The following is a 129653-nucleotide window of genomic DNA, read 5'->3' as shown; positions in this document are numbered from 1 at the left end:
TACTATGTCTTATCCAAAGAGTGGCTGCATTTCAACCAGGAGAGTGGTGCTTCCTGTATAAAGACCCAAACTTGCAAAACTTGACTTAGTCAAGTAGTTTATTTTAAGTCAATGGAATGACTATTTATGTGAATAAATGTTCCTAAGGATGGCACTTTCACCACTTTCTGTGGAAACTAAGCCACGGTCTAATAAATTTCACTATTAAGAAAGTATCAGGGGTGTAGCCGTGTTAGTCTGGTTCTGTAGAAGCAGCAAAGAATCCTGTGGCACCTTATAGACTAACAGATGTTTTGCAGCATGAGCTTTCGTGGGTGAATACCCACTTCTTCAGATGCAAGCAGTGGCATTCACCCACGAAAGCTCATGCTGCAAAACGTCTGTTAGTCTATAAGGTGCCACAGGATTCTTTGCTGCTACTATTAAGAAATGCTCTCAATAGTCAGAACAAGTGTACACTACAAAATTAAGTTGGCCTAAGTTACCTGGATGTACAGCCACCACACTAATTGAATCAGTTTTACATCTCCACACTACAATCCATGTGTCAGCGGTGCGCGTCCTCACCAGGAGTGCTTGCATCAAGTTAACTGCCTGTGTAATGCATTGTGGGACCGTTTCTGAAAGGCAGCAACTGACATTGTGTTGACCTAACTACATCCATTTAAGTGGTACATATCTCGTGGAGCTGGAGTTATTAAGTTGGTGAAGTGAGTGAGCTACATCAGTGGGAGCGATATTTTAGTGTAGACACTTACAGCATTAGGTCGACATAAGCTGCCTTACGTCAACCTACCTCTCTAGTGTAGACCAAGCCTCAGACTAAATGGGCTACTTGTCTTGCTGGTTGTAAAAGTCCCAGATAAGTTTATGGAATTTTTGCCAGGTAGCCTCAGTCCACGTTTGATGTTTATTGTACTGTATTGGAATGCTAATTTTTATCTTATTTATTTATTTATACTGGACCCAATAATCTCCTTGGAGAGGGGAGAAAATAATATCTGCTATAACATGTTGGAGGCCAAAGTGTTTTACAGACTATTAATAGGATACAGTCTAATCCCTTTTCATTGATGTGAGGTATATGCAATTAGATTCCCTCCTCTCGCACCACTATTTTTTGCCTCCTATTGAACACATAGCTATCACAGTTCAGACACAGTCACAAACCCAGGGCTTCAAGAAAGAAGTATGGTTGGTGTTGTGAACACGGAATTGTAAGTAACAAACTTCTGGAGTTTAATTCTAGTTCCGACACTGACTTGTTTGGTGCCACTAGGCAATTTGCTTCAATGTGTTCTGTTTCCCCAACTATAAAATGAGGATACTAAAATTCACCATCACATGGCACACAGTTGTTGTTGGGAAGTATTAATCAATATTTTTAAAATCCTTTTGAGGCTGAAATTGCAGTATTATTCGAGATATAAAACAAAGAGAAAAACTGCTTATATGTAGATGGGATTCTGCTGTTTCTATATAGTACCCATCATCTTTATATCACAGTTAGAAAATCTTCTGAAAACATGTGGCAAGACATGTTTTAAAATAAAGATTACAAAATATTAAGACATACCAGTCAGATATTTAAAAAAAAAGTGCTCTACCCAGATTTTCAAACATAACGATTATTTTCTCCAATCCCCTTACCTACCCTGGGTTAGGTTTCAAATATATCTGAGTAATTAACTATTGTATATCATCCAAAAATCACAATAAACTTTATATCTTGCTTGCACTTTTACCAGGTACAGAAATCTGATCAAGTGATAATGTGTGCTGGGGATTGGAAATTATTCTGATTGTCTCATTTGAGATTTCCATTTTCAGAACTTTCAGTCTGGTCTAGCAACTTTACCTCAAACACACTCTTATCTATTGTTTAAATCCAAACTGGACCTTTAAAAAATTTTTGTTTGAGAATCAGTAAGCTGAGTTTTGTTGTATTTTCTTTCTTTTTCATATATATATTGAGTCTTCATGAAAGGTGGCAGGAGCTGCAGGACAGGAGAGGAATGTTCCCTACTAAATGTATGGTGGGGACTGGACCAGAATATAATTTGGGTGAGGGGAGCTAGTATCACAGTTGATGGCAGATAATGTACTTTTCTCATACTATACTGCAGTCTTAATAGTGCAGTGGATTAGTTCAATAATAGTTCACCTTTGGACATACTGGGTTCAAATTCTGGATGGAACAAAAAGCAAAGTCATTTAATGGTCTCCTCCTGCTTTTTTTGTATGCTTCACAAAAACATCACACATCTTGGCTGGACAAGCAGTCTATGATCAAGAAAAGCTCCAGAATACAATTACACAGAATGTTACAGATTATGATTGCAGTGTATTGGCAGAGCTATTTAGGGAAACTTGCACAACATCTGCTTGCAACGTGCCTGACACAAGCCAACACCCTCAATTTCATGAGCACCAAAATTACTGGTGACTTTTTAAAAATAACATGAACTTCATAGTTGTCCAAGTTGTCTCCGTAGTTGGGCTCCTGTCCAATTCTCCTGAAAGGTAAAACAATTCTCTTAAAAGCTACACTTTTATTTTATGATTTACTAATCTTTTGTACTTGTCCATTTTTTAAAAATATTCTGATCTCATTCCTGCAAACTGTACTCAGAGGAGTAGGTCTTTTGAAGCCAATGGGACTACTCGTATTAAAGAGACTGATGCAGTTAAAAAAAAATCCCTGCACGCTGCTTTGAACCTACATCCTACAACATCTAATTCTTAAATGTTTTATTCCCATTATGTTAGAGTGGTGGTGAACAGGCATGTTTCATGTTGGATGTTTTCTCCCCAGATTGCTTTTGGCAGGTGATTTATTTTCAGGTTTCCCTGTTCTCCAGATCCTACTATAAGGAATGGCTAATATTCTGATTGGGGTGCCAGCATGTGACTTTCCACTCTCTGTATCTTAGTTTGAATACCATTCACATTTTCAGTACTCAACATATAAATTAACAGATCACAAATTGCAAGGTTTGATTTTTTTTTTAGCACAAAAGGCATAGTAACATAGGACTAACATTTTATAATACACATGCTAAGAGTCTAGATTTAAGAGCTGTTTAACAATAAAAAGTGAAGCCCTGGGGAAATGGATTTAAAGTGATGCCCATAATGTAGGAATTTATATGGTGCCACCCTCTTTTTAGATTGTTTGTTTCAAGTACTATATAACAATACAACAGAAGGGTTTAACAACCAATTCTGGTCCTATTCAGTACTCCTCATTCAAGAAAAGCTTCCACTGAAGTCAGTGGGAACTTTGCATGAGTAAAGAGTGCTGAATTTTCTTTGAGAGAAAGAGAAGAAGATAAAGAAAGAGGAGAGGAAAAGAGAATACAATGATTATTATTTATTTGTATTACAGTAGGGTGCGGAGGTCAAAACAAGATCAGGTACTTGTGTTGGGTACTGTATAAACATTGTAAAAGATTTTCACATCCATATTTTAAGGTGGAAATAACATGTCAATTGAGGATTCATAATTTGGTCTTGCAGACAGGTGTCTAAATGCCTTCAAAAGCAAATGCTTCAAGAAAATACTAGGAATTACATTTCTTTAATTTATAGACATGCCAAGATTAATCAGAGAGTTCATGATCTTCTCTCCAAAGTTATCCAGAAAAGAAGACACAAATAGCTGGGACATGTGCTAAGAATGAAGCCAGAGCATCTGCCCTAGCAGATGTGCCACTGGGCAGCTGGAGGAACACATAGAGGGAGTCAACTGAAAGAATCCATCCATCCATCAAAAGGGAAAAATTATGGGCCCTAACAATGTAGAGGACATGAAAGAGCGGCCCAGGATAGGCAGGGATGGTACAGCTGTGTTTGGGTTGGTCAAGGAAGGATTCAGAAGATTTTGTTCTAGCCTATCAGTGTTTACAGTCTAGTCCTAAAAGGCACACACAAGTAAGGTGCATCTTACAACAAGTGGAAAAATCCTGCATTCCTTACTCAGGAATTCATTGGGGAGTTCGCCTGGAGAAGGACCGCAGGGTTTGATCCGGTGTTCATGTTTGCTTCAAACCTGGGTAATATTACCAAGGTTGATTTTGTAATATCTCTCACAAACTGGAAAATTCCAAAAATACTAACCAAATAATCTTTCAGGAATCTATTTATAGTGTCTTGTGTGTTCTCCTTTGTCATGCTGCCAACTTATCTTGATTTTAGCTGAAAATCTTGGGGAAAAAATTGTTCATGAGGTATTTCACTGTTGTAAACTTGCTAGAAGTCCTTTTCTCATAATACAGTATCTTAATACAGTAACTCCTCACATAAAGTTGTCCCGCTTAACGTTGTTTCACTGTTAGTTGCTGATCAATTAGAGAACATGCTCGTTTAAAGTTGTGCATTGCTCCCTTATAATGTCGTTTGGCAGCTGCCTGCTTTGTCCACTGCTTGGAGAAAGAGCAGCCCATTGGAACTAGCTGGTGGGGGCTTGGAACCAGGGTGGACCGGCACCCCCCTTATCAGCTACCCTAAGTTTTCTGTGCGGCAGCTGCCAAGCAGGCTATCAATTGCAGGACAGTGCAGCTGTCCCTCCCCCCACTGCCTGCTCCTGCCCTCTGCCTTGGAGCTGCTCCTGGGAGCCTCCTGCTTGCTGTGCGGGGGGTGGGGAAGCAGAGGGGTACTAATGTCAGGGTGTCCTCCTCCCCTCACTTCTGTACCTTATCACCACAGAGAAGAGCGGGGGCAGGACAGGGCTCAGGATGGAGGGAGCTTGCTGGCAGCAGCTGCTGTCTGAACTTGCTGATCTACTTAAAAAGGCAGTGTACTTAGAGTGGGGTCAGCGTACTTAAAGGGGAAATGCCTGTCTCTCTCACACACACAGTGTGTGTCTCTGTCTCTCTCTGCCATGCTGTTTCCCTTCCCTCCATTCATGCTGCCTTGTAGAGTGTGAGGCTACATTAACAACGTGTTAACCCTTGAGGGCTCAGCCGAGTGCTAGTTCATCATTTATCAGTAGGGTGACCAGACAGCAAGTGTGAAAAATCAGGACGGGGTGGAGGGGTGGGGGTAATAGGAGCCTATATAAGACAAAGCCCCAAATATCGGGACTATCCCTATAAAATCGGGACATCTGGTCACCCTATTTATCAATAAGGCATTCCCTGGGAAATATCCCACCCTCTTCCACCTTCTGACTTCACTTCACCACCTCAACCAAGCTTCACAATCATCATTGCTGTGTACAGTATTAAATTGTTTGTTTAAAACGTATACTGTGTATATGTGTGTGTATATATATATAATATAGTCTTTTGTCTGGCGAAAAACATTTCCCTGGAACCTAACCCCCCCACACTTACATTAATTCTTATGAGGAAATTGGATTTGCTTAACATCATTTCACTTAAAGTAACATTTTTCAAGAACATAACTACAACGTTAAGTAAGGAGTTACTGTACATTAAAATTACACTGATTCTCCTTTGAGAATTGCCCATACAAATACTCACTCTTGGGAGAAAAGTGCCCTTGGCATAAGAGTTCAGAAACCTCAAGCCAGTGTGCTTTGGGGCAGTGCCCAGAGGACTATACAAACACATAAAAAGACACAGTCCCTCCCATGAGCAGTTTACAATCTGATCAAAGAGCACAGATTAGGCTGCATATGTGGATTAAATTTTCTTAAATAAATACATTTCAAAATGAAATAGTTTGAAGTCTATTCATCCTTACCAGCCAAGAATATAAGGTTGCGGTTTTCCCTGCTACAATAAATAACATCACTGCAACTTGAAACAAGTGTTGGGGATGTGGCTCTCTGCAGGGCTTTAGATGTTAGTGATGACCTCATGTACCCGCAATTTCAAAATGAGATTAATATCACATGCGGCAATTACTTAAAATAACATTTTTTCTATGAAGCTAAGGTGGTGTTACAAGATCAGATGCATCCTAACATTCTACAAATACATTAGAAGCAAGAGGAAGACCAAGGACAGAGTAGGCCTGTTACTGAATGAGAGGGGAAAGACAATAACAGAAAATGTGGAAATGGTGTAGGGATATTAAAGAAGGTTTATATTAGACATGGTTTATATGAAAAATGACTTATTGTTAATTGATGCCTCATAACTAAAGGTTTATGTTAAAAGTAAATTTGTGATTCTAACCTGCAAGCCACCAGCTGTGTCTGTGTGAAGCCTGCTCAAAGAAATACTTTGTATAAAACTTGTTAAACATTAATTAACTCTAAGTAAGCCAAAACAGTAGCTGTTATAGTGTATAAATAGAGACCCCCACCCTCTGTAAGTTTTCATCTCACTTTATCTTTGATTGTTAAAAGACAGGGAGTCTCACATAAATTGATAACACCCCAAAGAGTAAAGAGACAGTGAAATAGATGTGATTAAGATAGAGAATGTATGTGACTGAATGGTTAGGGAGTTACCAGTCTGAAGAATTCAGTGTTGGCTGAAGAAGGTGTCAAGTGGGATCAACCAGATGACCCACCACACCTCAAAGGAAGGAAAAACAAGCATCTGACAGAATGGAGCCAGCCATCTGCTGATTGATTTAGCAACAGCAGAATGAGGCAACTCCTATGAACTAACATAGGGGAAAATCCCTATAAAACTGGACTCTAAAGACTGAGGACTTTGAGTCTATGGTTCTGATACCAACCTCCAGGAGCATCAGATGCATCTGACACAGACTCGGCTCCATCCTCATGACCAAGATACCTGGCCAGTAACTTGGCATGAGCAACATCTAGGCTGGTAACTATAACATCTATACAGAACCTGAATGAATGATTGTGTGTGTGTGTGTGTGTATAAGGAATAAGTAGTAATAGAAATAAGTAGGAAAACATTGTCTTTTGTTTTGTTATGGTATTTACAATAAATGTGGCATCTTTGCCTTATCCCTCTTAATAAGATCCTGCTGGTTTTTATTATATTGGTATAACATTTTGGTGGAGAATAGCGAAAGGGGGATTATGGTATTTTTGCCTCACTTATTGTAAACCAATCTGTGTGCACACAACCGGCTCTACAGAGCACGGTTCTATTCTTGGTTAACCAAAACTGCTGGCCCCCGTGTGGGTAGCAGGAAAATAAAGAGCTCATAAAATTATTGACAAAACCTGCTGGCCCCCGGGTGGGTAGTAGGAAAAGTAAAATTGTTAACAAAAACTGCTGGCCCCCGGGTGGGTAGTAGGAAAAGTAAAATTGTTAACAAAAACTGCTGGCCCCCGGGTGGGTAGTAGGAAAATTGTTAACTAAATCTGTTGGCCTCCGTGAAGGTAGCAGAAAAAGAAATATATATATATATATATATATATATATATATATATATCAGGAGCAACAAGAGGGTCCCAGGGACCAGACAGTGCTGCTCGCTGAACAAAATTTAAAATGTTTAAGAAAAGGCAAGGGAAAACAGTCCCAGAGGAAGAAATGAAGTCAAAAGTAGCTTCTACCTCACCTTTTATTAAAGAGAGAACGTCTTTTCAGCAAATTCTCCAAAGATATGGGCACAGTCCTTGGACTGAACAAGACCTTGCAGATATCTGCACCATTTTGGACCTAGAGGATAGATTGGCCCAATATATCCTCATATGCAAACCCCCAAATGCAGTAAAAAGAGATGCTGCAGGGATCTGGCTGCTGTGGAAGGCTTGTAATGACAGCTACCTCCACCTAGCAGCCTGTAAAGAGGAGAAAATAGCTCTAAAAGAAAAACTATCCCAATTGGAAAAAGGGATAGAAAATTGAAAAGTAATGGCTCATTGGGAAAAAGAGGCTTGGGACCCCCCAAAAAAAAAACATGGGAAGAAAATATGTGAAACAACCATTGTAAGCTGCTCTTTTAGGAATTAGGGGCTATAGTGCTTAATATTTATCAGTTTGGTTTTTTTTTGTTGGTTGTTGGTTGTTGTTCACAACTGTTGGGAAAATGTAAAAAAAAAAAGCTGCATTAAGATTTACAAGCCTCTGCTGCAAAAGCAGAAAAATAAAAATGTATGTAGTACCCAAACCCAGTTAGATGCCCTTAAGGTTGGGTACAGAGAGTTAAAACAGCACTCTCAAATCCTACAACAGCAGTAACATCAGAAGAAGGAACATTTGAGACCCCAGAAGGGGCAGGTTTTTGGGACCTCTCTGGAGAGTGGAAAGGGGAACATTTGGGTAGATTCCTCCTCCCAGGGCCAGAATGCCATGGCAAAGTGGCTGGGAATTCCTGCATCTGCCTCAGACCTCCAGGCCATGGCAAAGTGGCTGGGGATTTAAAAAATTTTTTTTTTTTGCACCACTTAATTAGCATTTGTGCAGCCCCGAGTACCAAACACACTGTGGCAGAGACTAAGCAGGGTCTGCCATGTGGAAGCACTGTGCTAATTTATTTTTAAGCTTTTATCTTTCAGGCTCTAAAACCAAAACATCAGGAGAGCTGGTACCAGCTGAAGAGTTATAAAATACCATGGTTATAGTGTTGCGACAAAGTCTGTGTTCAGTGTTCTGTGTTGCATGTTCTCTGTTGCATGTTCTGTGTCTGTCTCTAGTGGTGTCCTGTGCTGGCATTGGGTCCAAAAAAAAATAAAAAATACTACACTAGACAGAGCAAATGTCTTTTCCTCTCTACTTCCCCCATGTCCATCCAACTTATCAATCACCACTTGTGTCCAAAAGACTTTGGTCCCCAGTGCATCAGGTTTATTTTTTGTTAGGTTTTATTAATACATTTGTACTGTTAGTTACATTTGCTTGTATTGTTAATTAGGTTATATCTGGTCTTTAGTCAATTGTAATGGTTTTAGTTATATTCACCTGGTTATAATTGTTTGGTTTGTTTACAATAGATCACCTGTGCCCTACCATAACAACAACTACTGTAATGATCATAGATCAAGGGGCAAAGTGTTAGCAGCCCCCCAGTAGATAAATGTAAATGCAATGTCAGTACTGTTTTTACAAAACAAATTACAACCTACCACTGGTATGATATATTCTCTGGATGATCCCCAACCACCACTGGCATCCTGTCAGTAATGCTACATCCCTTAATAGTTGTCTTAGTATTAAATTGTATTTGTATTATTAAAATGTTTAGCATGTGCTTTTGGATAAAAAGAATGTACAATAGATTGGAATCACAAACCCATGTTGCCTCACAGTACCTTCTTTTAAACAGGTTACATAGAAAGTGACACTAACGAATATATGTATATCGTAGTGTCAAAAGGGGGATTATGTAGGGATATTAAAGAAGGTTTATATTAGACATGGTTTATATGAAAAATGACTTATTGTTAATTGATGCCTCATAACTAAAGGTTTATGTTAAAAGTAAATTTGTGATTCTAACCTGCAAGCCACCAGCTGTGTCTGTGTGAAGCCTGCTCAAAGAAATACTTTGTATAAAACTTGTTAAACATTAATTAACTCTAAGTAAGCCAAAACAGTAGCTGTTATAGTGTATAAATAGAGACCCCCACCCTCTGTAAGTTTTCATCTCACTTTATCTTTGATTGTTAAAAGACAGGGAGTCTCACATAAATTGATAACACCCCAAAGAGTAAAGAGACAGTGAAATAGATGTGATTAAGATAGAGAATGTATGTGACTGAATGGTTAGGGAGTTACCAGTCTGAAGAATTCAGTGTTGGCTGAAGAAGGTGTCAAGTGGGATCAACCAGATGACCCACCACACCTCAAAGGAAGGAAAAACAAGCATCTGACAGAATGGAGCCAGCCATCTGCTGATTGATTTAGCAACAGCAGAATGAGGCAACTCCTATGAACTAACATAGGGGAAAATCCCTATAAAACTGGACTCTAAAGACTGAGGACTTTGAGTCTATGGTTCTGATACCAACCTCCAGGAGCATCAGATGCATCTGACACAGACTCGGCTCCATCCTCATGACCAAGATACCTGGCCAGTAACTTGGCATGAGCAACATCTAGGCTGGTAACTATAACATCTATACAGAACCTGAATGAATGATTGTGTGTGTGTGTGTGTGTATAAGGAATAAGTAGTAATAGAAATAAGTAGGAAAACATTGTCTTTTGTTTTGTAATGACTTCTTTGTTTCGGATTTCATCAAAAAGGTTGGTGGCAACTGGATGTCTAACACAGTGAGGATCAGAGTCTAAAATAGGGAAAGAACAAGTAAAAAATTAATTAGACAAGTTAGATGTCTTCAAATCACCAGAAACTGATGAAATGCATCCTAGAATACTGGAAAGATAATGGAGCAAATAATTAAGCAATCAATTTGCAAACACCTAGAAGATAATAAGGTGATAAATAACAGTCAGCGTGGATTTGTCAAGAACAAATCATGTCAAACCAACCTGATAGCTTTCTTTGACAGGGTAACAAGCCTTGTGGATAGGGTGGAAGCAGTAGATGTGGTATATCTTGACTTTAGTAAGGCTTCTGATATTGTCTTGCATGACCTTCTCATAAACAAACTAGGGAAATGCAACCTAGATGGAATTACCATAAGATGCATACATAACTGGGTGGAAAATTATTCCCAGAGAGTAGTTGTCAGTGTTTCACAGTTAGGGTGACCAGATGTTCCGATTTTATAGGGACAGATTTTTGGGTCTTTTTCTTATATAGGCTCCTATTACCCTCCACCCCGTGTCCTGATTTTTCACATTTGCTGTCTGGTCACCCTATTCACAGTCATGCTGGAAGGGCATAACGAGTGGGGTCCCTCAGGGATCGGTTCTGGGTCCAGTTCTGTTCAATATCTTCATCAATGATTTAGATAATGGCATAGAGAGTACACTTATAAAGTTTGTGGACAATACCAAGCTGAGAGGGGTTGCAAGTGCTTTGGAGGATAGGATTAAAATTCAAAATGATCTGGACAAACTGGAGAAATGGTCTGAAGTAAATAGGATGAAATTCAATCAGGACAAATGCAAAGTACTCCACTTAGCAAGGAGTTGCACACATACAAAATGGCAAATGACTGCCTAGGAAGGAGTACTGCAGAAAGGGATCTGGGGGTCATAGGTGATCACAAGCTAAATATGAGTCAACAGTGTAACGCTCTTGCCAAAAAAAGCAAACTGATTCTGGGATGTACTAGCAGGAGTATTGTAAGCAAGACACGAGAAGTAATTCTTCCACTCTACTCTGCCCTGATTAGGCCTCAACTGGAGTATTGTGTCCAGTTCTGGGCGTCACATTTAAGGAAAGATGTGGACAAATTGGAGAAAGTCCAGAGAAGAGCAACAAAAATGATTCAAGGTCTAGAAAACATGACCTATGAGGGAAGATTGAAAAAATTTGGGTTTGTTTAGTCTGGAGAAGAGAAGACTGAGTAGGGACATGATAACAGTTTTCAAGTACATAAAAAGTTGTTACAAGGAGGAGGGAGAAAAATTGTTCTTCTTAACCTCTGCGGATAGGCTTAAATTGGGTTTAAATTGCAGCAAAGGCAGTTTAGCTTGGACATTAGGAAAAACTTCCTAACTGGTTAAGCACTGGAATAAATTGCCTAGGGAAGTTGTAGAATCTCCATCATTAGGGACTTTTAAGAGCAGGTTGGACAAACACCTGTCAGGGATGGTCTAGATAATACTTAGTCCTGCCATGAGTGCAGGGGACTGGACTAGATGACCTCTCAAGGTCCCTTCCAGTTCTATGATTCTATGATTTATGATACTCTTAATTGTGATCCAAATGTCACTGTACTATTCCCTTCAAACTGGAATGGAAGTTAACCCTGTTAATAAAAGTCCCTAGGGAAATTTCAAAAACAGACAAAGATAACATTTAGGACAAACCATTCAGAAGCTTTAATTTAATTGACATCTCTGACACACTTTATACCAGTTATTGTAGCTCAAAAAATCCCTTAAATTGAGTTTTTAACTAACATTTAGTGTTATATATTGTTTTCACGGCGTGCAGCAATTGCAACTGTCAATCATCTTACTTTTACTGTGACAATTATTATTACAGAGCACCTAGAGACCCAGTAAAAACAACAAGGAGTCTGATGGCACCTTAAAGACTAACAGATTTATTTGGGCATAAGCTTTCATGGGTAAAAAACCCACTTCTTCAGATGCATTTAAATGACTCCATGCATTTGAAGAAGTGGGGTTTTTACCCATGAAAGCTTATGCCCAAATAAATCTATTAGTCTTTAAGGTGCCACCAGTAAACCAGAACATCTGTAGTCTTAATTCCACTTTAACAGAGTTTTTTAAATTTTTAATTTCCTTATCTTCAAATATTTCTCTCACCAACACCACAAGAGGAGCACCTCCTTTTTCCATAACAGTCTCCTATCATTTGCATCACCTCTGAATTTGACCTTTTTTCTGTGTTAGTTGTTACCATTTTCTCTTCCCCTCCCTTTATCTATTATCATTCACTGTGTTTATCTGAGGCCATAGCTATGCCAGCAGAACCCCCAGCGAAGATGAAATATTAGCCAACAGAAGCATAGCTACGCCACCTTCCTGAACGACATTAGCCAAGACAACAAAAGCATTCTTCTGTCAACATAGTTGCATCTACACCAGGGGTTTTGCCAACACACGTAGGTCAACTATGGGGTGTGATCTTTTCATACTGCTATCCAGCCTAGCTATGCTGGCAAAACTTTTTAGTGAAGACTAAGCCTAAAATAGGACCCAGTCCTTCAAAATATTGAGCACTTCCCTGTCCTGAAGTCAGTGTAATTTGAGAGCAGTCAGCACTTCACACATAGGTGCTCAGACCTCTCAAGAGTAGACCTTTAGCTTCTAAGCTCTTTGGGACAGAGATCATGTCTTTACTAATTTTGTAAAGTGTTATTAATTTAAGGTCCTATGTAAAGCATAATAATCCAACTACTGGTTTATCCCTAAACCTTAATTTGTGAGATCTGAGGACAGGACATCTTGAGGAGATTCTTGCCACAGAGCAAGCATCCCACAGAAAAGGGAACAGAAAAAGTGACAAAAACATTTTTGTCAATGGGAAAACTGAGTGTGGACTGCCTGTGGAATATGCTCCCATATGTTTTTGCTAGAATCTCATTTTCCATACATTCTGTCATGACAATCTGCATATGCATACATTACTTCAAAGGTTTCTCTCTCAAGTTGTTAGGGTCAAGCAATACATCTGATGTGTTGGCATTTAACTGTGTAATTATTTTTTCCCTCTGGTCTGGCTTAATTTTGTTTAATTTACCATTAAAAAAAAGAGAATACCCCTTGCAACTCATTTTCTGTTTGTTTTTAAATATGCTGCTGTGCACGGCTTCTTCTGTTTTCCTTTGATGAGATGGGTGGTGACAGCTCAAACAATGCTTTAGTTTGTCAATGCCCAGATTCACTCCTACATCATAAAACAAGCTCAGGGATTGTTATTGTTTTCCACACCAGAGCTTCTGATCCCTCATGACAAAAGGGCAGAGATGGTTGCATTCATGTTGTGAATACCCTGTTAGAGTTTTTTCAGTGAACTCATTGTAGGCCGTTTGCTCTTATCACTTATCACACAGTAAGGAAAGGACCATTTACTCTTGTGCAGCTCATGTAGTTCTTACCAGAAAATGAGTTGCATGAAATGCATGAAGGGTGTTTTAGTGAGGTCTTGATCATGACCACACTTTTAACTTGGCAATATTTTTTCTTATTTTTTTTACGTTATAGAGGAGCTGAAAAGATCTCTTTTGCTTGGGTCCCTCCTGCCCCACATGCTTTTTCAATAGTTTTGATCCTGCAGTGGAAGGTATGTTAGGAGAACTACTAGGGGGCTAAAACAGACATTGAATTAATTGGAACACTACTTCCCATTCAGGAAGGCCAGTGGTGGAGCAAAATGCCACCAGCTGCATTATTATTTATAGCCATACTTTAGTATCAATTTTCCAAATCAACTATGTGACTGCAGTTCAGGACTCAACACCATTGTTGCAGGTACGTCTCATGATTCCCTTCATGCCCACTTTGGTTCTCCATACCTTTGCAGAACTGGTATGAGCTCCAAAATTCAAGTAAAGCACTTCTGTGTTAAGTTAAAGTAAAGCCTAAGTGTTTTGCTGAACTGGGGCCAGAGTGCTCAGCACTTTGCAGGCTCAAGCCCACCGGGAGGACAGTCTAGCTGCATCACAGCAGAAGCTTCTAAGATTTGGACAGTTTTGTAAAAAATTTTGCTAGTTCTTTAACTTTTGTAAAAAGTACCAACATATTAGTGAGATATGTGATATAAATGTCTTTAACATGATAAAATAATAACACTTGTACTAATCTAGTGCCCTCATCCAAGCATCTCAATGCAGATTAAAAACTTTAAAAAGTACAGTAGAGCCTCATTAATTCATACTTTGAGACTTGGCTGATTTTATAATTTGCACACACAAAAATGGCCATCTCGCCCCTATTCTCAATACAGATTTGTAAGCAGACAGCTGTAATGAGGGCCCTGTCTACACAACCAGCTAGTGCACGGCAAGCCAGGGAGTAAATCTACAGCACGCTACCTTGCCACACGATAACAAGACACTGTGTAGACCCTACTATCAGGTGATAAAATGTCCCACGTACTTAGTTAGTGTTCCGGACCTGTGGATCCTCCCCTTAGGCTGGGGGGAGGTCCTTTAGCAGTAAAGCCCGCCTACTTCCTGGATACTAATAGGACCAGGTGATAAAAGTTCCTTAGGGTGCTTTGGTGAATTCCCATTTCAAACATCAAAGCTGCAGTAGGAGGGTCCACATTGTAGATTCACACCCTGCCTTACCAGGTACTAAATCACTGGTAGTCAAGCCCTTCATCCCATTTTGGAAAGCTTAATTGTTTTTACAAACTATCTTCCAGAACATTTTGTACATTATGATGTATCACAATACAGTTAAGTGTAAATTACAACTACTGAATTAAAGATTCTGCTCTTCTTACTTACACTGCATGGTACCTTATTCTGTGAATAAACTTTATTTCAGTGGGGCTACTTGCAGAATAAGGTACTAGTCAACATAAGGGAGTTCATAATCAGGCCTAAATGAACAAAGTACATTCAATTAAGTACTATATTTGTTTTTTAAATCATCTTTGCTCACACTCACTAATTCACAATGGGTCTCCTGTTAATTAGTTTGAATTGGCAAGTTTTGGCTGTGTTTAATTTAGGTTAACTTTAAGTGTTTTACAGTGTATCACTGATTATTAAAACCCCTTGTTCAAACGTGCATGCAGGAGTGAGTGCAAATCTTGTGACAACTGCTGCTATCAGTCAACTCTGCATGTGCTTTTAGTCACTGGCTCCCCGTTGTGGTTTTTTTGTTTTGGTTAGTTTATAATATCAGCTTCTGAGTTTGAGTTCTTGAAGTAGCAAGATACAGCATTCAGGTCACACAGCATGGTATAAAGAAGGAAGACTCCTCTAAATGCCTATTGGATTTCTGAATATCCCATCCCATTCTCCTTTTTGCATCCCCTCTGCAACCTTGAGCCACTAGTTTGCAACCACCATACAGTTCTTTTGTACTTTGCACAAAGCCCAGACAGAACTCCTTTTGGAATACAGTATGTCCACACTGGTTCTTAATTGGTCCCTCAAGCAAAATGAGAGGCATGCTATTCCCCAAAGAGTTCAGAGTGCTGCTTCTACTGCAGTTCCAGCCTTTGCCCAATAAAAATTCAGAAAGACCGAGAATTGGATGCAGCTCCCTTGTAGTCCCTTACATAGCTGTGACAAATACTCCCACTGTGTTGCAGTGTTGTTGGATACAGTGTTTTGAGTAAGACAATGTTTATCCATTACTAACCTGTCTCTGAATGTACCTTCATGTATGTTTTGCCTACTCATGTTCAGATAACTGGATATTAATAGCTGTTGCAACAGAAGGAAGTAAAGCTGGCTGTGCATCATCAGCCTCTCGTATTTGATTTTCAGAGATCCATTTATAACAAAATATATTGGCCTCACCAGGAGAACATTTGAAAAAGGAAGATAAATGATTTGCATAAAATTGTGATATAATTCATTCTGCATAATTCTAGATCTGTAATAAACTCCACATCGGCAGCCTTCTGTGTCTGTGCAGAGCTCTTTCCTAGATATTTGTACCTGTTGGTGTTTTCCACAGTGCTACAGTGGTGCACACCTCCCTAGTAGATAGGCAGCAGTTTATTTAGGTTTGAAATAGTGGGATTTTCACAAGTGTGGCTACACTGGTATAACTATCTCCAGTACAGACAGGTCCTGTGACACTTGACACCTGATTTTTAAATTACTTCATTACATATCTTGTATAATGATGACTTCCGAAAACTGTAGGTTCAAATCTAGAGGAAATAATTTCTCCCTCCACAGTAAATAAACTAGGTTTTATCTATCATGTAGTGGAGTCTTTCAGACAGAGATTTAAAAAAAAATAAGGTTCAGTATCTTTTCAGGACAAGGACAGGCACCTGACTGTGAATTCTTCCACAATGTGCATGATTACTATTTTCATAAGTGCCTTTTTTTCCCATGCACTTTGCTGTAGTTTCCCTCTTCTCTCATCCTGCACTGGGGGTTGCTTGCTTTCTATTCAGTTGCAGCAATGGCGTTGGAGCAATTTTTATAGTGTGAGTGCTGAGAGCCATTGAACAAAACTGCAAACCCTGTAAAAATATATTAATGGAATATATTCATTATTCCATTAATTTATTATTAATATCAAAATATATTAATGGAAACCACTTAAAGCCAAGGAGTTCCAGCAAGCCCTGGTTGCAGCTCAGTAGTGCTTGAGGGTGCAAGTGCTTGCTATATGTGTGTAAATGATATATTCCAGGGGATCCGAGTGCTTTATAATCAGGAATTAAGTCTCACAACCCCTTTCTGTATGCCCCACGTAGGGATTAATCAGAGGCCTCCAGTAACCCCATACTAAGATAATACTGCAGACGAGGAACAAAAACAGCCTCAGGGTTGCGTCCCAGCCCCGCGCCTGCCCTCCTCCCGGAACCCAACCAATAGGGCCAAGGCCGGGACTGCTCCACAGCTGAGGCAGCTCTAGCCCCATGGAGGACAAAGAGCAGGTCACGTGAGGTAAGCGGGCTCTGCGGGCCCCGCCCCTGCTCCTCTCGGCCCCGCCCCCGAGTGGGCGGAAGGAAGGGGGCGCCCCGGCCCTGCTGGCTGGGCCGGCGGGAGCGTGTGTGGAACGTGGGGGTTTGATACATTGTAGCGCCCGCCCTGCGGGCTGCGGCGGCGCCAGGTGAGCGGGGGCCGCGGGCGGAGCGGGGTAGCGGCTGCGCTACACAGGGGTGAGCTGCTGGCTTCGGTGTGGCGCAGGCTGGAACGGCGGGCTGGGCTGGGCTGGGCTGGGCAGGGCAGGAGGGGCGGTAATCCCTGCCCGGAGGCGTGTGCAGGTGCCGCCGGGGGAGGGGGATTGAATGGGCACCGTGAGTTTTGCCTGCTGGGAAACGTAACTGCACTTTGTGTCGAGTTTGCAGTGTCTGCCCCTACGGGGGCAGCCTCGCAAAGGCGGGGACCTCCTGCCGGCAGGAGAGAGGGGCGGGGAGAGCCCTGGGAGTTTTGCAGCTGAATCTCAGCGACGCGCACAGAGCAAAATCCTTCCCTCCTTGCAAGTGTGAGCGTTAGAAAGCGGTGCAGCCCCAAGCCAGGGAGAGACCTAGGGTCTCGGATATAACACCAGCGTGGTGTCTTGTTTCTTGCTGCTCATTGACACCCGGCCCCCGCCTCAGGGATTATTTAACTGACCGCCCTTCTGCTTTGAAAGTGTGTGTGATTGTGGCGTGTCAGAGCATGTGATGAACAGGTCTGTCCTTCCTTCCCCTTGGCTTTGTTGCTCTGCATGGTAAGGTGGCGTCGTCGGTTATTCTTGGAGACCTGAGTAGTTGGAAATAAAATAAGGCAGCGTACGCAAGCCTGATAATATTTCCTGTGCTGTTACTTGCATTCTCTCGAAGTGAGTGCTGGGTGGTATACCAGGCGTAGCTTTGCTAAATGTCAATAGGACACTACAAATCGGTCATTAAAAAGAGTCTGGCAGAGCTGTGGTTGTCAGTTATTGCAGAAAACAAGTCTGCTTTGAGTTAGGGCAAGGTCCTGGCAGTGGATGCAGTACATTGGAGGTTTGCATGGCTGCCACATCACCCAAATGGATGGCAACATGCATTTAAGGAGTCTGGAATTTTATCCTTTTTGCATTTGACAGTTCAGATAGTGGGTATGTGATCTTGTTAAGATTATAGGTTTATATGCTCAAAGGTTAGGGTAGCTTGCTGTATATTTGGATAATTTATGGCTTATGATATTGCTTAATGTCACTTTAACTGGAGCTGATCAAAACTCTTCAGCACAGTGACTTCTTGACCGTAATGAAGATGTGGAAGATAACAGTTTTGGTTGAGACTTGGTGGTGTGGGGTTTTTTTTTTTAAATCATCAACATTTCTGTTTTAGAAAACAAAAATATTCTCCTTGGGCAAGAATGGAGTGGGGAAAAACAAAAACTGAAAATATTTTCTGGTAGTGTGTGGGGTTTTTTATTTTTTTTAAAGGGGGGAGGGAATAAGGCACTTGTCTGTTTCCTTGTACTCTTTGGGTCGGGGATGGTCTTATCTGTGTTTGTACAGTACCTAGCACAATGAGGTCCTGGTCCATGACTAGGGTTCTAAGTGCTATGATAATACAAATAGTAAATGATTAGTCCCTGTTCCAAAGTATTTATAATCCATTTTAATATCTGTAGTAGGCTCTTCCTCTCATGGCTCTGTCACTTCCTCCTCCTAACGGGGGGGGGGGGGGGAATTCAGTGTATCTACTCCCTGCACTCCAAATATGGGTGTGCTAATGTAGCTGTCCTTTGAAACAAGAGAAGCAGTGAGGTTGGATCTAACTGTTTTCCTCACTTGAAACTTAATTTGTGGGAGGTTAACAGTTATAACTGAGAAACAGTTTTTATTAGAAATTTTGTACCCACAAGAATGCATATGACAGGTCCATGTTCCAACGAATTTATAGTTTGAGGCCTCAGTCTCATGGTTGGAGTCTAAATGATGGACTTGAGAGACATGTGAGAATGTAATGTACACGAGGAAACAGGATGAGGAAGGAAAGATATGACTTACAGGTATGATTACACAGATGTGCATGTTTTGATGGCTGAAAAGTTTTTAAAGTGTAAGTGCACATTTTTGTGAAACTAAAGGTAAATTTATAGTATATAGTTTTGAGTGATAGCTAGAAATGTCCAACAAAAGTTTGACTCTGAGTGAAATTATTTGTGTGAATTGGATTGATTTGTCTTTAGTAGGCTCCCGGGGGAATTCTGTGCCAAAAAAATGAATTCTGTGCATATTATTTTAAAATTCTGCATATTTTATTTGTCAAAATAACACAATATAATCACACCAGTTTCAATTCTTTTGGTAGTTTATTTCAAAATACCTGTCAGCAAGTATGTCTGTAACCATAAAGACAACAAAAAAGATTCAGTAAATGTTCTTTGACAAATAGATTCCTTACTAGGCATATTAATAGAGGACTTTGAGTAATAATTCATTTAAACTACAATACAGAAACAGATTTCCCACACCCCTCAGAAGCAGTGAAGAGGCTTTGTGGAATCAGGGCTAACGGAGGAGCTGAGGAAGATGGAAGTAATTGCTGGGAAGGAGCCTGGGAATGAACCTGGAGAGGGTTGTTGGGTGTGGGAGGGAGAATTATGGAACATTTTTTTTGGGTGGGGAGGGATTGTTAGGGAATTGGGAAGCCTGGCCCATGCAGACCTGGGAAGCCTGGCCCATGCAGACCTGGGAAGCCTGGCCCCTAGCCTCTCCATTCAATCAAGGAACATTTGCCTGTCCCCGTGTATCTTTGCACCCACACTCAGCTACCCCGTCCTCCCCTGTTCCTATGTGTCCCTGCCCCCCCCAGCCACCTATCCTCTCCCATCCCCATGTGGCCCTGCCCCCACTCAGCCACGCTCCATCCCCATGTGGCTCTCTGCTCCTACCCTGCCTCTCCCATCCTCATGCCCTGCACCCCCATTCCCATTGAGCCAATGGCTCAATGCTGTCACCAGCTAGCTCCTGTGCCCCTGCCCCAGTCTATCTCTCCCCCACTAGCCCTTCTGAACCCAGGTCTGTGTGACCCTTCCTCAGCAGCTCTATGTGCCCAGTCTGTGTCTTTCGCAGCTGGATAAGTTTGTGTACTGCCTCTTTAGTAGAGTAAAAACTTAGTTTTGAAGACTTGCTTCTGCCTGTCATGTGTTTTATAATAATTCTGATTACATTTTAACTTCATTTTTTCATTACTGTAAAATTACATGGGTTCTAGACTTGAATATTGAATATATGAATATTCTATACATATTCAACTTCAAGTTGAATATTTATAGAAGTAAATTTACCTTGTTTTTAATAATGCAAATATTTTAAAAATGCAGATTTTTTTTAGGTAGGTCAAATATGTAAACAAACCTTTATATAAAAGCGTGGCTTTGCTAATATATGTACTATTACAGCACTGTAAAATGGAGCAAGGACATTTTATATGCGGTGTTAGAGGGACACTAACTGTAGTCTTTTGACCGATACAAGAAATATTGCATACTCTAACCAGTTAAAGAAAAGAGTAAATACATTTAGAAACTTATTATAGTAGTATTGATATTTTTTAGGGTGTATCTGCATTACTGTTATAAACTTCTTTGTTGTTTTTAGGGGTTTTACCGGTATATGTAAAGATGAGAAAATTAATATCCTGTTTAGCATAAATATTTATTTGGCTAAGTAAATAAGATTATGTATTTTTGGCCAAGATTGGTTTTTATTCTCTTACACTTCTTTTGGGGGCTTATTAGATAGTAAGTTAGGGGAGGAACACTGATCCTAACTCTTCCTGGTTTTGCCTGGCTGTTTGGGAAGTATTGGGAGTGGTGTTAACTGTTCTCTATTCCGAAATACCTATGCACAGTGTGGTGCTTTGGAACCTGATCCTGCAAGGTGGTTGAGCCCTTTCAACAAGGTGGTGTCCAGCACTTTGCAGGATCAGGCCCTTAAATGTGGTTCCAACCTTGCTAGGAATTTTTCTGCTACTATTGGCATGTCAGAGCTTTAGTTTTTATTTTGTTTTTGTGGCTTAATATCTCTCTTTGTGGAGAGACCAGGAGATAGCACAAGAACAATATGGTACTTTTCAGTCCTGCTGACTCAGCACACTAATCCTGTTGTATATTTAGTGCTTGAAAATACAGGATTTAGTCTCTTGCCACATATACAACAAGAATCATGACTTGATGTAGCCAGTTTCTGGGACACTGCACCAATTTATTGGAGAACAGGGAAGCCTTAATTTGAGGACTTCAATAACTCAGACATAGGTTAGGGGTTTGTTATAGAAGTGGATGGGTGAGATTGTGTGGCCTGCGTTGTGCAGGAGGTCAGACCAGATGATCATAATGGTCCCTTCTGACCTTAAAGTCTATGAGACACTGCATCTTTTGCTTATACACGTTGTTAAATTGAAGGTCGTTGATGGCAATAAACAGTTACAAAGGATGCCTGCGACAACATTATGTTTTTCTGCAACCGTCTGAGGGCGCGCTGCTGTCAAAATCTGAAAGACAAGTTTCAACTAAATATGTGAAAATGAGGATGACTTGTTTTCTAAATTAGCATAAGAATGAGGGGATATTTTTGCATCCACGTTGTTTTTTTCCGGGGGGGGGGGGGGGAATTGAGTGCATTGAGAAAATGTAATAACCCAATCTTCCTCCTTCTAATGTTTGAAGCTGAAAAGGGTGCTATGAATATTCATGACCAAATTAAAAGCCACAGGAAAAGCAAAGAACCAGCTGGAGACTAAGGAATCTGAAATCTTCTTATGTGAAGTATCGACACAGAATCTCTTTTAACCATAGAGAAACTGTAAACAATTTATAGCCTTCAAAAGTGTGCTAAATGTGTTAATAATTTTGCCTGTTTCTTAAAAAATTTCTTTTCATGATTTAGGGGAAGCACCAGCATGAAAGATGTAGACAAAATTGAAACTTTAAAAGAAGAATGGTAGGTGCTTATTTTTTCTTTGTATAGTTCTGTCCTGTCGTGTACCATCTCTTTATTAATTCAACATATTATTAATTAATAATAAAGCAAACCTTCTGTAGCTTTTATGAAAAAAATATTATTGATTTAGTGACTATGGTTTGATATGCACATGTTTTATTTGGCTCCTGCCTTCAGGAATGAAAGTTGAAATAGAATCCCGTGACATTTTATGAATCTTTTTGTTAGGCTAGTACATCTCTTGTTGGTTTGTTTCTCACTGCCTCTTGAAGTACAAAGCTGCCATAACTAACGGCTGGCTAGAGCAAATGTTTCTGCTCCTATTATCCCACATCACTGAGTTCTTTTTATTATAAAGCACTGAGGAACACTTGCAATTAAAAACAAAAGCACTGTGTTGAGGATCTGTGTTCACTTTGTCCATCTGCTCCACATACATTTTAGTTTTTTTTTAGAAGAGGGAAATTGCTTTTGCAGAACACTTCTCATATAACTGCAATCACAAATTATAGGGGTGGAAGCTTTCCAAGTGGCTGCATGAACATTTATGCTTACAAGTAAAATCATAAATCTGTCTGCCTTTCTACTTTGACCCACTGGAAGCCTTTACATTATATGTGAAGATGTCTAGTTTTTATGCCTATTAAAGCATAAGGTCTTAAGGAAAAACACTGTAAATGCCTTAATAAATGCTAATAGTTCATCTGATCTTTTGTGGGAGGGGTGAGAGGGACAATTCATCGTAATGATGTAGTGAAAATAGGGATTGGGGGTGGGAATTGTTAACTTTTTCTTGATGTCACTAAACCAGTAAGATTGTTTTACTTCGTTTAAAAATGTTGATCTTGTGTCTAACATTTTTATGCTAAAATTGGTCATACTGCAAACTCTGCGATGAAGATTCTTGTTAATACAAACAGACCTAATTAATATACTGAGCCATTCAAATGAACAATACTTTTTCATGAACATTCATTCCAACATGAAGTCCCAATTTAGGAAAAATATATTCAGTTTTCTTTAGTATAAGAGTTGGGATTATTTGAACTGTTTGAAATACTTCTTGAAGTGCTAAATTAAATAAACTTGTGTGAGCTCCTCAGTAATGCTTATCGTAGAAGTCAAATACTGCATAATCCTGTCTGAGAACTTAAACTAAGAAGTAGTCAATCATTCTGAATGAACTATCTAGTTTCTAGTCAATGAAAAGGTAACATAGTAAAGAGGACTCTGTTTCTTTACACTGTGTACGTAGCACTGTGGGTGGAAATTTGTACTTAATAGTAAAATGTTTTGTAGGCTTTCGCACCAGGCTCATTTCCAAAATATCAAAGCCTTCTGTTATATAGGCTTCCAGTAGGCTAGAGTAGCACTGGGAGACAGCTATACCCAGGTTTATCAATTGTAGTGCTAAAGACCACAAATGTCACGAAGATTTTAGGGATCTGAGGGTGAAGGGCAAATAACCAGAAAATTAAATATGAGAATAACTGATATAGAGACATCTTTTGTTTTGTAAGTGACTTTTGAATTTTATCTCTGAAGATGCATGTATTTTTGCAGAAGTGGCTCAGTGAAAGCTAACTCAGACAACAGCAAATGTTTTTCTTAGTGGCAGGGTTGACTGTGACATGCAAGTTTTCTGACTTGCTGTAGTAACAGGAAGAAAACACATCCTCTCACAGAGTTGGATTCCAAATTTAGAAGCTTCAGTATGGATGAATTTAATTCCCTTTGTACGTCAGAAGAATGGCATAATGTGAATCTGCTATAGGCTGAGCCTTTTCATGAAAAGAATGTGATGTTGCACTCTAGCATATTTTCATAAAATAATATGAATATAATGTAACTGGAATATGCTTCATGCAAAAGATCTCTTGTAAGGTATCATTACAAAGCTTATAATCTACTGAGTGTGGTCATTCTATTTGTATAAATATATCACTCTTGTATCTGAAGCTAGAAATATGAAATACAACTCTGAGGGTCTGTTGTAATTATGCAAAGTGTGGGCCATTAATGGTGGTTTGGAACCTTGATGGCTCCCATTAACCAGGACAACTAACTGTGGATAGCTCTGTTTGCAGGCAGGCCTTCCTGTGAGTCAGGGTCTTACGGTGACATGATAATGTCACCTGAGCTGGAATCTATCTTTAACCTGGTGTTTTTCCGTTGAGAAGGAGGGGTGGGAACCCAGAGGGACACAGGATTCCCACCTTATGCACAAGATATATAAGTGGGTGGAACAGAACAAAGGGGGCAGCCCTCATGAGAAATCCCCTAGCTACCATCTGAGCTGGAACAAGGGCTGTACCAGGGGAAAGGATTGTGCCCAGACAAGGAAGATGTCCAGTCTGTGGGGAAAAAAAAATTATTGAAACATCTCTGAGGGTGAGATTTTAACTGTATTCAGTTTTAATACTGTATTAGGCTTAGATTTGCATGTTTTATTTTATTTTACTTGGTAATTTACTTCTGTCTGTTACTACAGTCGAACCCATTTATCTCGACCTCGGTTAACTTGCCAATCCTATTAAGTCGACGTTTTAGAAGTGGAACCGCCAAACTCCCTCTTTGTTTTATCGGTTTCTCATCGGTTATGTCGATTCTTTAATCTCGCCGAACCCTAATATCTCGAGCACAGAAGAGCGCCGAATTTGCCACTAACCGAGGTCGAGATAAATGGGTTCGACTGTAACTCCGGCGGCGGCCCTGCCCGGCTCCTGCCGCATCCCTCCCCGGCCATGCGACTCCTGCCCTGGCCCCGGTTCCCCAGCCGCGCATTTCCCCAGACGCCCGGCTCCCCGCGTCCCTGGCCGCCCGGCTCCCCGCGTCCCTGGCCGCCCGGCTCCCCGCGTCCCTGGCCGCCCGGCTCCCCAGCCCCGCGGTTCGCCGCCCGCCCCCGCCGCTTCCCCGGTCCCCGCGGTTCGCCGCCCGCCCGGGCCCCGCTTCCCCGGTCCCCGCGGTTCGCCGCCCGCCCGGCCCCGCGTCCCCGGTCCCCGCTTCGCCGCCCGCCCGGCCCCGCGTCCCCAGCCCCGCGGTTCCCCGCTTCGCCGCCCGCCCGGCCCCGCTTCCCCAGCCCCGCGGTTCCCCGCTTCGCCGCCCGCCCCCCCCCGGCCCCCGCTTCGCCGCCCGCCCGGCCCCGCTTCCCCAGCCCCGCGGTTCCCCGCTTCGCCGCCCGCCCGGCCCCCGCTTCCCCGGTCCCCGCTTCGCCGCCCGCCCGGCCCCCGCTTCCCCAGCCCCGCGGTTCCCCGCTTCGCCGCCCGCCCTTCCCCGGTCCCCGCTTCGCCGCCCGCCCGGCCCCGCTTCCCCAGCCCCGCGGTTCCCCGCTTCGCCGCCCGCCCTTCCCCGGTCCCCGCTTCGCCGCCCGCCCGGCCCCGCTTCCCCAGCCCCGCGGGTCCCCGCTGCGCCGCCCGCCCGGCCCCCGCTTCCCCGGTCCCCGCTTCGCCGCCCGCCCGGCCCCCGCTTCCCCAGCCCCGCGGTTCGCCGCCCGCCCGGGCCCCGGTTCCCCGCTTCGCCGCCCGCCCGGCCCCCGCTTCCCCGGCCCCCGCTTCGCCGCCCGCCCGGCCCCCGCTTCCCCGGCCCCCGCTTCGCCGTCCCGCTTCGCCGGATCCAGCCACGTGCAGGCCCCGCGGTAAGGGGGCAGGGAGGGGGTGTTGGAGAGAGGGCAGGGGAGTTCAGGGGTGGGGGGGTGGATAGGGGTTTATCTCGATCATCGGTTATCTCGACGCTTTTTGGCAAACCCCTAGGCCGGCGACATAACAGGGTTCAACTGTACTTGGAACCACTTAAATCCTACTTTCTGTATTTAATAAAATAACTTTTTACTTATTAATTAACACAGAGTATGTATTAATACCTTTGGGGGGGGGGAACCAGCTGTGCATCTCTCTATCAGTGTTATAGAGGGCGAACAATTTGAGTTTACTCTGTATACGCTTTATACAGGGTAAAACGGACTTATTTGGGGTTTAGACCCCATTGTGAGTTGGGCATCTGAGTGTTGAAGACAGGAACATTTCTGTAAGCTGCTTTCAGTTTAAGCCTACAGCTGTTAAGGGACGCGGTTCAGACCTGGGTCTGGGTTTGCAGCAGGTTAGTGGGTCTGGCTCAAACCAGGCAGGGCACTGAAGTTCTAAGCTGCCAGGGCAGGAAAGCAGGAGCAGAAGTAGTCTTGGCACATCAGTTGGCAGTTCCCAAGGGGGTTTCTGTGACCCAACCCGTCACACTAGTACAGCGAACAATGCATATTAAAATGGTCCACAAGGCTGTTCTAGTTACTGTTTTCTAACAAAATTACAGAATACATGGGATATGGGGAGGAAAAGACCTTTTGGTATGGAATTTCTTGTGACCTTTAATGTGTCTCCTACACAACTCATTTATTTTTATTTTGTAGGGTGTGTAAACAAGGAACCGATGACCAAATTCCTAGTGGTACAGAGCAAAGCTGTGAATTTTTTGTTGATAACCTTTTTGAAGAAGCTCAGAAGGTTGGTGCTATATGCATGCCACCAACTAAAGTTAAGAATGAAGTAAGTGGTCAGCCTTTTAATTTGTATTCACTATAATCAATGTTTTATCATGCTGGGTATAAATTCCAGAAAACCAGCAGGGTTTCTACCCAATTTACCTGGTGAAGGTAATGTACCAATAGTAACTACCAAGCAGACTTCCATGTGGAAATCATCTGGTTAGCTAGGAGAACTTGCCATGGAGACCAAATCCTGTGGAACTGGAGTAATGAACCCTTTGTTCTCAAGAATGATGGCAAAGCATGCAGAAGAGCATCCCCGCGGCAGTGTACAGCAGAGAGGAATATGCAGCCCAAGGTTTTGATGTTGGACAGAGGTGAGAGAGAATGCCATAATGGCGTATACGTGTTCCCTCCAAAAATGTATTGAGCTTATTTTATGGTGTGCCTAAACTAGTTGAAGAAAACTTCACTATGCTAATGAGAATAATAGTGAAGTCTTCACACATTTTAATTTAAAAAGTAATAATTTAATACTAACTGGGATTCTTGGACTACTTAAATGGCTGGAAAACTGGTTAAAGTAACAACTATAGTGAAATCAATGTAAGAGTGTCCACTTCAAGCATTTAGGTGAATCAGATTGTACACTGATTAAACAGGTGCAATTTTTTTTTTTGGGTAGATAAGGCCTAAATGGACAGTGAGCAGATGAGAAATGAGATGCGACAGTGGGATGCTTTGCACTGGTCTGTAGCGCCATGTGTCTTGTCTCTCTCTCTCACACTCCCTATCGTTGCATGGGGATTGGGAGGGACAGGAGTTAATAGGCTTTTTGGACTAAGGCAATTCCAAGGAAGAATTTGGAGGAGGCAAGGGTCTTGCTACTGTGCCTTCACATGTAAAAAGTATTTGTAAGGGAGTATAATTTGGCTGGGTGCCCTACTCTCTTTAGGTGGACCATGCCCACTGCTCGAAGGCGAGCGTTAGCTGCCACCAGTTTGGTAAACTTAATGTACCCTCTCTACACATATTTTCCCCCACCAGTCATACATCATTTGAATGCCTTATATGTCTACTTTGATGTGAGGGATTATGTTCCATTACCATAGAAATGGGGATAAACAATGACACCATCAGTATGTTTAAATATTTGCCTTCATTCCTGTTAGTTTTATGACTGTATTATTTCAAGACATAAAACTGGATTTCTTTGGGACCTCAAAGCATCACAACAGCTATCTAAAGGGTAAAACAAAATCTGATAATACATGTGTACAGGTATCATTGAAATGTAATAGCGCTGGTGATACTTTTAGTCAACATCACTATCATCTTATTCATCCGCATGACTCTGTCAGAAGTGTGTGGGTTACCACAGTCTTCATTGACTTGGCATGTACACAGTTCTGTGCAGCAAAGATTGTTCTAACTACAGACACAATTGATTATCCAGTGACCCCTGACTGGTACAGGCACAAATAAGGTCTTGTAGAAACTCAGATGCCATTGGGCCCTTGAAGAATACAGGAAATAGTTCATCATTCATATTTTTCCATCCATGTTGCAATGGTAATCCAATATCTGGTTTACCTATGTGCAAAGAAATCCAAATCGTTGTTTGTCAAGATGCTCTTTTGATATGCTCTTCAAAACTCTCCTCCTGTGGTGGGAGTTTGGTGACTGACTTTTCCTTTTTGATGCCTAGATTGAGGTTTAAGCAATTCAGGTCTCTGTGGGTCTTTTATTTCTGCACTGCACCAGCCATTTGTTCATTTGAAAGCTGTTCATCAGGCTCACTTGCCAGAAGAACATCCACAAAACATTTGGATGACTTAAATTCCTGCTGCAGGTTACTAGCAGCTTGAATAGCATCAGCTAATTTTATTGTGCTGCATAAAATAATCGTAGACTCACTTTGTCCTTGCTGTGCATGGAATGAATTTGCAGAAACAGTGGTGGTTTTTCTTTTTTTCTAAACTTGCCGGTAATTTGCTATTGGAATAGCTTGCAGTTTTTTACATCTCAGAGGAAAGTAGGGTTTTATTCCTTTGTAGCAGCTTGGACAGAAGAACTTTCTTATAGATAAGATCATTGTCTGCATGTTATCAGCTCATTGACTCTTCAGTGTCATAAAGTGACTATTGTTACAGTGTAACTAGATGGTTTGCTTCAAGATTAATTATACTCAAGTAGGAAGAAAGGCCATGTTGAGTGATTAAACTGCATCCTCAAATTAAGTCTTCTGCACAATGTCATCTCATCTTTGAAGTGTTGCCTTTCTTATATTGGTTGCTCTCTCAAATGTTTCTATTTTATGAAGTGGTGGTGGTGTTGTGTTGGTCCCAGGATATTAGAAAGACAAGGTGAGGTAATATCTTTTATTGGACCAGTTTCTGTTGATGAGAGAGACAAGCTTGTGAGCTTACACAGTGCTTTTCTTTAGGTCTTCATTTTCTCAACCACCTTGTCTCTCTATTTTATAAAGCTTTTTTTGTTTTCTCAAGCAAACAATGCAACAGGACCAATGGCAGGAAGACCTGCTTGCTCTGGTGGCTATAGAAGCAGGTGAACATATAATGCTCTCTGATCAGAGTCTGTTTTCTTTCTTAGTTCAATACAACTCTGACATGTGCCATGTTCTACTTGCTTGTGTATTTCTAAAAGCAGCCCCTGTGGTAGAGTATTGGTTGCACATCATCTAAACTAGAAAACTAATCCAGTAGCTGCCTGTCATAACTATAAAGGGAAGGGAACGGAACAGCCCTCCTGTGTACAATACTATAAAATCCCTCCTGGCCAGAGACACCAATACCCTTTTACCTGTGAAGGGTTAAGAAGCTCAGGTAACCTGGCTGACACCTGACCCAAAGGACCAATAAGGGGACAAGATACTTTCAAATCTTGGTGGAGGGGAAGGCTTTTGTTTGTGCTCTTTGTTTTGGGGGTTGTTCGCTCTTGGGACTAAGAGGGACCAGACATCAATCCTTGCGCTCCAAATCTTTCTGAACCAGTCTCTCATATTTCAAACTTGTAAGTAACAGCCAGGCAAGGCGTGTTAGTTTTATCTTTGTTTTCTCAACTTGTAAATGTTCCTTTTGGCTAAGAGGATTTACCTCTGTTTGCTGTAACTTTGAACCTAAGGCTAGAGGGGGGGTTCCTCTGGGCTTTGTGAATCTGATTACCCTGTAAAGTTATTTTCCATCCTGATTTTACAGAGATGATTTTTACCTTTCTTTCTTTAATTAAAAGCCTTCTTTTTAAGAACCTGATAGATTTCTCCTTGTTTTAAGATCCAAGGGTTTGGATCTGTGTTCACTAGGAACTTGGTGGAGAAGTCTCTCAAGGCTACTGGGAGGGGGATAGTCTGGGGGGAAGGTAGACAGAGTTTCCCAAATAACTCTTAAAGGATTTGGGTGGTGGCAGTAAAACCAGATCTAAGCTGGTAATTAAGCTTAGAGGTTCTCATGCAGGTCCCTACATCTGTACCCTAGAGTTCAGAGTGGGGAAGGAACCTTGACACTACCAATACAATTAATCTCTCTTGGCTTTTGCTGCCAGCACCACAGAATTCTGCCCAGCCCTGGTTGCTTCGGACAAGTTTACATTCTTTCGATTTTTTTCTTGATAAATAACATACTTCTCAAAGTTTGTGGAGTCTTTTTCTCTTTAAGATTTTTGTAGCCTCATGTCTACATATTCTGTAACTTTCCTGTAGAGGTAAAATACCTAAAGTATATTGTTAGTAATGCGATACCACTATCTCAATTTTTTTATATTGTACAGTATACAGATTTGTGTTAAATTAGATAAGAACATAAGAATGGCCCTACTGGGTTAGACCAAAGGTCCGTCTAGCCCAGTATCCTGTCTTCTGACAGTGGCCAGTGCCAGGTGCCCCAAAAGGAATGAACAGAACAGGTAATCATCAAATGATCCATCCCCTGTCGCTCATTCCCAGCTTCTAGCAAACAGAGGCTAGGGACACCATTCCTGCCAATCCTGGCTAATAGCCATTAATGGACCTAACCTCCATGAATTTATCTAGTTCTTTTTTGAAACCTGTTATGGACTTGGCCTTCACCACATCCTCTGGCAAGGAGTTCCACAGGTTGACTGTGCGTTGTGTGAAGAAATACTTCCTTTTGTTTTAAACCTGCTGCCTAGCTCTTGTGTTATGAGAAGTAGTAAACAACACTTATCTACTTTCTCTACACCAGTCATGATTTACAGACCCCAATCATATTTCCCCTTAGTCGTCTCTTTTCCAAGCTGAAAAGTCCCAGTCTTATTAATCTCTCCTCATATGGAAGCCATTCCATACCCCTAATCATTTTTTTTCCCCTTTTCTGAACCTTTTCCAATTCCAGTATATCTTTTTTGAGATGGAGCGAACACATCTGCACACAGTATTCAAGGTGTGGGTGTACCATGGATTTATATAGAGGCAACATGATATTTTCTGTCCTATTTTCTATCCCCTTCTTAATTATTCCCAGCATTCTGTTCACTTTTTTGATTGTTGCTGCACATTGGATATTTTCAGAGAACTATCCACAATGACTCCAAGATCTCTTTCTTGAGTGGTAAGAGCTAATTTAGACCCCATCATCTTATATGTATAGTTGGGAATATGCTTTTGAATGTGCATTAGTTTGCATTTATCAACATTTAAATTTCATCTTCCATTTTTGTTTCTCAGTCACCCAGTTTTGAGAGATCCTTTTGTAGCTCTTCGCAGTCTGCCTGGGTCTTAACTATCTTTAGTAATTTTGTATCATCTGCAAATCTTGCCGCCTCACTGTTTACCCCTTTTTAAAGATCATTTATGAATATGTTGAATAGGACTGGTCCCAGAACAGAACCCTGGGGGGACACCACTATTTACCTGTCTCCAGTCTGAAAACTGACCATTTATATCTTTGTTTCCTATATTTTAACCAGTTACCAACCCAGGAGAGCACCTTCCCTCTTATCCCGTGTCAGCTCACTTTGCATAAGAGCCGTTGATGAGGGACCTTGTCAAAGGCTTTCTGAAAATCTAAGTACGCTATATCCACTGGATCCGCTTGGTACACATGCTTGTTGACCCCCTCAAAGAACTCTAGTAGATTGGTGAGGCATGATTTCCCTTTACTAAAACCATGTTGAGTCTTCCTCAACAAATTATGTTCATCTATATGTCTGACAATATTGTTCTTTATTATAGTTTCAACCTGTTTGCCCGATACTGAAGTCAGGCTTACAGGCCTGTAGTTAGTATGTTAGTGTGAAAATTGCTATTTTTGTTTAGTCAGCACTTCGACTGAATCCAAGTATGAAGCAGTGTATTGTCTTTAATACTACCCTGTGCATAAGTGTCACTGAATTTAAAAAGATAGTTTCTAGAGTATTTCAAAAGCTGATATGCATGCATAGGCAATTACATATTAAAACTTTCTATCAGGCAGAGTAGATGCTACATTTTTATGTACAATATCTTACAAATGGAGACGTATTACATTATGAATTAACATGCAGTACAAACTATGGGCATGCACGCTACTGCTGCTGGTGCACAACCTTCATTGTGAGATTGATCTGATCACCAAATCTCAATTGAAAATATAGAAAACTATTGTACTCACTTTTCAGATATTTTTACAATTAAGAATGTGATGTGAAAACAATTCATGTTGGTATACTGCAAAATGTTGTTCGTCTTTTTTGCTAACCACCATCATTTCTGGGGAAAAATAGTTGCTCATGCAAAACCAATAAAAAATCTTTTCATACATTGTTGTTTGGTAACTGACCAATAAACACCACATTAAGGTGTTGAAATGAACTTAAACAGTAAAAACTGTAGTCATAGTCATACTGCAGTGTTTCTAGAATTGTGCAAAAAATGACATTCTCAGTTTGGATACCATTGTTTCACCTTGCCTACAGGCTTATGGCACCACTTGACAGCTCCACGTCATACCTCATCTAAATGTAGATTAAAATAAGCTTTCAAATGATACATAATATTGGTGCGTGTGGGGTAAGTACTTAAAACTCCAAAAATAGCTCTCTTTTTGGAGAATTGCCACATGCCTATTGTGCATGCTGCAAATTTCTATTCATCCTGTATATAGGCTTATTTACACAGGGGAGGAGGGGAGTCATAGGGCAAGCAAAGAGGGATTCTTCTCATCAAACAGATTCTAAAATATCTGTTTGCATAACAAATACTGTGTAGGTTTGGCACACACTTCTGATTTGATACAACTTCAAACCTAATTCACATGAATTTCCAGTTAGTTGAAAACTGATTTGAATTCTGCACTGGTACTTAATATTTTATATACTGTAAGTGTGGCCAACTGCCCAGATACCTGTCAAGACTATTTAATTTCAGTAGTCAGTAGACTTGGATGACCAAACACCTTTTAAAATGCCATACATACTATCTGAATACACTCCAGGTCAAATCCTCCTCCAAGTCTCATTGACATTGGAAAGATGCATTAGGCAGTAGTGCAAAGTCTACAAATTAGACAGATTAAATAAGCTTTTGAAATAGTCAGATGTGCTCTGGCAATATTTTAAATGACTTGTGGATTATGAAAATTTACTCCGTATCCGTTCATGAAAGAACAAAGATTCTCTGTATATCTGGATTCCCCAGGGTATAAATTGTCTGTCTAAAGGAATTTTTTTTTTCATGACACATACTACTTCTGGTCTGGATAAAAGATTGCTGTATGTATTCTCTCCAATACCCTTACTTTGAAAAGTCATCCAGAATAGGTAGGACAAGGCTCTAGTTGAATGAACTCCCAATTGGACATGTTAGTTCTGGTACGTGGACTTCCAGCTTGGGTGCCTGGGTTCTTAACCTGGGGATCATCCATTGGTATCTGGCGGTTGGGTTCCCCTTGCCCAACCCAAACTGCTAAATGGAAGCAGAGTTCCAGAATGGGGGAGTTCTGCTATGGAAAAGTGGGTACCAGTATAGAAGAGATTGAGAGCCACTTCACTAGAGCATCCAGTTTAGCTCCCAACACTAAGATCTTTCGTCTGAGCAGCATAAAATCCCTAAAGCTGCCTGTGTGGATCATGCTACAATGGTGCCTTAACAAATCTGGGTTTGAATTGCTCTCTGGGAGGGCCACAAATTCTGCAAGTCACAAACATAATAAGATGCTGTAGCACAGTGGTTCTCAAACTTTTGTGCTGGTGACCCCTTTCACATAGTAAGCCTCTGGGTGTGACCACCCCTTAAATATATACAAATGTCTTTTTAATTTATAACACCATTATAAATACTGGAGGCAAAGCAGGGTTTGAGGTGGAGTCTGACAGCTCATGATTCCCCCCTGATGAAATAACCTTGCGATCCCCTGAGGAGTCCCGACCCCTAGTTTGAGAACCTCTGGTGTAGCAAGCAATCTCTAGCAACTGTATTCCTGGTAGTAGTGATATCTGCCAGTAGGGTCAATGAGATTCCAGTCCTGGTGGCTGACCATTTCTTATGGTTAAAGTGACTGTTTTTGTTTTTTGTGGGGTTTTTTTTGTTTTGTTTCACTTACGTTCTAAATTTCCTCATAAAGTTGTCCGACTTTAGTCTTAATCAATCAGCTGGACTGCATTTTCCCTTGACTGCTAGATTTTGTGTAGCTTAGCCTCTCCTAGTAGTTTAGTTGTGGAAAAAGGGTCGTGTCCTCTGTAAGCAGGGCTAAAGTCTTACCTAAGTCTTCTAGATTTGTGGTCTATGGAGACAAGGGTAGAAGTAGATTCAGTGGATCAAGCTTTTGCATATAAAACTGTTATGAGCTTGTGGGACAATTACACTCAAATTATACTTACTGGTAAGTAGCCTTTCTGTCTAGTAGTCTCTGTTTATATAGCAACTTTTATTTAAAGATCTGTAAAGCACTTGAAAAACATGACTCACAGTACCCCTGTTAGGAAGGTGACTATTACAGATGGCAAACAAGCTTCAAGTGGCTTGTTCAAGATTACAGAGCAAATCAGCCAGAGATGGGAATTAGTTGCAGAAATCCTGTGCTCTAACGTCTCTCTCGACTACACCTCTCAAAATTCAAGTGAAAGCAGAATGTTGAATAATGCAAAAGCTAGGGTTCTAGATCTAGCATTTCTCAAGATAAGAGTTGTTAACTTTTTAGTGGCCACAATGTGGCATGGAGTGGAAGATGGTAACTGGAGTAATGTGGTTGATAAAGTCTTGCCTTGTGAACTTTAACCCAAATGCCTTTTACCATTCTGATTCTGCTTTTCAGAGGTGCAAGGTCTTCTGCTGTCAGGTCTAGAAATGAAGATATTTAGAAATTAGAAATGTCATCTTTGTCCCTTGCTGTTGCTGTGTTTTGTGCTGGCACTGGCCCAAGATGGATTATAGTGAGACTTGTGCCGGTGTAATTTTCAGTCCCTTGAGTGGATGAGCTAAAACCATAAGGAGATGCTAGTATATTGAGTTGTTTTCCGATGACTTCATTGTTTTTACTTCACAGGCTGATATAATTATTAAACTATGGAAAAATGGATTTACAGTAAATGACGGTGAACTCAGAAGCTACAAAGATGTTGCAAACCAGCAGTTCTTGGATTCAATTAAAAAAGGGCAAGTGAGCTTTGTCTACTGAGCCAGATTGTGTTAATGTACTTTGTACATTATACTCTAATGCTGCATGACCTTGTAACACAGTTGCTTTGCTTATACACTGCAACAGCTCTGTATGAATTTATACTGCTGTTGTCTAAACTGGGCATTAAGGGTATGTCTGCACTGCAGCTGGAAGGTGTGATTGCCAGCACAAGTAGACAGACTCATGCTGGCTCAGCTTGAGCTAGCGCACTGCAAAATAGCAGTGTAGACGCTGTGGCACTGTTGGCAGCTCAGGTTAGTCACCTGAATCCAAGCCTGCCCTGCTCCCTGGGTCTGAGCCCAAGCCGCTGCCTGTACCAAAATCTACCCTGCTATCTTTAGCATGTTAAACTTGTGCTAGCTCAGCTTAAGCTATCTACCCATACTGGGAATCACACCTCCCAATTGCAGTGAAACCTAATCTAATGCCTGTTAAATTGACCTAGCTATATTGCCCAGGGCTTTGAAAAATTGGGAACCATCTACAGTACAGTGCTGCAGCACCATAGCTGTGCCACTATAGCTGCTGTAGCATAGACATATCCTAACACTGCAAGAATTAATGTCCAGCCAATATAATAGCTTTTAGATGCTATGGTTACACACTCAAAAGTCCTGAAATAGACAAAACAGAATCCATGCCTTGAAGATCTTACTCTAAAGGTACAATACAGAATAGAGGACAAGACCAAGTGCCTGCCAGTAGTTTGATTAACTTGAGTGTAGACCAGGCAGTACTCGAGGTGTTTTCATTGTGGTTGTGGATACTCAGCCTGGTCAAGTTTGAGGCATATTGGTGGGGCATTTGTGGGGGGACATCTGTGGCCACTGCCCATTAATTTTTGTAAAACTTAAGGTCCGTCAGGGTTTCAGTCAATTACCTTCCCCCTCCCCTCCCACACACTAATTCACTATTTAAGTAAAATCTAAATCAAGGTAAACATTTTTTTACAGCTATATGAATTTTAGCCATTGTCTTTTAAATTACAAATCTTCCTTTCCACATTGTTTCAGGTCTAATTCAGTGTTAGCAGCACTTCAAAAACATTGTTTCATAAATTTGCTATAAAATCATTCTCCTCTGTGAATGCAGCATACAAGGATATGTGCTCCTATCCATAATCACGAGCAGCCTGTCATTAGCTGGGGAAGTACACAACTCTGAATCTATAAATACCCATATGCTGCTAGGGGAAGGCGAGGGGTGGGGTAGAGTGGACAAGCTTATCTTCTAGTGAAATAATTACAAGCTGTGAGCTTTCAGATGGTCCCTGGAAGGTAGTTAAATGTGAATAAAATATTGTTAGCCAAACAGTGTTTAATTCACTAAAGATCATAGATATTAGTGATCCTCTATAGAAAATGCTAAAATACCTACCTTATTTTGCTTAGTCTGTAGTTATACCTGTTAATCAAATGGGTTTCCATACTATCTGTCTTAAAAAGGAATTCTGTGTCAAAGGTGGTCTTTATCCCATTACCAAAGAATTAACATGCTGTAATGTCTAGTACACCTCTACCCCAATATAATGCGACCCGATATAACACTAATTTGGATAGAATGCAGTAAAGCAGCGCTTGGGCGGGGGGCTGCACGCTCTGGCGGATCAAAGCAAGTTCAATATAATGTGGTTTCACCTATAACACAGTAAGATTTTTTTGGCTCCCGAGGACAGCGTTATATCGGGGTAGAGATGTATTAACATTTCACAATTTTTATTAAAGATACTGGTGTTACATTTTGTAGTGTTTTGATACTTCATGATATATCTTTTTAAAACTGAACTATAGTTAACACAATACCCAGGATGTGTTCTCTTTGCTTTTTTCACTTCCTAGTTACTTCACAATTCAGTAATTTGCAATGGATGCGTATCTCATTAGTGTGATTTACAGATTATGCTGAGTACATGTTAGTAAAATAGTTGCAGTATCACTAACTCCTTTTGTATGGATAAGCCAGCCACATGTTAGTCAGAGCTGTTTCAGTTTTTAGACCAAATATCATTACTGTCTTCTCTTCACATACAGAAAGCCTTATTTTAATTTTGTCCATATTGGGTTTTTTTTTTAAAGGGAGTTGCCATTTGAGTTACAAAAGACTTTTGATGATGAGGTGGATGTGAAGGTGGAAGATAAGAAAGACGAGGTATATGTATTAAAGAAGCCAATATTTCACCCCTTTTCTGGACAAGGTTACCGGTTAGGCAGGTGAGTGGTCTGATGGGATGTATGCCTTCTGAGTGGGTTGAGGTAAGGGAATGATAACTCATATCTTCATCCTTTGTATGCTATCTATAGTAGTATTTTCTCCAATGATGCTATCCTGCCATACAAAGATTTAAATAGAAACACTGAATTTACTCTTTAAAGGCAACTATGCAAGATGCAGTCTATGAAGAAAAGGTGACTATGACATTCACTTAGAGGTTAGGACTACAAGGGGCAAGAATATCTCAACTAAATGACCAAGTTTCTTGGTATTCAGCCATGTAATTTGTCCCAGTAAAATAGTGTTTAAAATTACTTCAGACCATACATTAAACTGATTTATTTTTCTTTTTTAATCCCCATCTCTTTAGTGCAGAAATTCTAATGATAGTTTTAAAACTAGACTGATCTTATAAACACTACAAATGGCATTGTGGTTTAGAGGATTGATCTTGAGGCTAGTTGCCCCGGGAGCTTTTGAATGCTAAACCCAGAGATGCTACTTGAGTGCTGATCTGGGGACCTCTCTACCTTAGTTTCTCTATCTGTAAAATAGGGATATTGCTTACCACAGGGGGGACACTGTGCAGATCGTCAGCACAATCCTTTGACGAATGTAACTATGTATGTGCCTCTTATTTCCAATAACCAGTCTAAAAATATCCCAATTGATAGCTGCTCTTGTGATTCTAAGTGAATGAGTGAGAACTCTGTGCTCTAAAATACTGTAAATAAAGTAGATTTTTTTTGTAACCCTGATCGGGCCTGATTGTTAGCTAAGTCCTTGCCTCAGAGTCCATAATTAACACTTGTTGTTAATTCGATTTGAAGTTATATCAATGCTCCAGATTGTTTCACACAAATTAAACTGCCTGTTAAAATGATGTCTGCAGATATGGAGGGAGAAATGGCAATGGCAAAACTTTGGGCAAATAAAAGTAGCCACCAAAATTTGAGATAAATAGGAAAAGCAAAATCTGGCTTGAATAGGGCTGGAATTTTGATTAAACGATTGAGACAGATTGCTGACTTAACTCAACAACCCTGCCTCTTACCACTTATTTGTTGTGCTTTGTCATGCCTACACCACAGGGGTGGGCAAACTACAGCCCGCAGGCCAGATCTGGCCCATCAGGGCTTTGGATCCAGCCCACAGGATTGCCACCCCTGTGGTGCCATGGGCCCTGTGCCACTCCTGGAAGCGCTGGCACCATGTCCCTGTGGCCCCTGGGGGAGGAGGGGCAGAGGGCTCCGCGTACTGCCCTCACCTGTGGGTACCTCCCCCAAAGCTCCCATTGGTCAGGAACAGAGAACTGCAGCCAATGGGAGCTTTGGGGGAGGTACTCACAAGTGAGGGCAGCATGCTGAGCCCTCTGCTCCTCCTCCCCCAGGGGCTGCAGGGATGTGGTGCCAGCCGCTTCTGGGGGAGTGGTGCAAAGCTAGGGCAGGTAAATGGCTCCAGGCCAGAGTCTGCACCCTGAACCCCTCCTGAATCCCAACCCCTTGCCCTGAGCCCCCTCCTGCACTCCACATCCCCTCCTCTGCCCCAACCCCTTGCCCTGAATCCCTTCCTGTACACCGCACTCCCTCCCGCACCCCAACACCCTGCCCCAGCCCTACATTCATGGCCCTGCATGCAATTTCTCCACCCAGATATGGCCCTCGGGCCAAAAAGTTTGCCCACCCCTGCTATTGCAAGTAGTGATCCTGCCTTCCAACAGACAAACTAAAAACTGGAAACATGCTACTCTTCAATGTCTGTGTGTTCTGTTTACTAGTTTCATACAATGAAACATTTTACCACTTGCTCAGCATTTTTGTTGTTAAAGTTTGTAAGTTAAAATGTCTTGGTTTTGTTTTTTTTCCCGTTAGTCGAATCAATGATATATTGTAGCTTGTCTTGATAAAAGTAGTAAATATCATGCTAGTCTTGGAAACCGAGGCCATGCTTGGGGGTGAGTGGGTTGGGTGTCATGCACTTGCCTTCATAAATTAACACTGGCTATCCTACAGAATGTTATGATTCATTAAGGCAAGTATTCATTACTACTGAGAGAAAGGATGCTATTTTCACTGATCTAGGAAGGGACAGAATTCCTAAAGTGAATCATAGGCTATTAATGCTGTAGTCCAGGATCTGCTCCAGTGTGACTTCAGCTGCACTATACAATTTAGGACTGGTCTACGCTAAAAAAGTTAGGTTGACCCATCTACGTCTTTCAAAGATGTGAAAAATTCACATTCCTGAATAGTGCACTTAAGCTGACCTAACACCCAGTGTAGACAGAGCTAGGTTGACGGGAGAACCCCTCCCATCGGCATAGGTAGTGTCTACACTGAAATGCTACTGCACAGCTGTGGTGTTTCAAGTGTAGACAAGCCCTTACTCTCCACACTTGCATTTATTTGTAATTTACCAAGGGAATTGTAGAAAGAACCAAACATATAACTGGATAGCCTCCTTAAACTTGTGACTGATATGCAGTGTGTGTTAAAGCTTCTTTTATTAATATCCAGCAATCCTAATAGACATGCTACCAACACTTCTGTTGGGATAATTCTTAGCCCCAACAATGGAAAATGTGGTAGGGCAAATATTATAGTTTTGACTTGGGCACATCTGCCGGTGACTTCCTCAGGCGGTTTCTATTGAAAGATGAGATGGCAGTATTGGAACCAGTCTGTTACACTTGTGTGTGTGTGTATATACACACACACACACACACACACACACACACACACACGTATTCAGCTGAACTACTATATATTTTTCTTTTGTTATGCAAGCGGGCTCAATGAGACCTAGTTTTGAGTCCATTAAAATACTTTATTATTTTGTATTCTCTGTAAGTTTGTATGCCACTGTTCCACTACTGTGTTTAATGATTTTGTGATTTGTAATAGAAAAGCTTGGTTCTGAATCTTGGAAAGCTTAAGATGTAACTTTAAAATTATATCTCAGAAATACATTAACCAAAAAGACAGACTAAAATCTCTTGTGGCAAAAGTAGTGCATCAGCTGTAACCTCACTAGGGTAAAACAATGTGTGTCATAAACCTTTTACCATTAGACTAGGCAAAGCACTAGAAAACTTACTTTAGGGAGCAATCTTACATTGGCAGGGGATAGATCAAAGGGTCTAATGTCTTTTGAGAATCACGTAAATTAAAGATGAGAGAGAATGTACAATGAGCAAGCCTTTAAAAGCAATGATCTTTCTAAAGGTAAGAAGGCTCTTCCCCCACCCCCCTTTGTATTTTAGCCTCATTTCCTGCCACTAGAGGGCTTTACACATCAATTTTGCAAGAGGGTGATTCTAGGTATAGTACAGGAATACACTTGAAAACTAGGCTGTTCGCTTTTTAACTTTATTCCCCATACTTGGATAAACATTTGGTAGCTTTGAAGTATTTTTTGTGCAGTAGAACTAGCTGCTCTAATAATATAAGGTGTCAAAAATTGCTTCTCAATCATTTTTGTGAGACAGTTGACCACTTCATAGATATAAATAGGTATATCTCCATATATTATCTCATATTGCTGGAAGGAACCCTGAAAAGTCATCGAGTCCTGCCCCCTGCCTTCACTAGCAGGACCACATACTGATTTTGCCCCAGAGCCCTAAGTGGCCCCCTCAAGGATTGAACTCTCAACCCTGGGTTTAGCAGGCTAATGCTCAAACCACTGAGCTATCCCTCCACTTATGTGAGTAGCTGAAGTTACCCCTTGTTAGATTTAGATGTATTTCTGTTCTCCCTCAATGCTGCCCACTCAACATTTATTTTTGTGGTCAGGAGAACCATTGTAATTTAATTAGGTGCTATAAGGTTAAGCAAGAGCAGCAAAAAGAACAAAAGAGCAGGGTATGAGAAAAGAGAGTAGAAAGGTGGATTGGAACAGATGGATGACTGCTGACGTGTTTTTTAATACTGATTTTGAATAATCAAATTAACCTGTAAGACTTTGGTTTTTCCATTGTACCTCTGTGTTTTACCTAAACCTAAATATTTGTAGTTGAAGTGCAGTGTATCTCTGAGTACACGTTGTATATAGTTGTAATCTATCAACCATGATACAATTAAAAAGTTAGGCCACATAAAGCGAGGAAGCCATATTTAACCCTTAATAGCTAAAATTATTACATTGGACCACTTATTGCAAGTATGTTTATAATTTATAAGATTTAGAACTAGCCTTTATTTATTTCAGTGTTGAGAGATTTATTCCACCACTCTTAGAGCACAGTACACATCACTAATGTAATCTATTTTTTATGTTTTATAAAAAGGTAAGTACCACACACATCAGTTAAGCCCTCCAACAAATTACTGTTAGCCTGCAAATTCTTCAGTCAAATTCCTGAAAGTGTTACTTTATTTCCTCCCAGTGAAGGAGACCTAGACAACGGAACATCAAGTTCTGTTCTTTAGGCATTTAATTCTACATCTTATCTTTTATCACTTAAATCTCTCTCTCAATCTCTTAAATAATTATTTAAAATAATCTTTATTTTCATTAACAGAAATAGGGTATTCTCTCCCTTAACGTCATGTTTGAAGTTGTCAAGTTGAAGAGTTGTTGCATCTCTCTAGTAAAGCCTCAACCTCAATTTGTATTCCTAGGCTGGTGCACATTAGTTGTTAGTACACTCTGACAGGATTTAGAACCTCCTAGAACTATTTCAGTTCAGTCAAAATAGATGAGGTGATGACTGTTCTAGCTTATGATTTTATGTGCACTGAATAATCTTGTTTGGCTCTTCTTTCCAGTGCGACTCCAAGAATAATTTCTAAAGTGAAAAAGGACCTTGAAGCTGAGAACAAAAGGCCTCTTCCTTCAATAACGCTAAACAATTTGGAACCAGTCACTAATATCCAGATTTGGTTAGCAGATGGGGAAAGGATAGTACAAAAGTTTAATGTTTCTCATAGGTAAGATTATCTTATCACTATCCCATTAACTCTTTTTTTTTTACACTAATATGTCTAGAAATTCTGTAAATATTTATATGGCCCCTCATCATCTGAGTTCCTCTCAGATACACACAAATAAAAATGACCTTTTTTTGTCCTTTCAAGCCTGTAGGAGAAACCAATCAAATTCTGTGTGCACCCTCTGTGCAGCAGAAGGAAAAGCAAAATGCAACTGCCAATGAATGTAACAGACTGCCAAGTTAATTGATCAAGATCTGCGTAATACTGATTTATCAAGGCATAACTATTGGATTTTTTGTCATTTTACTGGGAGTTAAGTGTTTTTGAGGTGTCTATAATTCCTTGATGCAGGTCTGTTATAGGGGATCTTTTAGGGGCAGTACAGATTTTTATTGTTTTGTTTAAGGTTTTTCCTTTTTTGTACAGCTCATTTATTTTTAACATCATTTGGCTTCAAAAAAACAAGTGTCTTCCAGGAAGTTCCTCCAAAGAATTTGAATGAGAAACTGTCTAATAAAAGCAGTTGATTAATCCCAGCCATGAGCAAACACTAGTAGCAAGTGAGGACGGGGTGGACAGTGTGACAGACATGAGGGCTTGAAAAATCCATTTGCCTGGGTCAAGTAGAAAGCACTCCTTGGTAAATGCTATCAATGTCTAAGTGCCTAAGCTTTCACTCCTTAAAATTAAATAAATTTTTCTAGCCCTTATGGTTACAGAAAGAACCTTCTAGATATGAATTTATTCTAACCCAGTGTCTGCAGACTGATGAAGAGGATTCAGATCCGCTGCTGCTGCTCATAGCTTTCCTAAGCTTCAGCAGAGGTGAAAAGGATCAGAATCTCATCAACTTTCATTGCTGCTATTGAGAACCCTGTGGGCAGCAATGATCTGGGCAGATTCAGATTGCCTCAGCAGCACAATCAATCTGCTGGTGAGGAGGGCCCAAAAACTGAGGCTGGAGGGGAGAGGTAGCGTAGCAGAAATACACACCCCACAAAGCAGCCAGGAAACTGAGGGAGAAGAACAGTAGTGGAAACCCCATCCATCCTTGCTTCAGCTGGGAGATAATGTTTCTCATCCCTCTCAGCAGTCAAAGGGAGTTATGGGAGGTGATCCAGATTTTCAGAGACACCCCTGAGCAGGGTTCAAGGTCAGAAGGGTGGTGGAATCCCAGCATCCTGCAGGGGGAAGAGAACTCATCTAGGTGTCTGTCCTGACAGTGTGGGTGGAACACTTCAAACCAGTCTGTGGCTAATAGGTCTACGGGGTGTCTAGTAAAACTTTCAAGCCCTGCAAGTGGCTGTGATAAGGCAGTAGTTCAGTGTACACGTTTTCGAGGGGAAAGTAGGATCAACTACTAAAGGAGATCGGTTTGAAGAACTACAACCTTCAGCGACCTTTTCCTGTAGTCTACTATGCTGATAGCACAACTGTAATATATAGAATGAATATCTTGTGCTATATGTCTCTGAAGTGAGTAAAGTGCCGATAAAGCTTAACTTCAACATCAGTTCAGGTTGTATTGCTCTCTAGTACACTGTATATTGGTTTATACCCAGTCAGGATGGCAGACTAAGGAAGACTTAGCAGTTACAGGCTGACTCTGAATTCAACAAGATACTAGAAGTCTGAGAGGATCCATTTGTTAGTATTCATTGTCTCTAAAGATCTCTAAACTCGTACAATCCAAATAAGTCCATTACTATAGTGGATCGTTATTAATGAAGGGTGCATTTGCATTTTGATTATTAAACCCATTATTGGAGGGTTCAATATTTTTCCTATTTCAAAATGAATAGATTAAAATTCCTAATACAAGTTTTCATCCTAGTGCAAATAGATTCATCTTAAAAGTTCTTCAGACCAGTCTTATCTGACAAATTGTAGAACAGCCCCTTTCACATAACCATATTGTCAGAAAACAGTTATTCTATCATAACTTGTATTTGTGCTAGTGCACCAGTGAGCTTCTGTGGTCTGTTGTACATATACAGGCACCGTAGTTAAAAATAACTTATAGAAATGTTAAGGCAAATTCAAGAGACTTGACTTTATGGTACTGTGATATCCTTAAGCATTATCATCATAAACATGTTTTTTCATTGGAGGTCCAGAAAAAGGCTAAAAGCACTCTCTAGTATATGTACTGCTGTGCTTGGGCTAAAGTTTCAGATAAGGGAAAAACCAGTATGTGCTTCTGGCCTTAAATAGTTCAAGTGTAAATTCCACAACTTCCATATCTAACATTAATATAGTGCTGGTGAAGGGTCCCAGGTGACATGCCTGAAGTCACAGAGCAGGTAGAATTTCAGGGTATTTTATGTGCAGAATTAAAGAGAAACCAGAATGAAGGCACTAAAGAATTGGTAGTGTTCAGCTAGCATGCCAGTTGCTGGGTCATAGTGAGTGCTATGGGAATGTGTTGTGTAGATTACCTATAGGGGTTTATTGCAACTCATGGCTGAAAAAGAGAGTATGTATAGTATATAAAAATTAGTTCCACTAGCTGTGCAAGAATCATACTTTGGAAACTGTCAGAGAGCCTGCATATGTGCTGCATTGTGTGCATGACTTGTGCTCAACCCCACACCTCTTGAAACAATTGACTCAAATGCTTAGAAGGATTGTAACTTGCTGGTTTTTTTTCTTTACTTTTTCAGAATAAGCCATGTCAGAGACTTCATAACAAAATATGAAGGATCGCAGGGAAGTGTTCCTTTCTGCCTGACCACATCTCTTCCTTTCCTAGAGCTGCTGGATGAGACTCTCACTCTGGAGGAAGCTAATCTGCAAAATGCTGTTATAGTTCAGAGACTTCAGAAAACAACTGAGCCTTTCAGAAGTTTTTCATAGTCTTTGGTTTTAGAAGTACCTTGATTATGACAGTAGAACTGCTGCTGCAAGTAATGGCCAAAAAAAAAAAAAGACTTACCCGAACAAATTAGCATTCAACTCACCAAAAGTCTACATATAAGTTGAACTAAACTAGACAAAACCAAAAAAACCCTGAACAGCAATATCTGGATGCACTGTATCATCTCCACAAAGCTGCACTCTTCTTAAAGAGCAAAATGTGTGTTTTGTGCTGTAGTTTGAGGTATTTTCTAAGCATTTCAGTATTTGGAGATTGGCAGTAATGAAGCAGAGGTAACCTAGTAAGACAGGGACCATCATCTAAGTTCCTCCTAGCTAGAAAGCATTGATGGCCTTTTAAAGGCATGTTTGGGTTAAAATCATGATTCTAAAAGACTTGTATTACTAACAGCAATTTCAGTGGAAAATTAAGTCAAATTTAATAATTTTATTTTTTCACTTCAGTTTGGACAGTGAAACTAAACCACTTGGTTTCACTCATGTTTCTATAAGTCAATTTCAGGTTGTGAGTCTCTTACCCTAATGTTTAGATTACAGATGCTTCAATGGCAGACTTACATGTAAACACTTTTCACTATTTCCATAGAAACTCTTTAAAATAAAGAAATCATGAAAAGCTACTGCAATGAAGTTTAACAATCTGAATTTTGGGACTTCCCTTTCAAAGCCTGTATTACACTTGTGCACATGAGAACATCTCAAGACAAGAATGAGTTGGCTCCATTGCATACTGTACGTGAGGTGTTACATCATAAACTCCTGAGATTTGCTTTTCCTAATGGTTGAAGTAGCTGCTTGCCTCACTGGCAGCTCTGTTCCCATCCCCCAAGACATGGAATGTCATGACAGGTGTGCTTTGAACTACATGTGCCACTAGCAGCGTAATCCATTCTGAACCATGTAAGAGACAAGCATGACACCCAGTAGTTCTAACGGTAGATGAAAGATGGCGATAGAGAAATATATAGTGAAAATACAAACCTTCATCTATGCCAAATTGCCAGCTATGGGCAGAGCTAATTTGCACATGTAAGTCTTCCAATAACATTTAAAAACCCTTATTTTGGCAATAAAGCTGTTTCCTTCTCTATTCGTTTGTTCTTTATATCGGTCCTCACTTTGTTTGGTTTATTTTGCAACTTATAAAATATGCCCATCGTCTGCTTTTAATTCATGTCCCCATGGCCAATTACAATTAGTGTGTCATACATTACCTATTGAGAAACTAATATAAGTACTGTAGATTTTTGCATAGTTTTGCTAGATAGTTTGCATGAATCATTAAGTTCAGTAGTGTGTGGATTTGGAATGGAGCCATAAAGGTCTGTTAGATGTGATTATTTTTTTTTTTTTCCTGGACCCTTCAATGAAGAGTAACTGGTTTTGTGCTGCATTCAAAAGGGGAAATTGTTTGGTTTAATACTTTTATTTACTACAGTTAAGTGAGAGGGTTTGTTTTTTGGGAAATATAAGATTACGGCACTGCAGTGACCTTAGTTCTGCATAAATCAAAGAATCCTTGAATCCTGGATGACTTGCTTTTTTTGCTGCATCACCCATGCTGAGGTATGTATGAAGCCGTCTAGACAACATGAATGGTATGGTTTGAAATTTAGCTTCCCAATACTCCATTCAATGGAGAGACAAGTTCAAAAAATGTATCTTTAAAAATTATGGGTTTTTTTGTACAAATTTATTTTGCACTACTTAACTAAGTTAATTACTTGCTCTTCATTCAGTTTGGATAACACAAATGTACACCTCAGTTTTGCTTTCTGTTAATTTCACTTCCTGACTCCTGTTAGCACACAGCACATGCAAGCATTCTCTTTTTGACCCTGATGCTAGTAAGGGTTCTAAAACCACGCTCCTTTCATTTTCTAACAAAATGGAATTTTGGGTGCAAAACATCCTAATAATTCCAATCCTGGTAAGAACTGGGGAACTAAATCAGGTACACTCCTTTTTAAAAAAAAATAGTACAGTAGACACCCACTGTGGTATATCTGACTTATAATTTGGAGAGCTGCCTCTAAGACACAGGATTCTCAAATTCAATGCATTTGAATCTCTAATATAAAACTATATGAGTATAGGAAAATGCATGCATTTGATCATAAGATGTCAATGTTCTATTACATAGAATGTGCATGACACCTCTAAACAGCAGTATCCTGCTCCTGCATGTGTATATGAAATATCTTTTATTGTACTACCTTCTGTTGGTGAAAGAGACAAGCTTTTGAGCTACACTGAGTTCTTCAGGTTTAGGAAAGGAGATATATATGCAATGTAGACATTTAGTAAGAAGAGTTAGTGCAACACAATTGAAGTACACAAAATCAGATTAAATGTAGGCAGTTGTTCTTTCCAAACCATGGTAATAGGGTAAGGAGCAGTGTATATTACTATATTGCAATATTTGTTCACTTTTATGCTACTACTCCCTACAAAGATTAGAGTATCCCTGTTTGGTTACGGGCTCTGTGATGGATTATAATCTGCATTTTCTTGAAACAATGATTGTGGCTGCAGTTGCAAAAAAGACTTTAAATAGTACAAATGTGATGGTTGTTTGTGAATCCAAAGCCTTAACATAACTTGGAAAGTCAAAATGGCCTAGTGCAAAATGACTTAAAGCTACTGTAACCTCTCCCCCCCTGCAACAAAGGCACAATTTAAGCAAGAAACTGAAAATGAGTTCAGACATCTGCATTTGTGTATTATTCCCCTGCTTCTGTATTTCAACACCTGGAAACCCTTTAAAACTAAATTAGAAATTGCATCCTGTGCTGGGTTAAGAAAATCCTTTTTTTCCTTTCTTTTTAATGGGGCACTTGACTTTTGCTTAGTTTAGCCTGTTTCTAGAACAACATTTGGATTAAGGTTAACAAGTGAGAAATGCTGGGGGAGTGGCTCAAATAAAGATTAACTAAATTTACCATCTGTGTTAAGCCTCCAGTGCAAGGCATTTAAAGGGCCTGATTCAAAGCCTGTTGGAAAAAACTTCTGTTGCCTTCAATGGATTTTGGACTAGGCTCTAAATATGAAACTGAAATTGTAGCCTAAACTTGACTGCGTGAATGAAAAATAAATCATACTGTCTGAACTCATCATGCTGGCCTGTCTAGGTAATTCTTTGAAAAGCCTAGTTCTTTAGATTATGAAAATTTGCTGCTACAAACATTTTTGGCAACAGGGGCAGCTCTAGCAATTTTGCTGCCCCAAGCACGGCAGCACGCTGCGGGGGACGCTCTGCCGGTTGCTGGTCCCGCGGCTCCGGTGGACCTCCTGCAGATGTGCCTGCGGAGGGTCCGCTGGTCCCGTGGCTCCGGTGGAGCTCCTGCGGGAGGTCCACCGGAGCTGCCTGCCAGCGACCGGCAGAGCGCCCCCCACCGCATGCCACCCCAAGCACACGCTTGGCGTGCTGGGGCCTGGAGCTGGCCCTGTTTGGCAATATAGGTTGCAGAAGTGTTGAATATCAAAAATTATTGCTTAGTTTGCTATGACTGTTCTGAAGCCAGGGAGCCACTGTTTAGACTGAATCCAGTTAAATAATTACAGTAGTTGAGCTGTTAAAAATCAGTCTGGCCAGCAGGTGCTGCACATGTGGATTGGTTTATGAATATTCCCCCCAGAAAAAAGTCCCTATTTATTAATTCTAAAAAAGAAGGGGTGAAAAAGTCTTACTCTGCATCTGCAACCTGAAGTTCTTTCAAACTAACTAATCCACTCTAAGGCTCCGGTTGGAGGAACCACTGCAAAGCTTTGCTAATCAGTACATTTAGTTTCATGCCTAAAGCAGAAATATTATTCCTTTGCCCCTAGGGAAGCAAAATTTGGTTATAGAGAATTTGTTGTACAGAAACAAAATAAGTAACTCGAAAAGCACCCTCCCCCTGGGCGTAATAGCGTTGACATGGCCCTAAAACACCCATGCCAAGTTTCAGCCTTCGGTGACTATTTTTGATTGTCCAATTGCTCGAAAACAGGTGTGCCGACAGACATCTGCTGTGTTAGAGAAGGCCACCTTGTAATTAATAATGGTGCCGTTGGGTGGGTTGGTTATTTATAAAGGCACACATTGCGGGCGTTTTTTCTTATACCTACTTTGTGAGTGAATATGGGTCGGATCTGGCTCTTAAATTATTTTGGTAATATGATCCCGAGAGTTTTAAAACAAGAATATAACTGTGCAGGCGGCCTCCTGAAGCCCAAGTATCATAAATATTTAGAATAAGCTCTAGTTAATATTTGAAACTAAATTAATTTAAACTACGTTGGGGGGGGGGGGATGGAACTGTGCCGCCTTATTCTCCAATCCTTAGTTCAAGAGAAATTTACCACGGGGTTCGGCCGGGTCTGTGGCTCAGCTACAGAGACGAGGCAAGGGCACCTCCTCTCGGAAAAGGGTCTTTCACGTGGGACGATTCTAAAACTTCCGCTTAAACAAATACGGACGAGATGAAATGCAGGGTTGTGCAACCCTAACTTTGGCGTTTGTGGACAGCGCAGGAATTGGGAAGGGCGTTAGCATTTCGGATCTGCGGCCCGGCCCAGGGGACTGTATAGGAAATGCTGACGTTGTACAGCCCGGCGCGCTGTGCAATTTATCCCGCGTTGTGACGACTCTTGCAAGGATCTTGCCTCGCTCCGGTAAAATAAAGTCGGGCTTCTTATTTTGCAAGTTGTTTGGAGAGAATTTATTTCTTTTTCTTTCCCAATGGCGAAGAACAACTCCGCGCCTTCTCCCCGTGGCTCAGGGTTTGCAGCTCTGCTGGGGAAGGTGTCCAAACAAAGTGTGCTGCTCACCGCCCTGATCCGTGCTAAGCGATGCAGGCCGACTCTGTGCATGTCAGGCAGGTGGAGCCGCCCTCCCAGCTCTGCCTCAGCGGCTAACGGGAGGGGGGTGGCTGGATCCCTTTGCAGCGGGGCTGCCGCAGCTCCTCCTTCCCGCGCCCGGAGCATGCTAGCAGGGGGGCTCGGAGTGCAGCGACCCTGCAGGGAGTCTCGCTCCCCAGCCAGTGGCGGAGCAAGAGCAGCAACCCCCGAGGCTCCCCAGGGAGCTGCGGCCCTTCGCTGCTTCTCCCGCGCCTCCGATGGCTGCGGAGGGGCCCCGAGCAGCTACGAGCTCGGCCCGGCCCCGCCCCCCGGGCTGGCAGGTGCTGAAAAGCCCCGCGGCGGACTGCGTGGGGGGCGGCGGTGCTGGGGCATGGCTGGTGCTGGAGGGGACACCCCGCAGCAGGGGGACGGGCCCGGGAAAGCAGCGCCCAAGGCCGCCCTTCTCCCGGAGGAGCCGCCGCGGGAACAAGCGCTCCGGCGCTCAGCAGAAGAGGTGAGCGGCTGCGACTGCCCGTCGGGTCCCCAGCGTCGCCCCTCGGGGCTGCGGGGCGTGCAGTGCTCGGACCTCCTTTGCTCTAGGCCCTTCCCCCCGCCGGCATCTGGACGAGTCCGCCAGGGACCTCCCTGAGAATCTGAATTCCAGTGTCCTAGAAACATCCATGCGCTCCGGCCAGCGGGCGGCTGGTCCCGCGACAGGCACTGGCTGGCTGAGCTGCTTGAGTGGGTTCTAGGGATCCTCCTCTTGGCTGGACTCCCACCCTGTGCAATGTGAACGAAACTCATCAGCTCCTCAATGAACGGTGACTTCACCCCCCTCCGTGTAATTGTATTACTTTTCCTAAATTCCTGCCCCTCCAAGAATAAACGTCTTGTGTAGCTGCTTCTGAGGTAGCACCTCCTCGGGGGAATCAGAAACGTTAGATGCCTCTTTGAGAACTTTGTCACCAAACAGAAGGCAGAATTGGAGTGGTTTCTATGGCAGAGATATTTTATCCACTGGGATTTGAGAGAACACGGTATAGATAGATAGATAGATTAGATATGTATTCTTCTTAGCATAGATCATATTTCCCCAAGTGCTAGATATTTTCACTGTTTGCAGTGTTGTAGTAGTGTTGGTCCCAGGATATGAGAGAGACAAGGTGAATGAGGTAATATCTTTTAGTGGACCAACTTCTGTTGGTGAAAAGGCAAGCTTTTAAGCTACACAGAGCTCTTCTTCAGATATTTTCAAAGTGTTTCCATAGCAATTCTTCACCCTTATCCCTTAATGTTGTGCTAGACTCAGGATATCTTTTTTTCAGGAGCAAAATGTCCAGTGTGTCTCATTCCTTGGTATTAATTAGGGGGGGAAATGGAGTAATTTTTCATCCATCTTCTTTGTGATCATGTTCCCCCTGCAACAGAGCAAGAGTCACAGACTGAAGGGTGGCATTTTGGGGGGAACCCTTTACTACGTTGTTTGTAGCATATGATTGGAGAAGTGTGTGTTGAGAGATCTAACAGTACTCCAGGAAGTATTTGTATCTTCCTAGAATGCAGTTTTCCAGCTATAAAAGAAGATGAATATTTCCGTTTAAATTGCAGCTTGTGTGCATTTGTCTATATAGATATGAGCATGTGCGTTCAGTTTAAAAATGGGACTATTGTTCCATACCGGTGTGAGAAATTAAGCACACAAATTGGGAAATGCAGTTAAAGCTGAAATATCAACCTTGCTACACAAAAGATAGCAGTGTTAAAATGTCATCTTAAATATTTACCTAGTAATACATTATAAACTGGAATCTGATAGGTAACACCATATACAGCTTTGTAATATGCCATATCCAGACTGAAAAAAACCAACTTTTTAAAAGGGAAAAAATCAAAATGGAAGAAGGCATCCCTTTAATTTCTGCAAATTCATCGGCAGAGTTAAACTCGTGTTGAGAGACAGGGTTGGGGTGAAGCATAATACTGGGAAAGTTTCTCATCATGTGTTGAATCAGATAAACCTCAACTTAAACTATCTGAAAGTCTCAGCTGCTGCTATCCCTTCCCATTCCTCTTAAACCACTATTGGTTTTGTTCTGGACCTGCTTGATAAAGAAGAGCTTGTGACAAAATGTGTGTACACCCAGCCACAGTCCATCCAGCTACTGAAATATCTTCTTCCAGTTGCACAGGATTGCTTTTGCTAGTTGTCTTCTGTACCCACAAACACTTATTACTAATATTCTATTCAGTTTCAGTTCACATTTGTGAAGGAAGTAAAATTCCCAAGAAAATTAGATGTAGTTATTCAGATTAAAGACACTATTATATATTAGAGAGACTTTCAAACTTACTTAAATTAAAAAAAATCCACCATTCTACTTCAGAAGTGGAATTGCTCATTTTCTGTGTTAAAACTTCTTGCTTTACCTTAGATTCATAGATCTCATGGCCAGAAAGGACCATTGCGATAATTTAGTCTGACCTGCTGTATAAACGCAGGCCATAGAAACTTCCCTAAAGTACTTCCTAGAGTGTAGGATTTTTTTTCTAAAATATATCTTCATATAACAATTGTCAGTTATGGAGAAATGACCCAAATTGTTCCAATAGTTAATTATTCTCACTATTAAAAATTTACTCCTTATTTCCCATTTGAATTTGCCTGCCTTTCCTGAGATATGTGTGATTGTTTCATTATTGTATTTTGTACAGTTTTTAACTGTACCGTAGTAAGTGCAAGGTTTCAAAGTGGATCTGAAGATAATAAGGAAAGAAGCTCAATCTTTCTTGCCCTCCTCCTCTTCCCCCCACTCCCATTTTAAAAAATAAATATTCAGGCTGGAGCTTTCTCTCCCTTCACCCTGCTTCTGAAACAATCTGTAGAAGCAACTTGAGACTTAAATAACTTTGTTCAAATACAACTTAAAGAATCTCTCAAAGCTAGCCAGACTTCGTTTCAATCCAAAAAAGCATGAGTGAAAAATGAACTCACGGAATGGCTAATTCTCCTGTTTAAAAAAAAAAAGGGTTTAAGAGCTATTATGGTTACCTTTATTACAGCTGTGCCTAAAGGTTCCATATTGAATTAGAGCCCTATCATGCTAAGCAGTGCACAAACACACAGAAAGTGTCCCTCTTCCGAAGAGCCCAGAGTATAATTTTTGAGATAAGCAATGAGTGGGTGGCATTCACAAACAGAAGGTAAGAAAGGGAAGGAAGGATGAAAGTAATGTTGATTTAAAATCATGTGCTTTGTAAAAGAATCTCATATAGACCTGGAATGCAGGCTTTGCACCCCCTTATCATGTTGATTTGTGCCTTGGGTGTGAGCAGGCTCAGTGATGGTGAGGGGAAATTGGATTCTCTTGCAATAAATGATTTGTGTTCAGCAATGCCAGAGTAATTAGAAACCTCTTTGGGTGCAATTCATCAGAGCCTACCACTAATGTCACAGCCCAGTCTGGCAAAACAAATACAAGGAGAAATTGAGACTGAATGCCTCTGAGGTGGAGCGCAGTTTAAAATGCTGACAAAAGAAAACAGAGACAAGCATAGCACTTAATTCCTGGAGACCAGTGGGTCACTGTGTTAGGCACCATACAACAAATAACTGAAACTTGGTCCCAGCTTGTTACATCTTGCAATCTAAGTTTAAGATGAGTCAATAGGTGGATATAATAGATAGGGGTGGGGCATAAGATAACAGTGAGACAGTTATCAATAGTGTAATAAGCAGTGGTCACAGCACCCCAGCTACCTATTCACTGTCAAGTATTTCACAAGTGGCTCATCCTAGGTGAGTTTAAAGGAGGATAATGCAGTGGCCTGGTGCATTTTTGCAGGGAGCTCCTTCTCTGCATACAGCTAGTATGGAAGAAAGGGTGAAAGTGCATGTTGAAAAAATTTCAAATGGGCAATCAAGGGTGGAATCTTGCAGTTTATCCTTATATTTAAAAGGCAATATTAAAAATAATCCAGCTTTCTGTCCTGTAAAGACCTACCACTCTAAGCCTTTCTACAAGAAAATGTCTAATACACTTCATCCTTTATAAAAACAATGTGTTTGTATCACAATAACATCTAGAGGCACCAACCAAGATCTGGAACCCATTGTGCGAGGCATTTGTACAAACCTATAGTAAGACACAGTCCCTGCCTCTGTGAAATAGATAAGACACATAGGGTGAGAGAAAGGAAGTGTTATTGTTCCCATTTTACAGATGAGAGTACTGAGGCTCAAAGATTAAGTACTTTGCCCAAGGCCACCGAAGAAGCCTGACAGAGCCCTACCCAAAAGACCATCCTTTGTCCCATTGTAAATCTCTTGGGCTGTTCAATGTGGGCTTACAGTTTCAAACCTTTGCAATGTTTAAGCATGTAGTAATGCACAACTGTATGTTCTAGTGTCAGAGGCCAATTAAATCTCTAGTGAAAATTAAGCATAAAGAGGGGGATTTGCACCCCGAGTATGAGACTTTCAAAAGTGTTCATCTCAGCATGCTGCTCCGAACTCTTTTTTCCCCCTAACGTACAACACTCTTAAAACAAGAAGTCTCTTGTGGAGGAAGTAGTATCCTCACTGTACAGATGGGGAAAGTAAGGCACAGAGTGCATTAGAGCAATGATTAGAATTTAGGAATTCCCAGCCATTTACTTTCACCACTAGATTCACTGCCTCAAACACCATTGCCCCTTTCTAAGGCTACGAGAGGCAACATAGTCTAGTTGAATGAGCACAGGAGTCAAAAAACCTGGTTCTAATCTCTACTGAATCTTTGGCAAGTCATTTAACTTCTCTGCCTCTGTTTCCTCATCTGTCATGTGGCTTATTACTTGCAAGGATAGATGATAATTGTTTGAGCAGAGCTTCAAACGTGCAAAACTCCCTATAAGTGAGTGATATTGTACTGAATATAATCAGATTCCAGCTGCTCATTTTATTCAAGCAATGGCATACATAGCTATAAACAAAATTAGTCACAGGTGAAAGCCTTCATTAACTGCTGCTGAGACAAAAATGTTAACTTTGCTTGAAGGTGATCTGTAAGTATGCTACCCAAGCAGCCTAGCAGTATCTAGAAGGTGAGTAGAATTTCAATGAGACTTCTTAATCAAAAATGTAAAAGTATTGAGATCCTTAACTTTCTAGCCGTGAAGCTGACTGGAGAAATGAGAGCTGCTCAAGTCTGTAAGTTTAATTTTTTTTTATTTATTGCTGATTATTTCACAATTTAATATAACTATTCTGATTTCTAGTTCTTAAATATTAACTATGATGGACTGGAACTGCTATATAATAATTTTGAATACAGTATGTCACCTAGGCAGTGAGGTGAAGTTACTGTACGGGAAAGTCTAATAACTCAATATAAGTGAATTAATGCATTGGTCTAGCTGAATAGGGGACTGTTGGAAAAACATGTAGGAAAGCAACACAATGGATCCTGACAAACAGCCTCCCAAGAAATACTTAGTGGGAAATTACAGGCTCCAGCCCAGATTAACACAAATGTTTTGCTCGTGCTGCGAGCCGACTGTTCAGAGGGCTATAAACAATAAAAAATGACTTTATCTCTGGGCAGAGGGGTGATGAAAAAGATTGAGCAGCTTTTAAAGGACAGTCTTTCTGAAGCAGAGGGAAAGGAACTGTCTTTTAAGGGAACAGATTATGCCACCCGGACGCTAATGCTCTCTGTGTTGGGAGAGGAGAGGAGGTAGGAACCTTATACCTAACAGGATCCCCTGCTGAGGTAATCCTGGTTAGCACCTAGGGACTGCTGCTCAGGGCATGGTCGGAGAGTGGAAGAATCGTGTAATTCCACTCCGAGAGAGATGATAGGTTGAGGCCCAAGATGTGATTTGTACTCAGAGACCCAGAGAAGTCAGAGATGTAGTTAGACAAGTAGCTGTGATTTGTACATGGAGATCTTGCTCTTCATCTGTATAGACATCACTCAGAAACAAAGGACTTTCATAAAACTAATACACTTGTTTACACCTATTTATATAGAATAGTTCAAAGGAGCAGGGCCAGATCTTGAAAGATTCTGTTGTCTATTAGTTCTTTATCAGTAAGTACACTATCACCTAATAATAAAAAAACCCGATACATTAAAAATGCTTTTGGAAATAGGTAATACATATCAGAATAATAAAGCATTTTATTGGAGCCTTATCATTTTATTATCTTAATCTGACTGCAGTGGAAGCATGAGGTTATGTGCATTCAATCCAGATATTTGGCCACAACCAAGGCAGACCTAGGATTAGCATTGCTATTGGAAGGAACTTGAAAAGGATCAACAGTTTTTTTAAAGAGGGATTGAATTTAACAGTTAGAATTCTCAGAAATAGTTTTAGTCAGGATCTTAGTGTGTGGCCCCCATGGTGACTGGCACTCTGTACTGAGATTAGCGTGTGGATATTTCCCACCTATGTTTTCAGCTAACACAAATACAGTAAATTAGAGCCTTTAGAATCATTTGCCAATAATGTGGCATTTTCCCCTATGAAAACACGTTATCTTTCATCTGTTAGACTCCTCACACTTTGTCTCTGAATTATTATTTTTCATAATAGGGTACAACAACTTATTGTGTTCCTTGATTTTTCTGCCAGTTACTTTCAGTCTAATAGGTATATTTTTTGCTTAGCATGTTTCATCCATACATCTCAAGGTGCTTGATGGACAAGTATCTCCAGGTAAAATTTTCAGAAGTGCATAAGTGATTTAGGAGCATAACTCCTACTGAAAAGCAATGGGACTTAGTCTCTGAAGTCACTTAGATTCTTTTCAGAACTCTACCCATTCTGCCTCTTTTTTTTAACTGATGGAGTAACTAAGGCATAGAGAAGTTAAGTGACTTGCCCAAGGTCACACTGGAATTCTGTGGCAGGGTGAGGAATTGGCCCCAAACAGTGCTCACGGTATGGAGAAAACAGTTGGAGGGACCCTGAATGTCAAACAGCCTACTTTTTAATTTAAATGGTTGTGAGAAGCAAGGGGGTCACAAGACAGAAGTCAGGTAGCCCCTGGAAGAAGTAAGGGGGCTCAGAGTCCTGCAACCATCCTGTAATTCAAAAACTGGACCCAGACTTTCTGAGTCTGTGTACAGAGCCTTAACTGAAAGACCATCCCTCTTCTCTGAATATTGTCTAAGTAGAATAATATGAGACTATTTATTTATTTTTGTGGTCTGAAAGAATAGATACATATATAAGCAAAAAAAATTGATATCCAATAATTACTCAACATTTTGCCATCTGAATAATTCATTCTTGGGCAGAGATAACACCGATCCTCGGCAAGTCAGCCAAGACCCAGGAGCTGCCCTATAGATGGTCTCAGTACTCTAGAAAGTCTGCCTGATTGCTTCTTATCATGTGTTCATGGACTCACTGCACTTGAATGGTCCATGCCCACTTGCGGCCTGTAAGAAGTGCGCTTTTCAGAATTAGCTCGCGGGAAGTCAGTGTACCTGGACTCCAGTTCTGGTAACTTGGAACAGGCACGAAAGCTGAATCACAGTGTTCAAGTAAGGAACCAGTAGCCTGATTCTCAATGGTGCTGAGCATTGAAGTCAGTGGGGTCTCTGGATGTTCAGCATCTATGAAAATGCTGAACTTCAGACCACTTAAATAAGTGCCTGAATATGAGTTTAACCATAAACCTGTGAAACGTTTACTCTTAATGTTTTGCATTTTCTCTTAACTTGTCTGCTCTTGTTCTTTTTCAGCTCAGACAGGAAGACAGACTCTCAGTTTGCAGCAAATTATGCTATGCAATAGGAGGTGCTCCAAACCAAGTTGCAACAAGTGCCACTGCTTTTTTTCTACAGATCTACCTGTTAGATATAGCACACGTAAGTAATGTGCAAAGTGCTTTCTGGCTCCAACTTTGTTCAATTATGATGTCATCACCTACTTAATTTGCCTGTATCTAATATTAAGATAATTCAACTAATATACCTTTTAAACTATATTCTGTTGTTGGTTTTAATTGTTCAGCCCCTGTTGAAACTCTTTTGAGCTTAGTGACAAAACTTATTTAGTAATTATGCTTGATAAATGTAATAGTATGGAGATTGGATGGTAATGGTGCTTGATTAGCTGTTCCCTATTAGTTTAATTGTTTGTCAGTCCCACTAAATAAACATGAAGGAGCCATTTGATCCACAGTTTCTCCAGCAAAGGTCTGAGCTCCACTTTTTCCCCCTCTCCTCAACTTTTTAGAGATCAAATCCCTCATTTTTCAGGGATTATGTGGAATTCCTCCCCACAGAGAAGATTGATCCATTCTCTTCCAAATCCTGGCTGTGCTGTTCCTGTGGGATTATGAAGCCCACTATACGAAATCTTTTATGTTCAATCTGAGCCATTTCCCAAGAAATTAACATTCAGAGTTAACCCTCTGCAGCCTTCAATTTTACCATTAGAATTCCATCCATCTAATTTACCCTCATAACCTATCTAGGTATGTATATAACCCCACCCCACCTAGAAACCTTGGACCAAATTCAGAATTGCTGTAAGGAGCTATGAATTGCACGCTCTTATAAGCAGGTGTGAATTTGGCCCTATTGTATTTTAATATTTGTATCATTGCATTTAGGGCCCTGGTCATGGTAAGCACTGTGCAAACATGTATACAGAGGTAGATCCCATGCTAGAAAGTTTATAATCTCTCCAATTTTCCCTTCCCGCTGTATGAGCTAGTCCAGAATCCATGTCCTTGCTATCCCTTTGTGTTATCTGAGCAATGCCAGTGCATGAACCTTCTCATCTGAAGCTGTCTGTGTGCCCCCCATCACCATAGTATCTGAGCACCTGTATCTGTATCTCTTTGGCTCATTGACTATTTCATTTCTAATTTCAGTGGAAGGTTATACCTTTTATCCCTCATCCATGCCTCTTAAATCCCTCCTCCTGCTGTTATCTAGTGGAGCTGGATGGAAAATAGTAAATATTTTTGGTGGAAAAAATTCAAAAGAAATGAATTTTTTTTAAAGTTGGGGGGAACATTTTTCAGTTTTTCCAAAGGGGGAAAACCCAAGTATTTGCATAAATTTGTTTAAGAATAAAGACCATTTTTTGTTGTTGGAAAAAAGTTTGGATGGAAAATTTTAACCAGCTCTTATTTAATATTAAACTTTTCAATCGCTATGATTTAACTCTAACATAGCTTGGGATACATTTTGTATCAGATATGCACTCCAAATGTGTGCAGTGTCTGCTTTTAACAAATCATGCTGTATATCCTTGACGTTTCAAACCTTATCCTCACTTTGTCTGTCTTTGCTCTTCTCTTCCTATTGAAACACTGAAGAGCAGAAGATTTCATAGGCAGTCTCGTTATGCAGTTCCAGTCTCAAAAAAGGTTTTGTTTTTTAAAGTGATGTGGCTTGAGCAAAACCGATGATATGCATGTTGAAATGACTCTCTAGTCACTTAGCTTGGTGGCAAGGCAATGCCCGGGTAACTACAGCAGATCCCACCTTACGTGCCCCCTGCTCTCTTCCACCCCCCATGACTCTGTTGTTTATATGTGAATTCTTGCTCTCAGTACAGATATATGTAGGGATGACTACATCCCACATAATTAATCATAATCTGAAAAATACACACTTGCTTGGTAGATTTCTTTTTTTCCATTTGATTTTTTTTTTAATGTGGGAAAACTTTAAAATGTGCTTCATTTGACCAATGTGCTCTCTTCTGTTGCTCTTTGGCATATACTGGATTTAAAGGTAACAGTTTACATTATTCACTTGTGACCCTAACTGCAACTGTTATTAAGAAACAAACAAACAAACTAGATGAGTTCCAAGTCATCCAAATTAATCTTACTCAGGTTTAGTTGGAAAAAAGTTGCATACAGAAATGTTGTACAGAAAATACAGAATAAACATTCAGAAGAAACAGTATTATTTTGGAATATTAACTCTAGTAGTCACAGTTCAGTTCTTTGTAGAAATAAGCCCATCATGTCAAAACTACTTTCACAATTAGCACCAGTTGGCACTCTTATAGGTAATCTCAGTAGAGATACTAAGGACTAAATGGGCATGGGAAATGAACTATACTCTTGTCTGCTCCAGCTCAGGAGCAGAAATTCAGAAATGGGGTCTTGTGGGAGAAGCTTACCTTGCCTCTACTTCTGCTGTACCTGGTTTTATGATTAAACCACAGACTTCGGTTTCCAGTGTTGTCTGGCTGACACCTCTTCCCAGCATTAAATTCACCTATGATCTTTCTCTCCTGGCCTTTCCCCCGTGTCACACATTCTCTCTTGCGTAGTGCCTGTATTTCAGTGTCTAGTTTGTTGTGTCCCAAGACTCAATGATGGTGGAGGGCTATTTATTCATAATTTTTAATAGTAGTTGATGTGTTTTAAGTGAACTATCACTACACTTTACATAAAACACTGAGATTCTTTCTGGAAAGTTGCTCTATGTTGTTTCATTGAATGATGGATCTTGTTTAGAGCACTGTGTCTATACTTTCAGATTACTCCGTTTCATGCCTCTTTGGTGCTGTTCATTGGCAAAGCCTGGGGTGCAGTTACTGATCCTGTTGCTGGCTTTTTTATTAGCAAAAGTAAATGGACAAAAATTGGCCGGCTTATGCCTTGGTAAGCAGAAAATATTTTGTTCTGTTTCTTGTTTGTTTTTTCTCTTTCCTTTAATCTTAGAATGGCTTCATTGAATTAAACCTTTTTTTTTTGTGCTCTTGCCTTTCGCAAATGAGTATGGATAGAATGAATATGTAAAAAACCCCACTCCTGTCTGTCTCCTGTTTTCAGCTGCACATCCATAAAATTACAACAAGGGGCTTTCTTGGAAGCTCCCTGAAGAAACCACTCAATTGTTTAGAGATGGGCCGAAATCCAAAATCCTGTTGAATTTGGGTGGGAGAGGATCTGAACCTCCAGATCTGACCAAACCCCTTTGTGGTTTTGATTCTGAGTTGGATTCTGCATCAAAAGGGGCTTATTTTCTACTTCTGGTTCAGATGCATCCAAACTGTTGGAAGACTAGCCATTCGTTAGATACTTGTTTGAGCCCTCACTCCAGCGCTGCACCCATCTCAGTGGGTTCCCACTCCTTGCATGCAGGCTTGGCTGGAGATCACCAGCTCTAACATGGTAGGCCTATGGACCGAACAGGGTATGTCTCAGGCCACCTTGCTGAGCTGCTTGCACTGCCCTAGTGGTCAGTTCCGTTCTCATCACGGGCAGTGCAGGATCTTCCCCTGTCAGCATTCATCCCAGCTCAACACAAGCCAGTCCCACCGGCCGTTTCCCCACACCTCTCGGTACTCTTTCTTTACGCCTTCACTATCAGCCCCCCTAATTAAAACATTTAATTGGAGGGTGAAAAAGGTCATGATTTTTAACAAGGAACCAACTGCTGGAAGAGTTTGGATCTGCCAGCATTGTTGTAGTTCACAGAACTTCATTCCCCCTTTTCATACTCCCTCCTCAAGCAGCTAAGTGTGGTGTAGCTGCAGCTCCAGCATGTTCAGGGGCTCCGGTCCTGCTTCTATTACTCTCCTCTGAAGCACACGAAAGCCCTTAGACAGCTCTTGCTTTATTTTGACCTTTACTAAATCTATATGTAACAATGAAAAGCAAGTATCATGTACACTTTTCATGTGGTATAAGGACGGGGGAGGTATCAGGGGCGGCTCCAGGCCCCAGCACGCCAAGCGTGTGCTTGGGGTGGCAAGCCGCGGGGGGCGCTCTGCCGGTCGCCGGGAGGGTGGCAGGCGGCTCTGGTGGACCTCCCGCAGGCGTGCCTGCGGAGGGGCCGTTGGTCCCGCGGCTTCGGTGGAGCCTGCGGGAGGTCCACCGGAGCCGCGGGACTGGCGAGCGGCAGAGCGCCCCCCCGCAGCATGATGCCGTGCTTGGGGAGGCGAAATGTCTAGAGCTGCCCCTGGGAGGTATACCCTAGTATTGAACAGAAATATAAATACCGGTATTACCAGTGGGGGAAGGAGGGTGAAAGGTGGGAGCGTAAACTAGAAAAGAATGATGCATGTTAGAGGACCCAAACTCTCCCATGGTGTGTTGTGGATTTTTTTTCCCTTTAAAAACAAAAAGAAACAGGGTGGCTTATGGACTCTGGAGTCTTTTGCCTTTGTCGCTGATTTCAGTCTCCTCGATTCAAAGAAGCTACTGTCAGAGTATTTGAGTTAGTGACTAGACCTGTGCAAATAACTGATTCTCTTCCCCCCCCCATTTGTTGGCCAATGGGAAAATTAAAAACAAATAAACAAAAAAGAAATCCAAGTAGACCCAAAAGAAAAAAATTAAATTTTTAGTGAACTGAAAAAGTTTCAGGTTGAATAAAACATTTAGTTTAGCAGGAATGGTGTCCCTAACCTCTGTTTGCCAGAAGCTGGGAATGAGCAACAGGAGATGGATCACTTGATGATCACCTGTTCTGTTCATTCCCTCTGGGGCACCTGGCACTGGCCACTGTCGGAAGACAGGATACTGGGCTAGATGGACCTTTGGTCTGACTCAGTAGGGCCGTTGTTATGTTCTTATGTTTGAAGGAATTATTTTTTACCTTTTTAAAATAAAGTTGAAGTAAAATTTCAAATGAAAAATTGTTTTGAATTGAAAAATCAAAATACTTTGTTCATTCACGAGCACTAAACTCACTGTATGAAAAAAATGAAGCTAGAAGAAGATCATGATGAGATAGGGTGCATTTTATAATAACCCAGTGGTATTAGCTGTTTTCAGACTCATTTCTCAGTTCTGTTTTATCCTGTAAATACTGTCTGTTTAGGACAAAGAATAGTGTTAGAATGACTCTCAGCCTAGCATCACATAGACTTATCAGCCCCTTGCATTAAACTCCGTACTGTACAACTTGCACTTAACTTCACTTATCTAATCAGGCCTTTAAAATACGCTTATCAAACAGCCATTGTTTTTCTGGAGGAATTTTTTTTAAATGTTGTATTATCACGGAAAACTCTTTAACCCTATAGTATACAGCACTGCCCGTTTACACCAATTGAAGACTTGGTATTGTATTTCTAATTAGCTTAAAACACCTTTTCTTGGGGTTTGACTTGATTAATATTTGTAGAGTGAAATTATTACAGCCATTTAAATTTTTAAAGTGAACTAGGTAATTATGCAGACTTCACTCCTTGCCCCATCTGACAGGTGTATTTAATAAAGGAGGAGTAGATTTTTTAATTTAAAAAAGGTTAAGGTTTTACTTAATCCAGTAACAAGCCATCAAAATGTTGGTAGTCTCCTTTTTACGTAGTGTGATGTTTCAAAGGAATGAGCAGGTGCTGGGATAAAGGATACTAACACAAAATGTTACACATTAGTTTCCTTGCAGGAGGAACCACAGATAGTCTTAAAAAGAACAGGAGTACTTGTGGCACCTTAGAAACTAGCAAATTTATTTGAGCATAAGCTTTCGTGGGCGACAGCCCACTTCATTGGATGCCTAGAATGGAACATATAAGAAGAGTGTGTGTGTGTGTGTATATATATATATATATGTGTATATATATATATATATATATATATATATATATATATATATATATACAGTACGAGTTTTTTCATGAAGTTGAGGGATTTCCACTGCATACAGCTACATGCAGTGCCTTGCATAGTGACAGGTTTCAGAGTAGCAGCTGTGTTAGTCTGTATCCGTAAAAAGAACAGGAGTAGTTGTGGCACCTTAGGTCTAAATTTATTTGAGCATAAGCTTTCATGGACTACAGCCCACTTCATCGGATGCATGGAATGGAACATATAAAAAGAGTATATATATATATATAAAGAATCCTTATTGAGGTTGCAGGAAAAAAAAACATCCTGATGTGTAGGAAGAATAGTAAATATGGCAGGCGACCAGCTTGGCTTAACAGTGAAATCCTTGTTGATCTTAAACGCAAAAAAGAAGCTTACAAGAAATGGAAGATTGGACAAATGACCAGGGAGGAGTATAAAAATTTTGCTCAGGCATGCAGGAGTGAAATCAGGAAGGCCAAATCACACTTGGAGTTGCAGCTAGTAAGAGATGTTAAGAGTAACAAGAAGGGTTTCTTCAGCTATGTTAACAACAAGAAGAAAGTCAAGGAAAGTGTGGGCCCCTTGCTGAATGAGGGAGGCAACCTAGTGACAGAAGATGGGGGAAAAAGCTAATGTACTCAATGAATTTTTTGCCTCTGTCTTCACAAACAAGGTCAGCTCCCAGACTGCTGCACTGGGCAGCACAGTATGGGGAGAAGGTGACCAGCCCTCTGTGGAGAAAGAAGTGGTCTGGGACTATTTAGAAAAACTGGACGAGTACAAGTCCATGGGGCCGGATGCTCTGCATCCGAGGGTGCTAAAGGAGTTGGCGGATGTGATTGCAGAGCCATTGGCCATTATCTTTGAAAACTCATGGCGAACGGGGGAGGTCCCGGATGACTGGAAAAAGGCTACTGTAGTGCCCATCTTTAAAAAAGGGAAGAAGAAGGATCCGGGGAACTACAGGCCAGTCAGCCTCACCTCAGTCCCAGGAAAAATCATGGAGCAGGTCCTCAAGGAATCAATTCTGAAGCACTTAGAGGAGAGGAAAGTGATCGGGAACAGTCAGCATGGATTCACCAAGGGCAAGTCATACCTGACTAACCTAATTGCCTTCTATGAGGAGATAACTGGGTCTGTGGATGAGGGGAAAGCAGTGGATGTGTTATTCCTTGACTTTAGCAAAGCTTTTGATACGGTCTCCCACAGTATTCTTGCTATCAAGGTAAAGAAGTATGGGCTGGATGATTGGACTATAAGGTGGATAGAAAGCTGGCTAGATCAGGGGTCCCCAACCCCCGGTCCGCGGCCCGGTACCGGTCCGCGGCCTCTTAGAAACCGGGCCGCGAACCGACCCAGTGGAGCTTCCGCAGGCGTGCCTGCGGAAGCTCCAGCTGAGCCCCGGGAGCAGCGGACCTCCCGCAGGCACGACTGCGGAGGGAGCGCTCGTCCCGCGGCTCAGCTGGACCTCCCGCAGGCATGCCTGCGGAGGGTCCGGCAAACGAAACCGGTCCCTGGACCTAAAAAGGTTGGGGACCCCTGGGCTAGATCATCGAGCTCGACGGGTAGTGATCAATGGCTCCATATCTAGTTGGCAGCCGGTTTCAAGTGGAATGCCCCAAGGGTTGGTCCTGGGGCCGGTTTTGTTCAATAACTTCATTAATGATCTGGAGGATGGTGTGGACTGCACTCTCAGCAAGTTTGCAGATGACACTAAACTGGGAGGAGTGGTAGATATGCTGGAGGGTAGGGATAGGATACAGAGGGACCTAGACAAATTAGAGGACTGGGCCAAAAGAAACCTGATGAGGTTCAACAAGGACAAGTGCAGAGTCCTGCACTTAGGATGGAAGAATCCCATTCACTGTTACAGACTAGGGACCGAATGGCTAGGAAGCAGTTCTGCAGAAAAGGACCTAGGGGTTACAGTGGATGAGAAGCTGGATATGAGTCAAAGTGTGCCCTTGTTGCCAAGAAGGCTAATGGCATTTTGGGCTGTATAAGTAGGGGCATTGCCAGCAGATCGAGGGATGTGATCATTCCCCTCTATTTGACATTGGTGAGGCCTCATCTGGAGTACTGTGTCCAGTTTTGGGCCCCACACTACAAGAAGGATGTGGATAAATTGGAGAGAGTCCAGCGGAGGGCAACAAAAATGATTAGGAGTCTGGAGCACATGACTTATGAGGAGAGGCTGAAGGAACTGGGATTGTTTAGTCTGCAGAAGAGAAGAATGAGAGGGGATTTGATAGCTGCTTTCAACTACCTGAAAGGAGGTTCCAAAGAGGATGGATCTAGACTGTTCTCAGTGGTACCCGATGACAGAACAAGGAGTAATGGTCTCAAGTTGCAGTGGGGGAGATTTAGGTTGGATATTAGGAAAAACTTTTTCACTCAGAGAGTGGTGAAACACTGGAATGGGTTACCTAGGGAGGTGGTGGAATCTCCTTCCTTATAGGTTTTTAAGGTCAGGCTTGACAAAGCCCTGGCTGGGATGATTTAGTTGGGAATTGGTCCTGCTTTGAACAGGGGGTTGGACTAGATGACCTCCTGAGGTCCCTTCCAACCCTGATATTCTGTGATTCTATATATATATAGAGAGAGAGACACACACACACACATACAGTATGAGTTTTTTCATGAAGTTGATGGATTTCCACTCCATACAGCTAAATGCAGTGCCTTGTATAGTAACAGGTTTCAGGAATGATGAAGTGGGCTGTAGCCCATGAACATTTATGCTCAAATAAATTTGTTATTCTCTAAGGTGCCACAAGTACTCCTGTTCTTTTTACGGATACAGATTAACACGGCTGCTACTCTGAAACCTGTCACAGATAGTCTTGTGATTCAGCAAGGCATTGAATCACATGCCTGACTTTAAGCATGAATATTGAAGTGAATGGGGAAGGGGAAAAACCAGAAAGACAGTTATTTTTGTGAAGTAGCACAAAAGTTTGCTGTAAGAACCATTTTGGGGACAGGGAGGGTGAGTTTCCCGAACCTAATTGCCTTGGGATGCTTCCATCACATCCTCATTTACAGCTTCAAGAGCTGACCCAGTATGAGCGGGCTGAGCTGTGACCTAGAAACCAGGAAAGGCAGAGAGTACCAGAACCTGGCTACTTTCCTTGCTACTCTACACATTCAGCTCCCTTGTTGCCTTTCATCCCATAGAGCAGTGTGGAAGAGCCATTGTTTTGCTGAACTGTTTACCTACATTATTCTTTTGTAGTCCACTTTTTCAATACACCATGGCAAAATAATCAGCTGACCCCTAACATCAATAGGAGAAAACAGTGAGAATAGGCCTGTTGTGAAGGGATTAATCTGTTTTCTCTTTTGTTTGAATTTTTATTCTGACCTTGGTCATCTAATTACATTGTTTAATGTCTGCTTTGCAAGAATACTGGAGAACACTGCTGCTGCAGGTCATGCTGTGGGGAATGAATTGCACTTGATACAATGAAATTTGAACATAGTGTTGTTTGTCTGATAGCCTTATATTAACTTGGCATATTGCTGCCTAGTGGCTATACTTGAATTCAAGTTTCCATGATATTTTTCTTAAAACCATCCTTACTCACTCGGGGGCTGATCCTGCTGCTGTTGGAGTCATTGGGAGTTTTGCCACTGACTTAAAAGGGAGCAGGCTTGGCCCTACAATCGTATTTCACAGGGATGGACAAACATAGGTCCTAGGCAGTTCTACAATGTGATGCATGGCTGCCCCACACCTATCACCTATCCAGTGATGAGCTGCCAAAATCATAACAACCGGTTCCCTCCTCACCCCAGGAGGAATCATGCCCCCCCCACCGCGGACTCCTGCCCCAACCAACCCCCTGCGTTCCTTGATGCCCCCCCCAGGGACCCTTGCCCCATCCACCCCCCTTCCCTGTACCCTGAGTACCCTCCGCCGCCCCATCCAACCCCTCCTCTCATTCCTGATGGACCCCCAGGACCCCTGCCTCATCCAACCCCCCGTTCTCTCTGTCCCCTGACTGCCCCTGGAACCCTTGCCCCTGACTGCCTCCCACCGCCCCATCCAACCCCTGATCCTTTCTGACTGCCCCCCCAGGATCCTGGCCCCCATTCAATCCCCCTGTTCCCTGCCCTCTGACCCCCCACCCCCAAACTCCCCTACCCTCTCTCCCCAACACCCCCTCCCTGCCCCCTTACCGCGCTGCCTGGACGTGGCTGGGCCGGGACAGGAGTCACGCGGCTGGAGCCGGAGGATGTGGCGGGAGCCCGGCGGCCTGAGCCAGGTGGCTGGCCGGGTGGAGCCAGGGAGGGCTGCGGCCAGAGCTGGAGCCGGGCAGCCGGGGCCGCCGCCACACCCAGACCCGCGCTGCCGTAGCCCGGCCCCCTGGCAAAACAGCAGGGGCGGCTGGAGCCACGGGGCCAGGCCGGGCCGGAGGTGGGGGGCCGTGTCCAGAGCCGGGCATCCCGGTAGGTGGGGGCACGGCAGGGCCGGGGGGGGGGTGTGGCCGGAGACAGGTGGCCGGGGGGAAGGTTCGGGGGGGGAGGGGAGGGTCGCGGCCGGGGACGGGGGGGGACGCGGGGCCTTGCCGCGGCTGGGGAGGGTCGGGCGGGGACCCGGGGACTGGGGTGGGGGGGCCGCGGTCGGGGAGGGTCGGGGGGGGTCGGGGACGGGCGGGGACCCAGGGACAGGGGTGGGAGCGGGGCCGGGTGGCCGGGCAGGGTTGCGGCCGGGAATGCGGGGGGGGGGGGGTCGTTGCGGGGCCGGGGAGGGTCGGGGCCGGGCGGGGACCCGGCGACAGGGGTGGGGGCGGGGCCGGGTGTCCGGGCAGGGTTGCGGCCGGGAACGCGGGGGTGTGTGTGTGTGTGGGACGCAGCCATGGCCGGGGAGGGTCGAGCGGGGACGTGGGGAGGGGGGGGCGCGGCCGGGTGGCGGGGTGGTCGGGGACGTGGAGCTGGAGCCGGGTGGCCAGGGAGGGTCGTGGCTGGGGAGGCGGGGACGGGCCGCGGCCGGGGACCGGCCGGGGCACACGGACCCCCCTAGTTTCCTACCTCAGCGTCGTCTTCCTGGGCCGGGGAAGCCTGCTTGCTTCTCAGCCCTCCTAGGCTTCCCGCGCGAACAGCTGATTCGCGGGAAGCCGTGGGGGAGGAGAAGCAAGGAGGAGCGTTCATGGCAGGAGGTGGAGGCAGAGCTGAGGTGAGCTGGGGCCGGGCAGCAGGGAGGGAGCGCTTGTTAAATTTAAATGCCCTTTTAGAACCAGTTTGTCCCACGGGGAACAACCGGTTCTAAAGGGGGCTTCTAAATTTAACAACCGGTTCGCGCGATCCAGTGCGAACCGGCTGCAGCTCACCACTGCACCTATCACACTGAAATGTCAGGTCAGCAGTGAAAAGGCTAAGCTGAGAGGAGAGTTGGAGGTGCCAGCGGGGGAAAAAAAGACCCTTGATAATAAAGAGGCTTGTATTGGCAAGTGGTGAAGCATGTTATAACATGTGACCATGTGGCTTGGTTCTCACTGGTGCTTTTCAGTAAAGGTTTCGGGGTGTGTGGTGGGACTAACTATTTAGCTTGTCAGGGCCGCCCAGAGGATTCAGGGGGCCTGGGGCAAAGCGGTGTTTGTACTCACTCGGCGGCAGCCCAGGTCTTCGGCGGCATTTCGGCGGCAGGGGGCCCTTCAGTCGCTCCGCGTCATCGGCAGCACTGAAGGGCCCTCCGCCACCGAAATGCTGCCGAAGACCCAGACCGCCGCTGGGTCAGGGCTCACGGGGCCCCTGTGGGGCCCAGGGCAAATTGCCCCACTTGCTCCCCTCCCAGGTGGCCCTGGACCTCGTGGTTATACCATAATAGCAGATGCAGGGTTTTTTTCCCTATTAATTGTAAATACATCATTAATTATAACTAACCTTTGCTCTTTTCCTTTAACTAACTATTTAACTTTAATTTAACTCTGGGGTGTATTTGGGGGGAGTATGATTTAATATTGTTATGTATTGAATTGTGCTGATTATGCATTAATGGACTGAATAGTATTATATATAATCTGTATCAAATAGTGCATCTAAAGCATTTTGAAAGACTGGCACAAAATTAAGTTACTGCCTAAGTAGGTGCTGGGAAAATTAATTTCTTTTTTTGTCAACCCACCAAGATGCTTTCTAATAAAGGTGACATGAACTTGTCCTTCATTGTAGGATGTTGGGGTGTACGCCCTTCACGATTGTGTCCTATTTCTTCATGTGGTACTTGCCTCCTTTTGTAGCGGGAAGAGTTGTGTGGTACCTGACTTTCTATTGTCTTTTCCAAGCATTGACCACAGTAAGTAGATTTACAACATTCTCCGCAATAAAATGCTTTCATTTTCTCGCTTTGCTTTATGTGCCTTCTGGTTTAGTGGGTTGGGGGTTTTTTTTGCACCCAGTTTGCGCACTGACTTTCAGTGAGACTTAGAACTCTAAGTGCCGAAACTACTTTTAAAAATGGGATTTAGGTATCTAAGTCGCTTACTGCTTTTGGAAGGCAATGGAGAATCAGGCCCTCAGTTGTGAAATAGTTACTAATAGTCGTTCTTGGATATCCCTGGATGGGGAGGCTTGACTTCTCCACATTGATTTTAACATGAAGGGGCCTTACACCAGGCTAGCGGCAATATGTAATTTATGTATCATCTTTCATTTCCGTGGATTCCAAAGCACTTTTCTGACAGACTGCATACCGGGGTAATCAATAAGTGCACCGCGGGCCTAATCCGGACCACCAGACGCTTTTGAACGGACCCCAAAATCTTCTTATTTAGTTATTGTTATAATTATTGTCAGGGCTTAAATTCAGCTGGAGCTGTATATTTCAACCCCCCCTGGAGTTTTTAAAGCATGTTGGGGGTGGTGGGGGGCTCTGGGAAATACTCTGTGAGAATTTAAGCCCTGATTATCCTTATTTTTTTTTATTATTTTCTCTGGAGTCTGGACCTTTACTATACCTTGACCAAGAAATTTGGACCTTGACAAAAAAATAATTGACTACCCCTGCATGCACATATGGGGTTCACTTCACCCATCACTGAATTGCAGCTACTAGTAAGGTGAAATATGGTATCTGTTCAGCAACACAGAGCAACACTATGCAGCAGTTTAGGACAGGAAGTGAAGAATCATATACAACTCAATTTTCAGGGGAAGTCAGGTAGGTCCAATGTAGTTTTCCAGTTGGATTTTTGCCAGCACACTGGACTTAATGACTCTCCTTTAAAAAGTGCTGTCGGATCTGTTAGGGATGCTTGGGTTTACATCTCATACAAAATATTGTAGCTTTGAAAGTTCATGCACCTAACAACCTGCTGGCATGCTTCTGATTCAGAGCTTGGCTACACAGCAAGTTACTACACTGCAAGCCAGAGTGGGAATCTACAGAGCACTGCATGGATGCTGATGCAGCCCAGTGAAAGTCCTGGAGTAGTGCATTCATAACTAAGCCACGCTCCAGGATTTTCACTGTGCTATAGCAGCACCCAGATAGGACATTGCTGTATGGTAGGCTGATGTGCTGTAGATTCACACCCTGGCTTTCAGCACAGTAACTTGTGTAGACAAGCCCTCATAGAATCATAGAAGATTAGGGTTGGAAGGGACCTCAGAAGGTCATCTAGTCCAACCTCCTGCTCAAAGCAGGACCAATCCCCAGACAGATTTTTACCCCAGTCCCCTAAATGGCCCCCTCAAGGATTGAACTCACAATCCTGGGTTTAGCAGGCCAATGCTCAAACCACTGAGCTATCCCTCCCCCGTCAGAGGAACTCCACCGGTGGCGGCATCAGTACCACTTTCTACAGCATGTGGGGCTTTCCCAGAGCAGAGTCTGTGGTAAGCCAAGTCCAGGTGATATGCAAAACAAGACCCAGGTTGTGAGAGGACACGTGCACAGGAGAGGGCATGTGTGTATCTCTATTACAAAGTAATCTGCAGATTTAAAAAGCTGGAAAAGCACTGAGAGCTCTCTGTCCAAATATCAACCTGGCCTGACCTTGCTTAACTGGTTAAATCTCATCTACATCACAGTTTAAAGTAGTGTGGCTGCAGGCCACCAAAATACTTGAACTCCTGAGTGACTTGGACTTTTGTCATTCATGCAGATCGCTTGAAGTTTAAGGGTCTGCTATATTTCAGTTTTTGGTTGGAGTATTAGCTCAATTCCTTTGTTATTTTCTATGATGATAGATTGTCATTAAGAAACCCACAGTTAGTTTAAATGAGGAAGAATTTTATGCCCTGTCTTTTGAAGGAAAAGATCTACTCCGCCCTTATAAAATGCTATGTGATTTCAGCTTTAAAGCCTGTTTGTACTGAACGTAAGGCATCAGAGCTAGTCAGAAAGAAGGTTTTAGTTACAGCTCAGTAAGAAAACATCAACATTTGCCACATGTAACAGAGGCGAGTATGCACTTTGCGTGAATAGGTTAGCATGTGTCCTTCCCAGATACGTTCTCTCCTGTTTTATCAAATAAAGCAGGGGTCGGCAACCTTTCAGAAGTGATGTGCCGAGTCTTCATTTATTCACGCTAATGTAAGGTTTCACGTGCCAGTAATACATTTTAACGTTTTTAGAAGGTCTCTTTCTATAAGTCTATATTATATAACTAAACTATTGTATGTAAAGTAAACAAGGTTTTCAAAATGTTTAAGAAGCTTCATTTAAAATTAAATTAAAATGCTGCTCTTACGCCGCCAGCCTGCTCAGTTCGCTGCCAGCCTGGGGTTCTGTTCACCTAGGCTGGAAGTGGGATGAGCAGGGCCTGCGGCCGGGACCCCAGACCGGGTGGGGGGGGCGGTTCAGGGGTCAGGACAGGGGGGTGAAGGGGTGTAGGGCAGAAGGCTGGGTGTGGGGGGTTCAGGGGTCAGGGCAGAGGGCTGATGGGGTGCAGGGCAGAATGCTGCGTGTGTGGGGGGGGTCAGGGCAGAGGGCTGGGGTGCTCGGCCCATAAGGGTGCTCCCAGCCCCCTGTCCTGAGCGGCTCATGGCACGGGGCTGGAAGGGATGTGCCCTGTTCCACCCCCTTCCCCAAGGCCCCATTCCTACCTCTCTGTGCCTCCTCTACGGCGTGCACGCTGCCATTCTTCCCCCTCCCCCTCGCTAGGGCCATCAGCTGTTCGGTGCAGAGAAGGAGAGGGGAAGGGGCAGGAAAGCACCACACTAGGGGAAGAAGCAGGGGAGGGGGGAAGCTTGGCTGCTGCAGGACCAAGCTTCTGCCTCCTGCCCCCGCAGGGGACAGCGGTGGGGTGGGTGTGGGGGGGCTGAGTGGGGCCGGGGACCGGGACCGCAGCAGCGTGCCACTCAAAATCGGCTTGCGTGCCGTGTTTGGCACGCGTGCCATAGGTTGCTGACCCCTGACATAACGGGACAAAGGCTACTCCTGTTGGTTTAAAGCACAAGATTGGGAGTCAAGAGGTCTGGTTTCTCTTTCCAGCTTTGCCAAAGACCAGCTCTGTGAATCTGGGCAACTGGTTTAATCTCTGTGCCTCTGTTTTCCCTTTAATAAAATAGGAACATCATTACTTACTTATCTTATAAAGAGGGCAGTGGTGTGTATTTATTTACGTAGCACTGGAAGCTTATTAGATGCTTCTGATAAATATATAGGCAAGGTCACTGTCTCGAAGGGTTTGCCATCTAAATAGGCAACAGAGAATAGGATGCCTAGGGACAAGAGTAAAGGCTAGAGCTGGAATATTTAGCATATGTGTTGTTTCAAAATTTTGGAAGTGATTTTTGTTTTAGTTTAAAACTTCGAGGTGAGAATTTACACTATATCTTTACTGCCAAAAAGGTATGTGTTTTACAGCAAGATAACTAACTCTCTCCTGTTAGGAAATGCTAGTGGTAACAAAACTCTGTAGCGTTTACCACAGTGTAGCTGCACGAGGCCAGCCATGAACATAGGCGCCGACTCCGTGGGTGCTCTGTGGCTGGAGCACAAACGGGGAAAAATTGGTGGATGCTCTGCACCCACCAGCAGCTCCCAGCCCCGCCTCCTGGACCCAAGCTCACCTCCGCCTCCGCTCTGCCTCCACCTCCTCCCCTTGGGGTGCTGCCAAGTCCTGCTTCTTCACCCTCCCTCCCAGCACTTGTACTGTGAAGCAGCTGTTTAGCGCGGCAAGTGGTGGGAGGGAGAGGGAGGAGGAGGAACGTGGTGTGCTCGGAGAAGAGGCGGGGGCGGGCCAGGGGCGAGCACCCGCCGGCGCCAAGGAAAGTTGGTACCTGTGGCCATGAGTGGTGTGGTTATAATGCTGACCTAACCTAGCTACATCATAGAAAAAACTACAGAGCCTTTTGGCCACTAGGATTACTTTGGGATAACTAGCACACAGTAATTATCTTGCTGTAAAACAAACAAGAGACTTTCTTGGCTGTGAAGACATAGCCTTAGGCAGTGTCTTCACTAGGAAAAAAGGTGCGTTCTTTGTGTTCACTAGGATTTTACCTCATGTTAGTTAAGAACAAGGCTTTTTTCCTAGTGAAGACAATCCCTAAGGGTTTTTGGCATCCTGAAAGGAGAGTGGTTTTTAAGGAGGAAGTTGAAGGAGCACAAAGCGGAGGCATGTGTACTGGGTACATTATTTATGTGACCGTAGCACCTTGGAGCCCTAGTCAGGGACCAGGACCCGATTGTGCTAGATGTTGGATAAACACAGAACAAAAAGACGGTCCCTGCTCCAGAGATCTTATAGTCTGAGTAAGGGAGAAAATTCCTGTGCCCAATTACACATTGTTCCAGGCTATCAGAGGAACTGAGTATGCTACCCTGTAATGCTTTCCTGTGTGGTATTCTTTCTTTATGTAGTTATTCCAAGTACCGTATTCTGCTCTCACCATGTTTCTCAGCCCAGACCAGAAGGAGAGAGATTCAGCAACAGCATACCGTGAGTTTGACATGGGCTTCTTGTTTTAAATTGGGTGTCTGAGTTTGGTTAAAATCCCTTTTATTGAAAGAAGTCTCCTGACATTTGTGTGGCCTAATATTGGGTTTCTAGACAAATGGGCTCTGATGGAAAAATGGGGCATCATAGGGTTGTGGTTTTTTTAATGTGCCTTGTAAAACATGCAGGAAGATGGAAATATTTACAACTGTTAGCCTGTTGGATTAGCCACAGACTTTCCTCCCAGGACATAAGTTAGCCACAAGAAACTACTCTTATTTATAGTGTTTTCTGGATTTCTAAAGCCAGTTGTTGCTATATGAGTAATGGTTGCTAATTATAGGTGATCTGCAGAGGGGAAAAATTGGTGTTGAGTATTTTTATAATGACATTTAAATAAGGCCTGAAAGTCTCATTTTTTTTTCTTTTTGCCTTCTTTGGATATTTTACAGTAGAAATTCAGGTCTTGTCTAATCCATTTTTCATAGATGACTTTGTGAGTGACAGGACAGCTGGTAGACTTGATATCATAGAACCAAGAAAATTAAATGTGACCAAGAAGGAAAGTGACTGTCTAAAAATTATCTATCTTGTTTTGGTTACACTCATTCAACTGTAACACCCATCAAATAGTTTGGAAGAAAGACCTCTGTTAAAACAGTCAGTTGATCATAGATTCATATAAATGTAGGTCTGGAAGGGAACTTGAGATGTCATGTAGTCCAGCCCCTTGCTGAGGCAGGACCAAGTATAGACCTCTTGTCTTCCAGAAAGTTCTCCATACAAGACTTGCTGTTCCTTTTGTTTTAAAGCTAAAGGGAAAAAAAGTCTTAAAACTCCCTTTCAAGCGTTCTTTATACATCATAAAGAGCAAATAAGGGCACAGTTAATTTTTCCTCCTCTTCACATCAGCTTTAAAGTTGTCATTTCCCTCCTCCTCCCTCCCCCGGGTCTCTCCTCCTTATATGTGAGTATAACAGTCCATTCCTAGGTATCCTGGCCAAGAGCAGTGAAAGTGAAGAGAAAGCCTCCTATTTTCCTCAAATTACTCAAGCTCTACATGAAAAACTATGTCTTGACTTGGCCTTCAATATTCCCTTAGTGCGCTTCAAATTAAGCACAGATTTTTGGGGTCGGGGGATTGCTTTTGTTTTTTTATGTTATTTTATTTTTTCCCTGGTTGTGCTTGTTTTCTTACTGGCAAGAGGCTTTCTTCCTCCATTTGTCAATCTAATCCTCAGCATGCTGGCTACACTAAATGTAAAACAAAACCGTGTAAGCAGAATGGTATGGCCAAGACTTTGAACAGACACAAATCCGAAATTTCAGAGTTATGGTACCCACAGCATCCATAACTCTTCCCTGAGGTGCGGTACATATGTGATATTACATGTTACCTAATATTTCGACAGGAAGCATGGTCTAGTAATTAAAGGACAGGATTGGGAATTGGGAGATCAGAGTTCTGTTCATATAGACAGACTGTGGGAGAAAAGGGAATAAACTTTGGGAAAGTCACTTAAACAGTATGCCTTAATTCCCAGCAGCAAATTTAGCATAATACTTACCTCGCAGGGATGGTATGACACCTGTACATTAATATCTTTGAACTCCTGAAAGGCAGCATGTATAGACAGTGTTATCTTATTGTTTATGATTGGGTTTTATATGTCCAGTTGTGCAGTGCAGCCAAGTTATGGCAGTGGCGTGAATAATAACTTTGAATTTCCTGACTTGCGTGTGTGGGTTTTTTAAAATATTTCTTTGGCACTGAGATTTCTTGCAGTGCTGATGTTGACAAGGGAAATGGTCTCTTTTTACAAGGTCTTCTCAAAAGCATTCCCGTCTTGCTCCTCTGCCTGATCTAAAGATCATTGTTTTTGTTTGTAGCCTCTAGAACATCAGCTAAAGGAATCTGTTAAAGAAAAAAATGCAATGTAATATATGACAGTGTGTTTTTTTAATAACATTGAGGCTATGGCTACACTACAGCTTAAGTCGACATAAATTATGTCGCTCAGGCATGTGAATTAGCCACCCCCTTGAGCGACATAATTTATGCTGACTTAAGCGCTGGTGTGGATAGTGCGGTCAGTAGGAGAGCTTCTCTCCCCTTGCCATAGCTACTGTTGCTCACTCCTGGGGGCTGGAGTAATTAAGCTGACAGGAGAGCTCTCTATTGTAGCCGTAGCCTGAGAAACAGAGGTACCACTGCCCTCTACTGAGAGAAGTAGAACTCCTTAACCATGTCAGTTCTATACTGCTGCCTACTATTTGAATGCATGACAAAGGTAGATACTTTCAAAGTTATTTTAAGGTAAGTTCTACTTAAATTTAAGAAGTAGAACTTACCTTAAAACAGCTTTGAAAGCACTATTTTCTTGGCTAAGCTAGAAATTAACCATTAAAATGTAATAGACTATAGCTCACAACAACTTTGAAATATGCCACCTTTTCAGCCCAACACTGCTTAGAAAAGTAAATGCATTTGCAGGTGAATTTCTATGGCATCTTATGATGGCTTTCTTCTTACATGCAAGCATTAGGTAGAGCACACCTTCACTATCCACTATAGAGGTTACAAATGAAGAGGTGGCATTATGATACAATGCTGTGACTCATCTCATAGCAGATGACAGAACAAGGAGTAATGGTCTCAAGTTGCAGTGGGCGAGGTTTAGGTTGGATATTAGGAGAAACTTTTTCACTAGGAGGGTGGTGAAGCACTGGAATGGGTTACCTAGGGAGGTGGTGGAATCTCCTTTCTTAGAGGTTTTTAAGGTCAGGCTTGACAAAGCCCTGGCTGGGATTATTTAGTTGGGGATTGGTCCTGCTTTGAGCAGGGGGTTGGACTAGATGACCTCCTGAGGTCCCTTCCAACCCTGATATTCTATGATTCTGTGATCTGTAGTTACCCATTGCACCAGATGCTCAGCGATTTTTTTGAAGCACTGCATGGCATGTCCGATTGAAATTTTAGATTGGGTTACAGCCAAATATTTTAGGTCAGACTCCTATTTGGATCTGGGCTAGCCAGTACTTTTGGTCAGCCAGTCAAGTTGGGAGTGAAATTTGGGGTTGGTAACTTAACCTGAGCCAAGAAAACACGTTAGGTGACCCATAAGGTCACATCCTCCATTCCATGGTCCTCTCTGTTTGAGAAAATAGCAGCAGTTGCTGGAAAGTCCCACACTGTGGAGAATGAAAGCTCAAAACAGGAAACCTCTCTGTCTCTCTTAAGTAATGGCTCTGCAGCGTCTTTCATCTAAGCCCAAACAAGAGTACTCATAACACACATTTGAAACAAAAATTCTCTTTACACAAATCAGGAACTATCTCTTTAAGTCATGCATGTTTGGAAACTGAATCCAGTTTGATGGGATGCAATAATGAGAAACATGAATTTTGGATTTGTGCTCAGCAGAGCAGACTTTAAGTCAGTAATGTCTAAGCAACCCAGTTTAGGGGGAAAGAGGATGCTATAGCTATATTAATTATGCATCACTTAGAGTCAGTGATGGTCCATGGATCACAGTTTGAGAAATGATGAACTAGGCAAACATGGCATTATAAAATGAGAGAACTGATTGGCTTGATCTCTCTGGAGGCTTTTCATTTAATGCTGTAATACTGAGATGTAATGATTTATCATTCTCTAGATCCGTAAAATGCTGCTGCTCTTAAGATACTTGTCTCCATGGCAGAGGTAACTCCTGCCCCAAGACAGGAGAACAAGTTAGTTAATTCACATAGGTCATTTCCTAGCCAGACAGAAGGAGAGTATTTAGATACCCTGGAGCTTTTGGGCTGATTGAGGGGATGATATTCAATTTTGTGATGGCGTCAGCTGCTGTCGTCACCAGTAGAAGTTGCTCTGATTAAAAACCACAAAACAAAACAAAAAGAGGCCCAATACACATGTGCAGTTAGCGCAGTCACATGCACACAGTTCTAAAAGTCTGGTCCTCAGTCACTTTAGATATTAAAACTTAGCATATTAGGGCTTCATGTTCTTCACAAACATCAACTAAAATTGACAGGGTGACTGTGAGGCAGGTAAATATCCATCCCATTTACAGGTGACTTTCTAAAGTCACTGTTAGACCCAGGAATAGCACACAGGTGTTCTGGCTCCCAGTCCCATGCTCAGAGAATGCCCCTCAGCATTTAAGCTATATTTCAACTTTATTCCCCTACGTAGATTAGCCCCAGCCATATAGCTCTTACATATGTTCTATATCAGGGGTTCTCAAACTGGGGGTCGGGATCCCTCAGGGGGTCACGAGGTTATTCCAGCGGGGGTCACGAGCTGTCAGCCTCCATCCCAAACCTCGCTTTGCCTCCAGCATGTATAATGGTGTTAAATATAAATTAAAAATGCTTTTTATATAAGGGGGAAGTCGCACTCAGAGGCTTGCTATGTGAAAGGGGTCACCAGTACAAAAGTTTGAGAACCACTTTTCTGTAATAATATAGAGGTGGTCAGAAAACAGGAGGTGGAATTTCAGCTCCATCAAGGGATGCTGACCAGTTGTAACTGATGGTCAAGTTCTGCTGGTTTATTATCAGAGGGGTAGCCGTGTTAGTCTGGTTCTGTAGAAGCAGCAAAGAATCCTGTGGCACCTTATAGACTAACAGAAGTTTTGCAGCATGAGCTTTCGTGGGTGAATACCCACTTCTTCGGATGCAAGCAGTGGCTTGCATCCGAAGAAGTGGGTATTCACCCACGAAAGCTCATGCTGCAAAACTTCTGTTAGTCTATAAGGTGCCACAGGATTCTTTGCTGCTTCTGCTGGTTTATTGATGCCATTTGTGAATGTTCCCTGTGTAAAAGGAACATCGCTTGCCTCAATCAGTTCCCTCTTTAATGAGAGAAACCGCCAGGCTCAGTAGCACTGGGTGAAACAAGCTCACCTCCTAACACATGTTTCTGCTTCCTGTTACAGGAATGACTGTGGAAGTGCTTGGAACCTTGATGGGAGCTGCGCTCCACGGACAGATTGTGGCAAGAGCCCATGCCTCTGATCACTGCGCTGTGAATCTCACCATAAACGCCACCGACTCTTCCAGTTCTCTAAGCAACGCTTCCAACCTTGGAGTAAGTGCATGCGGTACGAGGACACTAAAATCCCTAGGAGAGGTTGCAGTGGTGTTACAGCACATCATCCTGCGGGATATACATGAGGCTGACATGCTTAAGGTTGGTGACATCAGAACCAAGACAGACACATCATTTTGAACAAGCCCTCCTGTCTGTTCTGTTTGTAATTGCTTCTTAGCACGACAACCAAATTATGCTGAGGAGCTTTGCTGAAGATGCTGAGACATATGGATGCTGAGGAGGTATATGGCCACCTTTTCTCTCCCCTACAGACTGGCTTGCTGTTTAAAATGGAAGCCTAATTAACAGGGCTGTCAAGTAGCTGCCGTTAACGCGTGTGATTAACGCACAGCACACTTAACGCATTAATTTTTTTAACGCGCGTTAATCGCAGACCCTCTGGGCAGGAGGGCAGCATCAGCTGCTGCAGAGAACCTATGGCCGGTCAGGCGCAGTAACGCAAGCTGCCATCAGAGAGTGGGAAGAGAAGCAGCTAAAGAAAGACGTGGTTCTCATCCCAGCCACGGAGGAGTAGAGATCTTAACCCCGCCCCTTCCAGGGTGACCATATTTCTTAAAGTAAAAACAGGACGACCAAGGGCTCATCCAAGCTGCCCCTCTCCCACCTTGCAGAGCTCACCCGAGCCAGCCTCCCCATGCCTCCCAGAGCTGGGGCTAACTCTCCCCCACCCCGTGCCGCCTGCATCTGGGGCTGAGTCCTGTGCTGACCGCAGCTGGGGCTGCCCCCCCCCCACTGAGCTCCCCACTGCCCATGGCTGGGTCTCTCCCTGCCCCAGCTGTATGCCGCCCTTAGCTGAGGCTAGGGCTGACCCCACTCCCGAGCCTCGTGCTGCCTGCAGCTGGGGCTGACCCCAAGCCCTGGGCCGCCTCTCTACTCCTACTTGAGATTCCCCTGTTTATCCATCCCAGGATTTATTTTACCTACATATTTGGCACTGGTGCAACCAATGCTGGAATATTGTATCCAGTTCTGGTGCCCACAATTCAAGAAGGATATTGATATATTGGAGAGGGTTCAGAGAAGAGCCACGAGAACGATTAAAGGATTAGAAAACCTGCCTTATAGTGATAAACTCAAGGAGCTCAATCTACTTAGCTTAACAAGGAGAAGGTTAAGTGGGCTGATTACAGTCTATAAGTATCTACATGCAGAACAAATATTTAATAATGGGCTATCCAATAGCTAGACAAATTCAGACTGGAAATAAGGTGTAAATTTTAGACTGTGTGGGTACTTAACCATTGGAACAAGTTACCGAGGGGCGCAGTGATTCGCCATCACTGACAATTATGAAATCAAGGTTGGACATTTTTCCAAAAGATATATTGTAGGAATTATTTTGGGGAAGTTCTATAGCATGTGTTATACAAGAGGTCAGACTAGATTATCACAATGGTCCTTTCTGGCCTTGGAATCTATGAAACGATGAATTTCTCACATCACAAAATTGCCGTACAAATTGACAAGTCTCTGCACAAGGAGTTTTCAAGAGAGGACTGGCTGGAGGTGTGGCAGGGCAGGATTGAAGTGCACTGGCAGCCTTTTGCCTTGCGGTGACTGTTTTCATTAGTGCTGTTGAGTAACCCCATTCTTTGAAATCCCCTAAGCAGCATTAAAGAAAAGAACCAGACATGAATAAAAAATCTGAGGTCATGTGGGAATGTTTGTGTGTGAAAATCCTACTCTCGTGCATTGTTGGGGCAGGGAGATATTGTGGGTAGAAAGGGTTGTTTTGCAAAGCGTTGAGCTCCAAGTGATTTTATCCTCAAAATTACAAAAAAAAAATAATGTGGAGGACAAGTAGTAGTTGGGGCCAAATCTTAATTTTCTCCATTTCAGGGGTGTGACCTCACTGTTTAGTCACATGAGGTTCTTCTGACTGTGCCATAGGGGACAGCACGATGGCAGACAAACAAAATAACCACAATAATTAGCTATGATTCCCCCCCCACTTTAATAATATAATAACAAAAAACAAAACAGAACACAAGCAGTAAGCAATGGCTACTACAGATACAATCTCTTCTGTATGTATTTCAGTGAAGAGCTCTCAACAGAGATTAGACCAGTGATACTCAGACCTCAGTGGTTTGAGAGCCACATTAGTGATCAGTATGGCCCCAAAGAGCCACAGTAGTGTGAATTCATTGTTTCATTCTTACAGCAAAATGGCTGGCAAAGTATTCTCATTTTATCAGTTACAATTGTTTAATAACATAGTAAAAGCATCCTCATTGGTTAATAACTTAGATTCGTTCATAATTAAATCACACAGTGTTTAGACACATTAAGGAGCCACATTAAGGAGCCACTTGTGACTCGCAAACTTCAGACTGGGTATCACTGGATTAGTCCTTAAGAAGGGGTACACCCCCAGTGGGAACACTCTTCTCTAGGAGAATTTAAGACCGAAGTAAATTTTCCCAAAATCAGTATGGAGGCCTGTCTCAGTGTGTCATAAATAACTAAAACAATTAATAGATGGGCTAAGGAATTTCATTTAAGGATCAGTGATTCCTGTTTGATTTGTCAAGGATAACCTAACCACTTTATACATGGGCAAAGATGAAGAAAGCATTTAACTCAGTTACTTAAAAGGAAGCCATTCAAGGAGCAGTTTTGAGACAGGAAAATTGATAAATATTCAAGAATCTTAAATTCAAAGTACAGTACAACCTCAGAGGTATGAACACAAGAGTTACAAACTGACCGGTCAACCATACACATCATTTGGAACCAGAAGTACACAGGCAGCAGCAGAGACAAAAAAAAACCAACCCCCCGCCCCCCAAACCAAATACGGTACAGTACTGTGTTAAATGTAAACTACTACAAAGAAATAAAAGGAAAGTTCTAAAAAAAAGGATTTGATAAGATAAGGAAACTGTTTCTGTGCTTGTTTCATTTAAATTAAGATGGTTAAAAGCAGCATTTTTCTTCTGCATAGTAAAGTGTCTGTCATAACTATAAATGGAAGGGAACAGCCCTCCTGTGTACAATACTGTAAAATTCCTCCTGGCTAGAGGCACCAAAATCCTTTTACCTGTAAAGGGTTAAGAAGCTCAGGTAACCTGGCTGACAGGGAGAAGAAAGAACAGGAGTACTTGTGGCACCTTAAAGACTAACACATTTATTTGAGCATAAGCTTTCCTGGGCTACAGCCCACTTCATCAGATGCGTAGAATGGAACATATATTGAGGAGATATATATACATACAGAGAGCATGAAAAGGTGGGAGTTGCTTGGCTACACTTGAAAGTTGCAGCGCTGGTGGAGGCTTTCCAGCGCTGCAATTAGTAACTGTCCACACCTGCAAGGCACATCCAGCGCTGCAACTCCCTGGCTGCAGCTCTGGCTGTACACCTGGTCTGCTTGGGGTATAATGAGTGCAGTGCTGGTGATCCAGCGCTGCTCGTCAAGTGTGGCCACGCACCAGCGCTGTTATTGGCCTCCAGGGTATTAGGAGATATCCCAGAATGCTTTTAACTAAATTACTCTCTTTGTTTTGTGATTCAGCCTCTCTTTGTTTTGTTGTGAACTCGGAGCTCCGCGGCGCTCCGGAGCACAGGGAGCTGCTTATCTAAAAAAACAAACACAGCTCCTGTTTGCTGTGATCAATCTGTACCTGACTGTGAACAATCAAATGAGAAAACCCCCGGCCTGTCTCATTCACAGGGGTTGAGTGTTTGCTTGACGAGGAACAGCGGGGGCAGAGGGGAGAACGGGAGTCCGTTGGATGCAGGCTGTTTGCAGTTAAGAGTTAAGATTAAGGGGTCGGGAACATTTTCTGATTTTGCAAGTCAGGAAGCTAACATACAGTGTTGGCTCCAAAAATCCACTCTCTCTCTCTCCCCCCCACCGCCTGTCACACTACACCCCACCCCACCCCCCTCTTTTGAAAACTACGTTGCTGCCACTTGAACGCTGGGATAGCTGCCCATAATGCACTGCTCCCAACAGTGCTGCAAATGTGGCCACACTGCAGCGCTGGTAGCTGTCAGTGTGGCCTCACACCAGCGCTGTCCCTACACAGCTGCACGACCAGCGCTGTAACTCCCAGTGCTGCAACTTTCAAGTGTAGCCAAGCCCTCAGACTTGTGTCCATTAATTCTTTTGCGTAGAGACTGTCCGGGAGAAGAAAGACTTGCTAATAGGTGGTAGCGAAGAGAGCCCACCCCATCAGCCAGCGAATTCTGTTGAGCAAGAGAAATCAGGGTTTAATCCTTCAGGACAAGGAAAAAGAAGAAAACTTAATTTTGCAAAGGGAAACCACAGGGTAACCCTAAAAGGCCCAGACCCCAATGGTATTGAGCCAAAGGTGTGGCATGACAAAAATGATTGTAAATGGACACTTGCAATGGATTTATCGCTATTGCTAATGGTGATTTTTGTAACTAATGTGTTGCTATTACCAAGAACTGTAAAAATGTACAGTGTGCCTAATCTTTTGGAAAATCCTTTGAACATGTTGAGAGTATTTCGTCCCCTTGTTGGTCCCTTGGGTCAGGTGTCAGCCAGGTTACCTGAGCTTCTTAACCCGTTACAGGTAAAAGGATTTTGGTGCCTCTGGCCAGGAGGGATTTTATGGTATTGTATACAGGAGGGTTGTTACCCTTCCCTTTATAGTTATGACAGTGTCAAAGCCGTATTAACTCAATGTTCAGTTGTAAGCTTTTGAAAGAATAACTATAACATTTTGTTCAAAGTTACAACATTTCAGAATTACGAACAATCTCCATTCCCGAGGTGTTCGTAACTCTGAGGTTCTACTGTAAATCCTGCTATTTTTTCTCTTTTTACCAATATTAGCTCATTTATCCTTTTGGAGTTCACAGTCAAAGCAATCTGGTGTTTAATAGGAGAAGCTGTTAATGCCTTAAGTTACAATAGGATTTCAATAGTCCATTAAAATTATTACAAGAAACAACTCTAATCCCTTGGCAATGCTCTTGCAGACTCTATCTCACCAATGATGCTGAAGTCTCAATGATGTCATCGTGCTGCAGAAGCAGTGCTGAGCTGGAAGGTTGCTGCTTCTTGATGCTGTGTTGTTGCTTCTTAGCTGTCTGGTTGCTGCTGTGTGCTTGCTTGTAGAGATGAGGTGGCCAGGCTGAACTGAGCGCATAAGAAAGCAGAACCATGTAAGAGTATAAAAGCACAAAAGAGTTTGTAAGAACAAGCATGAGAGTGCGTGTCCCACTTCTGAGGAATTTATACTCTTCTCTTTGCATAGTCTCACTGAAGGTGGAAGAAGCACACCTTTCAGGGCTTGGCTGGATTCAGATATCCGATGCTGTTACATTTCATTGGCTTATCACCTTCATGGGATTGCCTTGGTAGCATCTTCGTCTCATGAATATGCAGTCTGTTAATGCACATGCAGTAGAGCTGTAATTCTTCAGCTTTATAGTTGTATTGATTTTTGGCTTTGTGGCAGGAAATTCTCAGAACATTAGAGTTTTAACTCTCTTTTATTCAGTTCATTTTCGGAGAGATTCCTTTAGCTCCATCAAGGTTTTGAAATTGTTTCATATAAGTCGAAACACAGTCCAAAAAGTATTTTAGCTGTTAAAATAGCCTTTTTTAATTTAAATTATTATTCAAAAGAGTCTTTAAACTTAAATGGTGATCAAATAAGGTATTGTCTTTTCTTCTTAACAATCTTTGCAGAACTTTTTCTTGTCTTTTTTGAGTTTGGCAAGATGTTTAAGCTTTGCGAGGTAACTGATTAATTCCCCAGTGAATATCAATATTTTATACTCAGATGGTTTCTTATATTAACCTGCTATAGCATTCAAATGACTTTCCTATACTTGTACATAAAAAATCTTACGAGTCACATAATAGTAGTCTCAGGAAGTTACTATTTGAAGAGCTAGTTTTAGATACAAAACATTTGTGAATACGCATCTCAAAGGAAGCATACAACATCTTAAACAGTTGAGGGACAACAGGGGTTTTCCCTATCAAGAGGAAAGATGAGTCAGAATTAACCAATATCTTCTGTAAAACAGTTCCCAGCCATAAATGTTCTCCTGGAAGTTTAAAGAATGAAGACGTTAAAGTTTTATAAAATAAATCAGTTTTTATTAGGATATCTCTAGAATTCTTTTTGTGGGGTTTAAAACTAAAGATTTTCTCTCTGTAAAGAGGGAGAAAGAGGCCCAGTTTTTATGCCTTAGTCTACACCTCTGAAAACACATCTGAAGCATAATTCCTTCTCATGAATAAAGAACAGCCTTACATTCATGTATACAGCCATCTCTTTCTCAAACATAAATAGCTTACAAAGTTTTGGGGTTTTTTTAGCTAAAGATCATGTCTGTACCAAACTTTTATCTTGTACATGGGGGAGGTAGCCTGTTCTTTGAGAAGATGCCATTGTTGGTTAATGGGCTTTTTTTGACCAAATGGTTCCTAGATTTGCAACCTACCATTTGTAGTATATTTATAGGCTTGGCAGAACTTTATTCTTATTTTTTGATAATTTCAATGGCTAATATCAGTGTTTACTTTTTAAGCATTTTTTTTCTACTTTTATCAATTTAAATTGTAACAGTTGCACAATTTATGGGTTTTCAGCATTTTTTCTATTTTAATCTATTTAAATGTTCATGGTTGCAAGAAAATTATGGGGGGAAGTACAGATGGGGATGACTAGACAATGAGATTCAAAAAGTTAAAGCGCTGTAACTGTTAAAACAAAAAATTGTCAATATCATATAATGTCAAAATATACAAAGTAAATATGCTTAAATGAAACTTTAATAATTTCTCAAGCAGTATTAGTACGGCTTTTGTTACTGTCTCACATGACTTTCTCATAAACAAACTAGGGAAATATAGCCTAGAGAAACCTATTATAAGGTGGATGCACAACTGGTTGGAAAACCGTATTCAGAGAATAGCCTGACACTTGTCATGACTCTCTTTGATTGAGACAGCAGAGATTTCCTAGGAATATCCTTAATTAGTTTGAACATTTTCATTTAATTAAATAAATATAAGCTACCAAAAACATAAGAATGTGAGCTTTATATTCTCCAAGCATCAGTGTATAACAGTAATTGTAAATATCTCCTAAATTTCAGTAAAAGTGAAATCAAGATTGGAACATTATACACATAAATTATAATGATTTTATTAACTAATTTTGCATCTGTATTGAGGTCTCGCTCATAGCGTATGAAGACATATTGGCTGCAGTAGGCCGACCACAAAATCTGTAGCTAGATTAATCTCATTTGCAAAAATTCCGAACCATCCGGCGCATGCTGCATATCTGTGACAGACGAATGTATATGTCTATCGCTTTTATATAAACATGTCCTGGCTGCTGACATACTAGACCTTTTGTTCATGGCCATTTTACTTTTTGGTAGAAATTTATACTTACAGGTCCTAGATTTATCCTGAAGTAAATTTTATTTGTAAATAGTCTGCAGCTGTGAAAGTTCCTCACACAAAGAAGCGCACATAGCTGGCTGTACGTACCTGGGAAGTTCTCCAGTTCCAGCCAAGCAACCAGAGAAAGACTGAGATTTTCAAAAGCAACTAGTTATTCTGGGGGCTTGTCTTCACTACAACAGTTAGCTCATGTTAGAACACTTGAGCTCACCTAGCTCCAGTGAGAGCGACCACACTTCAGAACGACACTGGAGTTTCACAGAGTGATTGGATTAGCAGCACAGTGGGGGGAGGGATGGCTCAGTGGTTTGGGCATTGGCCTGCTTAAACCCAGGGTTGCGAGTTCAGTCCTTGAGGGGGCCATTTAGGGAACTGGGGTAAAAATCTATCTGGGGATTGGTCCTGCTTTGAGCAGGGGGTTGGACTAGATGACTTTCTGAGGTCCCTTCCAACCCTAATCTTCTATGATTCTAAGAAGGTCTGTGGTGGAGCAGGGAGCTGAATCCAGGTCACTCCAGTCCTAGGCTAACATCTTAACCACTGGACCGTCCTTTCTCTCCATTGGGCACCCTGACACTGAAGTATCCAAAATCATTAGTCACTTTTGACAGTCTTAGCCCTGGTCCATAAGCAGTGCTGTTAGAAATATGGTTTCAAGGTATAATAGCCAAGGCAGTAGTTAACCTACCATAGCCAGTGCTTAATTTGTGCCCGGGCTGAGCCCCGGCACCTCTAGGCTTGGCAGTTCATAGCCCCAGCACCTCTGGGTTTGCTGCATCACTTATGAATGTAAAAAACTTGCTTGAGCCCCGGCACGTCTTTCATTACAAATAAAGCACTGACCATAGCTGAATTAATTGGACGATGTGGATGCTCAGCAGTACTGGGGATTGGGGCCCGCTGTTGTTACAGATTAATATGAGATGTCAAAAGCAGGGCTGTTTTTGTTTTTCCAAAAATATTGTCAAGGTCAGCTCACACTTGGGCCTCACCTTACCTTAACCTGAAAAATTTGAGGGAGCCAGGGTTCCCCATAATGGTCGTAGCTTGTGCTGACCCCTGGAAAATGTTACTCTGTCCTTCATAAAACTGTAGCCTGCTCTGGTCAAATGAATAGCACGCTTATATCCTAACATGACACAATCCCCATTGTTTTGTATGTAAATCTTGCCCATGCTAGTATTAAAATTATTTCTATCTAGGATCTGTAATTTGTCTTTCCTCAGTGTAGTGTTCCGTTCACTTTTGTTGAGCCGGAGCAGTGCGATCAGGCTTTTACTGTCCTTATCTGTAATAAGTCTCTTTCCTTTAAAGAGAGAAGTCTACATGATTGCAGCAGGAGTAATAGGAGGGGTGTATCTATTCGGCATTGTCATCCTTTTCATTGGCGTTAAGGAGAGAGACGGTAAGTTAAATTCAAATACATCTGGGTTTCAAAGTGATTCTTTCCCACTTAGCTTTGGAAAATATGACATTATTTTATGTATTCCACCCCTTGTAGATCCTTACGCCTTAAATTCAGACAAAGCAATTCCTTTCTTTAAGGGACTGAGACTCACAATGAAGCACGGTCCGTACTTGAAGCTTACAGCTTCGTTTCTTCTCATCTCAACAGCCGTTCAGGTAACTCCAGTCTTTGCAAGTCCATGCATTGGACTTGTTCTACCCACAGCATGAAAGAGTCAGAAGCAGCAGCTGGAATGTAAAATAGCCCTAGACTTGCAAGTAGAACTAGTGATTCGGTAGATTGTGTTTTTCCCCTCTGACTCAATATGGAACTAATGCTCTGCTGTCGGGCTAAGGGGCATTGTGCTGGTGGAGGTAATGTCTTTCAAACAAGAAATAAAACCTAAAGCCCTGACCACTTATTAAAGGCCCGGTTTGGTTAATTATATTCTACCTACCTAAAATCCCCTAGTTTTAACCAGCTAGGGAATGCTTTTTCCCAAAGCTGTTCTATAACGTGTGCTGCATTAAACCATTGCCCCATTCCTTTCCCTATGTGACTCTGTTTTAATCGTGTCTGAAGTGGTTCCTATAGAGTATTTTGTGAAGGAAGGCGCTATGTAAGTGTAAGATGATGTTCCATCATCTAGGCATACAGTACTAGTTCTAGTTATAACTAGAGCCACAAAATTCGGATCACCTGCTGTATTTCGAACCTCCCAAAAGAAACACAGTGAGGCAGCATCACATTGATAGATGTATAAAAACCTGAAACTGATAGATTCTCAACCCACATTCCCCAAAGTTCAGTTTTATTTTGATCCAGGATTTTGCGATCTGTGCTCATCTCCATTAATATTTTAAGTGTGTTTCCTTCACATTCATTACCTTAATTATTAGGGCCCTACCAAATTCATGGCCATGATAAACACGTCATGGATCGTGAAATCTGCTCTCCCTCGTGAAATCTGGTCTTTTGTGCACTTTTACCCTATACTATACAGATTTCACCAGTGTTCTCAAACTGGGGGTCCTGACCCAAAAGGGGGTCAGAGGGGAGGTTGCAAGGTTATTGTAGGGGAGTCATGGTATTGCCACCCTTACTTCTGCGCTGCTGCATCCTTCAGAGCTGAGCGGCTGGAGAGTGGCGTCTGCTGACTGAGGGCCCAGCTCTGAAGGCAGCAGCGCAGCAGTAAGGGTGGCAATACCATACCATGTCATCCTTATTTCTGCCTGCTGCTGGTGGCAGCCCTGCCTTCAGAGCTGGGCTCCTAGCCAGCAGCCACTGCCCTCCAGCCACCCCATCCCCAACAATACCCTTGCAACCCTTCCAACCCCCTTTTGGACCAGGACTGCTACAATTACAACAATGTGAAATTTCAGATTTAAATATCTGAAATAACGAAATTTATGATTTTTAAAATCCTATGATTGTGAAATTGACCAAAATGGACCGTGAATTTGATAGGGCCCTATAAATCTTCATCTCTATTTTTTTTAAAGCACATCGTAATATCCATGTTTTTTACACTAGTCCATAAGGGTACGTCCAGACTACCCGCCAAATCGGCGGGTAGCGATCGATTTTGCGGGGATCGATATATCGCGTCTCATCTAGACGCGATATATCAATCCCCGAACGCGCTCCCGTCGACTCCGGAACTCCACTGGAGCGAGTGGCGGTAGCGGAGTCGACGGGGGAGTCACGGACGTCGATCCCAAGCGGTGAGGACGGGAGGTAAGTCGGGATAAGATACTTCGACTTCAGCTACGGTATTCCAGTAGCTGAAGTTGCGTATCTTACCTCGACACTGCCCCCCAGTGTGGACCAGGCCTTAGTCACATGAACCATCAGTCAGCCAGCACTGTGACATTATGACAAGAGTTATGCTTATAATGTTATGCTTACCTCATACTTTGTTTGCCAACTGTCCTGGTGAATTAATAAGTCCTGTGGAAGGACTGTCACTCCTCCACTGCTTGTGCTTATCACAAAGAACCTCAGAAAATATGTTTGCCAAGAAATAGCCACATTTCCTGTTGGCATGGATTAGGGTCCTGTTAGCAAGCCTTCCTTGTGCATCTGACAGTTTTTGCTTGAGGGAAAGGCCTGAGAGTGAGAGACAGTAACAAAGCATCTCCCCTCACATCAAATAACGTAGTCCGTCTAAGCGACAACAGGCGAGGGAAGAGGAAGGTAGACTCCTTGGGATTAAGACCCTTACAGCACTCACTCACTTAGTCAGGATGTGGCCTGGCATGGCACACAGTCACCTGCAGACAGACAGTCACCTATTGACAACACCCAGGGAGCTCCTCCTCCATCTTGTACCCTCAGATCTTAAAGAGGCGGGGGAAGGAAGCTCTCTTGCTCCAACTTGGCTGGTATGTGCAGCACAGGCTGCTGTCTGTCTGGGGGGTTGTTTTGGAGTGGGGGCAGAGGGTGAAAGGATAGGGAGACATAGTTTTGGTGGATCTGATCCCAATATGGTGTTTTCCACATCTGAAATGAGAGCACAGCAGACTATGGCACAAGCTGGAGAAGGCAATGGGGAAGCGGGAGGGACCAGAAATCTCCCCATGGATACTCGGCCTAATTTCTACATAAACAAAAAAGCTGTTGTTAATTTCTTGGCTCTCAAAGGAACAGTAGTTCATCAAGCTTCCATGCAAGACACGGTTTCTTCTCTAGACCTTCCACCTTCCCAAAATAATGAGAGATGGGTCTGGACCAGGAATTCAGTTCCAGCCCTCGCCCTGAACTCTCAAAATCCTGGATGATAATTCTTGTGACTCACCTATCTGTATAATAGACAGGAACTGGATCCTCCAACCCAAACAGTACCCAAACTTGTGGGCATTTCTGATCCTGAGCCAGAGCTCAGGATCAGAAATATATATATGCAAATATATAAATATAAGCAACATGATTAAGCCACTCCAGATCAGTTACTGCACTTCAGAGGGTTGTCATGATTAATTTCAGCTGAGGGAGCAGTAAATTGCTTAGGAGCCATGGCTTTAATTAAAAGATGCATGGTATTACTGTCTAAGAGGCAGTCTGTGGAAGAGGAGTGCAACTTTTTTCAGCAAACTGCTCTGTGTAACTAACCAGTTACAATAGGCAAACTCCAAGGTTGCAAATAGACTCCTCTCCCCTTCCAATAAACTAGTCTTCCATATTGCAATGTACTAGTTTGCTACATTCAGGGCCTGATGCGTCTGTCACTTTACCCCAGCTTTATCTTGACATTACTCCAGTGTCTTCAGTGGAGTTATTCCTGGTTTAAACTGGCATAAGTGAGAACAGAATCAGGTCCTAAAAGCTTGGATTTATTTGATAACTGATTTGTTATAGGTGATGTAACGAAATTCTTTTTGATGTTGTCTTCATCTCGCAGCTTGAGCAGAGCAATTTTGTCCTGTTTTGCACCCATGCAGCCAGTCTTCACAATCACTTCCAGTATTTAGTGATGACCATCTTGGTGAGTTGCACTGAAACAAATGAGCGTTTTTTTGTGGGAGGAGTGAGAAGCAGGGTTGAGCTTTATTTCTTTGACAGAGGGGGTTGTTCAATGGAGCAGCTTGCATCTCAGCAACTCAGGTTAAGTGACTACAAATTGCTAGCACCTTCTGGCTGTTGCAATGAGTTTGATCACGATCCCCTTCCTAGCAGACATTGTGGAACTTGTAGGGAGGGGAAAGGTCTGGAATATTCAATTTATTCCTTAGTGTTCACCTGTACCTACGAGCCACTTCTTGCCTCTTGAAAAGGTGAACCATTGTGCATGAAGGGAGGTCTGGAATCTTAGCTTCTGTTTCCCTCTCACCAGTCTGATATGCCGAGAATTAAACAAGTTTCCCTTGTGCATTCATACATGTGGGCTCTCTGTGCCAGGCAACCTGCAGGGATAAATATTTAAAGTATTCACAGATGATGTGAATTCCTGTATAAAAGCATCAGTGCTGCTTCACAGATACCTTTACAGAGCTCTCTTCCTTAGCGCTCTTGGGAGGAGTTCTGTCCAGCCTTCCTTACATGGGTGATCCTCTTGCAACCAAGCTACAAATTGCTCCTGTAATGCATGCCTCCCTCTGAGTGTACAGTGGTGAAATGCTGCAGCTCTCATGCTTCTGATTCAAGCCCTCCAAGGACAAATAGAAAGTTTAATGTGTAATTGCTGGGGTATCTGTCTGCTGAAAATGGTTCATGTAGGCCTTTCCCTTTCTTTTGTCTGATCTATTAAGTGCTGTACCAACCTTTGTCAGAGAAGCTCCTGCTTGCTCCCCTCTTGGGCCTGGCTTCTGCCGGGGGACTGTTTGGGGTATCTGAGAGGAGCCTTCATTGTTTCCATTTCCCCCCTGCCCCAACCCTTTTAATGCTTCCTTTCTTACATTCAAGCACTGCAAAGGCTGATATTTTCCAGTGACTAAAATTAATAAGAGGTGGAGCAAAGGCTCCCTTCTGCAAGTGCTTGTTCCTGTATATATTCCACTGTGGGCAATGCATGCACTCCATGTGCTTGAGACTGGATGAATTCTTGTTAGTAGTGTCCCTTGGTCCTCATATGCACTCTTTCCCTCCTTGTGCTCTGATCTGAGGGTGTAAGCGGCCATGCGGACCAACGGCCTCTCCCGTTCCTTCTTACTGTTTCATGGCCTGAGTCTGAACTCTCCAGTGTCCAGAGGGCTGATCTTCCTTCATCAAACCTGTAAATATTATAAACTGTAAATATTGAATATAAAAATTCTTAGTTTATTAGATAATTAGGTTTTGGGAAACATGCCCCCCTTCCCAGTATGGGGTCCAGTTATGGGCAGGATTCTGGCCTTCAAGAACTGCGTCTCCTGTCCCTGTTCCTTCCCAAGGCAGTGATCACCAGATGTGCCTCTACTGCTTCAGAGAAGTTCATATCTCTGCTAAGCACAGTAGCTGTCACTCCTCCCCACCCTGTGTAGTAGTAACATTTTATGTTTGTATTTTATATCATTTAAAATAAAAAAATAAAGAATAATAATGTAAAGTATCAGAGGGGTAGTTGTGTTAGTCTGGATCTGTAAAAGCAGCAAAGAATCCTGTGGCACCTTATAGACCTTATAGACTTGCATCTGACGAAGTGGGTATTCACCCACGAAAGCTCATGCTCCAAAACGTCTGTTAGTCTATAAGGTGCCACAGGATTCTTTGCTAATAATAATGTTGTATGTATTAAACGTATTGGTGTATGATTAGATCATATCCTGCCAGCCACTCTTTTTAAATAGCAAAAAGGAATGGCCTAATGTGCCATTGGTAGGGATACATCAGCCAGAATCTATGTCTGGACTAATTTCAAGGCAGTAACAGATCCTTTGAGGGTCACCAATTTGTTGTAGGTTTAGAATTTTAAAATAAGTGAAGGAATGCCATGATTGTTTTCTTTTGCATTGCAATTTGATGTTCCTGTTCAAAATGTTCTGTGTAAATTAATTCTGTTTTGTGTGTAAATGAGGAATGTGTGGGTTAAGAAATAAGTGTGAAGGCCATTGCTGAACCAGATGGTCTAGGGAGGAGCCAGAGACAGACACAAGGGCTCCAGGAGGCTGGAACACGCCCCTATTCAAAGGAGGGCACATTAACTACTCTAAAAATAAGACAGGTACACAAATAGCAGTAACAAAATAGGAACAAAATAGTAGTAATAAAAACCAGCATGGAATAACTCCCTAAAAAACTTAATAAAAAAAAATAAAAAATTTAAAAAAACAAGCACTTGTCAAACAACAATTGATTACCACATGATGGTGCAAAACTCATTGGTCCCTATGAATGAAAATCACTAAAACAGGGTGCCTTGCCATGAAACTTTGGGTTCATCCTGCCAAGACTTTCCCGGAGCATCGTGTCACAACCGATGGAACCCAGATCCTCTGTACTCATGATCAACCTAGCTGGCCACTAGATTGATCTGGACTCTGAACTGGTAACTATAACATCGACTGGCAGGACAAGCATGGGAGTTCAGGCTTAGGAAACACCTCATGGAACCAGACTGCACTGCACAGTGGTTTGAGGCATCGAGGAGCGCACTGCCCAGCACTAGCACTTCAGACACAGTGACAGGCAGAGGTAGAGCCAAGCATTCCTCCTGTCAGGTTCACTGCAAAGGCAAGAAACCCTCTCCAAAGCCTAGAGAAAAATTCCCCTCTAGATCCACTTCTACAAGTGTGTTGGGGAATCAGCCCTCCTCTAAACTGGGTGACTTTTCACACCTGGGCCAGGAAAACTCAAAAACCCATCAAGGTCATGGTACCAACCCACAGGCTGCAAAGACAGAGGGCTCCTTCTTCAGCATCGTCAACAGCAGCAGGACCATTGGTGCTGAGTCAAGAGAGGCATGAGCCTAGACAGTCTGATCTCTGCTACTAGCAAAGGGGCCATTGGTACTGATGCACATTTCTGAGCCAATTCTGAAGGTTAAGAGGGAGAAGACGCCTCATGGGGGCAAATATACCCTTTCAGAGGACATTACCATCCTGCCAGATCTGGAATGTCCCATCTTATGAGGCCGAGTTCTTACAAGGGAGATCATGACACTGTTGGTCCATGAACATTATGAAAGAAGTTGATCTCCTGTTCCCTTTACTAGTCAGCGTATTTCACCTTTGGAGATGGAGTCCATGTTCTCTTCGCCAGGCAATTCTGATATGGGAGAAGGACCGTTATCACTTCCCCGACAGCAGGAAGCTCTGCAAACTCCCCCCTGACTTCCTGCACCCATCTCTCCTCAGATGCAGGGGGAGGGATCCTTGTACAGGGAGCTGCTCCTCCAGCTGCCCAACCCCCATGCATCCAGACCCCTCATACTCAGACCCTCCCGCCGAGCCAAACCCCCCGCACTCAGAACCCCCCCCCCCGATGAGCCCTACTCCCCCTGCATCTGGACCACCCTGACGAGCTACCTACACCTACACCAAGCCCCAGCCAGCTACACCTGGATCCCCACCCCACTGAGCCCCACTCCCCCAGCGTATGGACCCCCACTGAGCCCCCGCACGGAGCCCCAACCACCCTCACCTGGACCCCCCTGCAGAATCCCATTACTCTTGCACCCAGAACCCCCAAACAAGCCCCTGTGCATCCAGATTCCCCCCTGCACTGTATCCCTCACTGAGCCGCCTGCACCCAGATTGCCCCACACAGAACCCTCTCAACCCACACCTGGATCCCCCCCAACACTAAGCCCCTCCACACTTGGATCCTGCCTGCCTACACCTGGTGCACCTGACACAGAGGGGCAGGCCCCTGGGGTGTTTCTGGGGCAGGCCTGGTCCTTGTGCTGTGTCAGGGTTGGGTGCAGCCTCACTGCTGAGTCCATGTCCCTGGGGGGAGCGGCACAATGATCTCCAAGCTCTGTGCAGCCAGTGGCCTGTGCTCCCCAGTGCCAGGCTGGAGCCTCCACATTCATTTGACAAATAAAATGTGCAGAATTTTAAAATATTGTGTGCAGATTTTTTTTTTTTTGGTGCAGAATATTTATTTTTTGGGGGCAGAATGCCCTCAGAAATAACTAGGAATCTGCATGAATGTAGAAAAGTCCATTTCAGCTCCAACACAGATCACAGAATTCATTGGAGCAACTGTAGAAACAACCATCACCAGGTGGCCAGAGCTTACTTCCATATGGGCAGATTTCAGTCTATGAACATCCTGATCAATCAGCTGAGAGAGCTCCCACAAACAACCTTGTCCTCCTGGGTTACATGACATCTTGAACCTATGTGGCACCATTCATGAGCCTCTGACTTGACTGTCTACAAGCCTGGTTTTGACCAGTATCTGTGCCAAGCAGGCACAGTATGGACCAATTAGTTACACTTTGTGATGCTCTGTACCTCGGCGGAACACCCAGCACCCCCGTGTTCATTCTTGTAAAATGATTGTGTGGTATCCAATGCAGAGTTTGTCATGTCAGGTGTCTTCGGAAGGCTCATGGTGCACTGAGCATTGTTGTTAGAGTGATGTTATAGTAATTGTTGTTACAGTAACGTTATAGTAATGTTATAGGTTATAATTTCATGTATATAGTTATGAGGCTGAAAATGTGTCTTCGTGGCTTAAAATAAGCCCAAGCAAAACCTCTCCAAGAGCACAGAGGCAGTTTACACCTCATCAGGGCATGTATGAGACAAACCCAGCCCAGCCTCACAGGAACAAAGGACACTGGCGTAGGCAGCAAAAAAGGATCTGTTGGACTCTCGAGTGAGTCACCCCCTTCCTTTGGTCAGTTTGGGACTGCGATGAGGTAATGCTCACCTGACTCTGAAGGGGGGAGGGGCAAAGCCAAGAGGGAAGAAAGGACATGATAAAAGAGAGAGATGTTTGCCATGTTCTCTCTCTCTTCCACCAACGTCTACACACACCACACCAAGCGACTAAAGCGCTGATCAAAGCGGAGAGCCTGGCTGAAGTGCAGTCAGCCAGCCTGTGGTGAGAAGTATCTAAGTTTGTACGGGCAGCTTAGAATGTGTTTTGTTCTTATTTCATTTGACTAAATCCGACTTGTTATGCTTTGACTTATATCACTTAAAATCTATCTTTCATAGTTAATAAATTTGTTTGTTTATTCTACCTGAAGCAGTGCGTTTGGTTTGAAGTGTGTCAGAGACTCCTCTTGGGATAATAAGCCTGGTACATATCAATTTCTTAGTTAAATTGATGAACTCATATAAGCTTTCAGCAGGCATAACCGGACACTGCAAAACAGAGGTTTGTAGGGTTGTGTCTGGGACTGGAGATATTGGATAGTGTAATTTGGTTGCAAGTAGCTGGGAGCAACTTACATGCCAAAGGCTGTGTGTGAACTGCCCAGGAGTGGGGGTTCTCACAGCACAGCAGGGTAAGGCTGGCTCCCAGGGTCAAGGATTGGAGTGACCTAGCAGATCACTGGTCCAGATAACACCAGAGGCGAACATCACAGACTCCCCACCCAGAATGCAAGGTTTGGTGGCAGGACAAAGAACAGGTCCTTTCTCTCCGCCACCTGCTCAGAAAATGCTAATTGTGGATGCCTCCCTAGTAGTCTGGGGTGCACATCTGGACGAACAAGGAACATGGACACCTTGAGAGTCCAGGGTGCACAAAAATCTCATGGAACTGAGAGCAGTCTGAGAGGCCTGCAAACAATTCTTACCATTCATTCATTCTCAGCACATTCAGGTGATGTTAGGCAACATGACAGCTATGTTCTACATCAGCAAGCAAGGAGGAGCAAGATCTATGCCTTTTGCATAGAAGCAGTCTGCCTCTGGAATTGATGCATTCGTCATCAGGTTACCTTGTCGGTAGGTTACGTTCCAGGAATTCACAATGCACGAGCAAACAGTCTCAGCACTTCTTGATGGATGACAAATGGGAGATTCACAATTCATTGGTGAAAGACCTATTCCAACAATGGGGATCTCCGACTCTGAACCTTTTTGTGTCTCAAGACAAGAAATGCACAATATACTGCACCGTGGGGTATACAGTCATAATTCCAAGGGAGATATCCTTCTACTCACATGGATGGGAAGTTTGATGTAGTCTCCCCCTACCCCATCCCACTCTTAACTTGAGTTCTCAAGGCCATTGCTCTCATATGGCCAAGAGAATTCAGTTCCCCATCCTTCTCGATTGTCATCTTGTCCACCAGTCAGCATCCAATCCTTCCCAGACATCCTCCCCAGTATAAGGGCAAGATCAGGCGTCTGAATCCAGAGTAACTTCATCTCACAGGCTGGTATTTGGATGGGCATTGAACATACAGCAGAAATGTTCAATGGCTGTTAAAGCCATCCTGAACAATAGCAGGAAAGAATCCACCAGAAGGTGTTACTTAGCTAAATTGAAAAGATTCACTGTTTGTACTCAGTGTCACCAAATGTGCTCAGATGAAATGGACATTCCCAATGGACTGTCTGCTCACCTTGAAATTTTCTGGTCTTTCCCATAGATCCCTATGGGTTCATTTGGTAGCAATTAGTGCCTGCCACCTTCCTCTTGATGTGTACTCTGTCTTCACGCATCCAGTGACTGTGCGATTTCTGAAAGGCTTGATCAGACCTTCTCTCCAATAGCCAGACCTGCCCCGATATGGGTTCCGACTTGGTCCTTTCCGTGCTAAGTAAACCACCATTTGAACCACTAGCAAAATGCTCGTGTTCATGTTACTCTAGGACAGTGGCTCTCAAACTTTTTTACTGGTGACCCCTTTCACTTAGCAAACCTCTGATCCCTTTATAAATTAAAAAAACTTTTAAATATATTTAACACCATTATAAATGCTGGAGGCAAAGCGGGTCTTGGGGTGGAAGTTGACAGCTCATGACCCCCCATGTAATAACCTTGTGACCCCCTGAGGGGTCCCGACCCCCAGTTTGAGAACCCCTGCTCTAGGAACTTAGCCTTCCTGGTGGACATCATGCTTATGGCTGACCCATTATACATCGTGTTCCATAAGAATAAGACTGCACCCTCAGTTTGCGTCCAAAGTAATTTCAGACTATACACTTGTATGGTTTTTTTGCTAAGCCTTATACCGATAATTAGGATCAGAGACTCCATTCCCTGGACATACCTTGGGCATTGACATTCTGTCTTCAGAGACAAAGCCCTTTCTGAAATTGCCTGGGCTCTTTGTGGCCGTAGTGGAACACATGAAAGGACAAGCGTTATCTTCACGAAGACTATCCAAGTGGATTTCAGGCTGTATCGTGTTCTCTTACCAGTTATCTCATGCACCTCCACCTGGTGGAGCAAGGCCCACTCCGCCAGAGCAGAGGTGCTTCAGCAGCTTCGCTTCAGGAAATATCCCTCCTTGATATATGTAAAGAAGCCCTGTGGCGTTCTATTCATATCCTCACAAGACACTTGTGTCTTGGTGCAAGCCTCCTCCTCTAAGTATAGATGTGTAGGATTGCAAGGGACCTCAGTACATCATCTAGTCCAGTCCCCTAAACTCAAGGCAGGACTATTTAATAAAACATCCTTTGGGTCAGCATTCCGACAGAAGTTGTTGCACCCTCCTGCATCATGAGTACTGCTTGTCAGTCATGCACAGTGAAATACACATAGGGACCACCTTCTGTAATTGGCGTTCTTTAAGATGTGTGCTCCCTTCCTGTATTCCATTACCTGCCCTCCTTCTCCTTTACTTCGGATTGTAACACTTGATATACAGTATAGATGGAACTGGAGAGGCGGCCAGTCAACACTGTCCCTCCTACCTTTGCATCAGAGCATGGGGACCAACAGACACTACTAGCAAGAATCTTCCAGTCTCAGGTGCTTAAAGCACATGCATATCCCACAGGCAATACAGGTAGGGACCGCACATCTTGAACAACTCTGGTTATGGAAGGTATGTAACCATTTTTTCTTACATTCCTAGTCTCTGCAGGTATTGGAAAAATATAAATACCAGGGAGGGAGAGGAATTGTTTAGGATGATACAAGGTGGGGTAAGGCTAGGAATAATGGGATGCCATTTTGGCTTTGATCAATTGCAATACTGGATATATCTGCCCTCAAAGGAGTGAATCCTGTACTTTTACTTCACCTTTCTTTTAAAGGATGGTGTTGTGTTTAATTGTATCTATTGTGATAGACCCAGGCCAGTTGGGTACAGCAGAGTAGTAGAAGGCAGATATACTGGCCACTGGATAAGCAGTTTTCTGTTCCCTGACTGACTAGAGCAGGGGCTGCTCCAGGCTAGGGTGGACACCTGACACCAATTAGCCTGCAAAGAGTCAGGTGAGGCTGTTAAGCTAATGTGAACACCTGACTCTAATTAAGGCTGCTCTGATACTATAAAAGGGCTCACTCCAGTCAGGCCAAAGAGAGACAGGGAGCCAGAGGAGAGGAAGTGCGGCTGAAGGGATGGGTAATGAAGACACCCTCACACCACGGGAAAGGGAGCCCTAAGGTAAGGGTGAAGACGGCGTTAAGAGAGAGAAGTGGGGGAGCTGTGGGGAAGTAGCCCAGGGAAATGTAGCAATTCTGGCAGTGAAAGATCGGCTGCCAACAGCTGCTGCCATTAGGGTCCCTGGGCCGGAACCCAGAGTAGAGGGCGGGCCTGGGTTCCCCCCAACCTGCCACTACAGAAACACCTCCTGGGAGGGGAAGACAGGCCCCTGTCAGGACAGGAGGCTCAACTGTTCTTGAATAAGCCCGTAGGGACAACAGAGACTGTGAGAGTTCTCTCACCAACCTCCTTGCTGGCTTATGGTGAAAAGGGCTCAGTAGACTGTACCCTGGCCCTAGAAAGAAAAGGGCTACATGGAGGGTTGCAGTGAGCCTCTGAGGCTAGCATAAACTGCCTGGAAGTGCAGGACCCACGGGGACAAGGTCGGAGCTCTGCCACACTATATATATATCTATAAATCTCTATATATCTATACATAAATATACACACAAGTGTTCAGATGTTTAAATGGAAGGCAGTAGCATGAAGTACAATTAGAATTTGCTGGGGGATGGACTGAATGACCTAGCAGGTCATTTCTGTCTCTAATTTCTATGGCTTACGTTAAGAAAGGGAAAATTTAAGAAGCTTATTTGGAGAAAATTTCTATTCTTAAAATGTATTTGAATAGTCTCTCTATCACTTATCATCTGGAAATAGTGATTTAGTCACTTATCACTTGGGACATTTAATAGTACACTGGACAAATCACTGGGGAATGTACTGAATTCTTTTCTATTTAAATTCTTATATTGTACCCATCACCTTGGTGTTCTGTGTGTCTGCATGGGATAGTTCTGCATGGAAATGAGATGGATTAGATGACCATCTCTTATTTCTGTGATTTTTAGTTGCCTGTTAGTGGTGAAGGGAGCAGGAATCCCAAAGTCCTTCCTCAGTCTCGATCCTTTGCATAGTACAATATAGGGTGTCGCTGCAGCCTCTAGAGATGACCTTACACCTAGTCAGTACTGTACAAATATTTTTCCATCCTCTATAGGTATCAGCAGCAGTGAGCATTCCATTCTGGCAGTGGTTTCTACAGCAGTTTGGCAAGAAAAGTGCAGCATGTGGGATTTCTGTAAGTAAACCATTGTGAAAATCTACGCAACATGGCATCTTACATGTCAATACTAGCTTCTTCAGGAACCATTCACAACTTTTGAATAAAAACTGACACCAGCTGAAGTTTGCCTGATTTCAGGATTCATTTCAAACCTTGAATTGTACCAGTTCAGGCAAACGCCAGGTTTTTCAAATAAATTTTCCAAGAGATGGGTTAGTGAGTGAAGACGAGATACAGACTTCACCCAAAGTTCCACTTTGTATCTGTCTCACAGAGATGAACCTGAGCACAGAGTTTCAGATTCAAGGGCTATGTTATCTGAGATTTAGCTTGGCCAAATTTGGTGGTTTCAGCTGACTAACTCAGTCATAGTGGAGGGAGTAGTGAAACCCCAGTGAACTGAACTGGGGGCAGATCTAGCACGAACCCCTTTGAACCAAAAGGATGAGCTTCCTGCAACGTTGGTTTTCCCTCTTCCTGCAAGTGTCCACAAAGTAAAATAAATAAATGAGCTGCTAGCATCTTAGCGATCCCAGAGGAAAGAAGCCTAATTTAATGGTCACAGCTTCCCAAAGCAGAGCCAAGATGCCTGCCTGAGCTTTTGCTGGGTTTTTGTGTTTTTTTTAACCCCTGACTGAGGGCAAGCAGCAGAGAGAGTCCACATTGCTATCTGCGTTGACTCCTCACTCTGGAGCTCAACTTGAGCTTTCAGCCTGGACACGTCATACAGGATGAGGCACTTTAAGTGCCTGGGAAGGAGGCAAGGAAGAAACTGGGAGCTTTATGTAAAAGTCTGCCTGTAGATGAGCCTTGGCACTGGCTGCATTTCTCCCCTGAATCTAGCTTTTTAAGAGTTACAACATTTTTAATAACCTCAAATACTTCACGGCTGGTGGTAGCTGTTGGTGTAACTAATAGCAGCAATTTGTTGAAGCTAAAATCTATATATTGCAGTGACGTCTGATGAATTGGAGATGGGCTGAAAGCAAAACACTGGCTTCAGATACCTCTGATCTTTGAATGCTTTTAAATATGCATCTGAAATTCACAGTTCAGGACCATCCCTGCTTCTGACTAGCATGCCAGCAAAGGCAATTAGCAGAAGCTGAGATGGACCTCAAGGGAACAGAGTTACCTCCTAGGCATTGTCTACGCAGCAAAGAAAAGTGCTTTCTTCAATCAAGTTGGCTCAATCAAGTCAGTTTACCATTATTGGAAAGCCCCCTCAACACAAACAAATCATGGTCTAGCACTTTTACCATTGTGTTAGCTAGTTGTGTTGTAGACTATGAGGGCGCTGGATTGAAGAAAGCACCTTTTTTGCCATGTAGACACACCCTCATATGGCGTGAGTACTTCCTGTTTGCTCAGTGAAAGTCTCTTGTCTGGCAGTGCAGCCCAAAGGCTTCCTTCGCCGTAAGCTCAAGAGAACCTGTAGCTCTTATATCTGCTCACCGTCACTGTGAAAGCAGAATTGCCTCATTAATTGCAACTGTATTTCTGTCACTGTAGAAGGTTCTGAAAAAAAAATCTGAAGAGAGGTGGCTTTCCGGCCATAATTTCAGCCCCCTTCAGGGTGAAAGGAAGAGGGACTTCTCTGAGGTGATTTGAAAATGGGCTGGTTACCTGAAAAACTGAGCACCTGTATAGACTCAGCATTATAGTATAGTTCTTGTTTTCAAGATGCTGGACATAGACTCCTTTTTTTACCGCTCCTCCTCAAGTTTAAATTGGTTGGAGGGGGTGGCTTAGTGGTCTAAACACCAGGTCTCTAAATTTCCTGGAACTACAGGTTCAAACCTCACTAGTCAACCGAGCCCTTTGTCCATCTAGGGTAAAGAGATTGAGTTATGTGTGGTGCATAGTTTTTTGGGTAGATATTTACAAAATGGTGGCCATTTCTGCTCCACATGGGTGTTAAAGATCTCATGCAGTTCTTTCTGTAAAGGATTGCCCCAACATTCTTGGCCAAAACTTCCCTTCCCTCTGCCCCACTGTGCTGTGCAGGTTACTACCGTTCAGCCACAGGTGGCTCCATTTCCATGGTGCTGCTTGTCAATAGTTTGTGAAGTTCTTCTGGATGGGAGGCATGATCTGACAATAGAATATTACTGTTACTGCTCCTGGTGGGTCAGGTGAGAGGGGGAGTGTGATCACCTAAGAATGTAAAGGTCCTTTTGTTTTAGAAATAGAAAAAATGAGATGCATGGGCTGCTTATTGCAGTGATTTTTTTCTACAGCTTAGAGAGCTCTGCTCCCACATATCTGCCTTTGCTTTTGAGAATTACCATTTCAGTTCTGCCTGTCCTGGGTCATGCTCCTTCCTCACTAGAAAAATCAATTTTAAATCAGTATTATTATTGATTTAAAAACCTCTCTGGATGCTTTGGCTCCAGTGAGCACACAACGTTGAGCACAGAGTTAATCGTCAAATTGTTTGCAGGCAATGTGCGATCTTGTATTGCTGGAGTGCTCTCTTGTGGTGAAATAATGATTGTGCTACAAGCATTGTAGGCTAATGCAAAGGCTGTTTATGCTGGGAACTTGTAGTCTCAGAAGGTGGTTTGCTACTCCTTTGGGTTTACCATCAAATGCCAGTTCCTTGGATGGGAACTGCATTTAAAATGTAAGACAAGTGTCCCCTGTTTAAATGGATTAGACCCCAGCAGGTAAGATGTCCAAGATCACCACTTTCCTTGCAAAAGAAATAGCAAGCGCAAAGTAGAAGCACCCTCATTGAAGTTCTCTACTCATGCCCTCAGCCTCAAATATAGTGCAGAGAATCAAAATGAGCAACACAAACCCAAGACGCTTTAAATGTTTGTTATTTAACATAAATTACATTTTCTGCAGACCTGAGCTTTGTGCTTTGTGATGTATTGTGTCAGTTATTTACAGGAATGTGAGGTGATATCACAAGACTGGTATGGAATGCAGGGACAACTGGGGAGCATGGCTTTTGAGTCCACATTTTAAATGAGGGAGTCTCTACCCCTTATTAGCCCATTGTTTCAAATGGAAGCGAAGATGCTAAGCACTGCTAAAAATCAAATCCAGGTCATCCAAATTTAGGTTTCCAATTCTGGAAATGTGGGCCTTCATGATTTACCCAAGGCTATAGTGCGAGTCAGTGACAGACATGGGGAAGGTGGTGGGGTAAATTGTCCTACTGCTGCTAGCCACTAGACCAGGGGTCGGCAACCTTTCAGAAGTGGTGTGCCGAGTCTTCATCTATTCACTCTAATTTAAGGTTTCACGTGCCGGTAATACGTTTTAACGTTTTAGAAGGTCTCTCTCTATAAGTCTATAAACTATTGTATGTAAAGTAAACAAGGTTTTAAAAATGTTTAAGAAGCTTCATTTAAAATTAAATTAAAATGCAGATCTTATCAATTTAGTGGAGTGGTTCTTAACCTGGGGTGCACGCACCCCCTGGGGCAGGGCCGGTGCAAGGATATTTTGCTTCCTAGGCGAAACTTCCACCTTGCGCCCCCAGCCCCACACACATTGGTTCATTGAGGGGCAAATCCCAACGAGCCCCCAGTGGCCAGCCATGCCCAGGGGCTGCTCCCCAGACCAGGTTCCTCCCTCCCCGCCCCCTGAACTCCCCTGGAGGGTGAACAGCCCCCCCCCACGAGCTCTCCCCACCCCACCCAGGTGGCCCCCGCCCTGAGTCCACTCACTGGCTTTGCCGGGCTTGGGCCGCTGCAGCAGCTTGGCAGGGAGGAGCCGCCTTCCGGAGGCACCGGAGAGCCAGAGCGTCCCGCTTGCGGCAGCAGCGAGCCCCAGCCATGGAGGAGCCAGCACGGTGCAGGGGGGAAGCAAAGGCAGAGGCGCCGCTAGCGGGGAGCAGCTGCGCCCCCTGCAGCCCAGCACCCTCCCGGGGGCTCCTGCAGGCTGCAGTGGATGTATGCAGGCGCCAGCCCCCTGCACCCCCCGGCTCTCCCCTCGCCTAGGGTTACCGTATTTCAACAATCAAAAAAGAGGGGAGAGCCCTGCCCTAGCCCTGCCCCCATCCACTCCCTCCCACTTCCCACCCCGATTGCCCCAGTCAGAACCCCCAACCCCCCACCCGCTCCTTGTCCCCAGACTGCCCCCTCCTATATATAAACAGACTTCAGACACAATTTTTACCACTAAAAAACCATAAATCTTGCTTAAACCATGTAAACAATACTTTAACTCTTGTTATAATAGACATCAAATCTCTTTCTACCCCTCACTTAAATTTAAGTATTAAAACCTTTATTTACGAAAAAGATTGTGTTTTCCCACCAATTACCAGTCTGGGATTTTGCCCACCCATTCCCACCCACAACAAAGTACATTTTACCCGCTCCCACTATTATGGCAGTGGGTCGTGCAGGTCCCGTGGGATCCCAGTCCCGCTGCAGAGCTCTAGTCACTTCCTTTTGCTAAGTTAAGTAATGAACTAGGACTGTGGGAGCACCGTTCTCTCACAACACTGACACTTTAAGCTTTGTTGGACCATAGCAATATATAAACTGCTGTTTCACAATGCTACCTCTTCTGTGTGAAAAAATATATTTTCCATTGTATTCCATATACGTTTCATATACCTTATCTACCATTTTTCTTCTGGTTCTCCTTTCTCTCTCTTAGTGGATGATTCCTTTTGCGGTCATGCTGGTTACAATCCCAAATCTGGGTTTGGCTTACGTGGTGGCCTTTGTCTCTGGTCTCAGTATTGCATCGTCTTTGCTGTTGCCATGGTAGGCAAATCTTACATTTGAAGTGTGTGTGTGTGTGTATGTGTGCTGTGTGGCGTTCACTATGTAAACACTCAGAATTTGGCAACAGTTACCACCCAGTGGTACCTGAGAAATCAGAGTTTGCCCCTGTATTTAGACTAGGAGAGATCTGTGATAACTATGTTGTAATCAGTGTCATGTGTGAACTGTTAATGTCTGGTATGTGTGTACATATGTGTAAATGTAAATGCTCTCTGAAAATATTCGTAAATTAATTAGTAACCTACATGTGTCTAGAACTCCTGAGAATAGTAAATGAATCAGTCGTTTAGATTTAGTTTTTAATAGTACTCTAGAATTTATATTGGAAATTGCATACAAATCAGTTAATACTAAACAATTAAGAATGTAGCATGGGCAGCCTGCACCAAGTTGTAGATCCCTACAAAGCAGCAAATGCAGGAGTGTGCTACAGGGGCAGGCATAGGTGCTGACTCATGGGTATTTCGGGGCTTTGACTTTAGGTGAGCAACTCTAAATCCTCTGCATCAGTGGGAGAATAAGCCCTTTTAGTGTCCTAACACTGCTGCTTTGTTAATGCACTCTAGTTAGTTATATGATAGATTCACAATCACCCAATATCTAACTCAGATATTTTTGTACCTTTCTATTATCATGGAATCACAGAATATCAGGGTTGGAAGGGACCTCAGGAGGTCATCTAGTCCAACCCCCTGCTCAAAGCAGGACCAACCCCAACTAAATCATCCATTTCTGTTACTTTAAAAAAGAGGTAAATATTGTAACCATGCGATGTGAATAAAATTCTACCTTGGGGTTTTGTTCGCTTACTAGATTACAACCTTGTGAACTGTTGTTGTCATGCATTTCCTATTAAAACTTTTGTCCTCCTTTCAATCAGTATAACCTATTTGACTAGCTCCCTGCAGAAGTAGTAAATCAAAACGTCATCAAACTCATTTCTGAAAGGTTTTTTGCTTAATAGTTAAATTACCCAGCAGTGTGCTGCAAATGTTTTAACAAGTGCCTCCCTCAAAAATGTTCCACCTCAGTCAGCAAATTTTGACATTCCCTGGGTAAAACATTCTACCCACTCAGTTGAACCAAATTCCAACCTCCACTGCCCACCTTTACATTTAAATGGCAAAGCCCCTAGCATTACTAATTTTGGTCTGTTGACCTAGCAGTGCAGAGTTAACACCCTCTTTTCTGTTTCTGTGTTCTTTGCCATCTGACTTTCTCTGTTTGTAAGTCTCAGCCTAAATATCGTGTCAAAAATAAATGATCTCGTTTGCACAATTAATTCCACAAATCAAACCTTCAAGAAAAAAGACCCTGTAAACTCTATGGTAAAGAGGCTCAGAAACTTCTGCTTGAGGCTTTTACATGCCTCTTCTCTTGCTGGTCTGCAGGTCAATGTTGCCTGATGTAGTTGATCACTTTCGCCTGCTGAATCCTCATGCAAAGGGACCTGAAACCATCTTTTATTCTTCATACGTCTTCTTTACTAAGATGTCGGCCGGGATTGGATTAGGAATTTCCGCAGCAAGCCTGGAGTAAGTGATGTTTTATATCCACTTAGTTGCTGTATTAAAGGGCTCTGAGGTGCTGTGTGGTAATTGCCTTCTCACCATTTGCAAAAGGAGGGAGCTCAAAGACAGTCTGGTTGCCAGCTTGAATTTATAATGGCCGAATCCTAAACACAAAATTGTTAGCTGACAGGTCAGACTTCTGGTCACCAGGACACCTGGTGGCCTGTTAAGAACTGTTTGGTTTTAGATTGCTTTCTTTAGGTAGCCGCATGGACTTAGTGGTTTGGGCACTAAGAGTCAGGAGACCTGGGTTCTGTTCTCAGTTCTGTCTCAGGCCGTCTTTGTTATAGAATCATGGAATATTAAGGTTGGAAGAGGCCTCAGGAGGTCTTTGTCAAGCCAGGCCTTAAAAACCTCTAAGGATGTAGATTCAACCACCTTCCTAGGTTGACCTTGAGCAAGTCAATTCTTTGGCCCTCTGTTTCCCCTCCCACTGTTTGTCTAGTCTGCTTAGATTTTATTTTATTTTGAACAAAAAATAGCATTTTTTCTAGGAAAAGCAGACCAGGCCCTTTAAAGCTTTCATGTCGTCGAAACCCCAATATCCAATGGAAAAATTTCAACCAGCCAGATGAATGTCACAAGTCACTTTTTTTCAAATAGATGGTAGAGCCAGTGTAATTAACCAGATATTTCTGAAATGTTCTTGAAAAGTGGAGTGCTGTGACCCTACAGTACCTCCCCTCCACGCTGACCTTGACTTTGCACCATAGAGGTCATGTTATGTAGAGCAGGAGATCAAGTCCCAGTTGGTGGTTGTGATTTAACTATGTGTCTTCTGCCACTGCTACCCCAGTTTAAGGCTGGAGAACCAAAATGAGAAGAAGTTGGGATGTGGTAGCTCCCGTGTAGACTGCACAGCAAACCACTTGTCAGTACTTATCTGTCGACAAGCTGTTATGAATTTTCAGCAGATGCTGCAGTGCTTTTTTTTCCTCAGGAAAACAAGTCTCTGTGTTTTAGTGACTACATACGGAGAGCTCATAACTAACAGAATTACTGTCAACTGATTAACGCTACTTCACTCCAGTTAGCGAGCTCCCAGCAGTTTGCCATCTGCTGGAGTCCAGAGCTGACATTTATGGGAGAGCATAGGAGGCAGTTTGATGGAATATGGGTAATAATTTTTCATAGGTGCATGTTCAGGATGAGACAGAATAATTCTACAAGTTGGCACTGAACAGCTCAGGGCATCAGTAATTGTAATACTATGCACACCTCTGGCCCTGATTCAGCCTATCACATAAGTACATGCTTAACTTTAAGCATAGGAGTAATCCTTTCCCTGTTCAGCAAAGCTCTGAAGCATGTCCTTAGCTTTAAGGAGGTAAGAACTTCTGTTGATGCCAGTGGGAGTACTCACCTTCGTTTAAAGTTAAGCACATGCTTAAGAGCTTTGTTGAGTAGGGATAGGATTCACTTATCAGACAAGCTCCCCTATATAGAGACTTGGCAGAATTCAATTTTTATTTTTTTATAATTCTGATGGATAAGATCAATATTTATTGTAAGCATTTTTTCAATTTTTATCTATTTAAATTTTCACAGTGGCACAAAATTATGGGTTTTAAGTTTTTATTTTATTTTTATCTCTTTAAATGTTCACGGTTGTGGGAAATTATGGGGGGAGATCAGACAATTATTTAATGACAATACATATTGAGGTTCAAAAAGCTAAAACTTTATAATAATTAAAACACAAATTGTCAACATCACGTCAAAATATACAAAATAGATCTCCTTAAATCAAACTCTAATAAGTTCTCAAGGAGCATTTTTTCTTACTTTGCCTCTGTGTACATTTTGATTATTGTCAATGGAAATATTTTTTCCTCAGTTTGTGTGTGTACAGTGAAATCTACATTTAACAATAAAAATCTAATCCTTCCAAGCCTAGCTATATAGGATTTCATTTCACTATTGTCCCTTTTTGTTAATAATTAAGTCTGTACAGTAGTAACAACAGCACGTAAGTCCATGCTTTGACTGCTTAAAGGTAATGAAATTATTTGAGAGAAGGCACAAAGAGAAGGAGTGGAAGAAAGGGGGGGAAAGAGCTGAAACCCGCTCCCATTGAAATCAATAACAAATTTCATGTTGGTAGCCGTAGGATTGACCCCCCCACAAAGGGAGCAGATAAGATATAAAAAGAGGACGTGTAAGAAGAAATTGGAGCAGCCGTTCAGTTAGTGGTGGAAGGGCAGGAGATCGGGAAAAGCCCTTAACGTGACCAAGTGCCTTTCGGGTAGGGGAATAACAGCAATGTCCGTATCTGTGTTTTCATAGGTTTGCCGGTTATAAAACAGGGCTGTGCAGGCAATCCAGCACTGTGATCCTCACACTGAAAATCCTGATTGGGGCAGTCCCTGCCATTCTCATTGTTATAGGCTTATCCATACTCCTCTTCTACCCAATCACTGAAAAAAGTCGAAAAGAAACTGAGTTTGCACTCGAGCTGTTAAGGTAGGTTTGACTCAGCAGCAAAGTGCAATAATATCAGAGCAGCCTCTCTTACAGGACCCCAGGATTCAGGGTGGGGGAAATTATTAGCTACTATCATAGTTTTGCGTTTGTTTAAAGTTTTTTAAATTCTGTAAATTAGCAGAACATTACGTTTTTCTAGTACAGGGGTTCTCAAACTGGGGGTTGGAGCCATCAGCCTCTATCCCAAACCCCGCTTTGCCTCCAGCATTTATAATGGTGTTAAATATATTTTAAAGTGTTTTTAATGTATAAGGGGGGGGTCACACTCAGAGGCTTGCTATGTGAAAGGGGTCACCAATACAAAAGTTTGAGAACCACTGTTCTAGTATCTTACCTTTGTTGCAAAGTCCTTGTGTATATAGGGTGTCTTTGTAAAAAATTTCTTCTGTTTCGTTTCCCAAAGTTATCTGCAAATTTAAATGACACAAAATAATGCACAGAAATCACATAATCCACCAGCCTTTCATGAGTGAAGCATAGCACAGCACCATTATACTAAAGTTTAAGCTTGGACGTGGAGAATATTGTACCCAGTGGAAACCAGAAGGGGACATTTCTTAGGTCATGTTTAATTATATTCTCCTTAGCTATCTGCAAATGGGAAAAAAAAATTTTTTTCTTTCTGGTGTGTAAAGAAGGTCTGAAATCTTGTGGTAGGTTGAGATTAAAAATTTGTTCTGCTTGTTTTTTACATTCATTCATATATTCTTTTCCTTTTCTTTTCTTCCTGGAAGACTCCTGGTCCAGTTAAAAAAAATTAGGCCAAATATCAAGGGTGAGGGGAGTAAACCCTCAGCCATCATTTAGCGTATTTAAGACAATATTAAGTCCTCAAAATATACTGTAGAACAATCCCCCCTGTCTGGTTGATGGCTTAGGTAATATAATTTGAGGGGAGGGATAGCTCAGTGGTTTAAGCATTGGCCTGCTAAACCCAGGCTTGTGCATTCAATCCTTGCAGGGGCTACTTAGGGATCTGGGGCAAAATCAGTACTTGGTCCTGCTAGTGAAGGCAGGGGGCAGGACTGAATGACCTTTCAGGGTTTAGATAGGTATATCTCCATCTATTATTATTTAATAGGTCTTTGCTGTTTCTCCTTTGTATGATCTTAAAATACCAGATGTGGAAATTGGTCAAGACACTGTAACAAACATACCTTGCTAGTGATTTTCACCTTCTCTCTCTTTATTATTCAAGGTTGCTAAATTTTAACCTGTAAGTTTAGCTAAAAAAATAACAGTAAAATAACAGCCAGCAGGGAAAAATAGAAATCTCTTCACCTGTGATCCTCTCTGCCTTTTACAGAAGAAGTCATCCGAGCACTGACAACCTTTCCAAAAATGAAGAGGATACCTGGATATGAAAGTTCAGAGAGAAGTGTCTTTTCAAACCGAAGTCTGACCTCAGATTCCAAAGCACTGTACTTGGGGGGCGGGAGGAAGGAAGGGAAAGTCTTCTGAGTTATCCCACTTAAGTTTTATTAGAGGATACTGGAAGCACCAGTACACAAAAGTGCAAAGGGCTCTGTTTCCTTAAGGATAAGGATCTGATTTTGACTGACAAAATAGGAAGATTCTGAGGACAGCCAATAAGGTGCCTGAAGGGGATGCTCACAATTCATAAGTATGAAACTTCATCCAGTGTTCTGATGCCCTTAAAGTGGTGTTAGAAAGATTCAGTAGGTGGCACTCTTCCCTCTAGTCAGTGCTGAACCAGAGCCCCAGCACTGTACTGAGGATAACCTGCTTCTGAAGATGCTGTGTTTCGTGAGACATAAAACCAAAGTCCTGCAATCACGAAATTTCTTCTGGAACTGTTGGCAAGATCCAGGGGTGTTTAAACATGGTGTCCTGGCCAAACTTTAACTCAGGAGATTACATTCTTCTGACCTAAATTGTCCTTGTGGCCTCTGTTGGATACAGTATTCTTCATCACTTTTTCCTAAACTGTTCGCTGCACATTTGCTACGTGTCACTCTAGAAGTGTCTGCATTTCGGCGGCTGATGGACGTGATCCTTGTGTATAATTTGTTCAAGTTTGTAAAGCCCTTAGGGATTCTGAGGATGAAATGTGCTATAAACATGTAAGATTTAGTGCTTCTTTTTGAGTTCCAACAAGCCCTGGATGCAGTTGATAACAGCCGCGTGTTGAAAACGTTCTCGCAAATAACTGCTCCAAACCTGATTTTAATGTGACTTTATTTGGGGGCGTTAAGTCAAACTTTTATATTAATAGAGGCCTACATTTTCAAGAGTGATTGACTAGTGATCTGGGGTGCCTCAGTTTTTGAGTGCCCCCTTGACACTTCAAAGTGCCCAGTTGTCAGGGTGTGGGTGCTCTGCCCTTTCTAAAAATCAGGCCCACTTCAGGCAGCTCATGTTGGAGCACCCAAAATCACTAGTCACTTCTGGAAATTTAGGCCTTACATTTTTGTATTTTACTTGGACGAGGCACACATTCCCACATACAGAACGCTGTCCTGCATCTATTGAGAGCTGCAGCAGTGCTACAAATTCTCAGCATATATGTAGCAATTTAGAATAACGAGCCTGCACCGGTTGTCTAGTTGGTGCCTTTTTGAGCCAAGGTGCTTTAGAAGCATTAATTAAAGCTTCACCACACCCCTGTAAGGGGTACATACCACTGTGTACATCTTGCAGGGAGGGAAACTGACCCACAGAGATTAAGAGCTAATCCAGCTCCCATTAGAGTCAGTGGGAGTTGGATTAGGCTGTAAGTGATTTGCTCAAGGTCATCCAGCAATTTAGTGATGATACTGAGACTAGATTCCAGGAAGCCTTTTATTGAAAGACACTGTGAAGTGAAATTAATGCATTCACTGGAGTCTTTTGTTTCTTTTAGTAGTAGAAGGTTCTCAGTCCAGTTTAAAATCTAATGCCTGATTTAGCGAACCGTCTCCATTTAGCAAAGCACTTAAGCATCTGTTTAAGTCCTATTGAGTTTAATGAGACTTAAACACATGGTTAAATGCTTGTTGACTAAGGATGGACTTAACCACATGTATAAGAGTTTTGGTGAATTGAAGCCAAAATCTGCTTTTGGTTTAGGTCATGGACAAAACAGAAGTATCTGTATATGGGTGGCATTTGTCTTTGAAAGACTACAAATCATAAGCAGCGTTGTCAATTTGGAGTCTGATAGAATTTGAAACCGAGAGATATTATATTCTAAAATAAGAGTTTTCTGTTATGCAAGTAATATTACACAGCAGCGAAACTAGAAAAGAAACAAGTTGGAAGTGCCAGTCTATACCTGGGGGTAAGTTTGGTGTCTTTAAATATTCCACTTTTAAAACAACAAAAAGTACTAGTAAAAGCCAGGTTGCCCATTCAATTTAACTTTTTGCAATGCAAATGTTACTAGCAACAGCAGGGGCGGGCAAACTTTTTGGCCTGAGGGCTGCATCGGGTTTCCGAAATTGTATGGAGGGCTGGTTAGGGGAGGCTTCTCGCCCCCTGACGGCCCTCTGGGATTCCTGCCCCATCCAACCCCCCCCTGTTCCCCGACAGCCCCCAGAACCCCCTCCCCTGACTGCCACCTGCCACCCCATCCAAGCCCTCCTCTCATTCCTGACACACACCCCCGAGACCCCTGCCCCATCCAACCACCCCTTCTCCCTGTCCTCTGATCGGCCCCGGAACCCCTACCCCTGACTGCCCCCTGCTGCCCCATCCAATCCCACCTCTCCTTCCTGACTGCCCCCTGGGGACCCTTGCCCCCATTCAACCCCCCTGTTCCCCGCCCTCTGCCCTGACCCCCATCCACACCCCCACCCCCGACCACAACCCCGAACTCCCCTGCCCTCTATCCAACCCCCCCTGCTCCCTGCCCCCTTACCGTGCTGCCTGGAGCACTGGTGGCTGGCAGTGCTACAGCCGCACCGCCCAGAGTACCTGGACAGGCAGCCGTGCCGCCCAGCTGGAGCCAGCCACACCACCGTGCAGCACAGAGACCGGGTCAGGCTGCGGCTCTGCAGCTGCACTGCCTCAGGAGCTCGCAGCCCCACCACCCAGAGCATTGCACCAGTGGCGGGGCGAGGTGAAGCTGTGGGGGAGGAGGAACAACAGGGATGGGGCTGGGGGCCAGTCTCCCGGGGCAGGAGCTAAGGGGCCAGGCAGGAGGGGTCCTGTGCCCACCTCTGAGCTAGAGAGCTAGCTCCTCAGTTGCTATAAATCCATAGTTTCAGGTCAATGGAACTACATCCATTTATACAAGCTAAGGACCTAGCTTGGTGGGTTTTTAATAAAAGAGTAGCTGAAACTACAGACAGTGTTTGATTAGACATTTTTAAGGCTGCATGTCTGTCATGGAGGTTATGGATTCCGTGACCTCCATGACTTCTGCAGCAACCAACGTGGCTGGCTCCAGGGCTGCCCGAGGAGATCAGGCATCCCCTGGGATGCTGGGACAGTTTGGGTATGGGAGGGGGCTCAGGGATGGGCAGGGGGTTGGGGTGTGGGGCAGCGCTTACCTTGGGGGGAAGGAGGGTGGGCCAGCACATCCCTGCAGCTCCTAGGCAGAGGGACCAGAGGGCTCCATGCGCTGCCCACACTCAGTCACTGCCCCCGCAGCTCCCGGCCAATGGGTCTCGGGCCTTGCGCCACCCCCACCCCCCCACATCTCCTGCCAACACCAGCAGGGGTCCCGGGCTGAGCGCTGCCACCTGGCCTTCCCCCCAGCACCAGAGGGGGTCCTGGGCCATGCACTGCCGCCCGCCTTGCCCCCAGCACCAGTGGGAGGCCTGGGCTGCCCGCCGCCCTCCACTCCCCCAGCACCAGCAGGGGGCCTGGGCCGCACGCCGCCACACACCTCCCCCTCAGCACCAGCAGGGCTCCTGGGGACACCCCCCCCCAGCACCTGCCATGCCCCTGGACTGCCCCCCCTCCCCGAGCACCTGCAGCCCCCCAGCCCAAGTTTTAGTTAGAGGTATATAGTACAAATCATGGACAGGTCATGGGCCATGAATTTTTGTTTACTGCCTGTGACCTGTCCATGACTTTTACTAAAAATACCCACGACTAAAACGTAGCCTTAGACATTTTTTAACATGACCATGGCCTGTGCAATGTATACTATATCAGCTGTGCAACTGGGTTTACAGACTTCAGCCCTATGCAGTGTGAGCCTTCTGAGTTATAAAACCGCACCTTACCTCTGCTTCTGGCAAGAAATTTTTCAGGGTTTCTAATGGAAATACTTGCATATGACAGTATTAATGAATATCGTCAAAGTACGGCAGAAATCTTTGTAGATAAAACATATAACTATATTTTTATAATTTGAATAGTGCTGAGTTATTTTATGATATTATCAAAGTTGTATTTTTGTTCATAACATGAATGTATTTTTCTAAGGTTTAAAGAAAAAGCACTAACAATGGATTTGGAGAAGGAAGCAGGATAGGGATTTTTTGTATCTTTTCTCAAGGCTTAATGTTTGCACTGTGAAAGAATGAATTCTTTTTTTATCTTCTAGCAATTTTTTAAAAACTAAGCACAATCATTGTCTATACCCTAAACATGTGTCAGAAAGAATCAGATCTCTGTATTATTATGTGTGCATATTAAATATTTACACTAAGTACAATCCGGATTGAGTAATAATTCTCTCTCTGCTATAGCTGAACCTTAGAGATAAGGCTGCTAACACAGTTCCAGATTCAGTCCATGAGGCATGCAGGGATTTCCATTTGTTTTTTCCATTCATACAAGAGCAGAATTTGAGTGGAGTTGGGCAGACCCGGAGCCCCAATTTTGCAGCCATAGACCTTCTTGATTGGGAGCTCTTTCGGGCCCATTGGGCCCATAGTTTATTTCAGAATCTAAATCCTAATCTCCTTTTGGATTTGCCTTTATGGGTTATGCATCCATAAAGTTCAGAAATATGTAAGTCTCCTTGGGAGACTGCTAGTGAGGGAAGTTCTTGAGTCCCTCAATGAATGACACTTGTACAGTAATTTGAAACAAATGCTCAGTTTATGAAGGACAAAATAGTACAGATCAGTGATTTCCAAGCTTTTCAGGCAACAGAATCCGTTATATCACAGCTCTCACTGTGCCAGCGCATTGTTATCTGACAGGGCTAGAGGGATACTAATTTTCTAACAGTTTTTGTTTAAAGTGTAATCTTATAACCAGGTTCTCCCAACCATACTACAAACAACACCGTCCCCCCGCCAGTTAGAGTTGGAGCTGGTGAAAACCTGGTGTTGATTTTAATGGGAGCAGGAGCAGGCTTGGCGTATTAAATTGTGCATGCTTTTACTTAGCCCGCTCCAAACCTCCGTCCTATCAGCTCCAGAATTTGGAGGGCCCCAAGCTCCACTGTGGGTTAGAGTGCGTACAGCTGAATGGGAAACAAGCAGTGACAGTGCACTACGGCCCAGCATTAAAACAGGGAAGGGAGAGCCTAGAGAACCAGAGACAAAAGCCTGAAGCACCCATGCTTGTATGTTTATAAGTGACTGGGATAGACCAAGTGAAGCGAGTCCATATGTAAAGCCTTGTGTAGTCTGAGGCTTTCTGGATCCAGTTTGTAGTGATTGATGCACATTCCCTATTGATTTTCTAGACACCTCTACCCCGATACAACGCGACCCAATATAACATGAATTCGGATATAACGCGGTAAAGCAGTGCTCCAGGGGGGAGGGGAGGACAGCTGTGCACTCCGGCGGATCAAAGCAAGTTCGATATAACACAATTTCACCTATAACGCGGTAAGATTTTTTGGCTCCCGAGGACAGAGTTATATCAGGGTAGAGTTGTATTTGTGAGCTGTCTCAGATAATAAACACCCCCTTAGTGGTGGAGAAATAGTGGTTTAACTTTGATCAAACAACTCCTTTCAACTTTATATATATTTTTTTCTGATATTGAAAAAACATTTCTGGCTTGTTAACATTCCACCAAAGCCCATGAGGCTCTTTGCAAATATCATGAATTCCTGAGCTTTGGTTTTCCTTGACAGTGAACCGATGCTTGTTAGCAACCAAAGCATCCCCTCGTCATGGGCTGCGGGAGGAGGAGGAGTGTTTATTTTGCTTTACAGAGAAGTCACTAAAATGTCCACTGTTGCAATGGAAACTGGGAGTTGCACTGTTGCATTACCTGTAGGAAGAATTCCCAGATGTAAGATTCTCAGCTCACATTTGTGTGTCAAATGTCTTTCACTTTGGAAAACTGATGCACTCCTCAAGACAGGCAGATCAATGGAGTTCATGTTATTGTTGGCGGGATGCGAGTTTCATATTTTCATATATTCTGCTCCAAGATTCCAGTGCTTCATTATGAGCTTTTTGTTATTTTTTCTCATTTGAAAGAACATGTTTCAGATACTTTGACAGCATGTGCTATATATTTCTTATGTCTATACAGATATAGTACACGTTCATAATATATAAAAGGAGTACTTTCATACTGGTTCACGTATAAGTCCGTATATCATCTTGCATTGAATCCAGTGCGTAAGACACATGCTATTTGCATCACCTGTTGCCTGTTAGATAGCATATTAAACACATATGGCCAAGAGATGAATGAGGTAGACAAAAAGGCTATGTCTACACTTGCATGCTTCCCTGGGTATTTGTCCATGTACTGCTAGCGCATGAATCCTGTACCCATACTAAATATCCTCATATGCTGAGTTGGGCACAGGTACATACTGTGCACAGGCATAACCCATGTCCACGCTACCCCTTTTTAGTATGTGATAATAGTACTACCTTTTCAGGGGCAGTATCCCAGAGTCCTGTGTGTCACAGGAGACACAATGAGAACCACCTTGTTGCATGTTGCTGGTACTGTACATCGCCTTCATACATTTGATGTTAGCAGGTTCTGATCATCTCTCCCTTCTACCAAACAGCGCTGGAGATGTGGTGCAAGTGTATGATAATGTGGTTCTGCTACTGCTCACTGGACAAATGTTCATGTGATACAGTATCGGATCCAGGGTGGAACTGGTCCAGAAAAATTTGAGATAGCGAAGATGGCTGATCCAGAGGGGGAATGAAAATCCACTGTGGTCCCAAGGAATGGGTGTGTTGAGTGCTGGGTTTCGAATGGTATGTCCATGGGTGGACTGCATAGTTCTGGTCCCAGAGAATCAGCTTGGTGTGGTGGGACCACAATTTGGAAACATGGGCTGATGTGGTTGCAGAACTTCAAAATGAGGAAGCAGACCTTCATCGAGTTGTGTGAGGAGTTTGCACCAACCCTCCAGCACAGACAACTCGATTTCTGAAATCCATACCAGTGCAAAATTGGGTGGCTATTGTCCTTTGGAAGCTGGCAATACTCAACAGCTATTTGTCACTTGCAAAGCAGTTTGGAATTGTGAAGTCAACTGTTGGAGCAGTGGTTGTACAGGTTTGCCAGGCTGTCAATAATGTGATCTATCCGTGCATGCTTGCCATAACCGAAGTCCCTGAAATTATTGTGGGATTTCAGAGGATGGGTTTCCGTATTTTGTGGGGCCATTTACGGAACACACATCCCTATACTTTGCCCACAGAAAGGGGCCAGAGAATACGTGAACTGAAAAAGGTGCTATTCACAGGTTCTCCAAGGCATAGGAGACCACAGGAGTCGGTTGATGAACATGAATGTTGGGGAAACCGGAAAGGTCCATGATGCCACGGTGCTCAGGAGGTTGGAGTTGTACTGCCGGGGAGAACAAGGACTTTATTCCCCCAAAAGGGTGTGATTATGTACAATGTTTCTGTGCTGACATTTATTTTTGGGGACCCCACATACCTACTCTTACTGTAGCTCATGAAGGTGTACCCCGACATCGCTGACTCAAGAAAAAGGGAAGTTAACGACAGATTTAGCAGCTCCAGAAAGGTGGCTAAGTGTGTGCCTTTGGGCGGCTGAAAGCCCACTGGTAATGCCTCTGGACCAGTCTGGATGCCAATGTAGCCAATAGGGTTTGGATTATTTTGGCATGCTGTGCCTTGCAGAATATATGTGAAGCTAAAGGAGAATACTCCCACTCTGAGTAGTCACAGAACAGATCTGTTTCTCAAAACATGTACAGGCAGCCAGATCCAACCCATGTGCACACAGTGCAGGGAAATTTGTGATGCTGTGTGTTAGTACATCATCGAACAGGAGAGAGCTGGAAGCAGATTGGGGGCTGTGCCAAAGGACACTACTGTGATGAGATGGTGCCGTTGGAAAAGCTCAATAGAGCATTGCCACATACTTCGGTTGTGAGACACCTTGGTGGGTTTCAATCCCCTGTAGCCAACATTAACATACTGATTGAAGAGCAGACAATTGGGGAGGGCCCTCAAGGTTAACACCTTTGGCCGTGGTGTTGTGCTGAGGAAAGTTTTAATGCACTTTGAGGGCATCCTTGTGCAATGTTTTTTGTTTATATGTTAACTACTGTATTTCGAGTTGTTTTATGGGGTGCTGTGATTGGGCAGCTGCCCATCACTGGCAGAAAAGGGGTTAAAAGCAGCCCTACGGGGGCTGTGACAGAGGCAGTCAATTAGAAAGTGGTGGAGAGGAGCAGCCAATCATAGCCTGGCAGGCTCATATAAGAAGGGCTGAAGGGCAGAGCAGAGTTCAGTAGCTGACTGGAGATCCAGGCAAGAAGACCAGACTCCTAGCAGGAGGAAGGAGCGCCAGCAGCTAGGACAGAGCAGTGCTGCAAGCAGGGACCGGGGGAGCTAGAGAGAGCTCCTGGCTGACTGCTAGGCCCTGCAGGCTGAGGCCCTGAGGTAAGGGCAGAAGAGGGTGCTGGAGCTGCATATGGTGACCAGACAGCAAATGTGAAAAATCGGGATGGGGGGTGAGGGGTAATAGGAGCCTATATAAAAAAAAAGACCCAAAAATCAGGACTGTCCCTATAAAATCAGGACATCTGGTCACCCTAGAGCCGCATGGGAAGCAGCCCCAGGACAATGGACTGTAGTTGCCACTGAGGGAGTGGCTGGACAGAGATTGCAGGTCCCCCGGAAGGGGGGAACACAGAGTGTGGCACAGCCCGGGGCAGTGTCAATGAAGAGTCCTGGGAGTGGGGCAGGTCCTGGAACAAAAGTGATGGCGGCAGGGCATCACCAGAGGAGGGTGCCCTGGGGAGCAGAGTTAATTCCCATGACAGCTGGCAGGAGGTGCCAGAGTGGTAAGTGAGCCCCGTTACAGGTTTTAACATTGTTTAAAGTAATTTTGTAAAAGTTCTGTAAGGTTTGGGGAAGGATTCCTTCCTCAATGTTTCTGACTCTGTTGCTCTCAGCACTTATGAGGTGCTATGCACCATTTCTCTGGAGGAATGAATACTCCCGTGCTTTCCAGTGGTGGCTGTTTGCTGGGGATAGAGGAGGAGGGGAAGTGAAAGCACTGCACTAATCTTCAGTGTCAATTTAGTTTTGTTTCCCTTGTCTGTAGTGACACTTAAATTGTTAAAGCCATAAAGAAGTTTCAGTTAACTTATCTTCCATTTTTCATTCTGGCGCTTTGGACAGTGACAGTTATTTCACAGCTCACTTCATTGTCATGAATGCTTGCTTTATTTTTCAGACATATTAGGAAATGCATTGGCTGGGGGTGGAGAAAGGGGTTGTGGGAGAGAGGAAATTGATTACATTTCCTTGGCTCCAGCCTTTTAAGAAGACAGCCATGCGTTGAGAATTCTGATACCCCATCCCAAGCCTGTGGGATGTATCATGTTGATCATATTCAGAAAACAAGGCACACACACAAGTGAGGTGAACAGTAACTTTTATTTACATACCTACATCAAACATAGAGCTAAAATGGTTTGTAACAGGAACAAGTGAACAAACAAAAAAAGTCAAATTTCCTGGGAAATAGGCAAATATGAATGTCTTGACCCAATTTCTCTTCCCTATGCCAGAACCCTCCATCCTTTCCCTTTACTCCATACATGACCCACCGCCAGCCTGTTGCAGGTTCTCAACCTATCCCTCAGGCAAGGAACATTAAAAGTCAGGCCAGGGTAAAACTAGCAACCAGCTGGCAGGATAAAACTAGCAACCAGGCTGCGACAGAGGCAGCCAATTAGAAAAGGGCTGAGAGGAGCAGCCAATTGTAGCCTGACAGACTCATATAAGAAGAGCCGCAGGGCAGAGCAGGGCAGTTAGGTTGCTGATACCATAGAGTGGGTGTGGAAGGTTGGAGGCTTGTTCTTTTAGGGGGTGGGTACAACTAGGAGTGAGAAAGGCAGGTACTGAGGAGATGGAAGTTTTGTGAAGTAGACCCACCAGTTCCCTAGTAAGTTGATGCCAGCAAACTGATTTTGTGTAGGCCATTGAACAGCCATTGGATGATAACTCTGTCACTACCAACCTGGGCTGGATTTGAATCCATAATTTAGAAGCAAAAGGTAGGCTAGCTGGCACATTATTTAGTCCCCTGAGCCATCACTCCCTCCCTTGCTTGATGGTCCACCTCTTATTGTTACTTGAGGATTCTGGCTGTAGGAAGCTTTAACTTTTGTATTTGTTCTCTTTAAAATTAGGCTGTGAGAAGCCATTTATATTATGTTGGACTCTTACCACGCAAGGAGTTATTTTAGCAAGCAGCTGGATTGTAAGCATTGGCCAATCTCTTTCTACCCTGGGCAGAAAATAGACTAGCCATGTTGTAAACATTGCCATAGCTAGACCAGCAACACTCACGCTATAGTCTCTAATCCTCCAAAGCCCTTCCGGTTGATTCATAGAATTAAATATGTTGAGAATCAAAATAGTCAGAGAAAGTAGGTGGATGCATATGAAGATTCATCTTAAAGTATTCTATAGAATGCAGGAGCAGAAGAATCCCTGAATTGGACAGTTACGATTTTTCCCATGGAAAGGGGACACTGCCGGTTCAAGTTTGACCCAAAGTTTGGTTTAAAGGAAAATGCTTTAAAAACATCTAAAATCAGTAAAAATATTTTCAGGATTTAAAAAAAAAATCCACTGGAAACTATTTTTTTTATATAAACAAACATTTCATTACTCCCATCCTCCCACCAGCTGGAGCTGGCCAATTTTTTTCAAACACAAAATGTTTTCATTTAAAAAATGGCCTTTTTTTCTCAATCAGAAATGTTCATGAACATTTTTTATTTTCTTGGTTTGGTATTCACCCCCCAGCCATCCACTTTTCTTCCAATCAAATTTGAAAACAAAAAATTGCAGTGGGTTGTTGTTTTTGGTTTGTTCTGTTTTTTCTCCTTTCCTTTTTTAAAGGGAGGAAAGAAAAAAAGGGGGATGGATGTGATTGGAAAGTAAAATTAAAAATGTAAAAACTTAAAATTTTAGAATAAAAAATTATTCCTTTTTGAAAACTGCAGAAATTACTTGCAAATTTCGCCCCATTTCCTTCCCCCGTATTTCATCCAGTTCTATTTGCAATCCTATGTTTAACTCTTAAATTCTATTAGCTGTATCCTGCTAGTGCAAGAGAACCCAGAAGTGAAACTAACTAGAGTTTTGTTGTTGTTGTTGTTGTTTGCACTGTTGTTATAGCCCTGTTGGTCTCAGGATATTAGAGAGCCAAGGGTGGTGGGTGAGGTAATATCCTTTATTGGACCAACTTCTGTTGGTGAGAGAAACAAGCTTTCAAGCTTCACAGAGCTCTTCTTCAGGTCTCCTTATCACTGTCCAAGCTGAGAAAAAGGCAAAGAGTAAACGTGTAAAAATAAGTCAGATCAGCTGTTTAAAAGCTCATTTTTAAATAGTCTAAAGTGTCTGTAATGCAGCTGACAAATTTCTTTTCAAAAAGTGATTGTTAAGGAGAGGAAGTGCCCCTTTAAAATTGTTTGTCACCCTTTGAGAGCCCTGTAGCAGCACTGAGGTTTCATTGGTCACAGCACACTGCAAATAAAAATCTGGATTCAGTAGCATAATAATAGCGAGGCAGAGCAGAGTGACAAAGCAGTCATTTAAATGGAATCCTTGTTTCTGGAGCCTTCATTAGTGATTCGTACAACAGCCATTGGAAAGAGGCTATTATTTTCAGTCTGCCTAGAAATTACATATGAAAAATTAAAGGTGGCTGCTGGTAAAGAGCACCATTTCTCATTTCTTTTGAACATACTTTTGTATGAGGCAATAAGATTAACACTTAATCCTGAGGCCTTTCAGCAATTCGCTTTAACGTCATTCTCTTTTTATGGGGCCGGAGGGAGAGCGATGGATGGATTTATTAGGACAGATTAAAAAGAGTTATACATGTATCATTTGATTTGGAGGGAACATAACCATATAAAATATATGAAGTATTTTAAATATTTGATTTAAAACACCCAGGAAGAAGAGGAATTATTTAGCGAAATAAAAGTGGCCTATCTAAACCTGGGAGCCATGGGATGAAATAGAAGGTGCGAAAATTAAGTCTACCCAGAAAAGTTACCGGATGCTAGATTTATTCAGCTGTGGAATACTCTCCCAAGGGCAGTTCTCTGTTCTCCCAGCTTCATAATGTAAGTAGAAGGCCACATTCAATTAAATTAAAAAGTGGCAAATTCAAAACCGATACAAGGAAAGTATCCCACAGCACGTAACTAAACGGTGGAACTCTTTGTACCAATATCTCATCTAGGCCAAAACCTTAGCAAGATTCAAAAAGAACCTGGACCTCTAGGTAGAGAATAGCCAAAGTTATGCTAGTTAATACTAACACATTTTGAAAGAGATACTAAACCTTATGCTTCAGCCATTAAACCATTCTCAAATTATTAGGAATTCTGAGTTGTAATGTGGAGGATAGATTATCCCAGCTCTGCCTAATGGGAGGTTACCTGCATCTTTCTCTGAAGCATTTAGTACTGGCCACTGTCAGAGACAGGAAACTGGACTAGATGGACCTCAGGTTGGGAAATTCCTGTGTGTCATAAGTGATTTGCTTGGCACATTGAAAACTAGACTGGAGAAAATTTGCATAAACTATCCATTAGGAACAATTCTGTATTGTGCATTTGGATTATGTGACTCAGTAGGCCATTTGCACATCTTTTGTTTTGTTTTGTGTTTTGTTTTGAAATAATTGTGCAGGGGTCATGGGGTTTGTGAAAATAAATCACTTCAAATGAAAATCTGGATTAAGTGACATAATAAAATGAACTGAGCAGAGCAGCAAAGCAGTCTCTTGAACTGAAACCTCATTTCTAGAGCTGTCAAGTGATTTGTACAACAGGCATGTGTGCTGCTGTTATTGATGGAAGCATTGCAACGAAGCAGTGGCCTCTTCTGCTGCAGGGTAGGTTGTGTTCAAGATGAACATAATTTGAATCAGAACCAGCAAAAAAGGGAACCCCGGCATCTCGGAAACGTACATTAAAGAGTGTCTGAGCTCAAACCCAGCCAAATGCTTCACAGAACTGCTCCTGCTGCTCCTGCCAGAGGCGTCGCCTGTCTGTACATTTTTGCCCCTGGGACGCTAGCTGTTTGCCAGTTTGTGTGGGAAAGGCAAGGGAACAAGGAAGGCTGAAAAATTATTTTTTAAAACCAAACTGCCCAACAGAGTGAAGAACTAAACATACGGCTCCAGCACTGCACATGCAGGAACCAGTCATAAGATGGGAGATGCATGACTTTCTGGAGATTTTAAATGCACAGTGGGATAAGGTGCTAGGCACTCTAGCTGGGATTTCCAGAGGGGCCCAAGAGCATTAGGCACCCAGCTCCAAGGTAATGATTTGGGATCCCAACTCCTTTATGCCTCTTTACAAATCCCAGCCTTAGTGTTCATTTTAGTTCCACCTTTGTCCCTGAGATGACAGGCACCTAGTCAGACACGTTGCTCACAGTGACTGAAAAATCCAGCATGAGCGAGTACTTTAACAAACACCAACAACAGGATAGTGTCCCCTGTCACAGCTACACTCCTCTCCTTCTGGGGCTGTTGGCTTCTAAGGAGCACCTGACACTGCTAACTGGATGGGGGAATGAATGGTTAATAAAAAGAATAAACATTGCAACTGCTGCATCAGCCTTCTGCCTTTCACTCTGTCCCTGTCTGATCCAGTAACATTTCAACAAGCTTTAAAATCACTAACGTTAGGGCATTGCATCATGCTTCGTGTCAATGTTCAGCAAGACTAAATTAAGACTGAATCTGAAAACAGCCAAGTCAGGGCTTTTGTCTTTTAAAAACTCCAGCTTAAACTTGACCCCAGGCCTAAAAGGAAAGATGCCTCGTTCATCTCATTCCAGTTCCACATTTGCCAAAATTGCCATGTTATAATTCAGCACAAGTTGCCATTTGTGCAGAATCTTCTGCCCGGCCCATTAGCCCAGCATTGGAATTGCTTTTCTCTGAAGTGTGCCTGGCCTATGTGATGGCAGTGCACAAGTTTGCACAACAGCTGGCAGCAGTGCTCCTTCTTTGCAGAAATAAACTAAAGTGGCTGTCAGCTGCTGTCTGCCAGTTCTTTCAGAACAGTTGGTCTGCCAGTGTTTACCGGGATCCATCACAAATGACATACAGTGCCAGCATTCCTATTGTCAAAAGCTTGCAGCTTCCAGAATGAATTAATTACCTCTCTGCCCTTTATTCTTACTGAGGCAGAGTCTTCAATGAATCACTAGCAAGAGGAAGAAATCACTCTCTTGAGTAGAGCTGGCTCTTTGCCTGTGTGCCTCCCTCCTCTACGCATCCAGCTTATGGAAAGTGGTGCTGGCTTGATTAGAAGTCCAACTGGGAGTTAAAGCTTAAGTCTTTGAAGGAGCAGGAGCTTTATTGGGAAAGATAAAGGTCTGCACCCATTCTGCATGTAACACGCATTGGGGCTGCTCGGTAATGGAGTACGCTAAACCCTGCGGTGCCAGTAGTGTGCCATGTGTACTGCAACTCGGACGCAAGCAGTGTAGGTGCTTCAGGAGCTAGGCCTTGTAGGCACTAGCCCTGGTGGGTCCCAATAACCACTCAGACACATGGCTATGTGAAAGGGTATTTTATTCGGGCTGGCAGGAAAGGGAAAGTTTGCAGACGGCCTACATATAGAGACTTAGGCTACGTCTACACTACCCGCCGTATCGGCGGGTAGCGATCGATTTTTCAGGGATCGATATATCGCGTCTCATCTAGACGCGATATATCGATCCCCGAACGCGCTTATATCGATTCCGGAACTCCACCACCGCGAACGGCGGTGGCGTCGTCGATATGGAGAGCCCCGGAGATCGATCCCGCGCCGTGAGGACGGGTAAGTTATCGATATAAGATACTTCGACTTCGACTTCAGCTACGTTATTCACGTAGCTGAAGTTGCGTATCTTATATCGATTTTTCCCCTTAGTGTAGACCAGCCCTTAAACTGTTACAGTTCATGTGAGCGCTGGGGTAAATGTTTGAGCCCTGGGACAGTCCAATCAAGAGTCAGGGCTCTTCAGGCCTGGTGCCTGGGGTGCCCTCTGTAGGCCATTTTCTACTCGAGCAAATAGAAAGAAGCTTGCAAGTTTCATAAGTTTCATTTCAGTGGCCAATGTCAGGTGCCTCAGAGGGAATGAACAGAGCAGGTAATCATCAAGTGATCCATCCCTTGTCACCTATTCCCAGCTTCTGGCAAACAGAGGCTAGGTACACCATCCCTGCCCATCCTGGCTAACAGCCATTGATGGACCTATCCTCCATGAATTTATCTAGTTCTCTTTTGAACCCTGTTATAGTCTTGGCCTTCACAACCTCCTCTGGCAAAGAGTTCCACAGGTTGACTGTGAAGAAATATTTCCTTTTGTTTGTTTTAAACCTGCTGCCTATTAATTTCATTGGGTGACCCATAGATCTTGTGTTATGAGGAGCAAATAACACTTCCTTATTTACTTTCTCCACACCAGTCATGATTTTATAGACCTCTATCATATCCCCGCTTAGTTGTCTCTTTTCCAAGCTGAAAAGTCCCAGTCTTATTAATATCTCTTCATACCGAAGCCATTCGATTGTTGCCCTTTTCTGAACCTTTTCCAATTCCAATATATCTTTTTTGAGCTGGAGCGATCTCATCTGCACACAGTATTCAAGATGTGGGTGTACCATGGATTTATATAGAGGCAATATGATATTTTCTATCTTATTAGATAACCCTTTCCTAATGATTCCCAACATTCTGTTTGTTTTTTTGACTGCCACTGCACATTGAGTGGATGTTTTCAGAGAACTATCCACAATGACGCCAAGATCTCTTACCTGAGTGGTAACAACTAATTTAGACCCCATCATTTTATATGTATAGTAGGGATTATGTTTTCTAATGTGCATTACTTTGCATTTATCAACATTGAATTTCATCTTCCATTTTGTTGCCCCGTCACCCAGTTTTGGGAGATCCCTTTGTAATTCTTTGCAGTCTGCCTGGGACTTAACTATCGTGAGTAGTTTTGTATTATCTGAGAATTGTGACACCTCACTGTTTACCCCTTTTCCCAGATCATTTATGAATATGTTGAACAGGACTGGTCTCAGTACAGACCCCCGGGGGACACCAATATTTACCCCTCTCCATTCTGAAAAATGACCGTTTATTCCTACCCTTTGTTTACTATCTTTTAACCAGTTGCCAATCCATCAATTCCAAGCCAGGTTAAGTTAGTATTTCTCCTAGTGGCCACTCTGCACTAGCTCACGGCATGGGTGGCAGGTATAATAGGTCTGGGGAGGCTAAGCCTCCCCAGACAGAATCTGGCGCACCTCCCTGCTGCCTTTGAAGCGCTCCCAAAAGGGTGCCAGGGCCGTGGCCCCACTCACACACCACCCCGAGGCCCCACTCCAGTGTCCTGCTCTTCCCCCATACCCCTTTGGGGGAGGGGGCAGAGAGATCCATGGGCCAGTCAGGTGAGAAAATAATATTCCTTTGCTGACTGTTACCTGAGGTCTACCATGTGTGGCCCCCCTCCCTGGCTCTTGCCTTTGGGGGCTCATGCTGCGCGTTTTCCCCCAAGCCCTGCCCCACCTGCTGCACGTGCTTCTCTGTCCCTTTCCCTGCCCACCTGTTACACCTCTTCACCCCCTCCCCCGCACCTCCGCCCCACCTGTTGCTCATGCCTCTTCACCCCGAGAGGTAGAGAGGGACGCGTGGCGGGGGGGCCCTCGGGGGAGGGGGGTGGAGAGAGCGGCGGGGGGCTCCTTGGGGAGAGGTGAGGATGGCAGGTGGGGGGACCCTCAGTGGAGGGGGAGAAGAGGCGCAAGTAGGGGGCACAGGGGCCTCAGGGGAGGGGGTGAAGAGGTGTAGGTGGGGGAGGGCGGCAGGCGTGGGGCTGGGGGCAGAGCGTGGCCAGGGCCTTGGGGGCGGGGGAGGAGGCTCAGTGGGGTGGGCCTCAGGACGGAGCAGGGAGCGGGGCCATGGTCTGGGCACTGGCGGCCCCCCCCCGGTGCTCAGGCCTAGCCTCCCCAAATGCGGGAGTCATGGGCCAGCCATGGCTCCCAGCCAAGCCACTGCTGCTCCCCCAATAGTCCCACGGAGACCTGCACCAGCTGGCATTCACTCCCTGTTCCACATGCGGCTGTGCATACAGTTCACAGGGACAGGGCCGCCCAGGGATTCAGGGGGCCTGGGGTCTTCGGTGGCGGGGGTCCTTCCGCTCCGGGTCTTTGGGGCACTTCGGCAGCGGGTCCTTCACTCACTCCGGGTGTTTTCGGCAGCACTGAAGGACCCGCTGAAAACTCTCGTGGGGGCCCCTGTGGGGCCCAGGGCCTGGGGCAAATTGCCCCACTTCCCGCCCCCCGGGCAGCCCTGCCCAGGGAATCTTTTCTGTCTTCAGCTTCCCTGCAGCGCCTGACTTACCCTGCAGCCGCTGCATCCTTGTCAGCAGAAAGCGATGTCATCGAGAGGCGTCGCTGCCGAAATGCTGCTGAAATTCGGCAGCATTTCGGCGGATGCTCCACCGCCGCCACGGTCCTTTGTCTGGCGCCCGCCAGACGAAAAGGTTGGGGACCACTGGTCTACATGTTGTGAGCCACGCAAGTGAAAAAAACCAAGCCTCAGATTTAGCAATGCAGAAGCTACTCCTAGGCAACTGCTGCAGTATCAAGATTGAGCCCTGATTCAGCGAGGTACTTTAAGTGCGTGAGTAGTCTCATTGACTTCAGTTGGACACAGGCTTTTTGCTGAATTGAGACCTCTAGCAGGAAGGCGCTTTTCCCTTTTAAGGTTTGAAAAGAAAACATCTTGTGCTCTGTCCACAGTCTTATCCGTGGTCAGCGCTACCGCTGGGTATTATTTCAATTTCATTTACAGAAAATATATCCTAGTGTTGGAAGAAAGTGTCCTTCGTTGAAGTGCCTGTGAGGGGCACGGGTAATGGCTCTGGCTGAAGGATAATTGTTAGTAAAGAATCTTTACCCTGAATATTAATTACCCATGGCTGAAGATTATATTGGTCTATGGGCAATACAGCAATGTCTGCACTTGAAGCTACAG

The 129653-nt window shown here is 43.2% G+C and overlaps 2 protein-coding genes across 4 annotated transcripts; both read left to right on the top strand.

The window, feature by feature from the left end:
* The first annotated feature begins 17009 nt into the window (after positions 1-17009).
* On the top strand, positions 17010-45774 carry UBXN2A (UBX domain protein 2A). 3 transcript variants are annotated; one of them, XM_045008396.1, is made up of 7 exons: positions 17010-17041; positions 21972-22025; positions 26425-26560; positions 34998-35107; positions 37208-37342; positions 42113-42274; positions 44941-45774. In XM_045008396.1, exons 2-7 carry the CDS (start codon positions 21985-21987, stop codon positions 45131-45133), a joined length of 777 nt encoding a protein of 258 aa, XP_044864331.1. In that variant the 5' UTR covers positions 17010-17041; positions 21972-21984; the 3' UTR covers positions 45134-45774. The 3 variants fall into 3 exon arrangements, with proteins under 3 accessions (XP_044864331.1, XP_044864330.1, XP_044864329.1); XM_045008395.1 differs by lacking the exon at positions 17010-17041 and adding an exon at positions 17143-17207; XM_045008394.1 differs by lacking the exon at positions 17010-17041 and adding an exon at positions 19062-19087.
* Positions 45775-50366: 4592 nt separating this feature from the next.
* Positions 50367-111767, top strand: MFSD2B (major facilitator superfamily domain containing 2B). The gene is made up of 14 exons (XM_045010997.1): positions 50367-50489; positions 57712-57837; positions 60481-60605; positions 69702-69825; positions 74341-74419; positions 79363-79514; positions 88261-88351; positions 88448-88569; positions 91794-91877; positions 101377-101457; positions 106066-106175; positions 107588-107731; positions 110054-110230; positions 111558-111767. Exons 1-14 carry the CDS (start codon positions 50367-50369, stop codon positions 111613-111615), a joined length of 1596 nt encoding a protein of 531 aa, XP_044866932.1. The 3' UTR covers positions 111616-111767.
* The last annotated feature ends 17886 nt before the right edge of the window (positions 111768-129653 follow it).

This window comes from Mauremys mutica, chromosome 3 (genome assembly GCF_020497125.1).
Source record: "Mauremys mutica isolate MM-2020 ecotype Southern chromosome 3, ASM2049712v1, whole genome shotgun sequence".
NCBI lineage: Eukaryota > Metazoa > Chordata > Testudines > Geoemydidae > Mauremys > Mauremys mutica.
Note: the sequence above shows the minus strand (reverse complement) of the source record. Positions and strands in the feature narration are given on the sequence as shown.

Coding starts and splice junctions, on each gene's coding strand:
- UBXN2A (XM_045008394.1), top strand. Junction 22,026..26,424: donor GAAACTTTAAAAGAAGAATG/GTAGGTGCTTAT, acceptor TTTATTTTGTAG/GGTGTGTAAACAAGGAACCG. Junction 26,561..34,997: donor CAACTAAAGTTAAGAATGAA/GTAAGTGGTCAG, acceptor TTTACTTCACAG/GCTGATATAATTATTAAACT.
- MFSD2B (XM_045010997.1), top strand. CDS start 50,367: ATGGCTGGTGCTGGAGGGGACACCCCGCAGCAGGGGGACGGGCCCGGG. Junction 74,420..79,362: donor AGATTCAGCAACAGCATACC/GTGAGTTTGACA, acceptor TTCCTGTTACAG/GAATGACTGTGGAAGTGCTT. Junction 91,878..101,376: donor ATTTAGTGATGACCATCTTG/GTGAGTTGCACT, acceptor CATCCTCTATAG/GTATCAGCAGCAGTGAGCAT.